A 144,179-nucleotide genomic window follows, 5' to 3' on the forward strand; every position below is an offset into this window, starting at 1 on the left:
AGCAGCCCTCTCCCCACAGACTGAGACAAAGCAGTGTTCTGTCCCCCTGCACTCCCATCCCCAGAGACAAGCTGTGGACCTAACATCCTTTGTGCAGACCCCTTACCTCCCCAGACCCATGAACTCCCCCTTCACAGACAGCGTGACTCTCAGTTTAAGGTCCTCTCTTAAGCCAATAAAGACAAAATCCTCAATATCTAGGAGTTTGTTTGATTTTAAATCGTACTGTTTTCTAGAAGCATCCAGGGTCTTTCTCCATTCAGAGTGTGCAGGGCACATGGAGTAACTAATGCCTAGGGCATGTCAGAGCTTGGAGGCTACGAAAGCAGTCTCCTTTCATCAGCAGCTAGAGGCAGAGGAAACAAGATGAGCATGGCATGGTCCTGCACTAGTGGAGCTCAGAGCCCATAGAAGGACAGGCCACTTCGTCATTTATTACTCAGGGAAGGATGGCATGAGAACACGGCATTGGTTTGGAAACCTAAATCAGACTAAAGGAGTCAAGGAAGGAGACTTCAAGAGTACTAAATGTTTGGAGATGTGTTTTGAAGAACAAAAGAAGTTAGCTAAATAACAAAACATGAGATGGAAAGGGATTTATGTGAAAGCAACACACGAGGAAAGGCTTGATTAGTTTTGGCAGCTACAGGTAATTCCACAATTTCCTAGGAAAGGTAGCTATTATTTATCAGACCAAGGATTTCTGTTACTAGGATGGGGGTGCAGTGAGGAGGAAGGATGTACTAGCTCCTTTAACATGGGGGACCATGTTTAAACTTACGTTATTGGAGAATGACTAGCGTTAATCAAAGCTAAGCATTTACTAAAATGAAAGATGACATCTTACAGCTGCTCTTCAATTCTTAAAAAAAAAAAATCCAGAGATGAAATATGTCTTGTTATAAGCCACAATGTGCTTGTCCACCAAGATTGTAATTTTCCATGGACCCTGGGGGCTTTACTTCCTCAGGAAACCCCTCTCCGGTCCCACACTAGTTCAGACCCTGCATCTGTACACACTCATTAGTCCTGTACTGTTCCTTATCACAGTTCATGAAAAATGCGTGTGTTTGTGCACATGTGTGTGTGATTTAATTAATCTATATCTTTCACCAGTTTCAAAGTTCCAGGAGAACAGTCTTTTTCTTTTAACTTTTTATTTTATATTGGAGTATAGCTAATTAACAATGTTATAGTTTCAAGTGCACAGCAAAGCCCCTCAGCTGTACATATACAGGTATCCATGCTCCCCCAGACTCCCCTCCCATCCAGGCTGCCACATAACTCCAGGAGAACAGTCTTAATCTCTTGTTTTCTCTCTGCAGTATCATTAGTTTCTAGCACAATGTCTGGTACAAAATACATGCTTGATAAAGATGTGTTGATTCCGGGACTTGCCTGATGGTGCAGTGGTTAAGAATCTGCCTGCCAGTGCAGGGGACACGGGTTCGAGCCCTGCTCCGGGAAGATCCCACATGCCGTGGAGCAGCTAAGCCCGAGTGCCACAACTACTGAGCCTGTGCTCTAGAGCCCTCAAGCCACAACTACAGAGCCTGCATGCCACAACTACTGAAGCCTGCGGCACCTAGAACCCGTGCTGCACAACAAAGAGAAACCACCTCAGTGAGAAGCCATGCACCGCAATGAAGAGTAGCCCCCTCTCGCCGCAACTAGAGAAAGCCCGCGCGCGGCAACGAAGACCCAATGCAGCCAAAAATAAAAAAATTAAAAAAAAAAAAAAAGATGTGTTGATTCTGCTGCTCCTGCCATTGTGTACTGTTACTGTTGTGACTTTGGCTGTTACAATTTCGTCTCTATTGAGCAAACAAGAATTGTGTTTTGAGGAGGAAAAAGCTGTAGTCATCAGGTTAGCCAGTATGGCCTGCTCGTATGAGAGGCTAAGGGTCACGGGGGTATTTAGAGCACTCAGAGCCAAGGGCCAAGTAAGAGGCTGTCACTTAGAACAGAAGCTTTCAACTGATGTCCAGGATGGAAAGAGTAATAGGTTTGTTTTTTCCAAAGGACATGAGCTAGGGCAAGCATGCAGGACCAAATACATAATTCACAGGGTACAGTGCAAAATGAAAATGCAGGGCCTCTTGCTCAAAAAGTATCAAGAATTTCAAGATGGTGACAGAAGAGCATTAACCCAAGTGCAGGGCCCTGTGTGACTGCACAGGCTGCATACGCATTGTAATAGAGAAGGAAAATCTGATTCCATATTACATCTGTTCCTTTTCACTTCAACCTTTGTGTTCTGTTCTCTGCACTTAGTCATGCTGGCTCTGCACCTTTTGTAAAAGAATGTTGTCTATAGCCTGAAATATACAGCATAGCCTATTCTCTGACCTTTAAGAGTCCTTCCACATAGCTATAAAAAGTTGCAAAACAGAATAACAGTTGCCTTGTTAGAGGTTTACAGGAACATCCTGACCTATGTGGATAGCTGGAAGAACAAAGAATTCTTACACCAAGAAGTTCACAACAACTAACCACGCCCTTCCTTCATCTTGCCTTTAAAAGTGTTTTGCTGGGCTTCCCCGGTGGCGCAGTGGTTGAGAGGCCGCTTGCCGATGCAGGGGACACGGGTTCATGCCCCGGTCCGGGAAGATCCCACGTGCCGCGGAGCGGCTGGGCCCGTGAGCCATGGCCACTGAGCCCACACGCCCAGAGCCTGTGCTCCACAACGGGAGAGGCCACAACAGTGAGAGGCCCACGTACCACAAAAAATAATAATAAATAAATAAATAAATAAAAGCGCTTTGCTGAAACCCTTGGAGGAGTTTGGGAGTTTGGGGCACGAACCACCTGTTTCCTTGCATGGCCCTTCAATAAACCTTTCTCTGCTCCAAACTCCGATTTTTCAGTTTGTTTGGCTTTACTGTGCATTGGGCACAAGAACTAGCATTTGCTAACACTGTGAAGCTGACCTTGCAAACATTTATAGCTATTAAATAAAATCTGAACATAAGTTTGTAGTTTCCTGTTGGAAAATGAAGGAGTTTTGTATTTGGTGGGGGGAGCCTTTTAAATATCCAGATGTAGGACTTCCCTGGTGGCCCGGTGGTTAAGAATCAGCCTGCCAATGCAGGGGATATGGGTTCGAGCCGTGGTCCGGGAAGATCCCACATGCCACAGAGCAACTAAGCCCGTGTGCCACAACTACTGAGCCTGCACTCTAGAGCCTGCAAGCCACAACAGCTGAGCCCGCATGCCACAACTACGGAAGCCCATGCGCCTAGAGCCTGTGCTTCGCAGCAAGAGAAGCCCCCTCTCACCACAACTAGAGAAAGCCTATGCACAGCAATGAAGACCCAATGCAGCCAAAAATAAATAAATAAAATAAATAAATTTATTTTTAAAAAATCCAGATGTATTTCCATTCCCTGCACACTGGAGTTTTTCTTCAAAAGATACTGGATTCTTCTGCTCCTTTATCCCATGGGGCCATCTCTCTGTTTCCAAAAGACCTACTAAGGTGTAGGTACTGGTTTGCCCCTCTGTAAACAGCCCTGACATCCTTGCTATACTGCAACACCCATTTGCTTCTCAGCTATGAAGATTTGGCCTAGATTTAAGGCTCCACAGTCCAAAAAGCATGGATTTTGACGCCAAAATGGGTTCAGATCCCAGCTCCACCATTTACAATTTAGCGACTTGGAGCAAATTACTGAGCCTCCCAGTTTTCTCATCTGTAAGTGCGACTGATAATACCTAGCCTAATAAGGTAGCTCTGAAGATTAAATACGGTGAAAAGTGTGACGGCTTAGCACATAAATGCACAACAAAACGAGGACACATCCATATTTTGCAGTATCCCCCTGCTTTAGTCCAAAACTGAACCGAGGAAAAGAGGAGCGCCCTCAGGCCAGGGAACTCCAGCTCTGCTTTCTCCGTCACTGAACCCTATAAATAACTTGGCTAAGTCACCGGTTCCCTGAGAGTCGATGTTTCTCAGGGTGCAGGAGGGAGTTGCTGCAGGTGGTCTCTCCGGCTGGATCATTCATTCGGGCGTTTGGTCTGAATTTTCCGTCTACTTCCTAAAACATCTCCCCGACCGTGTTGCGCGCGCCCAGCCTCCCCGGAGGGCCTCCCGAGGGCGCTGCCCACTTCTGCCCCGCTGCTCCCCGAGGGGGCCCGCGCAGCCCCGCCCCGAAGCCACCTCCCGCCCCTCTTCTCCGGGGGACGGGCCAGCCCGAGACCAGTCACGACTGTGCGGTCCCCCGCGAGGTGGCCGCGGGCGCGGTGGGGCGGCGCGCTTTCCCCCTGCCCGTGGGGGTGCCGGGGAGGTGGGCAGGGCCGGGGCGGGGGCGAGGCCGGAGGAGGGCGCGTCGGCGCCTCGGCGAGGATGGGAGTCCCCGGCCTCCGGAGCTGAGCAAGCCGGCCCGCGGCGTGGAGGGCGCGCCGCAGGGAGGCTAGCCTCGCTCTTCCTCCGGGAGCCCAACACCTTTCCCGCGCCGCCAAGATGATCCCCCCGAGCGGCGCCCGCGAGGACGGCGTGGATGGGTTGCCCAAGGAGACGGCGAACGCCGAACAACCTCCCTCTCCTGCATCCACCGGCAGCCAGGAATCCAAGGTACCGCGCACGCTTGCCCCGAGAGGATACAAACTCACTCTCCTCTCCTCTGTCCACCTTTGTTTCCTCCCTACTGGCGCTGGCGCCAGAGTCTGAGACGCGTCCCCAGTTCCTTTCAAGGACTGTACCTCCCTTGAGAGTTGAATGTACGGCAGGACTCGCTGATAGCGATGCTGGACACATGCCTAGAGACGCAGCTTTCTTGCCCACACAACCCGGGGGCTTTGCGCAGGGCTTCCACCCTGCGAGCACCCGCAGTTCAGTTGACTCCGGGTTCAGATAGCTTTCTTGGGTGGTGGTGGCGTGGTTGTTCTGTGCTTTGAACCTGCATGTGCCCAAAGCGCGTGTAACTATTAGGTGGCTTCTGAAAGCTGAGGGACAAACAGCCCAGGGATACTCCTCCAGATAAGCTGGGGCACTTGCGGACCAGCAGAGATTTGCCTGTATCCCAAAGGTCTGAGACCCTTTGCTTAACAGGGCTTATCCTTAACCTCAGATACAGCTCATTTCAGAAAAACTAGGGAAATGACGCGTTCTCGGGAAAGTTGATGTTCCTCTTGTGGAAGTTAATCCTCGGACTTAGACACTTGCTTTCATGAGAGTTACACTGACATACACAAAACCAACCCCGCAGCACTTCTGTCGCTGGTACACTTCCTCTGAAACTCTCGTGGGTGCCAGGCACATGTTTGGAAATCTTGGAAGAGGATAAGGTAAAATGCGGCTGCTAGCTGTGCAATGCCAAATGGCATCTCAGCCGGGAGTGAAAACCATAAGATGGAGTTTGTAGTTATATGGATCTTTTAAGGGCAGGACTCCTGGCTCTTTATCCAGATCTCCCTTTGTGTTCCCTGGATGTCTTTGGAATGTGGGGCAGTTCCTGTGTAGGAATGAAGGAAAGGGGGATGCCAGTCTGGAGGGCAGGTCAGATGGGGCAAAGAAGAGTCCCATCCTTATCTCCCTTCACACACATCCCTGGAAGCCATTGACAAATCAGCAGGATCAAAAGCACAGCTAAGTGGCTCTCAGTTTAAGTGATGCTGCCCACTGTGGGTACCCCAGCCTTCAAAAGTTAACCATCAGAGATGCTAATCCAAGACAAAGAGCTTTGCATTATCTTTATTTTATTTTTTGATAAATATCTGACCTGAAATATGTGTGTCAACTTTTCTAAAACGCAGTTGGAAATGCGGGGAAAACCCCACCTTCCAGAATCATTGTGAGGCATAGTAAGTACAGTGTAAGGACTGTACACCCCAGTACAGTGTAAGGACTCGATCCATGTTTACCCTTTTCCTTCCTGAGATAAGGAGATGGGATCCATCTCACCATAAATGATTCACTCCAAATCCATCTCACAACCCATACACATGGACCGTTACCCCTTCGACCAGAAGTTTCTGGCTGTCTCATCATTGTCCATCATTCACCTAAGTGATATGGGGTAGTGGCCACTTCAAAGGTGATCTAGAATACTGTAAATGAATGCAGTTAAACTCAAGAGTGAAACTAGTATTCAGCTTTTTGAATTGGGCCTGTTGCTCTGCAGTAGGTATGTTCTGGAAAGCGCTTCGGATTTGCTTATACAGAAGCACAGTTCAAACACACTGTATGGGCTTGCTATTTATAGATATCCTAATGTAAATTCTTCGGCAAAGCAAAACCTACGTATGTAATACCCGTCATTATCCACCAACTTATCTGGTTTATGGTTTTGGATCTGCACACGTCAATTTTTCTCAAAGTGTATTTATACATTCCTAAATTTGCTGTCATGGCTTAGGTGTTCTTAATCAGTGGAGATGGACTGTGGGGGGCCCATGAACCCCAAGAAATTGAATGCAAAATGTTGTGCCTGAAGGTGAAACTGGAGGGGGGCACAGTGTTTTTGATACTCTCCGAGGGACCCATGCTTCTCAGAAAGGCTAAACTGCTGATGTGGAGGGAGTATGGCAAGGGAACATGAGGATGGCATGAAACAGGAGTAGAGGCAGGCTCTATTTATTCTGCACCAGCAGCGCCACACTTGAAAGCTTATTGGTGTTAACAAAGGTCCTCCACCCTGAGGATGAGCGTCTGGTAGGAGAATGTGGACATGTAGTCATACCATCTTACTCTCCTCTGAAGTGGTTTGTTTGTCAAAATACCGTGTGGGACAGAACGGTTCAGCCCCTCTGGACAGTAAACTTTCTCAAGAAAGACTTTTAAAATCAGTTTTTTCTTTTATTGTATTAAGGCCTAGTTTACTTATAGTACTGTATTAGTTTCAGGTGTACAGCCTAGCGATGCAATGTCTTTGTAGATTAGTCATCATGCAAAGTTATTATAATATTATTAACTACATTCCCTGTGCTGTACATTGCATCCCTGTGACTTACTTATTTTATAGCTAGTAGTTTGTACCTCTGAATCCCCTTCACCTCATTCACTCATTCCCCCCACCTCCCTCCCCTCTGGCAATCACTAGTTTATTCTCTGTATCTGTGAGTCCGTTTCTGTTTGGTTATATATGTTGATTTGTTTTGATTGTTAGGTTTCACTACACATTTTTAAAATAACTTTTTTCTCTCATGATAAGAGTAACAAATACTCTGTGGAAATTTGAAAAGTCCTGAAAAAAAGTTTTAAAAATTCCCCACTGATCCAGTCCAGAAACAACTACTGATATCTTGATTGTGTATTTGCCTCTTTTCATTTATTTTTATATTTACACAGTTGAGAGAATAATGGTGAGCATCTACTGAGTGCTTGGTCTGTCAGGCACAACTTGACCCTTCATAATAACCCTGTGAGGGAGATTCTGCTATTATTTCTGTTTTATGGATAGGGAAGCGGAAACTCAGAAAGGTTAGGTGACTCCCCCACGATTGTATAGTTAGTTGAGTGACACAGCAAGGACAGGGACCCAGGCAGCATGGCTCTGGAGGACAAGTTATCAACCACCTGCAGCCGTCTCTCATGCCTGTGTACTGTTTTACATCCTGTACTGTTTCACCTAACATCCTAACCAAGTATTTTATATGCTACTAAAAGCCATTTGCAACCATATTTTGATCTTCTCATCTTAAGAAATCTTTGAAAATAAATTGAGCCACATTATCATGTGAAATGATTAAAGCCCAGTTCTTATACAGCTTCTTTGCATTTGATTTTGCTACTCTTTCCCTAAAAGTATATTTACGGAAGTGATTAAATGGAATATCACAGAACCATCTGGAAAACCGGGCCACAGCAAACCCTTTGGTCTAGAGGGTCCATTAGAGAAGAATGATAATGATTCAATGCCCTGAGCACGTAAAATGTTTCCGGAAGTCCATTTCTGCAGATTCTTTGGAATGCTAAATCATAGAATATTAGAATTGGAAACACTGGAGATGATCTATTCGGGGTATTTGTAAAATTATGGATAATTTTTATTGTGTAAATTTATTGTATTATGGGAAATTTCAACACAGAGAAAATACTATAAAGAACCATCATGTACCTAATCACCTGGCTTCACCAATTATCAATTCATGGATGATCTTGCTTCATCTGTTACCCCCAGCACTACCCCCACCCCTCCCCATGCACACTGGATCATTTTAAAGCAAGTTCCAGGCATCAAAGCATTTCATTCGTAAATATTTCCAGATGCATCTCTAAAGAATAAGGGCTCTTTTTGTAAACATGACTACAATCCCATTATCACATACTCCAGGTGTTTTAAATCAAGGGTCAGTATATTCTTTGGAGGTCCACAAATTGTCTTTGGAATATCTGTGAACAACCAGAACTTTCAAAATTGCTCGTGTACATGTGTATGTGCGTTGTCTGGGGAAAGGATCCATAGTTTATACCAGCTCAATAAAGTGTTTATAGCCTTCAAAGCTTATTTAAATATCCCCTCCCTTTTTTTTCTCTGTTGAGTAAATCAAGGCCCAGAGAGAGGTAGTGACTTGCCTAAGATCACACAGGTAGTTACTGCCAATAGTCTAAGAAGGTCCCCGTCTTGGACCTTGGATACCCCAGCACAATTTCCTCAGAGTAAATTCCGGTAAGCACAAGTCATAATCTAGTTTATGTGGTTTTGTTTTTCATAAAATTAGTCAAGTTGAAAGCCAGTAATGAACCTCACCCCTGTATCTTTCCACTAACTATCCCAGAAAGACAACAATCTAATTTTTTTTCTAAGTGCTTGACAGAGACCATTGAATACTACGAAAAATTTCATGTTTCAGCATCCCTTATTGCAATGAATGTCTTTTCTCCTACTATTGACATCACAGAAATCTTACTAAGGTGTCACATGAAGTTTTGTATGGATGCCCTTTGCCATCACTTATATGACACAAAGTCACATTTTGATGATATGAAGGGATTGTAGGTTTTGAGGTCAAATAAACCAGAGGTCAAATCTCTTCTTATCAGTTGCCATCTTTGTGTCCATGGGCAAGCTGCCTAACCTCTCTGAGCCTTGGCTTCCTAAAATCTAGAATGGGGATGCTATTCCCCAAATGGCATGGCTTTTTGTAAAGCCTGAGAATAGGTAAAACACCCAATGTGTTGAAAGCATTTGTAAGCATAAAGCGTTGTTTACTTTCTCTTCCTGCTTCAAATTAGATCATTCTGTCACTGACCAATCACAAATGTCATCATTGGAAGAATTTCAATAATCAAAAATGACGTTCCAATAGTATAACTGAGTTTTCCTCCCTTTGCACTTTCAGTTATACTGTTGACTGCAGTGAGATTTCATCTTAGCTATGTTGCATCCCCAAGAAGATTAGCCATAGACTCACCAGCATGTGACTTTGATTTTGAAAGGTTGATGTAAGCCACCTAGGGCACCATTGGAGCCATGGACCAAGGTGTCCCCTCATTCGTGGATGGTTCTCTCTGAATCTGGACCACCTTCTAAGCTATCGAGAAGCAATTCATAACCATGAAGATGTGCCCTGCATCTCCCAGAAAGGTTTCAGTGTCCATCAATCAGCAACTATTTATTGACTGCCTACTTTGTGGCCAGCTCACCCATTACATATATATGAAGCTATTATTGATAAGGAATTTAACTTCTACTCAGGGGAGAAGAAAGAAAATGGAACCTTGGCCTTGCATTCAAATCCCCTGGAGAGTCCAGACCATAGGCTAGACCTATTAAATTGAAATCTGTGAGTGAAGGTCCCATCAATCAGCATTTTTATAAAGCTTCCTTAGTGATTTCATTGTACAGCCAAGTTTGAGAAACACTGGTCTAGACTAAAAGAATTACAGAATGTCAAAGAAAGCAAGATATTTTCCCTTCCAGCCAAGATACTTGGAATCATTTGTATTTACTTTCTCTTCTTCTTCGCTTCCCATTTATACTTCAGTCCAAAGAAATGGTTCTGGCAAAAGTAACCTGCTGTTTCCTCCACATTGCCAAAGACTCTAAGCGTTGCTCAGATACAGCTGGATTTATAAGGTTGACTATGTCCTTATTATTTTCATGATTATAAAAGTAATAAGCACTAAATGTAGAAAACTGGAAAGCACAGAATATGTAAAAATTCATTTATCACACAATGACCTAGACATAAGGATTGTTAGGTTTTTTTGCTGTATTTCTTTCAGGTTTCCTTTAACACACACACACACACTTGAAACAAAATTGAAATAATGTATACATAAATGCACATTGTGTTTTTTCTTCTACCTAATGTTGTACATAAACAGTTTCCTTGTATTCTTAGATAAATATTAAATAAAGATGGTATATGTCATTGTACCATATCTATTTCGTCAGTCTCTTCTGATGGTACATTTAGATTCTTTCTCAGCTTTCAGGCTTTAAAAAAATATCAATATTTAAACGGGCTTTCTGATACATCAACATTTGAATATTTTTCTGATTCGTTTCATGGGAAGTAAAATTGCTAGGTCTGGATATAAACACTTCGAAGGTCTTTTATTCTCACTGACACCGTGCTCTCTAGAAAGATCTATCATAGCTTTTTTTTTTAGAATTTTTATTTTTATTATTTATTTTATTTTTATTTATTGGCTGTGTTGGGTCTTCGTTGCTGCACATGGGCTTTCTCTAGCTGCGGCAAGTGGGGGGCTACTCTTCATTGCAGTGTGCGGGCTTCTCATTGTGGTGGCTTCTCTTGTTGCGGAGCATGGGCTCTAGGCATGCGGGCTTCAGTAGTTGTGGCTCACGGTCTCTAGAGCGCAGGCTCAGTAGTTGTGGCGCACGGACTTAGTTGTTCCGCGGCATGTGGGATCTTCCCGGACCAGGGCTCGAACCCACATCCCCTGCATTGGCAGGCGGATTCTTAACCACTGCGCCACCAGGGAAGCCCTATCATAGCTTTTTTTCTTGTAAACTTAGAAGTATAACATCATACCAAAAAGTGCACACAAGATTACAGATCAATGAATTTTCAAAAAATAAATTATTAATCAGTATGTAACCAAAACAAAAATCAAGAAATAGAATGTTATCAGCACCCCAGAATCTCCCTCATACCCTTTTCTGTCACTGCCTTCCCAAAGGTAAATAATATTTTGACTTCTAACAACATAAATTAACCTTCCTTTATATAAATGGAATCATACAGTGTGTACTCTTTTATGCTTGGCTTCTTTCACTTAGCATTATGTTGTGAGATTCATTTATACCATTGCATGTAGCAATAGTTTTCATTTTCATTGCTATATAGAATTCCACTGTGTGAATGGACCACTATTTAACCACTCTATTGATGGTGGACATTTGGATTGTTTCTTGGTTTTGGCTGCTAGAAGTTATACGCCTTTGATCATCCTTATACATATTCCTTGTGGCACCTCTGTTGGGTGTATACCTAGGAGCAACATTGCTGGGCTGTAGGGTATACATAAGTTCAGTGTTAGTAGATATTGTCAACTTTCCAAAGCATCTGTACCAATTCATAATCCCACCAACAATGTATAAGAGTTCCATCTGATCCTCATCCCACCAACATTTGGTGTTGTCTATATTTCTCAGTTCAGCCATTCTCATAGGTGATTAGTGGTATTGTGCCGTGGTTTTAACTTGTATGTCCCCAGTGACTAATGAATTAAGCAGTTTGTTTTGTTTTGTTTTGTTTTGGCCATGCCTCATGCGGGATCTTCGTTCCCTGACCAGGGATCAAACCCTTCTCCCCTGCATTGGGAGGGCAGAGTCTTAATTACTGGACTGCCAGGAAAGTCCCGAATTAAGCAGTTTTTATGCTTTGGGGCATTTGAATGTCTTCTTGTGAAGTAGTTATTCAAATCTTTTGCTGTTTTCCTATTAGCTTTTATGTCATTTTTAAAAATTTATATGAATTCTTTACATATTCTAGATCCAAGTACTTTTAAAGATAAATGTGTTGCAGATATCTTCTTCTATCCTGTGGCTTTTCTCTTCTTAACAGAAATTCTTATTGAATGTAGTCAAATTATTAGTTTTCTCACTTATGGTCGTTAGTGCTTTTTGTGTTCTCCTTATGAAGAAATCTTTGCCTACCCCAAAGGCATGAAAGTATTCTCCTAGGATATCTCCTAGTATTTCTTAGAAATGTTATTGCGTAGCCTTTCACACATAAGTCTATAATCCATTTGAAGTTGCTGTGGGTGTGAGGTAGGGGTCAAGATTCATTATGGCACTGCACTGCCACCTTTGCCTTAAATCGGACGGCTATATTTTTGATTTATGTAGAGGTTGATGCTCTGCCCCATTGGTCTGTTTGTCTGTCCTTGTACCAGCACAGCACTGTCTTAAATATAATGGCTTTATTAAAAAGTTTTGATATCTGGCAGAATAAGACTTCTGGCTTTGCCTTGCTTTTTCAAAACTGCTTTGGTTATTTTGGGCCCTTGACATTTCCATTATGCATTTTAGAATCAGCTAATCAGTTTCCACAAAAACACCTGCTAGGATTTTGACTGGGGTTGCATTAAATCTACAAAGCCATTTGGAGAGAATGGACATCCTCATACTATTAGTTCTTCCAGTAATAGAGTCCACTGTACAGAGATTGCTTCCACCAAGTGCCCCAAGGCATCGTTACCTGAGAACCTAATTCTTTGTTACTTTTGTTCAGTTTGGGGATTCTCAGACCAAGTTGTGTTGTATAAATTTAAGCCCCAAATCTATGTGAAGGCAGATCTGTGATTATGAATTCCCAAGGAAATATTTGTTTGTTTATTGTCCACCTTATGTCTATACTAAGATTTTCTTTCTCATCAACCTGAATTGGTGAGAAATTTGTTTCTTGTTCATTCTTTCTTTTCAGATCTCCACTATATGTAGGCAGTAAAATTCAATGTCCCTAGGATTTTTTTTTGAGTTAAAATACACATAACATAAAATTTACCTTCTTACTAATTTTTAAATGGTTACATTTTAAATGTAGTTTTCTGTAGCATTAAATATATTCATATTGTTGTATAACCGTCACCATCTTTAGAACTTTTTCATCTTCCCAAACTGAAGTTCTGTACCCATTAAACAGTTATTCCCCATCTCCTACTTTTTCCAGCTCCTAGCAACCACTACTATTCTACTTCCTGATTCTATGAATTTGACTAACTCTAGGTACCTCATATATGATGAATCATTTAATGTTTGTCCCTTTGTAAGTGGCTTATCTCACTTAACATAAATCTTCCAGGTCCATCCATGTTGTGGTATAAGTCAGACTTTCCTTCTTTTTTTAAGGCTGAACAATATTCCATTGTATGTATATACCACATTTCTTTATCGATTCATCCATCAATGGACTATTGTGAATAATGCTGCTATGAACTTGGGTGTACAAATATCTGTTCAAGTCCCTGCTTTCATTTCTTTTAGGTATATAGCCAGAAGTGAGGTTGCTGGACTATATGGTAATTCTATCTTTGATCTTTTGAGGATTCACCACACTGTTTTTCGCAATGGCTATACCATTTTAGATTCCCACCAGGAATGAACAGGATTCCAATTTCTCTACATCCTCACCAACACCAGTTATTTTCTGGTTTGGTTTTTTTTTATCCTAATGGGAGTGAGATGCTACCTCATTGTGGCTTTTGCTTGCATTTCCCTGCTGATTAGTGTTGTTGAGCATCATTTCATGTGCTTATTGGTCATTTGTATATCTTCTTTGGAGAAATGTCCATTCAAGGCCTTTGAGTTATTTTCTTTCTTGTTAGTTATTTTTGTTATTTTTAGATTTATAGCCTTTTATCAGCAATTTTTTTTTTTTTTTTTTTTTTTTTTTTGCGGTACGCGGGCCTCTCACTGTTGTGGCCTCTCCCGTTGTGAAGCACAGGCTCCGGACGCACAGGCTCAGCGGCCATGGCTCAAGGGCCTAGCCGCTCCGCGGCATGTGGGATCTTCCCGGACCGGGGCGTGAACCCGTGTCCCTTGCATCGGCAGGCGGACTCTCAACCACTGCGCCACCAAGGAAGCCCTATCAGCAAATTTGAAGGGCAAAGATGTATTGAAATTTTTTATTGTTTTATTACATTTATTCACTATAAAGTGTTATTTTTATATTAAAATTTTTTTTCTTTTTTCTTTTGTGAATTATATATTCATCTATTTTAATAGAGCATTTATTTCCTATTGATTTTTTAAGAATTCTTTATAAATATTAAAACCACAATCTTTCATATATGTTGCTAACGTTTTCCCAGATTCAAATTTGTTTTTCAATTTTATTACATTTTCAACATGGAAGATTATTTTTTTATGTTGTTAAATGTCTCAAATTTATTTAGCTATAGCTTCTTTTTCCCTTTATATTTAGAAAGGTCTTCCCCACCCTAGGAGCAAATAAATATTAATCTGTGTGTTTCTCTAGCTCCTTATTATATACTTTTTATTTACTTTTATCACTTTAATCCATCTGGAATTTATGTTGTTATGTGGTAAGGAAGAACTTTAATTTTTTCTGAATGAAAAAACCACTTGTTGAACAGTTCATTTTTACACTGATTTGAAATGTTGGATCTATTATGTAATAAATGGTAATATGTACTAGGTTGTCTTTTACAGTCATCTGTTATATTCTAATGATTTTGCATTTATTACTGTACACTACTTTGACATTACAGTTATAATGTTTTAATTACTGTAGCTTTATAATAGACTGATAACTGATAATACAGGTACCTTCCTGGGAATTTATTTAACTGCACTCACCGTTTTGATTTTACATCAAGTTATAAATATAATATTTTGAGAAGAATTGCATGAAACTTTTAAGATCATTTCAGCAAAATCTTTACATATAGTGGGATTTCTCATCCAGCAACATAGTATATATCTTTAGTTATTGAAACGTCTTTTATGCCACTCATAAACGCTTAGTAATTTTCTTCAAATACTTTTTGCCCAATCCTCTGTTAGCTATTTCCTGAATATTTTATACTAGTTTTATATTAATTTTGTAATCTAAGGTCTTTTAGATTCCATTTCTTATTCATTAATAAAGAAGTACAGTGTTGCTTACTGATTCATTGTGGGCTCTGGAGTCAAAAGCAGCTGTGTTCAAATCCCAATGTATGTCTTTGGGATGCCACTTAATGAGTTTCCCTGTCCTTCACTTTCCTGAGCCTCACTGTTCTTTCTGTAAAATGAGCATACTAATGGTCTTTTGCAGCACTGTCATTAGGGTTAGGTTAATGAGTGTATCCTAAGTGCCTAACACAGTGAGTGGCACATAGTGAGTCAATGTTAGCTATTATTAGTAGATTATCATAGTATCTACAAAAATAATTTTGCCTCTCTAACTATAATTAACTCTTTTGGGGGTTAGGGGAGTGGGGTAGGTAGGGACGGAATATTATTGCCGTAGATATCCCAAAATACAGTAAGTATCAGTGGAGATATTGGGCTAGTACCTAACTTTAAGTGCTACCTAAGTTTTGCTGTAAGTGTACATTGAGTATAGGTGTATATTGTACAGTGTTGGTACTAAGGGGTACTGTTAGATCTCTTGTATCTCAAGTTACTCTGCAAGCCACTTAAAATTTACACATTCAGCCTGAGAAACATCAGGTAGTACTTTGCAAATTTAACTTTAAGACAAATCCATTTCCAACTAAATCATTTCCTAAGTCCTCCTTCTACACAAATTCCAGACTTCCCACTCTGTTTGCAATTAAACTGAGACAGTGTTTCTTATGAAATTTGGGTAATGTTCTTAGCTTACTAAGAATTTCCACCAGGAATGGATGTGGAATTGTTTCAAATGACTTTTTGGCAAGTATCAAAGTGATCATGTGATTTTTTTTTTTTTTTTTGTCCTTTGGCCTCTTTATGTGATGGATTATATTAATAGATAGCCTAAATTAAACTCTTCTTACATTCCTGGAAAAGGTCCCACTTGACCATGGGGATTTTCTTTTAATAAACTGCTAGGTTTTCATTGCCAGTACTTTATTATTTTTACATCTATATACATAAGAAAGATTGTTCTCTGTCATTTTGTGTCCTTGGTCAGATATTATTTTTAAGGATATGCCAAGTTTAAAAAAATTATTTGGGAAGATATACATGGATGTTTTTGTTTGTTTCTTTTTGGCTTTTGTTCTGTGAACAGTTTGTAGAACCCAGATCTCCACTTTGAATGTTTGAAAAAAATGGGACAATATCTAAAACTGGCACCTATTTTAAAATAAAATTTGAAAACATTTTTGTATTTTTTATTCTATTCTCTTTTCCTAAACTGACATGAATCAGGTTTGTTAACTTGTATTTTGCCTGAAAATTATTCCTTTCATTTAAATCTTCATAATATCTCTGGATGATAGGACAGCCCTGGGACCTTCCTTCAATCTTATCTCATCCTCACTCTTTCTAACAGGCTTCCTATGTGTTCTTATCTTGTGAAATCCCTTTTTTTGTAGTTCTCTGTGTTTATATACCAGTGGTCCCTTAGATCTGGATTTGGAATCAGGAAAGTTAAATACCAGTGCTCACGTTTCCACCTTTATCTAGAGAGGTGCTCCCTCTTTGCTCCCTCCTTAAATCTCATTTTCTCCTTTGATTCCCTTTCTACTGATGTAACAGTTCCTCTCCAGTCCTATTGGCTGTCACATTCTCCTCCACCCATCATTCAAGGGTTGGTCTTCCCCAGCATTCTATTCTCAGCCCTCAGCTCTTCTCACTCTTCATAATCTCTCTGGGTCTTTCTGGGACATCTTACCTATTCTTTTTATTTCAACCACCAGCTGATAACACCCAAATCTGAAGCCAACCCAGCCATCACTCTTCTGAGCTCCAGATCAATATATCCCACTGCCTTTTGGGCAACCTGTCTTGATGCCCTCCATATATTTTAAATTCAACCTACCCTCAACTAAACTCATCATTCTCAACTCGGATGCAAGCTCAATTCTTGTGTGTTCTTCTTCTTGTGTTCTCATCCAGAGATGAGCATCATCCAAGGAGTCAGCCAAGCCAGAAAACCAGAACTCATCCTCAGTGACCCCCAGGGGGCCTGAATAGAGAAGTTTTTGGAAGCAGGTGGACAGGAGACAAGATGGCTGTCAGCCCTCTGAGGGTGCTTCATTTATCTGAAAATGAAACTTGGACCTGTTATCTGTTCCTAATGACCCCCATAGCTGAAGTGTCAGTCAGCATGTTCTCCTCAGGTCTGGGAGCAAGTGTGACCACAACATGAAGGACTGAGGTCAGGCACAAGAGAAAGAGTAAACAGGGGGGATCCAGAACACCCTGGGCTCCCAGGAATGCCACTGCTACCTTGCCCTCCAAACTGACATGAGAGAGAGAGCAGTGAAAAGAGGTCCTAGAGTGCTCTGTGCCCCGGGAAGACCCCCACATTCCCTCTCTTCATCTCCAGCACCCTCAGTTTTATCAGAACAAGGTAACTCGGAAACCTTGGAAAAGATTCCCATGATACCCCTTTCCCTGGCATGTCAATCACCAGAAGAGCACAAGGCTGCAGAGCTCCCTTCCTTTCTCACAGTTGAATCTCCATACAGGTCTGCGTATCTACTCATCAACTCTGTCTGCCACCCCTCCCCAGTGGTCGGTACTCTCTACTCTACCCTCTGGAATTTACTCTTCAGTAAATCTTCTCTCTCCTCAACGTCTCTGATGTGTCCTTCACTTCTGACTCTGATGCCCAGCCATTCCCCTGCAGCCTCTCAAACGGTGGCTCTTTTCTCCCTCATCAGGCTCGGTAGTGGAGGAGGCTGCCTCACTACTGCTTCCAGACTCTGATCTCTCCTCCTCTAAAACGTATAGCTTTAAAATCCACACACTCAGTCTCTTCTACCCACTGCTAAAATCAGCAGTCACCTGCCAACCCGAGTAGGTCTCTCCGTTCTCCAGGCTCACTCTCACTCATTCCAACCCTACCCCTGTCATAAACATCGGTGATTTTCATATACTGCAGAGGACTCTTCCAAATATCCTGACTTCATAAGTCCTTAAACTTTTCTCCTAAGATCTTGTCTCCACTCTCTCCCACATTGCCACCCACTTCTGTGACCATTCCCAAGACTTTGCACAATGATTGCACCATCTTTCCAATTGTAAAAAAGTACAGAGAAAACTTTTCAGGCAAGGATGCTCAGGAAAGGAGTCATTCTGGAGGGTCAGCCCTTCCAGATAGAAGAGAACATGTCCTTTTATGTTCCAGGCATTTCCCTATTGAGAATTTTGCTTGCAAGGTTCACATCTTCCGTACTTTCAAAAGTAGAATATGCCCCATGGAATTTCATTCACATATAATAGAGCTGCAAATGCTTTGTAAATTTCAAAGCAATTATATTGCTTTTGTAACTTCCTTTTCCTAATTATTCAGGATCACCATTTTAAACACTAGTTATTGAACTTTTCGCGTGCAGTTTTCCTCTTGCACTAATGAACTCCATACTGCTGTGCCTTCCTGCTTCTTGTGTCTGACTCGTAACATTTTTCATACTCTTCCTACAAAAAGACCATCCTCTCTCTGCAGGCTACTTTGAGTCATCTAACATGCTTCTTTTCGTTTGCTTTTGTATTGGAAAATAAATCATCACACTAGTTGGAATTTCATGTTCCTTAAGAGGAAACAGAAACTGAACTCAATGGACTATCAGGGAAGTAAATAGAGGATTTTTGGGTTTCAGTGTTTTGACTTTACTTAGTGACTTTACATAGCGATTGGTTCATCAGAACTTTTTGCTTACATTTTCTGGTTCTTAGCTGCATTTTCCGTAATCCGTTGCTGAGTTCCTGATAGGTTTGATATTTCTTAATTCTTGTTTAAAGGACAAGTTGATTAAGCTCAAGTTTCTGGTATCCATTTTTTTTCATTAATCCATTTGTACTGGATCCTCCATGTGTTGATCAGTTTGCTGGTGATCATCCCCAATGGATCTGACCTTCCAGTTAACATTTGAAAAGATAAATTCCAAAATAGAAGTTTTCATTATTGTCAATTTCTATGGAGTGATTTTTTTCTAATTGCTATACCAGACTCTATCTCTTCTCCTCAGGTATATAGCCTGGAAGTACAGTAACATTATCAAAATAAATGTTCCATGAATATGTTGCGTGAGAGAAAAAAAAAGAGCAAAAGGAAAAAAATCCAACTTACAAAATTAAAGCATGTGGTTTATGGTTCTTCAGATGAATGAAAGAGAGAACACGATGTACAATCAGGAGGCTTCATGTCAGACCACAACTCAGACCACAGCTCAGCCCACTGAAGCGTCTCAAATGTGCAGATTCTTAATCACTGAATGGTCTCTTTTCCAGAAGGAGTAACTTCAGTCTGGTTCTGATAACCCAAGGGCTCTAGAATTTCATGAATTTTATGAACTTGTCTGAGAAAGCAGTGGTTTTATAGGTGATTTGTTTGTTAGTCCTTGTGGTTAGAATTATTTTGGCAAAGTTCCATTTATAGGCTGCCTATAGGGTGACTTTGGCAGACAGCAGGAAGTAAAAAACTTGATACTCTAATTTGTAATAAATCATGGGGTTGAAGATGGGAGATATTTTAAGCTTGTATATCAGGAGCCAAGAGCAATATGCCAAGCCATCTAGCTTCATGGCAGGACCCTTTCTGGTTCTTAATTGGACCTTCCCTTGTAAGTTTGTCCACAACCTGGTTGGACAGCTGCACAGAGAGCCTGAATCTCATTCTTAGAGCCCATGCCCTTGGTTCCCAGGCTCTGGACAGCAGCTGTGGGGTAGACAGAGGCCCAAGGGGAGAGCAACAGCTTTGACCTCATTCTCAGTGGTCAGAATCATCAAATCATATAGGTCCAACTTTGAGGAAGCCTATTTCCAACATGTAAAGTTGCTGTAGCTGCAGAAGGTACTGAGGTATTTTTTTTTTCCCCTTCTCCTCACCTTAAGTTGATATCTCTAAAAGAAAAGCATGAGGTTCAGAAGCATGTAATTTATGGAGGGTGTACTCTCAGGAGAAACCTACAAGGAGGAAGGAAAGCAGGAAAGGACAAGAGATGGGGCTGATCAAGAATGTAGTCTCAGGTGGTCTTGGCCCAATCCACAGCGGGGCTCTGGGGCACAGACAGCCCCACAGGGTTGTGTCGGCCTTAAGGCAGTAGGGCAGGACTGCTTTACTCTGTACCAATCAGTCTTTGACCCCAGGGGTCGGCGGAGGGGAAGGGAGACATTGCACAGTCTCCCAGGGGAGACAGTTTCCATTAGCTGAGGGCAATTCTGGGAAGAAAGAATGATCTGCAAACCTAGACATCTGGGAGGTGGGTGCAAGGGCCCCAATAGAGAGGATCTGGGCAGGACACCAACAGCACCCACTACCTCGGGGTTCTACCTGCACTGCTTCAGCCAGAGCAGTCATTCCCCTTTTCCATGCTCTACAGTTAGGAATTTTGCTAATTTTTTAGTCAGAAAAAGAGCGCTACATTTGAAAAAAGTTTGATAGACACCCACCGTATGAAAGCATGTTAAGAGCTGTAGGCCATGGGAACTGGCTGCTTACCCCCTAACGCGCCACTGCATCATACCTGCATCATATGGCAGAAGGAGGGTGAACGGGGGGTCTGGGGGGAGAGGTGGTGGCCACGGCTGTTACCCAGTCTAAGCTTCTACTGCTCACCCCATGACAGGCCAATAAATCGAGAGACAAGGCGGGTGTGCTTGGTGGGTACCCTCATCCTTGTGGAACCCATCCTCTTAATTTATTGCTGTGGCTTTAATTACATACAGATGTTCTCTTGACTCAAGACAGTCTGCGTGTATGTAAGGGCTCAGGCCATAGCCTCTGTCACCCCACAAATGGCCAGAGTGAACTCAGCTGGCAAGGAGGGAAGCGCCAGGACCACGCTGGGTTGGCCCAGCCTCTCTCCCCCTCCCATAGCCCCTGCCTCCTTCCCCAGCTGTGGACTTGGATAAAGAAGGCAAAGGAGGTCTTCACATATATGGTTAAGAATAACTTTGCTCAAACCTACAAACAACTTTTGGGGTTCATTTTGAAACAACCGGGAAATCAAACCTCTAAAAAGGTTGCTGTCCCTCCATTTGGAAGTCATGTTGGCTTGTGAAAAGCAGTCTCTATCCCCTCTGGAAATAAAGGAACAGATGGCCAACCGAAGGTTCAGGAAGGAGGCAGGGACACCTCCCAGCTGTGCGTCTCCTTGGCAGGGGTTTCACGTTCGAGGACATACTCTAGTCCGTGCACAGCATGAGCCTGCCTTTTCCAGCCTATTCCTAGAAGTTTTATTATCCTCCAAACATGCTCATTCCTTTAAAAGTCATTAACAGAAAGGCAGGAAGTTGCTTCACTTCCAAAACCTTGCAGAGAACTACCTTAAAGACCTGGATAGAAAATAGTAAGTGTGTCAAATCAGAGCTATAGTTACAAGTGCTGCAGGTAACCCAAGGAGCCCTGTGCCAGCTGCTTTGGGAACTTGGATAGAAATGACTCTGGGAGAGCTGAAGCCACAGACAGCTGGCCGTAAGATTCCGTAGCTGCTGCCTTCACGCATGTGGGAATCTGCTTCGTCCCTGTCTACTGGGAAGACAAATACAGATTCTTCCGTGTATTGTGTCACAGCAAGCAAAGCCAGCTGCATAATTTACAGATCTAGTGCAAAATGACAATAAGAGCTCCCTGATCAAACATTATTAAGAATTTCGACAGCAACAGCAGAGAATTAAACCAAACCCAGGGCTCTTCTCAGTGCAGGGCTTTGTGTGACGGTACACAGGTGGTGACCCCATGAAGCTGGCCCTGCAGTGCCATCCCCACTACAGGGTTTGGCAGAGCCAGGGAAGGGGAAGGGAGAGGGGACGGACATTTCCCTAGGCCTTGCTGTGCAAAGTGATCCGTGTACATCATTCCATTTCTTCCTCATTTTACTGATGAGGAAACCACAAAGGTCAAGGCTAAGGAAAGCAAAGTGACTTCCCCTGGGGCATGTGACTGATACGAGTCTACACTGAAATTTGTACCCAGTTCTGGCTCTAAGTTCCCGTTGGTTGTTTGCTGGCTGGTTTGCTGCTTCTTTGGTTTACCTTTTCCACATCTACATTCCAAAAGCAGTAACGGCTTGTAGGGAAAGCACTATATCCGTTTTCAAATTTTATTCCCTTATGAGGCTAAAGAAAGGGTAAATATTCAAAAACTATTTTTAGTGAATAAAAGGATTAATACGTTCTCCGGGTCCTGGTTCAGTAGCAACAACAACAACAATAATAGTGGAAACACAGGAAGAGAGGATGAAGGAAAGGAGGAGGATGGAGGGGGAGGGGAAGAGTGAATATGAAAAGAGGAGAAAGAGGGCAGAGGAAGGACTGATAACTACATACCACTCTCCAGGCCTTATTTTATTTAACCTGCACAGAGCCTTCCCAAACAGCTCTTGTTTTTATGCCCACTTTACAGATGAGAAGCCAGAAGCTTACAGCCATTGGTTAACTCTCCTGAGCCTCCCCACTCTGTGCGTAGCTGAGGCTGGGTGCCGAAGGCTGCTGGCTCTTGCTCTTCTGTAAGGAAAGCTATGCAGGTTGTGTCCCGTGTCGGGCTGAGTCGCACCGTCCATCCAGTGGTAGGTATAGTGTTCCCCTCCAGTGAGGCACAGCGAAATCACTGTAGTGCAGATAGTAAGAGCAGGTGCCATGTACTGAGTCCCTGTCACCCAGGCACTTTGAATGCAGTTTCTAATCCTTACAACCGTCCATTTGTGGTAGGTTAATATTTGATCCAAACAACGGGTGAGCAAACTGAGGCTGAGGTGGTAACTCGTCCAGGTGAATGGTCAGCCTTACTTTAAAGGTCGTTAAAGACTCGTCATTCAAATCTAGACCAGGGGTAGGTATTTAATTGCCTTTCCTCGCAAAATCCCATTGGTATAACAGATAACGTAGGTTAAAAGATTATGTCAATGACGATGGTAAAACAAGAAATGATACCATCAGCAGGCCAGAATTTGTGAGGAAATTGTGGAAGATATGATGTAGAGAGCATTGAAGTAATGGAGAAAGCAGATGAGAGAAAACTTGTCCAAAGCAGATTCTGGAGTTAATAGTTATAGCCATGAGAGCAGATGTTCCCAGCAGAGCTCAGGAGATCCCCCCACCAAGCTGAGACTTAGCACATGCAAAGAGCAAGGGTGGTCTCGGCAGTTACCCACCCAGAGGCTCTGTCATTCCTCCTCATTCCCCAAGGATGCAAAGAGCTAGAAGTATAGGCTCCTGCTGGAGGCTAACACCTCTGGACTTCTGTCTAAACAACCTAAAGCATTAGCCTAGGAAGTCACCCAGAATGGATTCAGGGGCCAGACAGAGGAGAAGAGCCCAAGATAACTCCTGACTTCAAAAACCGTAACTCCAAGACAGAAGGCAGCTCTACCCAGGAATAAAATATATGAAAGCATTCAAATCTCAAAGTAAAACCCTCCATACGTTGGGATTTGTGGGAGCCTCCATCCTGCCTTTTTGATCCCCACCCAGATATCCTAAAGCAGAGGCTGCCTGTCAGCCTTCCCAACTCAGATGGATCCAGGGAGTGATGTACTCAGAGCCTTATCTGCAGAGGAAGTTGATCCCAGCTACCTGTGTGATGAAGCTAGTTTTTCACCCATAAATAAGAACAGACAACAAAAGCATAGGTAAGAAGGACCAGTGCGCACAACTAAATAAACTAACCGAGAGAAATGAGAGATAACACAAGGATTATGACTAAAGTAACTTTTTTTATTGAAGTATAGTTGATTTATAATGTTTTAATTTCTTCTGCATAGCAAGGTGATTCAGTTACACATATATATACATTTTTTATATATTCTTTACCATTATGATTTGTCACAGGATATTGAATATAGTTCCCTGTGCTATACAATGGAACCTTGTTGTTTATCCACTCTTTATATAATAGTTTGCATCTGCTAACCCCAAACTCCCAACCCATCCCTCCCCCACCCCCCCTCCCCCTTGGCAACCACAAGTCTGTTCTCTATGTCTGTGAGTCTGTTTCTGTTTTGTAAATAGGTTTGTGTCGTATTTTAGATGCCACATATGAGTGATATCATATGGTATTTATCTTTCTGTTTCTGACTTATTTCACTTAGTACGATCATCTCTAGGTCCATCCATGTTGCTGCAAATGGCATTATTACAGCTGAGCAATATTCCATTGTATATATGTACCATATCTTCTTTATCCATTCATCTGTCGATGGACATTTAGGTTGTTTCCATGTCTTGGCTCTTGTGAATAGTGCTGCTGTGAACATAAGGGTGCATGTATCTTTTGGAATTAGAATTTTGTCCGGATATATGCCCAGGAGTGGGGTTGCTGGATCATATGGCAACTCTATAAAATTACTTTCTAATTGGTATCTTCAGAGAGATTCAAGAAGTATTGTGACGATATCAAAAGAATTGGTTTCTATTTTTTTTAAAAAAGGGACAACCAGGGCCTCCCTGGTGGCGCAGTGGTTGAGAGTCCGCCTGCCGATGCAGGGGATACGGGTTCGTGCCCCGGTCTGGGAGGATCCCATATGCCGCGGAGCGGCTGGGCCCGTGAGCCATGGCCGCTGAGCCTGCGCGTCCGGAGCCTGTGCTCCGCAACGGGAGAGGCCACAACAGTGAGAGGCCCGCGTATAGCAAAAAAAAAAAAAAAAAAAAAAAAAAAAAAAAAAAAGGGACAACCAATGTTAAGAATGAATTTTTGGAAAAAAATAAGATTTCCAAAATCTAAAAAAAAATTAATGCAAGGCCTGAAAAATACAACAAACAAATCTGAAGACTGCATCGGTAAAATGGAAGGTAAAGTAGGGTAATTTCCCAAAAGAGATAGAAAAGGAAAGATAATTTATAAGCGAAAGGTCTGGAGATACTGAAAGTGGAAACAGGAAGCCAACGGGTCATCTCCACTAGAACACAACAGCTGAAATGGAGGTCAGAAGATAATTAAAAAAACAAGTAGAAAAAATTTAAGGATTTTTTAAATATGAAAAATAAATGAAGAAAATTAATAAAAAGTTAAATTAAAAAAATTGGATTCAGAAGTGTTCAAAATGAAAGCAATTTGTGAGCAATAAAAGTCAAATATAAGTAAGTGTCAAGCAGTAAAAGCAAAAATATAAGAATGATATGAAAAGTAAAATTGAAAGAACTATACATACACAATTAGCAGAGTCATAATGACCTTTCTAAACTGAAAAAATAGAGAAAAATCCCTAAATGTCTCCAGAAATTAAAAAACAGGTGACCTTCTCATAATGAGAATGATTCACATCATGCTGAGTGTAAAAGTCAAAGGCACCATGGTTTCAGATTCTAAGGGAAGAGTACATTCAACTTGGAATCCAAAATCAAGACATTGGGATGACTCCGGAAAAGAAAGTCATCATCTCTCTCGAAAGAGCATAGATACAAATTAAATACTGCATAAAGCATTCACAAAGCCATCAGTATATTAAAAAATGAATTTCTTATAACCAAGGAGAATGGACCCCCAAAAAGCATGGGCAGCAAAGCATTTAAAATGTATGTAATTCCCTCCTTTGATTTAAAAAAACAAAGGAGAAAATTGCTTTTACTCTACTGATGCAGAACCAATTGGAATTCCCGATTATCAGAAAGATTCCTGGTACACTAGGATGTATTTACTTGCTAAAGACTCTCCACCAGAAAACTGAAGCAAACACCCCATGTAGCAGTGAATCATGAGTCCCCTTAAAATGAGGAACAAGACAAGCTCACGCTTGCCTGTGTTACTCAACAATGCTCCAGAAATGCCAGGATGGAAAAATAAGCAAGAAGAATAAATAGTGAAATGAAGAGACAAAATTGCCATGACAAGCAGTTCATATGAAAGTCTGTTTAAAATAATCAAATGAAACTCTCATGACTAATATAAGACAATTCTGTATATGACAAGCTCAAAATACAAAATCCATTAATTTTCTTTACACCAGCAAAAACTATGACATACTGAAGAATATCTTTCACAAGAAGTATGTATGTGCAATGTGAAGAAACATGCCAACATTATGGAAAGCAAATAAGGAGATCTAAATTAGTGTAAAGGCATGACATTTTTTAGATGAGAAGAACTAATACTGTAAAGATGTCAATCCACTCTAAATAAATACATGAACTCAAGTGAATTCCAATCATATAACAACAGCATTTTTTTAAAAATGAAAACCAGCAAGTCCATTCCGCCATCCTTCTTGGGGAATTAGTGGCAGTTCTCTAAGCCACAGCCCTTCATTTGTAGTATTGGGATCATAATGAAACCTACTTCAAAGGGTAATTGTGACAATTAAATGCATAACACATGCAAAGCACTTAGCACAATACCCAGCCCATAAGTTGCACCCAGCAATATTAGTTTTTATTATATTACTCTTATTAAATGTACCTGTGCATGCAGATATACGTATGATAATATTCATTCAAGCAGTGCTTGCAATAGCTAAAATTGGGCAGCCTCAAGTTTCCATCACTATTATAATGATTAAGTACAATGCACTGTATCCACAGCATGGAGAAATATTAATAAAATCAGTTATTTCTGTCTATAATCTGACATGGAAAAAGCATATCACAGAACAAAATGTGTAGGATAATTCATGTATGTAAAAAGTATCAAAATAAATAGATGATGGAAATTTTTTACTTCTTTTAATTGAAGTGTTTATTGAAATAATTATAGATTCATATGCCATTATAAGAAATAATACAGAGAGCTCCCTTGTACATTACACCCAGTTTACTCCAGTGATAACATTTTACTAAATTATAGCATAATATCATAAGCAAGATATTGACATTAATAAAATCCACCTATTTTATTCAGATTTCCCAAGTGTTACTTGTACTCATTTTTTAAAATAAATTTATTTTTTTTTATCTATTTATTTATTTTTGGCTGCGTTGGGTCTTTGTTGCTGTGTGCAGGCTTTCTCTAGTTGCAGCGAGCAGGGGCTACTCTTTGTTGCAGTGCGTGGGCTTCTCATTGAGGTGGCTTCTCTTGTTGTGGAGCACAGGCTCTAGCCTCACGGGCTTAGTAGTTGTGGCTCGCAGGCTCTAGAGCACAGGCCCAGTAGTTGTGGCGCATGGGCTTAGTTGGTCCGTGGCATGTGGGATCTTCCCGGACCAGGGATCGAACCCATGTTCCCTGCATTGGCAGGCGGATTCTTAACCACTGCGCCACCAGGGAAGTCCCTACTTGTACTCATTTTTTAAAAAATTTTACTGGAGTATAGTTGATTTACAATGTTGTGTTAGTTTCAGGTGGACAGCAAAGTGAATCAGTTATACATATACATTTATCCACTCTTTTTCTTTTTAGATTCTTTTCCCATATAGGCCATTACAGAGTACTCAGTAGAGTTCCCTGTGGTATACAGCAGGTTCTTATTAGTTATCTATTTTATATATAGTAGTGTGTATAGGTCAATCCCAATCTCCCGGTTTATCCCTCCCCTCCTCATCCCCTGGTAATCATAAGTTTGTTTTCTACATCTGTGACTCTACTTCTGTTTTGTAACTAAGTTCATTTGTACCCTTTTTTTTAGATTCCACATATAAGCAGTATCATATGATATTTGTCATATATTCATTTGATGGAAATTTTTCAGTAAAACTATATGTGAGTAAATTCATAGAAATTCACTGGTGCCTGGAAATGGAATTTTGGATGAATGACAAATGAATTCATATGTATATAAATGAATCACACGGACTTGGGTTTGATTCTTGGCTCTGCCATTCGAAAGCTGTGATCTTAGGTACATTGTTTAACCTCTCTAAGCCTCAAGTTCCTCATCAATACAATGGGATTTATATTACTTCTTTTTCAGGGTTGAGACAAACATTACATGAGGAAGCATGTATAGATTTCTATCACAGTACCTGGTATATACTATATGTTCACTTAAATGAGAGCCATTAGGTCTATTCAAAAAGTTGTATGACATTTTACAGCTAAAACAGGCTGGCATCCTATTTCCCTATTTGGGTAGACTATTGCTTGTTTTATTAAAAAACAGCAACACCTTAGTACCTGCCAGAAATGCAAGACCTTTCCTGCTGCATAAATGTGACAGACAGTCCCAGTGGTTCTCAAAGGTATCATGCTTTAATTTCTGGCACAGATTCTAATTAATTGGGACAAGCCAGGTCCCATAAACGAAAAGTGCTGTAACCTGGGGGTGACAACTAATAACTCATAGCTGTTCAGAATTCCATTTCAAGAGCGGGTACAGCCCCAGGAGACCGCCTCCATGACCAGATTTCCAGAGGAGACAGTCCCTGCGCATTTCCTGGGGCTTTTACTGCCTTTATATGAACAGCCTCATTAATGCCATTGTATTTATTTAGTTAAGGTAACACACCGCTATGAACCACCGAAGTTCAACGGCTTAACACAAAGAATACGTTTATTTCTCTCATCTGACAGTCCAAAGTGGGTATATGACTTTCTGTTGCTGCATAACAAAATACCACAAATTTAGCACCTTAACACATCTATTTAACCTCACAGTTTCTGTGGGTCAGGAATCTAGGTACAGGTTAGTCGGCTCCTTTGCTTAGCATCTTCCTAGGATGAAGTTAAGGTGTCAGCCAGCTCTAGCATCTCACCTGAGGCTCGGGGTCCTCTTCCAAGCTCACTGGTTGTGGGAAGAATTAAGTTGCTTGCAGCTTCGTGGCTAAGGTCCCCATTTCCTTGCCAGCTGGAGGCCAGGGATGCTCTCAGTAACTAGAAGCCACCTTGGTCCCAACTGGAAGCTTACTTCTTCAAGCTTACTTCAACAGGACGGTCTCACTCCAGCCTGCTAGGATGGCGTTTTATACAACACCGCACAGTAATAACCCTGGAGTGATGATCCCATCACTCTTCTCATACAGTGTAATCTAACCAAGGAAGTGACTATCCCATCATATTCACAGGTCCTTCCCATACTGTAGGGGAGGGCATAATGTGCTCTTGGCTCCCCTAAGGCCTTGTTATCTTCTTCTCCTGCCCCCTCCTTCCCCCTTCATTTCCTCCTCCTTCATCTACCGCTAGTTCAGTCGGTCTCCACCAGGGAGCGCCATACGTTTCCGACACTCTGTTAGTTGCCTACTCCAGAGCCATTTACTCCTTTCTCCTTCCTGATAAAATGCTAATACTGCTCTGGTGCCCACCCTTCTCTCTACCGCCCTGTTCTTCAGGAAACAGTGTTCTCAGCCCATGCACCAAGAAGGTAAATCCTGACTGGTCTAAGTGGATCATTCTCCTTGCCAGTGATTGGTTTAGGAAGGACATGTGGTTACAGTTCTGGCCAATAAGAAGGGAAATCTGATGGTGAGCTTGAGGGAAAGGTTTTCCAGGCAGGCTGGTAAGAACAGACATAAGGGGAGATGCCATCACCCTCCTGCTACTGAATATCTGCAAGCTGGCAGCCATTTTTTTGACCATGAGGGAAGCCAGCTTTAAGGCTGGGATGAAAAAGGCAGAGTAATCTGATAGAACCTGAGTCCTCTGTGATGTCATTCTGCTGCTGAATTAGCCATCCCTAGTGACTCCTGCATTACGACCTCATGTTATGTGAAGCAGTTATCATTATGCTTAAGCCAGTTTGAATCTAGGTTTCCTAGCACTTGCAGTCATAGGTACCTAAATGATTGTATGTGGCTGGGGGGATATCAATCTTAAATTGTGGCACCCACCCCAGAGCAGAGTGAATCAGTGTGAAGTATTGTGGTTCCCTTGCTTTACATACTGTAGTTGGAAATATTAATGATGCTGATGAAGATAATGATAAGAACAGCAGTTACACAGAGAGGAGTTACCTCTGTCCAGGGAATGATGTCAAAGTTACCAGCATGAAATTTGCAAAATCCATTGCCCCTGATTTTACTGAATGGCATCTAGAAGGATATAAGTATAGATTTGACATGTTCCCTATAGTCTTCTAGATTCAGTGCTCCCTGGTTTGAAAATCCAGAGTAAATGTGCCAAGACAGACTTCAGAGGAGATGTTAATGATTTGGCGTTAAGATCTTGAGTGAGTGCCTCTCTCCAATTCAAATCAAGGGAGCAGGGTGATCCAAATCAGAATTTAGCTGGTTTATGCATATTGGGCCAACAGTATTGATTTTCCCCATATAAAATGCACTCTAAATGTTCTTTTTAATTTTGTTTGTTTGTTTGTTTTGCCATAAACATGCATCCCAACAGTATGGATGATATAAACCGTGTGGTCCTTGACCCAGAAAACCAAGTGAACTCTTGGGGAATTATGTCCATCGGAAGTTTAGTTGGCTAATAATGCCGAAACAATTCATCTGCTTCTGCACAGTGACTATAACTTGAAAGGTATCTTGGAGCCACTCAATCCATTCACACGCATCTGGAGGAAGAAGTAGAGAAGGCAAGTCACGCATTAAGTTATCAAGGTAAAATACTCTAGGTAAACGGTTCCATAAAGCCAAACAGAATGAACATTCAACAGGCAGAATATGGAGAAATCTGTCAGCCTTCCATTTATATTTTACATAAATCCAATAAACAGATGAGGCAAAACTAGGGCATTTTGCAAAACTTGAGAGATTCGTTCAAGTCACATTGCTTGGGATAGATTAGCAGTTAGTCTCTAACAAGAATGGAATTTTTTCTTTTCAAGGTATATGGAAATGAGAATGGAAGCCAAACATCATCTGGGGTGGTCTATTTTTAGAGAAAGTGATTTGCTGAGGGTATTTGTCATTCATTCAGGAGGACAGCAAGCCCTGAGCCATGGCAGGCATCAGTAGTAATAGCCAGCTCTTGCAAGGAAAAGAAAATAATCCTTCCATTCTTGAAAATCATTAAAAAGGAATGTTATCAAGTCAAAGGCAAGCAAGACAGGCAGCAAGGGAATGAGAAAATTTAAAGCATTTTCTGTATCTATGCACGTATGGACCATAAATGTAGATTTTCTAGTGTGTGTTTCTCAGTGCACAGGTGTGAAACTGTGTGTTCAGTGGGTTACGTGTGTCTGTATTACATGTTTCTGTGAATGTAAGTGATAATAGCTAATATTTATTGGGTTTATTCTATGTCTCAGACTCTGTGCTAAAAGCTTTATGGAGATTATCTCTTTGCAATATCTCTACAGCCTATGTTTTCCATTCATGAAGAGGTTAATAGAGCTATTAGAAATCAAAACCAGGCCTCAGAGCCAGACAGCTTGACCATTTCAGGCAGTCAGCTCCCCAGAGCCCTCTAACCGCTGATTACATTACCATGCTGCAGAACAACCATATTTATATGTGTCTTTGTGTTTTGTTTGTTTGTTTTGGAGACAGTCTTAAAGGGGAGCAGTTCTCTCTATTATCTGCACTGCATTAAAATAGTATCGGTAAGTATATTTCTCACAAACACACCTATCTTCTTGGTAACATATTAATGGGTTCAGCAGCAAAATGAGTTTGAAAAGCTAAAATCTCAGAGTGTTTGTTTGGATTCCTGGTTGTTGTTTGTCTTCATCTTCAGACAGAGCCCACATAGTTCATTCTGGTGCCTTGCATCTGGCCTCTGGATGGTGAAAATCGGTGTGATGTTTGGGACTGGAAATTTAGGGGATTTGAACTCTCTTTAACCACATCTTTACATGGATCTCTAGTAGTCATCTCAAAATTAGCCCATCAAAAACAAATGCCCAGTATTCATCTCCTCTCCCCATCAGACATGCTTCTTCCCACTGTCCATCATCCCAGTAAATGGCCATTTCTCCAATGGCAACTGCTCAGGACAAAAATCCTTGGATTCATCTCTGGCTTCTCTCTTTTCCTCACACACCACATCCAACTCACTAAGAAACCCTACTTCAGAATATGCCCAGAACACACCACTTCTTACTATTTCCACTGCCATAGCCCTTGCTTAAGCCATCATCTGTCTATGAAAATGTTAGTCCTTTCTCCATGCATAAACCAGTGCAATGCTTTACAGATACAGATCACTCAAAGTCAGGCAGTGACTTTCCATCACACTGAGAATAAATGCAAAGTCCTCCCCCAAGGCCTCTGAGGTCCTGCAGGACCAGCCTCTGCGTGTGTAACCTTATCTTTATCCTCTGCCTCCTCACCTCCCTCTCGGTCTGTCCTAGTCACCGGTGCTCAAGCTCCTTGGCATTCCTCAAACACACAGAACGTATTTCCAGCTTGGGCTGGGAGGATGACCAGGATGAAAGGGTGCTGGTGGGGATGTTCTAAAGTGGCCCTTAAAAGAAGTATCCAGGACAGCCAGGCAATATTTGGCCAACAAAGTTGCACCTTCATCATAGGAATTGAAACCATGGCAGCTACACCCAGGAGAGTGTTCCTCCAGGGTGAGGTCTTTGAAAGGCAGTGATCAGAGGCCCCATATCTCCATTAAGCCAAGGGATATGGCTTTGCAAGTGGCACACATATACCTTGTGATGAGGTGACAAGGGCAGGGCACAAGCATGGATTTGGCAGTCTTGAGAAACCTGAATTTGATTCCGACTCCGCTGCTTACTGTCAGCATAACTGTGGGCAGACACTTAACCTTTTGGAGTCTCATTCTCCTCATAGTTCAGAATTTTGCAGTGATTTACTCTCCTGCAATAATAGTTTGGGTTTGTCAAAAATCTGCATATACCCATGGGAGGGTAGCATGTAAGTGCTGTACCAGTTAAGAATATCAGCTGGACAAGTTAAAGAAAATTTTAGTTAAAGGGACCAAAAAGTCCAACTTACAGTAATTTAAACAAGTATGGGTTTGTTTTTCTCACATAGTAAGAAGCCTAGAGTTAAGAAATTGCTGGCCTTAGCTTAGCTACTCAGCAAAGCCATCACGATCTTCCTTTTCTCTGCCACCTTGGCCTGTTGGCTTATGTCCCCATTGTCATGGGACAGCAAGAGGGCTGCTGCAGCTCTAGACATCACGTCTGTGTTCAAGACAAGAAGGAAAGAGAGAAAGGTAGGAGCAACCAAGTCTTCCCTCTTTTATCAGGAAAGCAAAACTCTGGAGAAATCTACATTGGATGTACATTGCCTTGGCCAGAACTGTGTCATAAGCCATTTCCAACGGTCAGGAAAGCTGGACACACTGCTGTTCCAAGAAAAAATGGAGGTTTTGTGAGGAAAAGAGAAGTAGGGACTGGAAATTGGGTACACAGCTAACAGAGTCTGCCTTGGGCGGGGGGGCAAAAAAAAAAAAGTAGAGTCCTACAAAAATAAAAAAAGGTTGAGAGCTGCTTTGAGAGTGATATAAGGTTGATTGAGACCTAATCCAATCTACAAGGAATTTACAAATTTAGTGTGGGAGACACACAAAAAGGGAGTGAATACGATACAAATTGAAATAAGAACTGGACCTGTGATGCAAGCATTATGTTATGGTAGACCCAAGGAGCAATTACTTCTGATTGGAATGATGGAGGCGTCTTCATTGATCTATTTGAGCACTTCCTATGTACCAGGCATTTCAACACTAATTGCAAAGGTCTCCCCAGTGAACAAGACAGAAAACCTGTCTGCCTTCATGGAGTTCACATTTTAAGGACAGAGACAAGAAACAATTAAACAAATAAAATGAACTCCAATTGTGACAATCCTGACATAGCAGGTGGCTTTCTCCAAGGGTGAGAGGGTGTTCCCAGACAGAGAAACAGCATGAACAGAGGCTCAGAGGCAGGAAAGTATATCCTCCTTGGTCACTTATGGCTGAAATTCCTTAAGTGAGGATGGAGGAACATGGTCAGCTTGGGTTGGCTGCAAATGCCTGGCTTGGTCAGAGTAAGCAGGACTGATTCTTGGCTTTATCACTTACAGTATGTCCTTTACCACTCTGACTCCCAGGACATCATCTACAAATTGGAATAATAGTCCCTCATAGAGCTGTAGGGTGGGTTTAATGGAACAGTGCCACACAGCAACTGCCTGATGAGGTGGATTGGAGGATTAAAGGAGATGATACACGTGAAGTTTTAGGAATAGTATGTGACACATCCGAAGGACTCAAGTGTCAGCTGTAACTAATACCATGCTTGTTGTCTTGTTACTTCTCCTCCACAGAAATGAGGAAGTTAGCACAAGCTGGCTTCCTCCTCCATCCTCCACCCCCTCACTACTTGTGTTTTGTTACTACAACTCGTGGTATTTTTATTACTGTTAAAACTAAATTACGTGTCATCTGTTCTAAATTACATGTCATCTGTTTCATTAAGTATTTATAACAGGTGAATTGTCTTTGTGAACCGTTTATACCAGTCATTTTAACTTAACCATGTTTAAATTGTTTCAAGTGCAAGTTCTTTTATGCCTCGAGTTTTCCATATTTTCCAATGCTTTTGTTTTCTCTGCTCCTGAGTGGTCATTTGTCTGGGTTGAGAATACTTGGGTCATAACTTTGTCTTACATTGTTTCACATTGGAGAAGAGAAACTTGAAGTGAGTCTAAGGTTTCTTTCTTCATGGGTGACCCACTTTCCTGCCTGTGTGTTTGGATGTCCTCCTTTTCTTTTGACACCTTGACGTTCTGACAGGACACTTGAACCTGCTGGCAGGAAAAGAGATATCTCTTTTCACCAGGCTGACCCGACACATGGTGGTTCCCTTATTGATGGGTTTGTCTTCTTCCCTCATTTAGCCCAGGAATTCTCTTTTATCTTTGAATAATGCTGCCGTTCTAGTCATTCTGAAGTCTTCTTCAGGATCCAATTATTTCTTTATGTCTTCTCTAATGATTTTCATCTTCTTGTATCTTTGTAATAAGTCCTGTGTTTTATGTGAGCTTCTCAAACATAACCCCACATCGTAGGATCACCTTTCTGCAGAGTGAGTCCTTTTTGCTATTACCTTTCCTGTTTTAAATTTTACTGTGGTATTTACTGCTTGCTACAAATTCTTTTCTTGACTCTAGCGAATCCCTTCCTTGCTAACTGAGTTTGATCATCTCAGCTTTCGTGTCTTATTTTTCAGAGATTATATGTTTCCAAATGTATTGAAAGCACAGAGTGTATATAAAATTTACTTTTTATTCCAATAGTAAGCGTTTTCACAGCTATGTTCTTCCCTTACCACCTGAGTGGTGTAATATTTACTTATGTTTTAGAGGTTTTCACACACACCATATTATTGGTTTATGTTTTATGTTCTTTCATTTCTAAATGAAATGAGTTTTTCAAGATCTGGAATTTCTGCCTAAATGTAGTGAGGAAAGTCGCCTTTGATCACTTTGGGAGTCAGGTAGATGTTGTTAGAGTCCTCGTGTTATGTCTTGAGCTAGAAGGGAGGTCAATGTTAAGTGCCTATCATTAGTTGCCTGAGACAGCAGCCTCAGGAACCACACAGAACAAGCAAATAGTTCATCTTCAGCAAACGGCGGCCGTTAACAGCAGCAGCAGCATTGATCAGTTTTGACTCCATAAAATTTTAAATTCATCCTCCGTAGATGCGTTGAGTAAATAAAGTCAAAGATGAATGACAAACTGAGGGGAAAAGGAGAGGAAAGGTTTCATCTCACTTGGGGAGATACATGGGCAGATATTCATTTTACAGCACTAAACTCAGGCTTGTGAGTGAAAAAAAAAAGCATGGGAGATGTAACTCACTCTTTAATTGTGGTCTAATATTCCATCAAATGGGGTACTGGATTAATTAACTGTTTCTCTATGGATGGACATTTGATTGCTTCTAGTATTTTCTTGAGGCAGAGACCTGCATTTGTTCACCAAAATCCATTTTCGTTTCTTCCTGGCTATACAAATGGCAGATGAAGTTTTTATAAATCTATAAAATATGTACATAACAATAAAAAGACCTATAAACTACTAGGTAATGATTAAATTTTGAGCAGTTATTTTCTGCCCAGATAGCAGTTCATAGGTACCATTCCCTAACAAAACTAACCAGGGCTCCTTGGAGAAATGCTGGCTGCAAGACTGGAACAGGGAAAATATAAGATAAGCCTGGAGAACCCTGTAGTGTTAGCAAGTAAGGAAGTCTTCAAAGATAGTCAGGGCATGTGGAAAAGGACACAGATTCAAACCTAAAGGAGCTTCCAGTGACCAAACCTGGGACAATTAGAGTAACAAAATGATGGTGGTAGGAAATTGTAACTCAGAATAAAGCAAAGATCCATCAGTCCATACTAATAGAAACAAATAATTAATAAATAGGTGAAGAGGAGGAGAATACCAATTAATTAATATAGAAGGATAATGGGAATAAACTATCACCATTAGGCAAACACCAGGTAATAAGTTTTGCAGGCAAGAATCATTGATGGATGTTGAAATTAGAGGACAAATGCATGATGAGAAACAGGATATTTACATCATCTCAAAGTAGTTCCCCTACATGAAACTCATTCATTACAAAGAGAAAAAGAGTAACTTTACAGTGGAGCAGCCTGGCTAATATCACCTCAGCCCACTGACCAAAGTTAATATCACCAATAACAGGACATACTGATGTCAGGTACCTCCTAATATGCTGCACTGAGAAGAACACATCACTTTTGTCCTATTCTTACTGAAAATATATAACCTCAATCTAATAATGAGAAAACATCAGACAAACCCAAATTGAAGGACATTCTACAAAATACTGTTTTGTAGACCTCAAAAAGGTAGAGGTTATGAAAGACAAGAAAGACTGAAGACCTAACATAGATCAAAGAGACTAAGGAAATGAAATTAAATGCAATATGGAATCCTGGATTGGATCCTGGACCAGAAAAAAAGGCATTATGGGACAACTGGAAAAATCTAATAAGATCTGTAGATTAGTTAACAGTTTTATATCAGTGTTAGTTGCCTGGTTACAATCAATTTACTATATTGTACTATGTAAGACGTAAACATTAGGGGAAAGTGAGTGAAAGTTACACGGGGATTCTACTATTTTGCAATCTTTGTATTACTAAAATTATTTTTAAATAACAAGTTAAAAAAAATAGGTCATGCAGTTTTCACTATGTTGCCCTTTCATAGGTGAGCAATCCAGAGCCCTGCTGAATTGAAGAATTCAGAATAATTTTCTAACACCTAATAGCTAATGTTTAAAATCAGTAGGTTTTTTTTTCCTCATTTGGTGTAATCTAACTCTGGGGATTTTTCTTAATTATCTGAAAGAAGCAGATCTGTTGTTCATTTGAGGAAAGAAACTGCCCTTAGCCCTTATCTTTAGCTAAATAGATTGTTAAAACCAGAGAAAGCGTCAGATGGGGCTTTAAACAGAATTGGGATACTATTTGCTGCTCTGATTCTCCAAGCTGCTATTAAAGCAAAAACCGTTTACTAGGTTCCTATAAATCTAATGTGCAGCTTTAGAGGGGTTCTGCAGTGCTTTCAAAATGAAAAGTCAAGGATCAGAAACAGTGTATGAAATACACAAAGGATTCAGCCTGTAAATTGACAATCCATTAGCCACTTTTTTCAACAACTAAGTTTTTCTTGAGTTAACAGAATACAAAATAGCAGAACCAGGGTATGGAAAAGTCTCCAGATGTAGACTCAGATACTTATGTTCAACTTCTTTTTTCTTTAATTGAAGTATAGTTGACTTACAATATTATATTAGTTTCAGGTGAACAACATAGTGGTTCAATGTTTTTATAGATTATATTCATAGAAAGTTATAAAATATTGGCTATATTCCATGCTGTACGTTACATCTATGCAACTTATTTATTTTATACCTAGTAGTTTGAACCTCTTACTATCCTACTATATATGTATATGTATGTGTGTGCGTGTGTATCTGAATCACTCGCCTCCTGTCTAAGTCTCCCTTCCTCCAGCGTCAGTCCAATTTATAGCCAGAAGGACTTGACGTGCAGAAGGTGTGTTCTGCTCCTTTGCTGGTTCCAGGCCCTCACCTCTGTGGGGCTCAGTCTCACAGAGCGATTGCTCCATAGCCCCCTCGCAGTTAGCTTTGCTGGAGATGGAGGGTCGTCTTCAAAATAAGTGCTGTGCTCCCAAGGGCTCGTGACTCCCTTCCCCTGTATCAGTGAGGATGCGCTAGGTTACAGTTCAGTAACAAACACTCCAAGATAACCCAGGAGCTCCTCCTTCCTGATCCTTTGGCAGTTCCAGCCCCTCTGCTGGGTCTGGGCTGTAGGGTGGAGGGAAAGGGACAAGAGTCTTGGCGGCCCATAGTTTCTGACCTTTTATGTAGGTTACTGCTGCTTCTCAGGCTAGCCCTTTCGGGCTGATGACGCCCCATTGCTGGTCTTAGTGGGGCTTCTCTAGAGGGCCCTGCAGGGTGTTCCCACCCGACGCTATACAGTTCCCTGAAGTAGAACACTGGCTTCACACGGTCCCGGCCAACTTCAAATGGGCAACAAGGCACAATCCCACCACATGTTTGGAAGGTGGGGAGAACAGCACTGTATTGCTGTGTACACACGATAGATACTCCACTTAATGGTTCAAAACACCAGCCATCTCTTTAGTTGATGATTCTATGGGTTGACAGTTTGAGCAGGACTCAGCTGGGCAGTTCTCCTGGTCTCATCTACGCTTCTTGATTCCCTGCAGGGAGCAGGGTGGCTCTGGTTTGGGGGTGTCACTTGAGTGACGGGGGCTTCTGGACTGTGTGTCTCTCATCGTCCTTCAGGCTATATCAGGTTTGTGCATATGGCAGTTTGGCAGGTTTCCAAGAGGGCAGACAGAAGCATACAGGGCATCTTGAGATTTGGGCTTGGAAGTGGCTTAAAGTTGCTCTGCTGCCTGCTGTTGGTTAAATTCCCCAAACCAACAAGATTCGAGGAACTCCAGCTTTGATGGGAGGAGCTGTGAGGTCACCTTGCAGAGGGGCATGGGAAGGGGAAGGGTAGAGAACTGTGGCATCCACCCCAAGCACTAAGACCACCACATCTTCCTGATCTTCTGTGGGAGAAGTTGGGGGGCTGATGGCTAGATTAGGTGGCTAGACTCGGCAAGGCCAGATCAAGACATCTTGTGTGTCCAGTAGGGGTGTCTGAGCACACTTGATGGAGGCCTTTATTAGAATAGTGTGATGAGCACTTTTTTGTCTACAGCTTTGGGGCTTAGACATTAATTCCAGGCAACAGGCATGGATATTCAATCACAAAAGGAAAACTGCCTTAAAAGTGAAGTGACCTACTACAGGTCATGCAGCTGCTAAGTGGTTCATTTCTTTTATCTGGGGAGAGGGGAAACTATGCACTAAGGGCTGGTGATTAAAAAGCATAATGGGGCTTCCCTGGTGGTGCAGTGGTTGGGAGTCCACCTGCCGAAGCAGGGGACATGGGTTCACGCCCTGGTCCCGGAAGATCCCACATGCCACGGAGCGGCTGGGCCCATGAGCCATGGCCGCTGAGCCTGCGCGTCTGGAGCCTGTGCTCCGCAACGGGAGAGGCCGCAACAGTGAGAGGCCCGCGTACCGCAGGAAAAAAAAAAAACCAGCATAATAAATGCCAGAGACTTAAAAGGCCACTGTGGCTGGGATGGGCAGAGCAAAATACGGTGGTGTGAGCTGTCATTGGGATCCAGAATCTACCAGTCCCTGGAGCCCATGGCAAGGAGCTTTTCTTTAAATTTATAAAGAACAAAGGGAACTCTGTGAAGGATTTTAAACAACAGGCTCACATCTTGTTTCCAAAAGACCCTTCTGGCTGCCATGTGAAAACTAGATTGGAGGTACAGACTGGACCAAACCGAGTTAGGATTCCTCCAGCCCCGTGTGCTTCCACTCCATGGGTCCCAAAGGCAAAGGAGAAGTGGTCTAGTTTGCCATGACCAAAACCTAGAGGCAGGGCACAGGGAGGAGCAGAGAAAGTCAAATGGATAATTTCACACCGTGCCCTCCTCAAACACACACACAAGCACACGCACACGCACACACACTGCTTTGGACCCAAGCAGGCTTGAGAAGTTCCGGCTTGTGTTCTGTGATACTTTAGCCAGATTAATTCCGAGTCAGACAGTGGCCTCCTCTGCTTTGCTGTGTGAACAGACAGATGGCTGCCAAGGGACCACAGCAGAGAAAGACCAGCAGAGACCCCAGCATGAGGGACCCAGCCTTTGAGCCCAGGAGTTCATACAATTAATATTTCCAGTGATTCCAATTCAAAAGGCAAATGGTGTCCAAAGCAGTGGGATATTTTGACAACACGTGGGTGGGAGGGTAGGGAGGCAGAGAGGAGGGACAGGCGGTGGAATAGGGGCTGCTGACATCACCCACCCCCTCAGGGACATCTGTGAGCCTCCCCAGGGGCTGAGGAAGTCCGTAGAAACAGAGCAGTCCATGGAGCAGGCCTCAGCCCCACAGCAGGAGTCTGCACTATTGATCGTAAGTCTGTTCTGTCATTGCATTGCAGCTCCAGAAACTAAAACGATCACTTTCTTTCAAGACCAAGAGTTTACGGAGCAAAAGTGCTGACAACTTCTTCCAGCGAACCAACAGCGATGTGAAACTGCAGGCAGACATGCTTTCGGAGGTCAGCCCCAGCTCCAGTCTGCTCCCTGGCCCCGGATGCCTGACGTCCACAGTCACCAGGGCCGGCCTGTACCCAGGTGGCGGCAAGGCCCACGCCTTTCAGGAGCACATCTTCAAGAAGCCCACTTTCTGTGATGTCTGCAACCACATGATCGTGGGTAAGCCGTCCCTCTGCCTCTGAGTCCAGGTCCCTGCATCCCTGCAAAGCCAGGTGAGAGGGGTGTACCTGAGTCCAGGTCCCCGTGGACAGACTCTGAGCCTGTCTGATATGCAGGAGGGTGGTTTGGGAGCGTTTGGGGTAACAGTATGTGTCAACAGGTAAGGGAAGCAGGGCTGGGCAGAGGGAGACACTGGGTTGTGGTACAGATGGAAGAAAGCTCCCAGCCGATCCCCGGGGAGCTCTCAAGCCCCGTACAGTCATCTCGCGTTGAGGCCAGAGGTCTGGGACTTTGTACCCCTGCATCACCTCTCACTGGGTACGGGCAGCCCCTGGGGAGGGGGCAAAATCTTGAACAGAGCAGTTCTTTTTAGCTAAGGGCAGTGAAGGGAGAAGGAATCCGTGGGAGGCAATCAAGGTGCCGGGCAGTTGGGGTTCGAACGCCTCTGTTCTGCAGGGAGATCTGAGTGACGCGTTGCAGGGTCCTCTCCAGTATGCGTGGCCGTGTCTATCTGGGGTCGCCTGGGCAGGGGGTCTGTGGCTTGGTGAGCTACAGGTGAGTGACAGAGACAGGCAGCTGTGGAAGGCAGGAGACCTCAGGGAGGCACTGACCCAAGCAGGACAGGGGATTCGGTTAGACTGGTGATTACAACTCTGGACCCGAAAAGGACTCACTCCTGGTACCTCAGAGAAATGGTGATAGCCTGAGCGTCTTGGGGGTTGTGCCCAGATGAAGAGAATGACCTATAAAACGTCCCAGCTAGAAGGAAGACCTGAGCCATTGAGAGCCAGGCGCACAGAAATTCTGCAGTTAACACTCTTCTGTCTGTCCCATGGTGGAAACCCAGTGACCAAACAGATGGAGGAAACCATAAAGGTACTTCGGGTGGAACTTAGAGTGAATTGAAACCCGTTGTTTCAAGAACAGCAGCGTGTCCTGGTGATTGACGGGTCACTGCAGAACAAGAGAGAAGGGGGAAGGAGACGCCCATGTGTGCTCTCAAGGGGCAGTTAGGATGTACCCACCCTAGGAGAAGTTGAAGGGCAGGAGGCTGGAATTAAGAGAGGAAATGAGGCTGGAAATCAAACGATGCAAGGCTGACCGAGATGGGGACTGTCTTCTTGAGACGGTGCTGATCCTGCAGATATGAAGCCAAGCAAAGCCTAGAGTGCCTGGACAGCCACTGAGAGGGTAACAGGTGTGAGAGACAGGCCTTCCCCACGTGGGGTCCCAATGCCAGGCCCACGCCTTACCTCCTGCTCACTTACGGCCTGGATGCTGTAGCGCTGGGCTTGGCCGTGAAGGCTTCAGGGAAGAACACTTTAAGATCAAGAGCCTGTTTCCCAAGCTGGGAGCCAGGGCCCAGTGTGGGCCTGATATGTCGTTCATCTCACCTTCCAGCTCCTCAACCCTGAAACCCACCCTTCCCAGCCCCCCGTTTCCCCTTCAGTACCCATTTCCCATGGCCCAGCACCTCTTCTGAGTATGACAGTTGTCTCAGGTCGGATTCCCTAGAAGCAGAGCCTGACATGGGGACTCAAGTGCACGTAATTTATTGAGAGGGTGCTCTCAGGACAAGAGGGAGAGAGAGAAGCGGATGGAGAAGGGGAGGAACTAAACTAGGAAGTGGTGTTAGGTGGATCCTGCAGGAGTCTGGAGCATGAGTTTCACCAGTTGGTCCTTCCTTGAGGCCAGCCTTTGGTATCAGTGGGCTTCCCTCCTCCTCCCATGATGGAGGTCATTTCAAACCCCTGAGTAAAGTGGCTCATGTTCTGCCGATGGCAATTTTCTGAAGAAAGGGGCAGCTGTGGGCCATGAGCAGCCAGCACACATACCACCAGTGTTATTAGTAAGGTTTTGCTGCTATAACGAATTACCACAAACTTGGTAGCTTAAAACCACACAGATTTATTATCTTATAGTTCTGGAGATCAGAAGTCCACAGTGAGTCTCACTGGGCTAAAATCAACGTGTCCGCAGAGCTGCATTCCTTTCTGGAGGCTCTAGGGGAGAATCCACGTTCTTGTCTTTTCCAGCTTCTAGAGGCTGCCCACACCTTGGCTTGTGACCCCTTTTTATCTTCAGTGCAATGAAGCATGGCAGTGGCAGGTCACATCTTTCTCACACCACCATCCCTTTGGTCCTGACTCTCCCCCTTTCCTAAGGATTCTTGTGATTACACTGGACCTACCTGGGTAAACCAGGATAACCTTCCCATCTCAAGGTCACCTGATTAGCAGCCTTACTTCCATTTGCACCCTTGAGTTCCCCTTGCCATGTAACATAACTACTCACCAGTTCTGGGGATTAGAACATGGACATCTTTGGGAGGCCATTGTTCTGCCTATACCTACCCAGTACAGGGTATCTGGGCAGGGCATCAGCAGTGTCCACCATGGCAATAGAAGAAAACCTTAGTTGAAGATCACAAGACTGGCCTCTGTTGATTCCTTTCCATCCTGTCTCTGATGCCAGTCATGTGATACTTGTTTTCCAGCCAAAGGTTTTGTGATGTCACAGGGTGAGAGGCCATCTTACTTTGAAGTGGGCAGAGAGGTACCTTTCCATATGGTACACAGAATGGGGAGAGCACTGATCCATGTTTTGCTCCTGGCTATTCCCATGAAACAATTAGCCCCTTCTCTTCCCAGATGAAATGAGATGAGGGAGTGAGGATGGTAGAAAGACCATGCGTGTAGAACCAGACAGCCTGGATTAGAGCCCCGTGCAGCTGTGTGACCTCGTGCCAGTGACTTGCCTTCTTTGAACCTGTGTCCTCATTTTATGTGGAGATGATAATACCACCCTCAGGGTTTTGTGTGGATTAATGAAGTGGCAGAAGGGAAGTACCAGGCATCTAATAGACCTCAGTAGAGGAAGGTGATTGGAACTGATATCATTATCATTGTTATTAAACAAGGAAATAGTCATTTTCCTAAGGAAGAGAAAGCTATTTATTTAGAGGGTAAACCAAATTAGTGTAACAAAAAAAAAATTTTGACACTTTATAGGCATAAATAATTAAAAACATAATGTCATGGTAACAAAATAATTAGTCCCTCATCTACACAGCAGTGTTTTACATACACCTTAAAGATTGCCTCTGATTCTGCATTTCCCATTCTGTGAGGGATATGAACAAGCAAGCAGGTGTCTAGAAGAGAGTGATCAGAATGGTGAGTGGTGTGCCAAAATAAGATTGTGAGGAAACCCTGGGAGTTTGGTGTGGAAAAGACTTTGGATGTGCAACTGTGTTTTAAAATACCATATTGGAAAAGTCAAGAGACTTACTCTCTGTGCCTTTAGAGGGAAAGGTTGGGAGCAAGGGGTAAAGTTAAAAGACAAATTTCAGGGAGAATATAACCATTTAACTGAGGCACTTGACCGGTAATTGAAGGGCCTGCCTTATGAGTAGCAAGTAGTTTAACTTCTCCCAGGTGTAGGTCGTCTTGAAGACCTTCCCCTACTTAATTATCCGATGTTCTTTGAGACTCTGCTGCTTCCCAAAGAGACCAATGTCTGTCATCGTTGAACGTGGAAATATCAGTGGTTTCCAGTGTAGCCGGGAAGGTGGGGTTCCGCGGTGTCCTTCACCTTTGGCCAAGACCCAGTTGGTGGGGGGAGGGTGTGTCTGGGGGGGTGTTTATTCAAAATGGGGAGCAACATCAGCCACTTTTGCAACCATACACACAGGCCTGTCCTCATCCTCAGAAAACCATTATCTATTCACACTCTCATTTTCTAGTCACTATTGTTATTCATGTTCTTCCTTCCAACAGGCCACATTTAGGAAGAGTGCTTTGTGTCAGTCAAGGATTTCCGAAAAATCGCCGTATCACAGCTACTCTAAAACTCCAGTGTGCTCAAAACAGCTTTCTTTTACTCTTACTCAACATCTTCAGATCACCTAGGGTTTGGCTGATCCAAACTCAGCTCAATTATTGCGTCCTCTCTCTCTTCCTTATCTCTTACCCTTTCCTTGGACCCGTGGGCTGCCCATGCCATGTCCTTCTAATGGCAAGGACAAGTGGAAGCATACAGAGTTTCCTAGGGCCTTGGGTTGGAGGAACCCAACTGTCACTTCTGTGGGTACTCCACCGGGATGTGGGTCAAACCCATGTCCAGGGATGGAGAAGTGCACTCTGCCCTCAGTAGCAGGGATAGCAAAGCCACCTGCAAAGGACAGAGTGAAGAATGTTAATAATCCAGCCTACCACTGGGCTTAGGATGGCCTCTGCACTATGGAGCCTTTTTTGTTGGGAGACACTACTAAGTCTTAGTGCTAAACTACCTTCCACGTCCCTTCTGCATCTGGAAGTGATGCCTGGCATCTGACCATTACCATGGCAGGGAGGGGTCTCATGTCTTGTGCTCAGAACTCTGAGGCAATTTGGCCTCCAACTTAATTTTTGTGTCTACCTACCTAACTTCGGAATTGGATGCATCATTTTCAATTTCCACACAGATTTCCACCGGTCCTTTTCAAGGCAGTGCTATCCATAACCCTTAAATAGGTGATGATGAGTCTCTATTTTCAGTCTCATGACTGAGTGTGAAAAGACCGACAGCCTGTGTCTTGTTAAAACAACTAATGGAAATGAGTTCACCTCTGAGGAATGTCACAGTCATTACCCTAAAGAGGGTTCCAGGTACACCTCAAGTACAGTGACAATTTTGAAAGATTATGTTTTGAAAATCACACCAAAAAAATGCTTTGTGTTAAAGAGAATTTCACTATACTTTTCTCTTCTCAGAATTCAATGTATAATGTAACTGCCTTTTTAACATAAAAAGAAAGAGAAGAAAGAGTAAAAACAGTCAACAAGGTATACTGCTCTTTTCAAAGATGAAAACCAAATAAACCAAATAGTAGGCTCCTTCAAGGAAAGGAGGAAGGGTATTAGAGAGGTGATGTGAGACCGGAGGGAACGGGGAGAGGGAAAAGGCAGAGGAGGGAGGTGAGGAGAGGAAGAGGAGTGAGGTAAAGCAGAGGCTGATGGACGTCATCCCTCCCGAAACACTGCCCAGGGCTTGTCATCTGTGATACAGCACAGCGGATCTGCCCCTTTTCTTTACTCCGCAAACCTAACCTCCTGTCTCTACATAATCACCTGAAGATTTGTATTTTTTTTTTTTTTTTTTTTTTTTTTTTTTTTTTTTGCAGTACGCGGGCCTCTCACCGCTGTGGCCTCTCCCGTTGTGGAGCACAGCTCCGGACGCGCAGGCTCAGCGGCCATGGCTCACGGGCCCAGCCGCTCCGCGTCATGTGGGATCTTCCCGGACCGGGGCATGAACTCGTGTCCCCTGCATCAGCAGGTGGATTCTCAACCACTGTGCCACCAGGGAAGCCCAAGATTTGTATTCTTTAAGCCTCAGCTCATCTTCATTTTCTAAATTCTGGGGAAAGACCACCTGCTACTATCCCCTTCGAATGACATTCCAGAGAACACATTAAAGCAGGTTTTTTCCTCTCAACTGAGAACCAAAGGTTATGTAATGATGGCCAAGAAAAATCAAATCTCATTTGTGCAGTTTCTAGCTGATGGATATTTGTATAAAAATAAACGGAATCTGGCATCCTCGCTGTCTAGGATTTCTAAGTTGGAACGGACACTCAGAGTTGGGTTTACAGGGTCTCACGTGTGCCTCTCCTGGCTGCCTAAGCCTTAAAGCTGGAAAGCCTAAACATTTGCCACCAGAAAGTGGCAGTAAAAGTAGACCAGGACCCCAGCCTCATTCCCTGCCCATCTCTTTCTAATTTCCTTGGCTCCTTCACTCATTCCCTCATTCCCTAGTTCCATTGCCCTTGACCTTAGACTTGACACCTGAGATTGCTCCCCTGCTGCTGACCCTGCCCTTAGGCCCCTTGGGTTAAGCAGGCACTGTGTCATGCCCCCCGCCTCCAGGACATGGCTACCCTTTATGATCACCTCCTTTCCAGAAATGTGGTCACCTATGCAAGCCAAAGATGATCAAGCCAGTCTTTCATGGAGACATGAGAGAAATAAGTAGTTAGGTGTGTTCACCAGCCCCAATGCTGGATGCCCAAGCCTTTGGGTCAGCAGGATTCAAGAGCCAGTCTTAGACTAGGAGAATCCTCTTGTACTTGCTTAGAAGAAAAATACTTCCTCCACCAAAACAATCCACTCTTGTCATCTTTAGGCCTTGGCAGTGGGAGTTAGGGTGGGGGACACGTCTTCACTGGGCACCCAGTACATGTATTCCATCTAGGGCGCTCTGTCTTTACAACGATCTGTCTACAGTGACTCGTTTCAGGAGAGCATTGAATTTCCTTGCAGTAACCTGCATCTCATTGGAATTGCAAAGACTCCAACAAGTCAATATGTACTATTAGCATAACTAACTCAGTGCATGAGTCCACTCCGTCAATTAAGGAGGTTTTTCTGAGGGACTACATTCTGACACCTTGTTTCCAAAACTTTATTTTTTTTAATTTATTTTTTTACTGTGTTGCGTCTTCGTTTCTGTGCGAGGGCTTTCTCTAGTTGTGGCAAGGGGGGGCCACTCTTCATCGCGGTGCGCGGGCCTCTCACTGTCGCGGCCTCTCTTGTTGCGGAGCACAGGCTCCAGACGCGCAGGCTCAGTAGTTGTGGCTCACGGGCCTAGTTGCTCCGCGGCATGTGGGATCCTCCCAGACCAGGGCTCGAACCCGTGTCGCCGGCATTAGCAGGCAGATTCTCAACCACTGCGCCACCAGGGAAGCCCCCAAAACTATTTTTAAATTAGCTAAATGTTTTTAGTTGGCAGCCACTTAGAAGACACAGCATATTAAATGGGCACATATTTTCTAAACAAATATTTAGCAAAAAGGCTGGATTTCATTGCCTAACATGTCAAGTTTCCTCATACAGTCACTGCAGTCAAAGGATCATTTACTTTCTAACTGTCCAAGTAGCAACCACTGGGGAAAACAATAATGGCTTTGTCCTGGGTAAAAATCCCTAAAACAGGACAGAGTTAGAGATCCTAGTGAAAGTGGTTTATTATGGGGAGAGCCCTCAGGAGAAGGGGAATCAGAGAAACAGGACCAGGCAGGGGAAGGAGTCAAGCAAGGATGTGGTCTCAGCTGGAGTTGACGTCACATGACCCCACCCCGGGGGAGCTCTGGAACACAGATGTTATCATATCGCCAAGTAGCCCTACCTTGAGACCAGGGTGTTGGCCTTTGTATACTCCTGTCGCTCAGTCACTGGCCATGGCTGCCCCCCAGGGGGCAGTGGGAGTGTGACATCCCAGACAAAGAGGATCCCATTTGGCTGAGAACAATTCTCTGAAAAAGGGCCCCCGTGAGCCATTTGGAGCCAGTACTCACAGTGTCAGTACGATAAATAAAATCTAGGCGAGGCACTAACAGCATCAGTATCTCTGTGAACACACTTTACTGCTACAAGACACAATATAAAAACATCCTCCACTAGGAATGAATTTGAAATGCAGATGGACCTTGGCATTGTTGTACCTATAACAACACTGTGTTATCATTATAATGAATAATATAAAGAGAGGAAATATTACATGACACCGAGTCACGGAACTTTCTGCTATGCTTTTGTATGACCGGTAATTTAGTTGTTTCCTGACCTATTCGGACCTCATCCGATGGCTTGAAAAAGCCATAAACGTTGAAACATTAACCACACCTTGAATGGAAATATTCACTCACCGTTGAAGTTGTTTCTTGGTGGGAAATGCCAAACAGAAATCAAGGGGAATATTAAAAAGCAAATGTGGGCCTCCCTGGTGGCGCAGTGGTTAAGAGTCCGCCTGCCGATGCAGGGGATACGGGTTCGTGCCCCGGTCTGGGAGGATCCCATATGCCGCGGAGCGGCTGGGCCCGTGAGCCATGGCCGCTGGGCCTGCGCATCCGGAGCCTGTGCTCCGCAACGGGAGAGGCCACAACAGTGAGAGGCCCGCATACCGCAAAAAGAAAAAAAAAAAAGCAAATGTAAAATCTATGTATTCTCAGGATGGAATTAAAACTCTTGAAATGCCATCAGTCATTTAGCTGGACAGTTGTTTTAGGAGCTGTGCAGCTTATAAGTAAGAAAATACAAGTGCTCTCGAGAATCTTTTTCTTAAATTTCAGATGTATATTTCCCTTTGGGCTGTGGTATGTGTCCATCATAAAATGTGGTACCCTATGGGATTTGCCCTATGGGATTGTTACTCTCTGGAGTCTTAATTGCTTACAAGTAGCAGTAAGTTAACTGCTACTTTTCTACTAGGGGACAAAAAGGCAACCAAGGTAATGCCTGGTCCAACAGAAGTAATTTCTTTGTATTCTTTGCTTATCTGGCCCCATTGAGAGAATTGCGTTGCTTCTGGGGACAGGGTTTTGAGTGAAAGTAAATAAAACTGGAGCACACCTAGTGTAGGGAGATAGTGACCCTGCCGGCTGAGGAATGTTTGCAGGAGGTGGCAATGCTTGGCTGGGAGAAGACTTTGGGGAACACAGTCATTGTCTTCAAATAGCTGAAGTGATCTCATCTGGAAGAGGGTTTAAACTTGCTCGGGGTCCCAGGTGCACAGTGATGGATGATACAGTGAGGCAGAGTTCAAGATGCTAAAAGGAAGAGCTTCTAAAAGTAATCCCAGAAGTAGGCTGCGTAGATTTGGGGAGGGAGGATTTTCTATAGTAAAATAGTAGTAAAATATGTGGAAAATGCTGTACACTACGCTCCCTTTGTATAATCACAGCACACGTTAGCATTTTGAAGTCCTGCTGTCCTGAAGACAACCAAGTGTTACCAGTGGAGAACAGAGGCAGTGGAGCAAATGGTAATAACGGAGTTCTCCCTCCTGAAGATTTTCTTTTCCCTAATTCCACTCAGCCGTCATTGAACACTACTTGGCATGTCTCTCTTTAATGGACACAATTTGGAAAGCCTTTACAGTGCCTGCAAAAGCAAGTTCATTAAAGAGTTATTAAGACTTCGATTCAGATCCCATGTTCTCAGAGAACATTGTACTCAGCACCTTTTAACTAAAGGGGCACAAAATACTTTTCAGCTAGCGTCTTCCATTAGTTTCCTGAAATTTTACGCCTGCTGCCATGTTTTTTGTTTGTTTGTTTGTTTGTTTTTTGCGGTACGCGGGCCTCTCACTGTTGTGGCCTCTCCCGTTGCGGAGCACAGGCTCCGGACGCGCAGGCTCAGCGGCCATGGCTCACGGGCCCAGCCGCTCCGCAGCATGTGGGATCTTCCCGGACTGGGGCACGAATCCGTGTCCCCTGCATCGGCAGGCGGACTCTCAACCACTGCGCCACCAGGGAAGCCCTCTCACCTTCTACTTCAGTCCATGAAATCCAAAGATCTGAGAACTGCTGCTTTATGATAGTAATTAAATCATCTGTACTATCAGTTCTAACCTTCACTTCTTCTAATAAGGATTTTGATTGTGAAATTTTATTTTTTTTTGCTGTCCTGTATTCCCCATGCATTCTTCCAGGTTTTTTATTCCTTCTTTTTTTTTGGCCCCCTGAACCACTCGGCATGTGGGAACTTAGTTCCCCAACGAGGGATCAAACCCTCACCCCCTGCAATGGAAGCGTGGAGTCTTAACCACTGGACCACCAGGGAAGTCCCTATTCCTTCTTTTGACTCCTTTATGGTAGTATCTGATTGTCTTGGATTTTATTGTCAACCAAAAGCAGATGCTGTCTATAATTGTCTTCTGTTTAGTATAATATAATTCTTTAAAATGCATGTTCCCTTACAACACTGTTAAAGGAGCAAAGGAGACAGGTGATTAATGCAGTCACGTAGACGAGGTGAATGGCAAATCTGATGGTGTAAACGCCTGAGGGCAGAGGCTGTGGTGTGTTGTGTTCACTGTAGCATCCTCAGCACTAAGTCTGGCACCCATCCTGTAACAGGTGTTCAGTATGAATCTGTTGAATGAATAGATAAATGATTGCTCAACCATTGATAACTATTATGAGAATTATGGTTATGATTATTTTTATTATACACAGAAAAATATTCACGATTAAGAAGGTAGAACTGGGGCTTCCCTGGTGGCGCAGTGGTTGAGAGTCCGCCTGCCGATGCAGGGGACACGGGTTCGTGCCCCAGTCCAGGAAGATCCCACGTGCCGCGGAGCGGCTGGGCCCGTGAGCCATGGCCACTGAGCCTGTGTGTCCAGAGCCTGTGCTCTGCAACAGGAGAGGCCACAACAGTGAGAGGCCTGTGTACCAGAAAACAAACAAACAAACAAAAAAAAGGTAGAACTGCAGGCTATCTCAACAGCCATGGATCCATCAAACATTGAACACCAACTGTGTACCGGCCCCGTGCTGATGTCTAATACCTTCATAAATTCAAGTGAGGAGACTGAGAGGTACCAAAGCAGAAGAGACCAGAATTATCTAGAAACTGGGAGAAGTGAGGAGGAGCCCCTGACTCTTTCAAATGAAGACCTGCTGGGCCTCCTTCCATGCAGATGCTGCGGTGTCCACTGGGGAGGGTGGGTTTAACAGGCCTCGTGATGTTCTCACTGGCCTTCCAAGGCCATCCCATCTCACACCCCCATCCAGAGCATCAGACTGGGATGTCCCAAAGCCACATCACTGATGGGAGAATATCTGAGTCCTGTTTGGGGGACTAGTTGGGGAAGTCGGGCACCCAAAGGAATTGTTAGAGGCTGGTTCATCTCAGTGATAGCCATACTTCCACATCTGTGTCTAAAGTTGTTCTTCTTAAGGTACACATCTGCTGACATTAGGAAGACATGGACACTGCATCCTACCCTGTCCTTAAACATCTCATGATTATTGAGAATAAGAAAGGGACCAGGTGGTGACGAGAGAATCTTTATATGCATAAAAATTTCCCAGCTTGTCAAACACTGCTGCTATCCTATCAGTGTACAAAAGAAAATGAGGGACTTCATTCCTGTGAACTGTTTATTTTACTAGTAAAATACTGACCAAAGTCTTAAATGGCCAAATTTGAGGGGAAAATTGTGAAAAAAAATGGTAGCCAAAGGAAAGAGACTGTCCCTCTTAAATTATTATCCATCATGATGTTTGCAGATGTTTTGGTGATTTCTTGAATCACAGCATAGACATGATTTCCAGAGAAATGATGTTATTTGTGCCCCAAAGAAGAGATCTGTATTTCAGGAGCCTTTTAAAATCATACCTTAGTGGAAAGAAATGACAATACAGGAGAGTACCTCCACTGCATAAATAACTGGCCAGACAGGGGAGAATGATAATTCAAGGCAGTCTTTTGTTACATTTTTAGTCATTCTCTGAAGGTCTAGGTCTCCAGCTAGATGCTATTTAGTAATATCATAGCCAATAGATTCTGAATATATATATTTCCATGTTCTTCTGAGACCCTCTGTGCTTCATATATTTTCTCCTTGTCCCACCTACCAAGAAATTAAAACGCTGCCTAGGACACAAGGAAAGGAGGAGAAATCTGTCAAGGTGGAATTGGGTGGACAGAAAGTAGGCAGTGAATTCTGGGTACACTTTAAGCCTTTTCTAAACTTGTGGCTGAAAAACATTTTCCTGACTGTGATGTTGCTGATTTATGCCTTCCTGCTTGAGGTTAAGACCAAGCCATGGCAGACAAATGTAGAAAGGACCCATGATTAATTCCATGTTTGGAAGCTAGGGATCTCCTGGAATAGGCCATCTCCTGTTAAAAACAGGGGAGGCAGAGACCTGTTGGAAGATGCATATCCTGTGCCTGCATTCAACTGCCAGGGCAGAGAACGCTCCACTGACCTACTTTATAAAGGTCCCTTTGCTTGTGCAGCCCCAGGGATATCACGTAAATGACTGAACTGGGCCAGTAGTAAAAAAAAAAAAAAAATAGGACAGCCCTTTGTGTGTGTGGCTTAAAGCATCCGGCAGGTGTGTGTGTGTAAGGGAGACACGTATACCCTGTGACCCAGCTATTAAGGACAGAAGATAAGGGGGAGAGAAATACTAAAGCATTTTCTTTGTAGTTGATCAAGCATTGTCTGGTTGCTGAACCAGAAAAACACAGCATAGACTATTCTATCACGTGCTAAGCTTACCTGGAAAGATCCATAAGCCTTTAGCTACCCCACACTCCTCGTCCCAATAACATGACAACAAGCAAGCACAGGAGTGCACACGTAGATACCTGCCAGCACGTGTGCTCACCACACACACACTTTACCTCCAATCAAGGAAATGTGTGTTTCCATTGACACGGCAAGAACATGGCTTCAAGAGTTTACATCTGCTTCATTCTGATCCCTTACAGTCTAAGATCCAAGCACTGTAATGCCATAAAGAGAAGTCACAAGAATGACTTATTATAACCGAGGCGGGACAGTGAAGCAGCTTGACTCTGACCCAGAAGGACTGTTATCACTTCACGTGAGATCAGCCTGATAGCCCTCTTTGAGAAGGAGATTTCAAGGAACATTTTCTGAGCATCCATTTTCTCATTTTAAAAATAGAAATAAAAATATCTCTCTGATAGATGTGGCATAAAGATTCAATGAGACAGTGCCCAAAAGCAGTGGTGCCCACTTAGCAGTAAGGTTCAGGGCTCTTTGCTTGTCCCTGTCTTCCTGTCCTGCTGTCCCAGGGGGCATGTACTGGTGCTGGCCGGCCTCTTTCCCAAGCTCTGGTCTCTCACTTTAGCTACCGGAACTCTGCTGCTCAGATGCCTTGTGGATGCTGAAATGCCTACATCTTCCCACAGTGAAGCAGATCATCTCCTTCCCCCATAAAACCTACCGCTTTACTGCTGGCCTCTCCTACTGGGGCACATGGCACCTGTGTGCTCCCATCTACCTGGCCAGAACCTCAAGGCTATCTTTGACTTCTTCCAGCCCCTCTCTCTAGGAACCCCACCCATGAGCAGCACACACTGTCAATTCTACTTCTGTGGCTTCTCCATGGCCAACTCCCTCCCCTCTTCCCACTGCTCCTGCCTCAGGCCAGGCTTCAGCACATCTCATGTGAACTGTTTCAAGAACTTCCTAAACTATGTTCTTTTATCCATCTCTACCGCCTCATCCCCTTGACACTGCTGCCAACCCTCTTCTGAAAGCAAACTGACATCGAATTACTGCTTTTCTCAGGGATGCTTGCTCGACCTGATTGCCCAAAGAATTATACTCAAGCTCCTTAGCTTGATGCTTATTCTAAAACCTCCAGTAGCTGACAAAGGCAAAGAAATAAGGGCTTTGTCCCATCAGATTTATGGAAGTGAAACTTCGTTCACTGCCCTGACAGTCATCATCAGTGGCACTAGTGAGCATCTACAAGTGGATCATTGCAAACAAATTCAAAATACAGAACTGCAAGAGAGAGCCAGGAGAGAGGCAGAATGGGGCAGAGAGGTTGGGGTGGGTATTTGCATTCTGGCTCTGCACTTAGTAGATGGAGTGACCTTGGACAATTGATTTACCTTCTCTCAATCCCAATTTCTTTTTTTTTAATTTTTATTAAAATACAGTTTGCTTACAGTGTTGTGTTTCAGGTGTACATCAGAGTGATTCAGTTACACATATATATAAATATATATTCTTTTTTACATCCTTTTCCATTATAGGTTATTACACGTAATTGAGTATAGTTCTCTGTGCTATACAGTAGGTCCTTGTTGGTTGTCTAGTTTATATATAGTGATGTGTATATTTTAATCCCAAATTCCTAATTTATTCCTCCACTGGCTCCCCTTTGTAACTGCAAATTTGCTTTCTATGTCTGTGAGTCTACTTCTGTTTTGTAAATAAGTTCATTTGTATCATTTTTTTAGATTCCACATATATGTGATAATCATATTATATTTGTCTTTCTCTGTCTGGCTTCCTTCACTGAGTCTGATCATCTCTAGGTCCATCCATGTTACTGCAAATGGCATTATTTCATTCTTTTTTACAGCTGAATAATATTCCATTGTGTGTGTGTGTGTGTGTGTGTGTGTGTGTGTGTGTGTGTGTGTGTGTATAGCACATCTTCTTTATCCATTCATCTGTTGATGGACACTTAGGTTTTACTTCCATGTCTTGGCTATTGTAAATAGTGCTGCTATGAACGTAGGGGTACATGTGTCTTTTCCAATTATGTTTTTCTCTGTATGTGTGCCCAGGAGTGGGATTGCAGGATCATATGGTAGCTCAATTTTTAGTTTTTTAAGGAACCTTCATACTGTTCTCCATAGCGGCTGTTACCAATTTACATTCTCACCAACAGTGTGGGAAGGTTCCTTTTTCTCCACATTCTCTCCAGCATTTATTATTTGTAGAGTTTTTCATGATAGCCATTCTGATCAGTGTGAGCTGATACCTCATTGTAGTTTTGATTTGCATTTCTCTAATAATTAGCAATGTTGAGCATCATTTAATCCCAGTGTCTTTCAAATGAGATTGAAAATAACAATACCTACTTCATGGAATTTACTGATGATTAAATACATTGATACAAGTGAATGTTCTTTGTGTATTAAAAAACTCAAAAATTGTTCAGTATGATTAAAGCTATCTGTATGTATGAAAGGTTGAGATTAATAGCATGCCAAATTCCTCGGAAAGCACTTTGGAGATGGAGAGACGGGGTATAGCATAGATTGGCCAATCCATTCTTAGGAGAGCTGAGGATAAACACAAATTCTTGAGCCCTAAGCTAGAAGAACAATTCTGAAGAAAGCAAATGAGACTGTGAAAGCTGCAGACCTCAGAGAAGAGGAGAAGACAGAGAGCAGCAGAGATTATTACTGAGGTCAGGGGTATTCCAGATGGTCATGAGAAAGTGATCATTCAGGAAGACATGTCTCAAAACTTCAAGCCACACACATGTAACAGAAGGAAAGCTTGCTGTCCATGGTGTTAGGATGTGAAATGGTGACCCAGAGGGCAAAGGCTATGGACTCCAAACACAAAGCCCTGAGCCAACCCAACTCCTGTTGCTATTTTTGAAGCTCAGTGTGGGTGAGGGGCGGGAGAAGTAGGGAGAGTTTTTCCACTAGGAGTCAGAAACCGAAATAGGAAAGATCAACAGAAGCATTTATAAACAATGAATGCCATTAATTTTTTTAAACTAGGAAGGAGTTGGAAAAGATGTAATGTGGCAGGGAGTGGGGAATATAGTCAGGGAAAGATGGCCCAGGAGTCTTCAAACCATCTTGTTCAATTGAACTCATAGTAGGGGACAGATAGCATGGGTTATTTTTAATCAAGTTCTCATGAGTAGAGTTCAACTGTGATGGGAAAAATGTTCCCATTTTTTCCCCTCTATCAGAAAACTTTCTAACTATTGAGTGATTTCCGAAGTTTGGGGGCAGTTTAAGCTGTATTGCTCGAATTCTGAAGCTCAAATTCTTTCTAATACACCACACTATGAGGACAGGTCCAGACAGTTAACAGCATCTGCTTTGAGGAGGGTTTGAGGAATCAGTAGCAGAGATGGAAGGAGTGATTCCCAGAATCGGCTTTCAGCCCCTTCCTAGGTCAGGCAGTCATCAGATGGAACAGTATTCTGCCCTGGATTGTAGGGTCAACCGGGAGCTTGGAGAGTTCTGGGTCCCAACAAACCAGGATGCAGTCACATTGAAACATTGGCATGAAAAGCAAAACTGACCAGCTGGGAGCCCAGGCAGTAAAGATCTGCGGGTGACTAGAACCCCCTAGTCACACACGCCTCCAGGAGCCAGGGGCCACAAGAAGGAGCCTCACTCCTTCCGCAGCATGAGTGGGGCCGAACCCCAGCATTCTCTCAGCCTGGGCACTTCTCTAGCCCAGGTCTGAGTAGGCTGATCATTCCTCACTGACAGTAATGTTCTTTGTGCCAAGCCCTTTCCTGGCCACAGAGGTTATAGAGGTGAATAAGCCATCACGCCAAGTCAAGGGCCTTTTGTGAAAGGTACCTGGGAACAGTAAGGGAACAGAGGAGAGAGTGTGGGGCCTGAGGTGGTGGAAGCAGGGAGAGTGTGTGTGCAGGAGGCTTTGGAAAATCCTTAAAAGGGCTTCAAGAAAATGGTAAGCTGTGGGCTTCCCTGGAGGCGCAGTGGTTGAGAGTCCACCTGCCGATGCAGGGGACACGGGTTCGTGCCCCGGTCCGGGAAGGTCCCACATGCCGCGGAGCAGCTAGGCCTGTGACCCATGGCCGCTGAGCCTGCGCGTCCGGAGCCTGTGCTCCGCAACGGGAGAGGCCACAACAAACAGTGAGAGGCCCGCGTACCGCAAAAAAAAAAAAAAAAAAAAGCAAATGGGAAGCTGTTTAGCACCTGAGCAAGAAAGGCAGAGGAGGCAATGTGAGCAGCGCTCAAGTGGCATGAGCCGGCTACCCTTGCCAGGAGCCACAAATGATCTGGCAAAACCAAGGAGTAAGTAACTCAAGGTGGAGCATTTTGAAAATGAAGCAAGGAAAATCAGCAGAGGTCCCATCAGGGAGGGAATGCTACGGAATTCTGTTTCATTCCTTGTGTTAGTGTTTATTGAAAGGCAAATGGCCCATGAATAATGCTATCTGCATTATAATGCCGGCTTTTATCACCCAGCGGAGGTTTTGTTATGGCCTTTAGTTTAAAAATACTAACTCTGTCATCTTTACTACTGTTTGCATAGTCCCTAGCCTTTAAATGCCTCTGGTCTGCCCAGGCACTGAAAGCACACCCTCCACTTTTGCTCTCATCTGTGGCTCTGAGGCCCTTCTGTGAGCCTGGCTTCTGGCCCTCTGAGGCTTTGCAGACTCTTGATGCAAGCGATCTCCTGATCCCTTGCAGTCTCCTCTCCCAGCCACAGCCTGTACTGCCAGAGGCTGAGGGGAGTCCAGTAGCTAAACCGGTAAGAACAGGGGCCTGGAACATCTTTGAACTATCTCATCTATATTTACCTTTGAATCATTTATATATATTTTATGTAATCCAAGAAATATTTATGAATCTATTTCTAGATATTCATATATATAACATATATATTATTTATTTCTAGATTTTTTAAAGTTTTTTTCCCCAAATCATAGTAAGGTATCTTTCTTGTCTAATTTACATTAATTTTATCAAATAAATTGTAAGAGTGATACCATGGTTGTACAATCTGGAAGCAAACTAATTATCAGTAACAATGTTAACTATTGTTCACCGCTGATTAAGTACTGTACTATGATTACATTTCTTTTCTTACACATTTCTTTTTCTTATTTTTACCCATTCTCCATATTGTTCCTCTAGGTAAGTGATCTCAAGGGCAACAATTGTTTTATCTTTAACTCTGATCCTATATGAAATTCAACCAAGGGGTAAGCAATGCCTCGATGACAAAATCTTACCAAAATTAGTCTGGCCAATTGTTTTATAGATATCTGTAATCGATATCATTTCTTTTAAAAAGCCTGTCATCCAATGTAGTTGATTCATCCATTTGCACTGAGAAAACCCCTTCAATATTTTCTCCTAACGTCTATATATAAACTTCTTCATTCACTGGAGCTTCAACACTTGCTTTTCTATGGACAGCTCACTTATCCATAGTGGCAAATGATACCAGGTTCATAAAATGGCTCAGTGCCCAACAGTTAATCAGTGTTGTATTGGTTTGCACTGATCCATTCCAAAATCCATCTCAATATCATAACTCACATTCTTAACAATTTTCAACTGTAACTCATAGAACTATCTTAGATTTATCCTAGAAGTTCATATCCCAGGGAAGAACTGATGGTTTCTGGGAAGATCTGGCCCCATGTCTTCCCTATATCTCTATATTCCAAGGACCACATCATTCCAAGGGGCTGACTTGACCTAGTTTCCTGCAAGTTCAACTTTGCTTTTTGTCACAGTAGTACATGAGACTAGTTTAAAGGTGGTACCGATGGTACTGAAAATACTACAGTGGAAACTGTCTCATCCTATAACCCAGACTCGCTTCTGAAAGTCAACAACTTTCATCCTTTTTAATTGTTGCTTCTGGCATTCATTTCAGTATTTCTAAATCCTGTGCTTCTACTACGATTTATTGATGAATCAAACATGTCTTGACTTCCTGCTATAGAGGATGAGGATTCAGCTCTAACCCCTCCAGCAACCCCTGCTTGTTCACTTCTTCCTCACTCTCAGTTTCCCACAAGAGTCACATCACAGTCTGCTGCTCCCTTGCTCTCTTGTCTTCCCAAATAGTTTTATCACAATTTTGTGTTAACTAGTCACTTTATACACTATTATGACCATTGCTCACTTCTGATTCTAGTATTGTACCATGATTACATTTCTTTCCTTACACAGGTTTTATGTTGCTTCATACTGGAAATTGCCTTTTTCATTACCTTAACTTTTCACGCACCTATACTTGTTTTTTTAATATATTCTCATATATCTTGTCTAATGCCATATCTATTATGATATCCAAATCTAAAAAAGCTCTATAAATGTTTAAGTTCCATTTTTTCCCAAGTCTACTGCCTCACTTCATCTGTGGCTCCTGTCTAGGGCTATTACTGTGTTGTCATATGGGCATATCATTTACCTCTCCTCTATATTCTTGTGTTGCACACTGAGTCTGATATTTTTTTCTTCCTTGATTTATTTCTTCATCTTTCTAAGGCACATTCTTCAGTAGTTTTCTAAGAAAGAGTGTGTGGAAAGTTAAATATTTTTAATTCCTGAGGATCTGAATATGTGTTTATTCTGCCTTCATACTTGTTGGTAATTTGGCTGAGTATAAAATTCTAGGGTGGAAATTTTCTTCTTGCAGAATTTTGAAATTCCACAGTTTTTGAAGCTCCATGACCTTCTAGTTTCCAAGTTGCTATTGGGAAATCCAATCTTCCTCTCATCTGCTAAATTGCTTACCACACCTTCAGTTGCTATCTTCCAAATGTATGTTGAACTTTCTTCTACTCTTGCCACTCCTCCCAGTAACTCTGTTAATTGGGCGTTTATACCGTTTTTTTATTCTTGCTAATTTTAGTGGAGTTTTGGTATGAATAAGTGGGAAACTCATGTTGCCAGTCCACCATATTTACTCAAAATCCAGTGATATCTTTATTTTTCCAAGTGTGTAAACCCATGCCATCCCCTTTGCATATATTATGATGCTATTACTATTAGCAACCCTGAGAGTAGTTAGTACTATTCCCATTTGATGATGAGACAGCTGAAGCTCCAAAAATGTTAGTAGTTTTCTTAAGTTTAAAGAGCCCACATGAGACAGGTTCAAATTTAAAATCATGTTTTTCCCACCCTACTGAGGCATAACGGTCACATTCAGTGATGCCTTTGTGATGGAGATCAGTGGTGATAAAACAAGTTAGATTATAGCTTCTCCATATCTTGCTACAGTAAACTAATGCCACTGCTGGGATGTAAATTATTCCTTTGAACTAGTCTCTGAGCCACAGAATCCAAGCTTTCCTCTTCAGTCACTTTTGTTATTCCATGGTAGAAATTGGAACACCTAAAACCAAATAATTGCTGGTGGTCTGACTCATACAGTGGAGTGTTTTAGAACAAGCAAGGAAAACTGAAATTATGGTGTTCAGGTCTGCAGGAAAATATACCTTAATATATAATGGCTCTATTTCAGAGTCCAGCACACAATGAAATAACTTTCCTCTTGGAAGCTTTTACTTACATTCTCACATAAGGCACAAATAGCATTCTCTATTTGAAAACAAAAATTAAGTTACTGCCTTCAAAGTCCAGTCTTTTGAAGACATTGCAATCTTTCAGCTAAGTGGTTATTTTCAAAATGGAAAAGAGATTTTCCAACTAGTATTTATGAACAAGCACACATACCTAGTAATTTATGGTGTGTTTATATGTCACTTTAACTTTCTGTATTTATAACAGCAGACACACTTTGTGTTAAATGATGCCTTCGTGAAGGGAGTTTTCAGGTAATACCTCCTGAAGGGTTTCTAGGGCTTTGTCCAGTCAAGAGTTTTCCTGTTGCTTTTCTCAGCTGACTCTCAGGTTCTCATAGTCCCTATTTTATCATCTCATTATCCTCAGCTGCATCCTCCTGTAGGTTAAACAAGCCAAATAATAGGAGGAAATGTTTGGGTCAAGCAGGGAAAGAGTGAAACTAAGCAGGACCTTCTCTGACCTGAGGCAAGTCATTCTACTGCTTGGATCCTCAGGCTTCTCGTCTGTGAAATAAAATCATACACATACACCATTGTAAAGCAATTATACTCCAATAAAGATGTTAAAAAAATAAAATAAAATAAAATCATACACATAGATGATCTCCAAGTCCTCTTTCAGCTCTTGAATGCCATTCCTACACCATCGATGAAATCAACTTCAATTAATTATCTAAATCAGTCACCACTGATTTCAGTATGTGTGTGACTGACTACAAAGGAATTCGTTCATTAATTTCTTTAATACGTATTTATTGGGCATCATACCCAGAGCTGGGTATACAGTGGCAAATGGACAGACTCAGTCCTTAGCCTCATTGAGTTCATAGTCCAGAGGAAAAGACAAAAACGAACTCTCAAATAAATAACAACTGTGATAAATCCTGTGAAAGATAACAACAGAGCGCTGTGAAAAGACTAACAGGAGAAAAAGATAACTTAGAGGCGGGGAGGGGGAATCTTCCCAAGAAGGCCTCATTGAAGAAATGACAAGCGGCCCTAAGGATGAGGACAGTGAAACAAGTGAGGAGCTACAGACAAGCATTGCAGGCACACAGGGCAGCATGTGTAAAGACCCTGAGGGATTCAAGAGCTTGTGCATTTAAGGAACTTGAAGAAGGTCATGTGGCTAGACCCTGGTGAACAAGAGGGGTTGGCCTGAGACAAAGTTAGAAATGGGCACCCACCAAATCATACAAAGTCTCGCCACCATGGTGAGCATTTTGTATAACATCAGAAAGGCAGGGAGAACCTACCGAGAGACCGTTAAGTAGGAGATTCTACACACAGTGGAGGAAGGCAAAAATGGATAAGGCAATTCAGTCAGGAATTGGTCCGGATAAGGCGTGGTGATGGTTTGGAGGAGGCAGTGGTGGAGAAGAGGGTGGATTTTATGTGTTGGGCTGTCCTCCCTTTGTGTCTGTGGTCAGCTATGATATATAGGGGAGACCTGTGACCTCATGTGTCACGGCATATGGACATATTAATTCCTACTGAGGGAAGCTCGTTGCCTTTCTAGCTGGTCTTCTTGGGCAGCATTCCATGTGATCCATGGAAAATATTCACACATCCTTTTGCTGACAAGCTTTTAAGGTGCAGGCCTTGCCTATATGGCTGTTTCTCCTTGGTAGGCTGGCAGGACCACTGGTCACCCGTATCCCTCACCTACATGCTCCCATGGGTGTGGCCACAGCCATGTGTCCAAATCTCCTCAAAATCCCTCTCAGTAGGAGGAGACTGAGAAGAGAAGAAAGCACCTCCTTCTTCTCATTATGTAGAGAAGCATAGTTTTAGGGATAAAACTAATAGTGCCTCAACAACTCTACAAAGAAATGCTCCCTCCAGCCTCCCACCTCCCTTCCGCTTTTCCAATAGGCTTGATTTGCTTGGTCACCTAAGGGCTGTGAAATCCATTTTGGCACCTCATTTTTAAGACCTGCTTGGAAGCCTGCCACCTCCTTTTCGTAAGTCAGAGCAGATGGCACCTCTTGTCCTGTATCCTCTGTCCTGGACCCAGTGGAGACAGAAGACACCCCATTTTAACATCCTCTCTTCACCTCCATCCAGCCACTTTCTAAAACAACAAATGAGGTGCCCAGCACCACTCCTGTCTTCCTGAAGCTCCCACATCCCACCCTCTGGTCTGTCCTTCCGATGCCTCTCCAGTGCTGCTGCCTTGGGCCTTGGTGCAGGCCAAGATTTTGGACACGGTGGCCAGGATGACTCTCTGCCTCTCCTCCCTCCTCTGCTTTCTTTCTTCTCACCTGTTATGGCACTCTGTCCCAGGACACTAAGTGACTCACTGCAGGGGTAGTTTCACTGCCCCCCACCTCCTCTTCCTTTTCCCCCAGGCAAGGGCTGGTATCTGATCGAGCCCTCTATCCCCCACTTTACACCATCATCAGCCCCACTTTCACACAGACCACGCTGTTTCCCCTTTATTGGTCATTTTCCAGAGAGTTTGCCCAATAGTTCAGACTGTGTGATGGGAATTCAGGTAAAAACAGGTAGAATTTCAGGAGTTGGACTACTCAGCAAGATACACAGAAGAGCAGAAATGTGATCCATATGAAGAGCAAAGAAAGTGGGATTTGCAAGCTTGAATTGAGTGAGCAATGGAAGCAGAGGAGGTTGAGGTTGTCTGGAGGAATAAACAGGAAAGGGGCGGGAGGAAACCAGAGCTGATACTTTGGGTAGAAAATATGGAAGAAGGTAAAAGGATCTACCATAATATTTTGTCCATTTTTAAATCCTCATATAAACATCACAGGAAGATGAATTAGCTGGGTTATGGGAATGACCACTTTTTCAGTGATTTCATACAAGTCGCCAGGGAAGAGTAGGTTGTATCCTAACCAAAGCTCACCATATATCTGACAGGAACAAATGCTAAGCATGGACTGCGCTGCAAGGCCTGTAAGATGAGTGTCCACCACAAGTGCATGGATGGCCTGGCACCCCAGCGGTGCATGGGCAAGCTGGTAAGGGCTTGTGCCCAGAGTGTGCCCCGGAACTGCTGCTCAGGGCACCTACCTGCCCGATGAGATCACTCCATTCAAAATATTTCACGGCAGCACCCTGAGAACCGGACACCGGGAAGGTACCCTCCACGTCTCTGGCTGGACAGTGTGGCTTCCTAGTTGGCATAATGATTGAGGAAGGAGGAGCTTTGTCAACTTAGGAGATGCATGTTGCACATGTGGAAAGGGCTCAGTGTCCTTCATAGAGTGGACAACTTGTCCTGGGTCAGCACTTTCCCGATTTTAGCATTGGGACTGTCCAGGTTTTGCAAGTAAAAAGCAGGCATCCCAGGAACCCCCTCAGCCCCAGCTTAATTGTCTGACAGCTCAGTGCGTATCAAGAATGGGATAGAGATGAGCCGCCCCACAGAAGTAGAGAGAGTAGTAAACATCTATAACCCTGTAACAGATCATGGTGGCCAAACCAAGGGCTGGGGGCTCAGCCTGGCCCATTCTGGGCTGATTGTCGCATCTCAGGGGTGGACTTCAGTACTGGTGCCACACAATGATAAAAAAGCCACCCAGAACACTTTTGAGAATAGTTGAAACTAAGATGGCCAAAGAATTATAGAAGGGACCAAGAATGTCTACCCTAGACATACTTGGGGCATGACAGCTGTCTTCAGAAAAATTTAAGATCTGTCACACAGAATTCTGTCATCCTCTGTGGCTTCAAGGAAAAGGCCTAGGATCAGTAGGTTCCAAGTCTTAACCATCAGAGATCATGTCACCAAAGACCTGCCTCCAGGATTAGTGAGAGTTCCTGCTGTCCACATCCCCAGCAGTGTTCACAGGAGGGTACCACTTGCTAGGAACATTGGAAGGGATCCTGGAATTCTAGTAGGGGTGGGACCCTTCAGTTCCCATCTAACACTGGGGTACAGTAAGTCGGGATTCTTAGAGAGTTCATCTCCGTACTCTGATTGGCAGTGTCCTCTTCTCCCAAACCCCTGCCTCACGTGCTCCCCTCCTCTCCTCCCATGGTGATTCCCACAAGCCAAGGCAGAAACCATGGATGAGGGGTCAGAAAAACAGAACGGAATCTAGAACACAAAGCTCTGCGTAGAGCTCATCAGACATACAAGGGACTTCAGGTCTACCTGTGAGGTCTGCTTGCCCATGCCCAGACCTTTTAATGATGTTCATGAACCACGTGGTGAAATAACACACGATGGTCCATTTGTGTCCTGGGAAATAATCAGGAGCCCAACATAAAGGAGGTTGCCATGTGCACCTGCAGAGGAGAAGCGGGACGGGGGAGGGCAGGGCTGGGGGCTTGCTTTCTGGAGGGAGTGGAGCTTGCTTGTTGACACCTGTACCTCCCAACCTGACCCCAGGGATAAATTACAGGACATGTCAGCATCTTAAAGGGAGACAGGGAGGCACCCCTAGAGGAACCAACTGGTTTCATTTTTAGAGTTCTCGTGGGGTTTTCTCCATCGCATCAATAACATTGAGCCCTTCTCTTTCTCATTCTATCTCCAGCCAAAGGGGTTTCGGCGTTACTACAGCTCCCCCTTGCTCATTCATGAACAGTTCGGATGCATTAAAGAAGTTATGCCCATTGGTGAGTTGGGACCTGGTGGGCTGAGCTGGGTTTGGAGCAGCGACGTCAGAGCTGACGGCTGCTCTTCTCCCAGGTCCCGGTGCTGCCGTACCAGTGGGGGGCCGGGGGGTGGCATTCGTTTGGTGGCTAATTGGGTTATGGTTGTTTGTTTTGCTGGAGGGGAAACTTAAGGTGAACCCAATTCTCCAGAAATGTTTGTCCTCTCCCTGATGAAGCTTCAAAGAACCCAGGTCCCAAAGGCCATCAGCAGCATGGCAGAGTGGAAGGAGCATGGAGCCTGGCATCCCATAGACCTGGGTCACAGCCCAGCTCCTCCATTGACCAACTGTGTGTCTAAACAAGCTACACAACCTGCTGGCCCCTATACAATGAAAACAGCAATGGCTGCTTTTCATAATTTTTTGTAGAAAATAGATATACATTATAGACCAATGCTTGGAAGGAGCTTACTGAATATTGTTTATTCTTTAATGAGGAAAAAGTGTCTTATATTTTTAGGTATTTCTGGCTTGAATATATTCCTCAACAATATCCTTCAGTTCCATTTCTTCTCCCTTTCTGAAAATCTCTGCATTTATGTTTGCCTTTTGGTGGTGGCAGGGGGAGCAACTTTTAAACTAGAAATTTACAAACTAGAAAGCTTTTAATTAGAAATCCCAGGAAGCCTGGTAACGTCCAAGTCTTTCAAAAAGGTTGCCTCCTACTGCAAACTTTGTGTCATGAGACTTCGTACCTTGGTGAGCAGGGCCTTTCCCTAGAGGAAATAAAGCTGGTCTCTGGGAAGAACCTTGGCACTGCAGTCCTGCGGGTGGATAACAAAGAGGAAAACCAGTCAATCAGCAAAGGTTTGGGAGCAGAGAGGGCTGAGTGCAGTGGAGGGACCTGGGAAATGGGCACAGGTCGTGGGGGGAGCGTGCGAGGAAACTTGACCACAAAAGCCCCATTTTCCCAGGGGTAAGAGGGTCTGTTGTGCAGGACCTACTTTTCAATGCCATTAACCCAAGAGGTATGAGAGGTGGTTGTCTATCCCGACCGAGATATGAGGAAACCCTTCTCTCAGATGAGCTTTCTCTTCTGCTGCAGCCTGCGGCAATAAGGTGGACCCTGTCTATGAGACCCTCCGCTTCGGCACCTCCCTGGCCCAGAGAACAAAGAAGGGCAGCTCTGGCAGCGGCTCCAGTTCGCCTCACGGAACCTCGGTAATTGTCCTCTTCCTCCCTCGGGCACCGTGGAGTGCGAGTCCCACCTAAATGCATCAGGCGGGGGGAGTCCCTTGGGGGTCAGGCAGCCTTTAAAGGGAGCTCCAAGTGCCTTTGGGCCACTAAAGGTTAACCTTCTGGGGCCAACCCCCAGAGATCCTTTTACTTTCCTCCTAAAGACCACGCTCCTGGCCTCAGGCTCATTGACTCTCTCTCCCTCCCCCACCCACCACTACTAGCTTATCTGCTGACGCATAGAAAGGTTCAACCCAAACAAGGGGCAGAAGCAGAGAAGTCCCAGCTGCGTCCAGTTCTCCTTCCAGCTACATCCCAGTTCAAGAATACAGCCATTTCTCACATTTTCTCAGTCCTCTCTCTCTAAGGCAAGATACACCCTTTGATTTCTTTCACACAAACACTGCCCTCCCCAGGAGAGGAGGGTGGCGTGGAAGCAGGGTGCTTCCCTCCATGGGACACACACCCTCCCAAGCACCTCTCTCCTATGTTTTACCTGATCTAAAATGAGTGTTGTGTGCACCTCTGTGACCTGGTATCATCATCCTCTCTCTGACTGTCCCAACCAAAATTTCTGTGAATGTCCCAAGATGCCACACAACTCTGTAGCAGAGAGAAGGCTCCCCAGAGATGGGCCTGACCTGCCCGCATGAGCAGCAATGTCTGCTGCTGCGGTTCTGAGCTCTTGCTCATCACAGCAAGGAGACATCCTGAGAAACACTCCGCGGGAGACAGTGAACGTTTTTGCCTCCACATTTGTGACTGATGCTACGAGCAGAAAGACCATCACAGGCATAATTGAGGGATGTCCAGTCTGCTTTCGTGTCTAAAACAGCTTTATTTCTAGCAATATCTCGACCCTACAGACTGATTTTAGGGGCAAAAAGCATAGTTTGTTCAGTGTCAATAACATGTTCGTTCATCATAGTCCACTTATACTTCCTGGCACTGGTTCCATCAGTAAATATTTCTTGGAATTTTGCTCTGTGAAGGCTTTGTTCTGAGAGCTGCAGGGAGACAAAGACAAATCAAGTTGTACTTAAACACCTGTCACTTCACTCTTTCCCCAGAGTCCAAATCGCCTCAGTGGAAGCAAACAGAAACAATTGATTGCTACTTTAACATGACTTTGCTTCCTTCCTGCAGGGTCAGTAGTAATGAACTTCAGCCTCTTGCCATCCTGGCAGTATTGTTATATCCTAAAGCGAACATGTTACCACATAGCAAAGGTTTATTTTCTTCCAGGGCTGTAGAGGCATTTGCTTTACATTGTTGCTGCCTGGCTGTTTCTAAATCATTAGGTTTCTTCTCATGTGCTTTCAAATGTTCTAGAATATAGAAGGCTTGATGGCTTTGGGAAGATCAGCAGAAACCAAATTCGAAAACTTTCTAGGAGTTGGTTAGCTAGTTTAGGAATAATCTTCAGTTTTGTAAGATTAAATCAACATAATAATAGCAACTTCTATTCAGAAATAGTGAGCTTCAGAGGAACAGCATACAAGTGACTTAGAGACCCTGTGACTTTTTTTTTTCTTCTTTCTGATGTGTCATAAAAGGAAGAATGGCTGAAATAAATCTTAAAGCTAAATTGTAAGAAGAAATCAGTCTCAGGAAGGTGGTACTAAAGTACCCTAGAGCTGATGAGGAGAGTTAGGAAGGCAAACTTGTTCCTCTCTAGTAAGATATAAATAAATTGTTTTACAAATATGACTCTCCTCTAAGGCCCCCTAAATTCCTCTTTTAAAGAGGCGAGAGACGCACAGATAGAAGTAAGGCATCTGACCCTTTGAAAGAGGCGATCTGTGGTGTAAATGTTTATTGACCAACGAGGGCTGGACCCCGACTTGTAGCATTTTCCAATTTCCATGCTGTAAATACTCCCACTGTGGCCAGTTTCAAGCTACTAGTGTGAGGACCCTAAAGGCTCTCACCAGCCCATGTGAGCTAGTCCAGCTATACTGCTGGGTGAAGCACAGTGCTTAAGAGACGAACCTAGAGAATGTTATGCTCAGTGAAATAAGTCAGACAGAGAAAGACAAGTACTGTCTGATATCACTTATATGTGGAATCTAAAAAATAATACAAATGATGGATATGCAAAACAGAAACAGACTCACGGATATAGAAAACAAATTTATGGTTCCAAAAGGGGAAAGGGAAGGGGAGAGGGACAGATTAGGCGTATGGGGTCAACAGATACAAACTACTTTACATAAAATAGATAAGCTGTAAGGATTTACTGTATAGCACAGGGAATTACAGCCATTATCTTGAAATAACTTTAACGGAGTATAATCTGCAAAGTACTGAATCATTATCCTGTACATCTGAAACTAACATAATATTGTAAATCAACTATACTTTAAAAAAAAAAAAAAGAGCATGGGCTCTGGAGACAACACCAAGGGTTCAAACCCCAGCTCCACCACCACTTACGAGCTCTGAGACCTCAAGTTGAGTTCTTGATTGTCTCTGGGCTTCAGATTCCTATCTGAAAAATAGGCCTATCAGAGGATTATTGTGAAGCATAAATGAGATGATTCATATAAAGTACGTAAAAACAGCACGTGCTAGATGATTGGTAACAATTAGCTATTTAGAGTGCTGCTTTATTATTGTTGTTATTTCTGTAACCTAAATTCTAACTATGACTTCTCTTATACACAAGAAAGGGCAGAATTTGTTATTACAAAAGCAATTCCTTTTCGCAGCAATGGAAACAACATTTAACTCATACCTAAGTTATGCATCCCTCAGTAGTGCATCTGGTTCTCTATAATTAATATTTAACACTCACCTAGAAAGAGCTGTAGTTCTACTGGCCATTTGAAGTGACAGGATGTGGGCAGGAATTCTGATTTCTCTCTGTCGTCTCTTCCTGGGAAGTAGCCTAACTATGGCCTGTGCATATAGGTACTCATTCACTTGTCATGTGCCAACCCCAGAGCCTGCTCTGGATGCTGGGAGGGAGGGACAGTGCCCGTAAGAGAGCACACAGCCTCTCTGAAGTTAACCAAACAGACAGAAGAGCAATGATGCGATTCTTAAGACAGTGTCATGTAAATTCCACCTTAGCTCTTCGACTGGTTTCACAGTCTCTGCTCAGTCGGCCTCTGAAATGACATTGCTCATTCCACGCTGTTCCCTCTTTTCAAGATTTCAGATCTTGTGGAGGTTCCTGAAGAGGCTGACGGGCCAGCAGGCGTGTATGGCCTACGGAAACGCAGCAACAGCGGTAAGTGGGGGGCGTGGGGATCTAGCACCACCCAGCACAAACGGGAATCACATCCATCATCCAGGTCAGCAGGCAGGCACACCTGACGTCCAGGCCTCTCTCTCTGCCAGCTCTGGAATTCAATCCGGGCAAGTGTTTGATATTCTGGAGGGAAACCGGGCATAATCACTGGTGGATTTCAGTGATTTGGCTATAACATTCCCTAAGTTCTGTCTTCTGAGTTCTCATGCCGTAAGGACATAGAGGTCCTTCCAGGCCTTTCTGTTAACACGTCACTTCCCCCACTGACCTACACTGGATAACAGAGCATCCCAGAGAGAACCACTCCATGTTACAACGGAAGTACTCCAGGAGAGGGGTGGTGCCAGGGAATGTGGACCTCACCTGGGCTCCTGCCCAGCAGAGAAAACTAAGACCCAAAAACTGATCTGCACAGTCTAGCCAGACATTTTTATTAATATCGTTTAGTTTGCTAATAGCGTAAGCCCTTCTTATAATAATTTCTAGAATACTTACTAGATGCTAACTACATGCTATTGCTTGCTAACATTGAGAAAGAACCTCCTCTTAAACCAGAACTTAAAGAAACATAACCAGCACCTTTTGCCTGAATCTTGATGAGCCTCTTGATGTCAACAACTACTTAATTTCCACTCATTTATCCAAAAACTATTTATGAAGTATTTACTACCGGCAGCAAAACTACATAGGTCACAAAGCTGTCCTTGGGTCACTCATAACCCAGCACGGTTGCAGGTCCTGACCTGTGTTGTTACCTTGGGCTGAATGCATTCTCCTGGCAGAAGTTATCCCTCGAAGCTCTAATACCCGTAGGTGAAGCACAGGGATGCACCACCTTGGACAGATTTTCCACTTGACTAAATGTCCCTGCCACTTCCAGACTGGAAGCACGACTTCTACATCAAATACCCCATAGCTGCTTTGTCAGCTGCTGTCTTACAGGGTATCACTTCACTTCCTTAGCTCTAGGAATCCATTCATTCTCTTCTCTAGTTAGGATGGGGCCTCGGCGATTCCCTCAGGCAGCGCCCCATGACCCTCCTTTCTAAATAAGCATCAGCGTCCATTAGGACCCCCTTTGCCAAGCCCACCCACAGCTGCTAAAGCACACTGCTAGGGTAAGAAGTCTTTGGCATCAAATGGGGAAAACACTACTTTCAGATCAGTGCAGACACCCGTCAAGCACTTAGCAGTGCCATTAGAAAGACAAATCAGAGAGTGCCAGCTGCCAGAGGACCTCGTGGCAGAGCAGTAACCCTGCAGGACCTCCCAGCCCACTTCTGTCCAGCATTGCAGATCCAGTAACTGAATTTGATGAGCAGCCCTGGAGTTTGTCAGTGTCTTAGGACCAAACTCACCAGAGGCTGGAATGTAAGCCAGAGCTGCATTTCAGTGCTGCAAGTCTGTCAGCTGTTCTGTCCCCTGAGTCTGAGTTCTGCCTGCCTTCTTCCCCCGATGCTTCTCACCAAATCGCAGGGGGCATCCTCATCATTAATTGCACTGGACATATTTGGTCCTTGGCCCCTCCTTGCTGTGGAGGTAGATGCTGGACTTCACTTAGTGATCATGTGGTCTTCAAGAGACCTAGCCTCTCTCTGCTTCAGTCACCTCACCTCTAAAATGAGGATAATAATAACACAAATCCATAGGGTGTTGTGATCTTTAAATGAGATAACAAAGGTAAGTACTGTGTGTACACTGATGACTCTAAAACTTCATTCCTAGCATTAGGCCTCTTTGCTGCCTTCTGGATGCCTGTAGCCTACTGGAAACGGCCATCTGAATGGAGAACAGGCATCTTCAAGTTAACACACCCAAATGGACTCTTGATTCCCTCACTCACCACCCACCCCCACCTACCGAAACCAGCTCTTCCTCAGTTGCTCCTGCTCTGTTGTAGGAATGCCATTTTACTAGACGATCAGGCCAAGACTTTTGGCATCAGCCTTGACACCCTTCTTCTCACACCTCTTATCCAATCTGTTGGCAGATCTTATCTGCTGCTATTCAAGATCACACCCAGCATGGGCCCACATCTTCCTTCTCTGCCTCCACCATCCTGGTCCAGCTTTACAGATGCTGTCACCCATTCCTCAGTAGCTGAGGTCTCTTTTTGCCCTGGGGATTTCTTCACTCAAAAATGGTCTTCTGGGCTTCCCTGGTGGCACAGTGGTTGAGAGTCCACCTGCCGATGCAGGGGACACAGGTTTGTGCCCCGGTCCGGGAAGATCCCACATGCCACGGAGCGGCTGGGCCCATGAGCCATGGCTGCTGAGCCTGCACGTCCGGAGCCTGTGCTCCGCAACAGGAGAGGCTACAACAGTGAGAGGCCCGCGTACCGCAAAAAAAAAAAAAAAAAAAGGTCTTCTTAGGGTTTTATAATGTGAACAGCTGTATTTAGGGATCATCAATATGAAGCACCATTGCTATTAATGAAGTCATCGTCAGGTCACGAAGTGTCAGAGATGCAGCCTAGAGCCTCACTAATCCACATGTGGCCCATGGACCAGCGGTCTGGGCAGAACTTGAGAGCCCGTTAGAAATGCAGAATCTCAGGCTGCCCCAGACCTGAAAAATCAGAATTTCCATATGGACCTGTGATTCATATGCTTGTTAACGTTTGAGAAGCTGGATTGGAGGCCATTTAGTCTAACCCCTCTCCTCCAATATACACACACAAACAGAGACACACAGACATATACACGCAACAAATACTGGATAGATAAGGAAATTGAGACGTGGAGTAATACACTCAAGGACACAAAGTTGATGATTTGCTGTCTCTTTCATGTTAAGGGGCATTTTCATAGTCTTATTCAAAGAAATCTGTTGAAAGAACTTAGCAAGTGATAAAACTCTAAAAAGCTTTGGATATCTATTAACTATTCCTTTGATCAGCAGTAGCTTTCTTCATGTGCACTCTTAGAAACAAGAGGGATTAATTATGCATCAGTTTGCTTCAAAACATGTTCCTTTGATTTGGATTTAATGCTTTGTCCATGTAGTTTGAGAAACAACAGAGAGAAAACACCCTGCTTATATATAGTCCAAGTTCCCAGTTGTCTTCTCACATTCTTGGCAAGGAGAGCTTCCGGTTCTGCTTTACCTGTTTCATGTATGTTCTAAAATGTACATAGGGCACACAGGTATTATTTCTGCCAACCAGATGTTATGTCAAAATCCTTGAGAAGTATTTCCAAGGCCACCTCAGAAGAAGGTACAATTCATACTCATGTCTTTAGTGCTAAGAGTGCAGCTCTCTGCTTTCTCTCTTATATTATAAAAGCTCTTGGGCAGGTCTGAGTGTTTCTGGTTGTTGTTTTCAACACTATTCCTGGGTGCATCAGAAATATACATGGGCAAATTTGTTGGTCTTCACCTTTGGCTTAAGTGCCAGAAACTCCACTGGAAGCAGGGTCATGAGCAGAGAGAGAAGCATCTATCTAATACATAGCCTCAAAATCACAAAAACTCAAGGAGAAATTGACGGAACTATTAGGAAATTGGCATCGCATCGCGCTTCATAATGAGAGATTTTAACACTTCTCTCAGTCACTGGCAAATCAGATAAACAAAAAGATTCAGTACAGACATGGAGGATCTGAGGACGCACTTGACAATCCAAATCTAATTGACTTTAATAGGATGCTCCAAAAGAATATATAACTGAATCACTTGGCTGTACACCTGAAACTAACACAATATTGTAAACCAACTATACTTCAATTAAAAAATAAGATAATAAAAAATTAAAAGGACACTCCATCTAACAAATGGGAAATTCACATTCTTCTTAAGAATGTATGGAACTATTATAAAAATTGCTGACACTTCCCTGACAGTCCAGTGGTTAAGACTCCGCACTTCCACTGCAGGGGGCATGGGTTCAATCCCTGGTCAGGGAACTGTATGCCACACAATGCAGCAAAAAAATAAATAAAATTGCTCACCTACTGGACCATACTGCAAGCTTCACACATTTCACAGAATTAATATGATACAGAACACATCTTTCTGACTACAATGCAAACAAGATAGAAATCAATATTCAAAATATAACTAGGAAAACCCATACTTTAGGAAATTAAAAACATATTTTTAAAAAGCTCATATGTCAAAAAAGAGAAGTCATAATGAAAATTGAAATATATTTAAAACTAAATAATAATGAAAACTCTAGCTATCACAACTTGTGGGATGCAGCTAAAATTGTGCCTAGAGTATTTAGCACTAAAATTATTACACTAAAAAATAAAAGCTGAAAAGTAATAATCTAAGCATCATATTCAAGAAGTCAGAAAAAGAAATAGAACAAACCCAAAGAGTGCAGAAGGGGGCTTCCCTGGTGGCACAGTGGTTGAGAGTCCGCCTACCAATGCAGGGGACACGGGTTCGTGCCCCGGTCCAGGAAGATCCCACATGCCACGGAGTGGCTGGGCCCGTGAGCCATGGCCGCTGAGCCTGCGCGTCCAGAGCCTGTGCTCCACAACGGGAAAGGCCACAACAGTGAGAGGCCCACGTACCGCAAAAAAAAAAAAAAAAAAGAATGCAGAAGGAAGGCATTAATAAAGACAAGAGAAGAAATTATTAAATGACACAGGTAGGTCAATAAATTCTAAGAACAGTTCTTTAAAAAAAATAAAATTTACAATCACTAATAATTTTTTTAAGAATAAGAGAGAGAGAGATGAAACAAAAAGTAATTAAAAAGGAGGAATATAACAGAGGTTGACCAGAAAGAAACTTATGACCAACTTCACACCAATACATTTAAAACTTTTTAAATGGACAGATGCCAAGAAACTTATCAATGACCGAAGTCTGACTCAAGAGGAAACAGAAATACGTAGAGAACTTGACTTCCAGTTATGGTGGATACACTCAATATTTTAAGATTTTGCACAACAAAAATACCAGGCCCAGACAACTTTATCCCAGACAACTTTATAAATAAATTCTACCAAATATTTTTTTTAATAAATTTATTTATTTATTTATATTTGGCTGCTTTGGGTCCTTGTTGCTGCACGCAGGCTTTCTCTAGTTTCAGCGAGCGGGCGCTACTCTTTGTTGCGGTGCGCGGGCTTCTCATTGTGGTGACTTCTCTTGTTGCAGAGCACAGGCTCTAGGCACACGGGCATCAGTAGTTGTGGCATGTGGGCTCAGTACTTGTGGCTCACTGGCTCTAGAGCGCAGGCTCAGTAGTTGTGGTGCATGGGCTTAGTTGCTCTGCAGCATGTGGGATCTTCCCAGACAAGGGCTCAAACCCGTGTCCCCTGCATTGGCAGGCGGATCCCTAACCACTGCACCACCAGGGAAATCCCTCCTTAAATGTTGGGTAGAGGGACTTCCCTGCACCACAACTACTGAGCTGGAGCTCTAGAGCCAGCGAACCACAGCTACTGAAGACCGCTCGCCTAGAGCCAGTGCTCGGCAACAAAGAGAAGCCACCGCAATGAGAAGCCTGCACACGGCAACGAAGAGTAGCCCCCGCTAGCCGCAACTAGAGAAAGCCCACACGCAGCAATGAAGACCCAACGCAGCCAAAAATAAACAAATAAGTAAATAAATTTATTTAAAAAAAAACATTTGAGGAAGGTAAAATTTTCAGATTACATAAGCTCTTTCAGGACAACAGGAGGTGCACAGGAGGACAGGCAGCAGCATTCTGTAACTTAATTTATGGGACTGGTATAATACCTCAAAATCAAAGGAAGACAGCATGAGACAGAATCGCTGGCTAGTCCCCCTCATGAGTATGGATGCAGAAATCTGAAACAAAATCATCCTAGTGCACTGAACCCAATAATGCATTTTAGAAAAGCAGTGCATAATTACCAAGTTGAACTTATTCTGGGGATGCAAATGTGAGTCAATGTCAAATAAGCTGATAATGTAACTTGTACATGACCAGGTTAAAGAAGAAAAACCAAATCATCATCTTGAGGCAGACATGGGCCTCCCAGGACTGCAAAGTAAAAAATAAAGACAGAATATAGAAGAGGAAAAGAGGAAAGCTTTTTGGGGACTAGCAAAAACTAAAGATTCATTTTGCATCTGTAACATTAGAAAATATGCCTGGGTAATGGACGTAGATTTTGAGTGTGTCCATGGGTGAAATCAACGGCCAAATTATTTTTAATGAAATGAATTAAAAGTACCAAACATAAAAGGTGTCTGATACATTTTTTTGATAAAATAGTTACCTTTCTTTATGCCTTTCCCCTCAAATCAGTCTTAGAAATAGCCAGAAGGAATGGTTTGTTTTTTTAAAAAAACTCATTTTTTTTTTTTGGCAGTGTTCCAGTTCTGTTTGCAACCATATAGCTGAAAACACATTGGGAGTCACTTCAAATAATTTTCAGCATAGTTCACAAAATGATACACATTTTTGTGATGACTAATGGACAGTCAATGAAAAGCTAAAATAATGTGAAATTACAAAATTATAAAATCAGTCAAACTGAATATTGCATATGTACCTTATGTAGTCCCCCTTTTAGATCAATCAAGAATTTTCTAAGATGCTCTTACCATGTTTCCATTCAAACATTCAGTATTCTCTAAATGTATCCAGTTTTATACTTATGGAATCAAATTATGCCAAGATTTCAGGTAATCACTTAAAACCAGAGAAAAGTGTGCTCGTCTCTACTCTTTAAACCGGGAAGTTGTGTAGCCAAATATGGAGGCAGACAAGGCCCTTCACTTTCCATTTTCCTACAAAGCAGAGCGCCTCCAGTGACTGCATATTGGCTTCCTAGGGATAATGGAATTGTACCCACAGGCTCTGGAACTATAAACCATGGGCAACAGATGTTTGCTAAGCATCAGTACATTTATAGGGGCTCTTGTTCTGAAGTGTGTTTTCTACATCACAGTTATTGAGTCCATTTTAAGGACAGTGGAGATTGTCGATGCACTAAATGAAAGAGGGTACAGAGTTTTCCGTGGTGTGTTTCTCTTCCTGTGCTGGTATCCTTGATCCTCTGAAGGAGGACCAAAGGGAAGACTAATGTGTTTTTTGTTTGTTTGTTTGTTTTTTTGCGGTACGTGGACCTCTCACTGTTGTGGCGTCTCCCATTGCGGAGCACAGGCTCCGGACGCGCAGGCTCAGCGGCCGTGGCTCACGGGCCTAGCCGCTCCACGGCATGTGGGACCTTCCCGGACCGGGGCACGAACCCGTGCCCCCTGCATTGGCAGGCGGACTCTCAACCACTGCGCCACCAGGGAAGCCCTAATGTGTTATTTTTTAATGTCAAGTCATCTAAAAGGTAGATTAATTTCAACACTACAACCCTATTGTATAGACTCGGAAACACTTGCTACCTTTTATTTTTATTTAAGGAAGATACATGATGTTGGTCTCTGAGATAATTGTGACTGATTGAACTAGCTAAGGCAGAGCCCCCCATACCCATCAGGGACCTCCCACAGCTGTGTGTGTGGACGGTGAAAACTCCTGCCCATTGTAAGGAGCCTTTTTCTTCAACGAAGGCCACAGAGTGGCTGCTTAACTGCAAAAGGCAGATAATTATGTATTCTGAGAATAAACTAAATGAGAAACCACTATTTAATTTTCTTTCTCAACAGCAGCCCCAGTGCATTGACAGTAAGAGATTGAGAAAGTATTTTGAAGTTTAAAACTAAAGCTTTACTCTGCAAATAGAATGTAGAAATCATTAAGAAACTAGAGTCAAGATGTTGAATAGAGATCAAAGAATCTGATATTTGAAAAACTGAATTCAAATACAATTAAATCAGGCCATACCTCACCTACCATCCCCTTAACAAATGATTTGATACATTTAACAAAGATTAATGACATGGTTTCTGCTCCTGAGAAGAACTCTGCCAAATGAGACCAAGCAATACAGGAGGATGCATGCTGGCCTGGAGGCCTGTACGAAGGTGTGGGCATACAGAGAGGGTGGTGCAGGATGCTCAAGGGAGACGGGGAGCATCACGTGGAAGATGACAGGAGAGCTGGGTCACTGAGGATGAGGAAAAGGCGGGGAGAGGTCAAGTCGAAGATATGGTGCTGGGAATAAATAAAGCTACATCTTTCAAGCATGTTTCCAAAACCTGATGACTGGATTCAGAAAGCCCCTGCTTTTTCTTGTCTCTTTCAGTGTTCACGTATCCTGAAAATGGCACTGACGATTTCAGAGACCAAGCAAAGAACATAAACCACCAGGTATTCATGGATGTCTTGGAAAACAGACTAGACAGGGTCCTTAGATCATTCTGTAGGTCACCACCCAAGTGGGTCATGAAATTGATTTAGGGGGTCCCAGACCAGCATTTTTAGAGAATAATGTAGCATAAGGTACATAGCATAGACATCATTGAGCAAAACAAATACTACAGTGCATCCAGGGTACAAAGGATAAGCATTATACTGTATGCTTTTGTTTCTGTTATGTATGTCACATACAAGTTGATATATGCTCTACAGTGTGTTAATTATATAATTATGTAATATATTATGACTATTTTAAAGTACATAAGTGTATATTTATTACATTTTATGTTAATTTACATATGCAATTAGAATAGAATAATATTTCATAAAATACTTGAGCTTTGGATAGCAGAGTGAATCACAGATAAAAAGAATGTAGTTGTGTACAACTTTTGTTTATATTTTCTATATATGGCATATATTTATTATACATTTAAATATATTATACAATTATATATTACATATATAGTGTATACATATGTAATGATACAACATACAATATCTGTTACATATTATATAATTTTAAATTATATATGTTATAAAGCATAAACATTTATATAGGATTAACATTTATGTAGTTAATAATAATAGCTAATGTTTACACAATACCTGTAAGACTCTTGTATAGTGTACAAATCGGGGACACAGTGGAATCGACCTCACAGGGCTGTTGTGAGTTTTGAGCATGCTAATCCATGTACCATAATACCTGGCACACAGTAAGCCATCAAAAATGGTAGCTTTTATCATCATTACTGCAAAGTTTCATAGCCAGTAGATGGTGATACCATAACATAAATTAAATCAGTCTAATGCCCAAATCTGTAATTTTCCACAACATGAGTGAACGAATTTCTGGATGAATATACCCAGATTCCTTTGATATGCTAGATACAAAATTGTAGGCTAACTGAAAAAAAGTCCATTTTAGGAAATGGAAGTTGTTTACTACTGTTCACATGTCTCCTGTCTATAGAGAGAATAGTCTCTCGCCTGGGCCCACCTTTCATGAACAACTATATCAAAGAAAAAAATTGATTCAAAGAAAATTGCAGTATTTCTGACAAAGAGTTCTACATAAATGTTTTCAAATAGTTTGTGGTGAAATCAAACTCAGCCAGGAAATGAAAAATAAATCTGTGTTTGGAGCAAAGTATTTAATAACAGTTAGGTATTTTAGCACTTAAGATCCATACACTGGAATTACATTTAACTTCTCCATTTCCTATTTTCTTTCTTCTCTCCATTTCTTCCTCCTTCCTTCTCTCACTTCTCTTTTATTTTCTCCTTCAGGGACCTCTTTCCAAAGACCAATTACAGATGAACACCTATGTTGCCTTGTACAAATTTATACCACAAGAGAATGAAGATCTGGAAATGAGGTAAAAATATTTTTAAAGGAAACAAAGAATGAAAGAAAAATTTTAAGTCAGTATCGTTCCATGTGAAAAAATATAATTCGATCTGTGCTACCTCCAAATGTCTTAGAGCAACTACTGTCAAATGTTAGTGTGCAGGGCTGGTTTTCACAGATTGCTGGACCTTATCCCGGGAGTTTGTGACTCAGCACGTCTGGGGTGGGGCTTGAGAATCTGCATTTCTAACTGGTCTGCAAGTGGTGCTGATGCTGCTGGTCCAGGGACCACACTTTAAAAAGCGCAGTTAGGGCTTCCCTGGTGGTGCAGTGGTTAAGAATCTGCCTGCCAGTGCAGGGGACACGGGTTCAAGCCCTGGTCCAGGAAGATCCCACATGCCACGGAGCAACTAAGCCCGTGCGCCACAACCACCGAGCCTGCGCTCTAGAGCCCACGAGCGACAGCTACTGAAGCCCATGTGCCTATAGCCATGCTCCGCAACAAGAGAAGCCACTGCAATGAGAAGCCCGTGCACCACAACAGAGAGTAGCCCCCACTCGCTGCAACTAGAGAAAGCCCGCGCGCAGCAACAAAGACCCAACGCAGCCAAAAATAAATAAATAAAATCAATCAATTAATTAATTAATTAATTTAAAAAGCGGTTAGCACATCGTCACCAGAGCTGCTGCTGGGAGTTTTCATTCAGGTTGAGCAACAGATGCACTTGGCATCCTGTGGGGTCTAACAGGGAACCAAAAATGTACTTACTGCCCAAATTAACACTGATTGACCAATCAAATTAAAACTCTTTGTTCACCCTGCTGGAGACTGGCAGCTCCCCCTGGCTCCTACCCGGAGCTACTTCTGTTTCAGGAGTCATCCCACTTCAGGGTAACTGAAACGGGAGGACAGGTTAGCCTCGGGGTCCTCGTCAGGTCCTTCTCTGGACCACAGTCTCTTCGTGTTTCAGGGGTAGTGTGACTGGAGTCAGTCCTGTGTTCACACCCTACTTGCTGTGTGACCTTAAGCAGTGTCTGAACATCTCATTACTCTGGTTTCCTTACTTATAAATGAATAATAATGACCTTTTCCCCTTAAGGCACTTGTGAGGGTAAAATGAATAAGGTTCCCAAAATATACAGCACCGTCCTGGTAAACACTCAGGAACTGGTAGTAAGATGTTTGCAGTGTCGTGTTCACTGGCTTATCTCAAAGAAAAGAACTCACTCCTTCCCTCCATTTATGACCCAAAACACAAGTAATCTCAGGAGAAGGCTTTGGTGTTTTCCAGTCCTAGAGCAGGATACAAGGGGCTGCTTTTGTAGCCAAATGGGCCCTTAGAGATGGGTTCTTTCCTCTTCTGAAGAGCATGGAGAGAGAAATCAGCACAGAAGACCACTTAAATGTCAGAATATTAGGGAAATAGCCTCCATTTTTATGGTGGACTCCACTTGTCCAAATGCCATGTAGGTCAAGTTATCAGTCACTGATCATCCCTGAAGATGGCCCTGGAACACCTTGTTTCCACCCTGGAGCTCTTTGAACGTTTCCGCATCTCAGGTCTGTGCCATTTCCCCAGCATGGTCCCTCTGGCTTTTGCCTGAATATAGTTCCTCCTCAGTGAAATCAGCCTTCTCTTCCACTTTCCCCAAATCCCCTTAAAAGGAGAGAGCTACCAAAAACCTCCATTTAGACCCTGTTTCCCGGGGCCCATATGCCACCGGGATCAACGCTGGCAGCTCAGCTGCCCCTCCTGGTGCAACACCCAGCGGGACTCCGTAGCAGATGTGGGTGTCCTGCAGGAGTCTGGGAATGCCCCCGCTCACACCCAAGGTCAGTTTTCATTATTCGTCTGTGGTCTGCTTCCAGTTGATTCTTGGACCTTTCCAGGGCAGAGTTCAGGCCTGGTTCCTAGCTCCTTAGATTCCTTCAGACAATTAGGTTATTGTACATCTGAATGTTCTCCATCCTTGAGGAAGAATCACCATGCTGAACTCACTGGCTGGAGTTGTAAACATTACCTAAACAGCCTGGCTTAGGTGCAGCAGGATGAGATGGCATTTGTCAGGTGAAGCCCTGTTCCATCAAAGATACAGCAAACTCTGCTAGGCAGAGGCTGCCTAGAATTCATCGCTGAGGTGGTGCCTTGCCCTCAACTGACAGTCCACGTTAACTATCTGCTGATGAAACAAGGGTGACTTGTATTTACTTTGCAATAAGTAGTATACTGGGTCCTTCTTGAGATTATCATTTGGGTGTCTAGAATTTAAAATTTAACAACTCCCCTTTATGCAGATCCCACAGTTTTGTATTAGAAGATTGTTCTGAAGTCGTCAGATGGAAAAAATAACTCCAGAGAAATCTAGACTATTACTGGGGTACTGAGGAGTAAAGTCTAGCTGCCTGGCGGTGGTCGTAAGTTTTTGTGCTTAGGTTAGTCGGTTACAGGCCTTTAAAAGTCAAGTTGTCTGGTCACGAATCAAATGTTTACAGTCTGCTTCGAGGCAAACCAGGACTGTTCACTCCCAGAAGTGAAATATCTGCGTTACATAGACTGCAAGATTCGAGTGATAAATCATACTCATTTTTTTTTGCAAAGAGATTGTAGGTTCCCATTTTAAAAGCCAAGCTCTTGATTTAGAATGTGTAAGGCAATGCTTCGGGGATTTAGTATCATTCCTTGAATGAACTGGGACTTTGTGAATTATCTTTTTCTCCTTAAACCATGCAGTAGAAAAAATCCTTTTAACAAAATACCATTCTCATCTCTATTTTCTGACAATAGGGCCTTACCTAACTTTCTGAACCTCTGTTTTCTCATCTTGAAAATAGTGATAATAAGCCCTGCCCTCATAGGATGGCTGTGATTAAATAAGATAACATAGTAGGAACTTAATAATATTGGTTCCAGTCAGTTCTGTTCATACTCCAGAGGTAGATGCTTCCTTTTCAGACTTAAGAAGTGAGAGAGAAAGAATGACATACGCCATGGATTCACCGAATGTTTAGGAATAAAGAGTGTGGGCATCACCTGACCTGGATTCAAGCCCTCGCCAAGCCACTCACTTAGCTGTGTGACCCCCATGAAGCCTGAGAAAGTTCCACAAGCCATCTGAGCCTCTGCTTCTACACTTGTGAAAGGAGATAATCATTGTGCCTGCCTTAGATCTGCTCATGACGCTCAAATCTTTGTTTAAAACTCTCTAATGTCCTCCCACTTCCTTGGGTCAAGATCAGAATACTTACAGGGACCTCCGGGACCCACACAGTCTCATCCCTGGTGACTTCTCTGCTTTGTCTTGCACCATTGTTCCCCTCACCTCTCTGCTCCATCTTCTGTTCCCAAAAGGACCACACTCTCACCTGCCAAGGAATTTTTCTTCCTGCAGTCTGCTGCTCCTCTCCCCTCAGCCTCCTAGCCATGCACCACCACCACCATCTCACACACACACACACACACACACACACACACACACACACACACACACCCCTTCTTCCAGTTGACTGTTATGCACCCACTAGATCTCAGCTCAGATTTCTCTTCCTTGGTGCAGCCTTTCTTGATACACACAACCTGGGTGATGAGATCTTCTGTTACATACTTTCGTGACACCATATTGCTTTTCTTCAAAGTACTTACCTCATCTTGTATCTATATATTTCTTGAGTTACTTCGTTAACTTCTATCTCCCTTGTAAAGCCCATGAGAACGAGTCTGTATTTGCAAACCCTGGAGTGTAGTACAGTTCTTGAGATATAGTAGATGCTTAATAAATATTTCATGAATGAATGAATGAGTATTGTGGAGATTAAATGAATGAACCAATGTCGTGCCTGGCATATACAATTAGTGGGCAAAGAAAGTCCATGATAACATAATGGAAACTATAAAAGAGGAAGGAAACCCAGCTCAGAGGGTTTAACCAGGACCTGTTTCCTGGAGGAGATGGGTTTTGAGCCCAGGATGAATATGATTTGTCCAGAAGAAACTGTAGAAAAAGAGACCAAAAGTAGCCCATAGGTGTATTCACAAAAAACGAGAGTTTAAGACAATCTTACAGAAGCCCCGCTAAGCCAAACACAGTTTGGGCATGGAGGAGTGAGCCTTAGAGAGGAGGAACCCAGAGTGCTACCTCCTTATTCTTAGGGCAGTGGTACTCCTCTGAGAATTTCTGTGGTCCCATCACTGGTCTCCAAACGCTGTCTAAAGGCAGAGGCTTCACACAGTCAGCTTTGCTACAGTTTCAGGGCAAACTTCCTTCATAAATTCATCTGCTATTACCTCCCCAAATCTCTGGAGCTTTCAGATCATGATAATCTTCCCACCGTCATGGGCAGAGAGCAGGAGAGAACAAGGGCATAGGGCAGAAAGGAGCAGTGTCTAAGAGTCACACCTGGGGCTGCCTTCCACCTCTGACACCTGCTAGCTACATCAGTTTGAGCAAACTGTTCAATCTCTTGCAGTCTCTGTTTTCTCCTTCCTAGGGAGACAGAGTATTTAATGAGATAATGTCAAAAAAAAACGGTGAGATTTCATGCCCAGGACAGAGTGAGGTGCACAATATGTATATATATATATATATATATATATATTTTTTTTTTTTTTTTTTTTTTTTTTCCTGGCTGCGTTGGGTCTTCGTTGCTGCGCATGGGCTTCCTCTAGTTGCAGCGAGCGGGGGCTGCTCTTCATTGCGGTGCACGGGCTTCTCATTGTGGTGGCTTCTCTTGTTGCAGAGCATGGGCTCTAGGCACGCGGGCTTCAGTAGTTGTGGCACGCAGGCTTCAGTAGTTGTGGCATGCGGGCTTTCAGTAGTTGTGGCTCACAGGCTTTAGAGCACAGGCTCAGTAGTTGTGGCGCACGGGCTTAGTTGCTCCGTGGCATGGGGGATCCTCCCGGGCCAGGGCTCGAACCTGTGTCCCCTGCACTGGCAGGCGGCTACTTAACCAATGCACCACCAGGGAAGCCCACACAATATATTTTAGATACCTTCTCTTCATAATTTGCATCTTTTCACAATATGTTTTATTTCCTGGTCTTCTGATCAATTACCCTAAAGATATATAGTAGAGAAAACACAGTTTAAGTCTCTGTCTCGCCTTTGAGCACATCCAAGGAGACTTTATCTAATTGGTCTGGTGATAAGGATGCTGTGACACCCTGTCCCTCATCTTCTGAGTAGGTTTTGTGGTTGCTGACATGACATGCTCTAGGTATGGAATTTCACCACTGATACACAAGTTGTGATGCCATCATGCAGGGCTCTCCAGAGCGTTGCTGATGATTTGAGGTCTCATAACGTTAAAGAGGCACCCGGGTTCCTCTGTCTAAGTGTAATGAGCATGTATAGTAGATAACTTTCTGTCATTAAGGGTCTTAGACAATTTCCACCAAAAACTCTTACTATCAAGTTGTTGAGGAGTCCTGAAAATTACACTTTATGGAATGCCAGCTTAATTCATGAGCAAAGCTTTTTAAAATGCTAGTTGAAATACAAACTGGAGAACCCCATTATAATCAGGACTGGCTTCATTATCATGCTACACTGCCTTCACAAAGGTCCTGTGTCAGTCATTCTGGCCAAGTGTGTATGTGTGTGACACATCACATATGCACATACACTCCCACACACTCACAGATGCACACAAACTCACACACAGTCACACACTCACACACATACATACGCACACTCAAATACACCTGCATTTTTACACACACATATTAGCAAAAGCTTGATAACCCATGCTTAGCCTTTTGATGAAAGTAAATCCTGCCCTCCACATTTACACTGTAACCAGCCTCATTACCCTCACTGCTTCTGGGTTCAGAAGTCTGCAAAACATTCACGGAGATATCAGTTATTATTCACACCAATGCATCTTTTTAAAATCAGTAAGAATAACTTCAGTGGCTTTGCCAAGTTGACATACCATTTAAATAATCAACAGATGTAAAAAACTTTGAATAAGCACAAACCCCTAAAACACAGTAGTGACTCTGAAATAAAAGATCAAGAATAAATAAAAGACTCTAAGGTTCAAATACATATTTTAGTGACCATACCCATTCCAAAGAATCCATTTTGGTTTTCCACATCTAAATCATTTTCATTTTTATTATTTGTCCCCAGAAAGATTTATATGATAATGGCCATGTTTCATAAGGGGGAAAAAAAGAGAGGAAAAGAATTCTTATGGGCCAAGAGAGGGAATGAGGAGACTGCTGTTCGAATATTATTAAATTTTAAGGGAGATACAAATTAATTGCCACTCCATGTGTGTGTGTGTCAGAACACCTAAATTTGGGGGCCTTAAAAGAAAAACATATCTTCTTTTGTAACTCCAAGTTAGATTCCTGATTTAGAGTCTTGAATTGCCAGATTCTTTCTTGGAAGCAGTGAGTCCTGGATTTTTCCATGGGTGAGTCTGAACAAAGCCAAGCAAGCCGTTGTCTCATTAACTAATATTCACAAGAACCTCTGGAGATGGGATGGCCTGAATTCACCTCTTCCTGATTTATTGAAAGCACCACTTACAATCAGGTTAAAAGGGATTTTAACCCTTGTATGGCTGTTCCAGGATTTGTTTCATCTACCCACCACTCATCACGTGGTGAATGAGCATGTACTCTCTGCAGGGGGAACAGTTCGCAGGCCCTGTCCTCAAAGAGCTCCAGTGGCCATAAGGCTGAGAGCCCTAGACAAGAAAGTACCTCCAGTGTGAGGTCTTGTGGGCGGGGATGCAGTCCAGGCTGCTGCTACTGCACCTCAGGAAGGCATTGAAGCGTCACCAAGGAAGAATCAGTGCTTCCGACCACATCATCCCACTGCAGAATAGGATTGTGACCTAAAACCTAAAAGGAAGAGAGGAAGGAAACTAATATTTAGGGAGCATCTACTATGTATCAAGTTCTTTACAATACATCATTTCATTTAATCTTAAAAAAAGAAGAAGAAGAAGAAGAAGGCATTGAAGCAGCCTTGGGAAGCCAGGGAAGGCTTTTCAAGGAGGTGGCATCACAGCCTAGCCAAGGCTTCCAGATAGAGGGGACATGGGTGCCTGTGCGGCTTAGATAGTGAGCAGTCATTCTATTCTCTCTTTCCAGGATAACAGTAGAATAAGTTAAACTATAGAACAAGAGAATTATTTTAAGAGGTGCCAAATGCGAGCCAGTTGCAAACCCCATTACAAAAGAAGTGGAAATTCATCGCAGAAACATATTTAGATTCTTACCTTCCTCCCAGTCTAGCGAATGGACTAGGTGTCCAAGCATAGCAAATGGACACCTAGCTGTTTAGTTCATATTCCAATGAGACAGTTTATGGTCCTTTACCCTTTTGAGGGGAGGGAGGGAGAACCAAGTCCAAGAACTCAGAAGTAGAAAGTGGAGGCTCAGAGCAGTTACACAGGGAGGCTGACTCTCAGTCCACTTGTCTTTCTCCCACCCTAAACTTTCCATCCTACATTGACTGTGGTAGGTTTTCTCTCTGATAAGGTTGACAATTTATATTAATCAGCAGATTCAGATAATGCATTAATTTCTCCCATTTTGGCCACACACATCACTCCTTATAAATCTATTTGGATTATTAAGTCTGGTTCAAAAGAACAGGAAGCTTGTGATCTATAGAGTGGGTTCATGAAAAGTCACTCCTTTTCAAGTGACTCAAGGTCACTTGAGTCAAGGATAATTTTTAAAAATTAAGATAAAATCACAGCTGTTATACAATTATAAAATGAGCACATGTCAGAAATTTAATTTGAATCATTAATGAATGAGAGAACCAGTACAAAGGAGAATTCACACAGCACCCATATATAGGCAATTAAGAGTGCTGATGTGAATTTACAAATAGATGCAAAACGGGTCAGTATTCACAGGGTAGTAATTGACTACATTCTGCCAGACACAATTCACTTGCATTTCTATAGATAAGGATCATTTGCATTATTGCAGAGATGTACAATAGCTCAAAGACATTGAAAGGGGGAGGTGACCCAGAAAGGCATACCACACAGGACACCAGATCAGTCATCGGTTTTGCCCATTTCAAAGTCTTCCAAATTGTCCCTGACAGCCCCTTGCATTCTTTTCACAAATCTGTGGGGTTATTCAAACAAGTAGTATCTTACAGAGAAAATTATGGTTAGGATGGTTAAACCACATGTTCCAATCCTTAAGAATCTCCTGGAGAATGTTATTAAAATAGGGACTCCTGGGCTGCACCCAGATCTAGAGAGTCACATCCCACTTGGAAATCTGTATGGTTAAGTATTTCTCTGGATTCTGATTACCTGCCAGATTTGAGAGCAACTGTGACCTATCAGACTTCTCCAAAGATGCGTAGTGTGCCAGTGACCAACCCAAAATGCAGGTTTCCTGACCCTCAGCCGATGCTCAGTACACTGGTCTGCATTGGGGCTTTTTATTTGGTAATGTGCTTCACTCTGTAAGGTTTTATAAACCCTCCATAAGATAAGAAAAGGAGAGCCCTTGAGACAGGGTAAGACAAAATAAGACTCCCTTGGTGTCTCGTTTCCATTCTCTAAGTACATTACTGCTTGGCAAATGCATCAACTTAATTAAAACTAAACGTAATTCTTATGTACCAATTTGATTTAAAAATAATCTTCACAGTCACCAGGACATCAAAATGCAATTAAGGCTATTTGAGGAAAGTCTCTGATGCATATTATGCTCTGATGCTGCACTATGTCAAGAAACCCAGATCTTCCTGAATGTCACTAATGTGTTTAGGAGCCTCCCTCTCACTCAAATGCCTTTTTCAATTAGGTTCTGGAGAGCATGATCCATGACAGTTCAGGAACATTTACCGCATCCCATCCAAATGGCCCTTTAGCTGAATGCTTTTTCTCTGAGCTGGTCTCTGGACTTGAGAAGGTGCAGGCAGTCTTATGGACGCCAGGCTTAAGACAAAATCAAACTACAGAGTTCAGGAGTTCCTTGTTACCAATCCATGTGCTGAGACTATAAAAGGCTCCGGACCAGGATTATAGAAATTGAGAAATGGGTCTAGTGAAAAATTAAGCAGTAGATCTAAAATTAATGGAGCAGTTTGGTGGGCCCCTTTTTTATTCCCCTTGTCTTGGTTTCTCCAGGAGATCTGTTTGGGCCCAGTGACCATGGTTGATGTAAGCTTGATTTAGGGTTCTTTTTGCCTAATGAATGGGAAAGTGTTAAGAAATTTTTTAAATCCTCAAATAGTTGCAGAGTAACATGGGCAATTCCAAGGAGTTTTCACAAAGTTTGGGTGGTACAAGAGGCAGCTGGATCTAGTGGAGTTAGTGGTGGAATCAAACCCTGCCTATAAGTGGTAAAGTCTCTCTTGACCTTCTTACTTGTGTGAAAATGCTACTGGTCACGCCCACTTCATTCAGTGAACATTGCAGTCCCCTCCAGGCTGTGTGGGAGCCCCTCAACCCTTCCATCATCTCCCCTGCAATCAGCCACCTGCGTGGTAGAATCCTCACTCCACCCCGGGCCCTGCCACACCTTTGTGGTCACTACCTGGAGTCAAGATGCAAAAGAGATGAGGGCTGGGGGCATAAAGAGAGGGAAACACTTTTCCAAAACTCTGAATCACATCAAACTTCAGTGTCAGAAGCCACTTAAGAGGTCAAAGGCTATCACATTAAGGAACTGTCCCTGCCAGAACCTAAGGAGACACTCATTTAAAAGTACTGATTACTAAATCTCATTTCCCAGTGAAAAATTGCATTTTTAGGAGGATATTAGAATTTTTAAGCCTTTATTGTATATCAGCCACAGTGCTGAAGACTTCCGCATATGCATTCTCATTTAATTCACATAGCAATTTTGCCAAGTAAATATAGTTCACTGTATAGAGATGGATATACGAATATAGATATAATGCATAGTTTGTAATTATGTAAATATAATTGAGGTAGCTGAGTCTCAAAGAGGCATGTATGTTTGCAGTTTTTGTTTGGGGTCAATTCCACACATGTTTGTGCCCCTCGAGCATATTTCTTCTCAGTTAGCAATGGCACTATAAGTTACCAGTTTACATGTCTTTCCCTTTGAGATCACCAACATCTTGATGGCAATAACTATGTCTTAACAACCATAATAGTCACCATCTCTTGTGGGCTTATCTAAACGTGCTTCACAAGTATTAATTCATTTAATCCTCAAAAAAATTGAGGTAGGTACGATTATTATCTTCACCTGACAGATAAGAAAACTGATGCATAGAATAATCCTTTCATCTTTGTACCCTGAGTGCGCACCCAAGACCTAACGTGTCCTAAGCATTCAAAAAATACTTGAATGCCATATAATTTCCTTCGGCTCAATAGACAAAGATGGAGGGATAAAGAAAGACAAATTTCCTTTGTTGTCCAAAATATTCAGTACATCCAAAACATTATGAAAGCAAAGAAGGCCCAGAGCATACTGCCTTGTCCATGGGCTTCCCATAGGAGGGCCGAGCTGAGGTCTCAGACAGTGGAGAAGGTATTTCTCAGAAGCAGTGACCATTGGAAGGGTGTCAGTTATCTCCACCCCTAGGAATCTGTGCTCTGTGTGGGGACTGGAGAGAGGCTGGTTGGGGGGCCTCAGGACAGCTCACAATCCACCCTCCAGGAGCTCCCACCCATGAAAGACTCAACCATCTTCATAACACCTTGCAGAAGAGTTCCCTGTAGATGGCCAGGCTCGCTTGCATCATTCATACGCTCCATGTACACTGTGCCCTCTGAGTCCCTGAAACCAGTTTACTTGGTTGAGGGCGAGATGGGTTCTGTGTCCAAGTGGAAAATCGAGAAATGAGGGAGGCAGGGGACTGCTGGAAGTGACCCCAGATAGCAACCATCAGGCTCACATGCACATACACATAAACACACACACACACACACACACACACACACACACAACTCTGTCCTCCTCACCACGAAGCCATGATTTTGTAGTTAGCTTTGTTATTTTATTCCTACTCCTATTGATAACCCACAGTTCCCCTCATCATTTCAAGATGTTCCATGAATCATGACATAACCAACCTGAAAATTTTCCTCTGGGTTTAAGACCAATTTTACTGAACAAACAAAAAGAAAAGGCCAGCTGCAGTGTTCTGATCTATCTGCTCCAAGTAGGAGACTCATGCTTGTGTTGTGTCTGAAGAGCCTTGTACTTTTTATCAATGTATAAAATTCTGGGTTACAATACAGCAGAATTTTTACCTGAACTTAGGATGCTCTGATTGATTGGATTAAGCAAAAGTAAGCTTTTTTCAGTATTTGGGAACCTGATGAGTTCATCTCCAAGATTTGGAAATATAAAGTTAAATTATAAAATCGATATACAATGGATCAGGAACATAAAGTCACCTGGAAGAAAGAAAATAGCTGTTAGACCAGAGAAGGACTTTCTTCTAACATGCCTGAAGTGTGATAATGTGAAATAAGAAAGAACTGTTTCATGGAAAGGGGCCTGGTCAGCCACAGAGGCATGAAACAGCTAGGGGCAGAGAGTCATGCGCTGGCAGTGTCCATCCTAGGACCAACCAAGGGAAGGAGAATTTTAAGCATTAGGCCTCCATTTCTCCAGGATCAATGGCAAGGCTCTTCCTGTGTACAGCAGGTAGGCAGAGTGTTGACTTAGTTCTTTGATGGCAGGACATGGCACTCTGACACCACAGGTAGGAGAAGAGAACTAAGTTGAGAACAGGTTAGAAGAGAACTCACAGTTGAGAGTAAAGGGCTGCCACACAGGGCCACACTGGCCGACCAGGGAGTCAGGGTAACAGCAGCTGGAGCTGTAGGGGCAGCTTACGTATGGTCAGCACTGGGATTAGTGAGGTTTCCCAGGCTTCCTGTGGGTTAGCTAATTTGAATAATTTCACAGGCTCCAGGGTGCAGAGGCTGTCTCTAGCTGTCTGGTACCTGACCCCAGGGCATTTAGGGATGGGGCTGGTACATAGTGCCCCGGAGCATCCGAGCCTCATAAAGGAAGTGGTGTGGGTGTTGATTTAATCAGATGTTTAAGGGGGAACTGACCAATCTCTTGCCAGAGTTTCAAAACTGGTCAAGACATATTTTAAAAAATAAATTTAAAATCTTATATTACACAGAGTGATTTTACCTTGCATGCCTACTCAGATCAACTGCCTGGAGCCCAGTGTGGGAAAGGATCTAAAGCAGCCTCAGTGGGGAAGAATGCTAGGAAGAGAAGAGAAGAATGCCAGGCAGAGGCAAGAGGGCAGTAGACATCCCACAAGCCACATGTGTGCTTGCCCAAATGTTAGAGAGTTGTTGTCTTGGATTCAAGTGCCGCCCTAGAGTAAGATCCTCCCCAGAGTGAAAAAGAGACATTAGCTGTCTCTGCCTGATGATTAGAGTATTTAAATAATATCATTAGGGGTCCACTCTTATTCTTTATGACTGCATCCTGTTTATTTCCTTCATATATATTTATTAGTTATATACATATACACATTCTATATTTATTAAAAGTTTAATTATGCATTTGCTTGTTATCTATCATTCTCACTAGAATATTAGCTCCAGTGAGGACTTTACTCACCAAAGTATACCCAGTGCCTAGTAAAATCACTCTTTCAGAGTCAGCATTCTGTAATATTTGTTGAATGAGTGGGTAAACAAAACAACAAAGGATAAAGGGATGAATGTAATTCTCCTCACTCACCAAGGAATTTTAGATGCTGGCAGTGCTCTTTTATAGGAAAAGACAGAAACCCTATCACACTGTCAGGATGTCAGGATGTCTGGTCTTTCTCATAAAATTATACCTTGTATTCCAATGAGTGCCTTATCCTAATGTGTGGTTTAGTTAATATAGGTCATGGGCTCAGGGACTGTCCACATCTGGGCACGGTGAAGACTGACTCTCTAGACCATAAAAATAGAAGCTGGATTCAGGCAGCACTGTTTTACACCCTTAGGAAAAGTCGCCTCTTCCAACGTTGATTCCCTACTTATAATTTCTACCGAACCATCAGCAAAGTCACTGTAGTTTAACACATGGTTTCTTAGGTTACTAGGCTAAATAACATCTGCTGGAGCTAGAAGGACTTTTCTACATTGACTTTTATCCTTGCTGCTTAATTAAATCCCTCACCTGAGAAAAGAGTGATTTTCAACCTTCTCACTTTCTGTGGCATCAGCATGATACTGTGACTGTTGAAATACCAAAATGCCAGTTGTGTTTAATGCTTCAGGTGCAACAAGCCTGTTATATTTGGAATCCCCTAAGAAGATAGATATTAACTGAAAATTGAAAATGACAGCAGAGGAGATGGAACCAGAATAACAAAAGGAGCACACAAATCTACTTCCCTTCTTGCTCCAATCCCTTAAAATGTCAGAAAATATATTTTTTAAAGAATACATCCATCATAGTACTAGAAAATAAGAAATAACACTATCAGAGACCAAAAAATCTTAGGAGTTTCCTGGGAGACTACAGCAAATAGAGAACAAGGCAGATGACCAGAGACCAAAGGATGCTCAGGAAAGAAACAAGTTTAAATGTAAGAGCACAAAAGAGATACTGAATTCACAACAAGTTCATTAAAGAGCATGATGGTGTCTTGGTGACTGAATTGTATTAATGGCCCCAATTCTTCACCAACCCTGTATCCATACCCTTTGCCATGAGACTTCACAGTTCCTCTCACTGCAGAGTTGCTTTGCCCAATAAAATGAGGCAGAAATGAAAATGTGTCAGTTCTGAGCCTAGGCCATAGAGGTCTTATGTGTTTTTCACATTTCCATTTGCTGCCCTGGCAATGCCATGAAAGTCCAAACTGACCTTCTGGGGTATGAGAAACATGGAATAAGGCAAAATCACCCCAGTCATCCCAGCCAGCAGCCAACACCCAAGAATGTGAGTGAGTCTTTGAGGTTTGGGGGCTGTTTGTTACACAGCATTATCATAGCAATATATAACTGATACAGAGTCCCAAAAGTGTTCATAACATGGTGTTACTACTTACAATGAGAAATAGGCAGCAATGGTGTTTGACTCTAGAATTAAACGATTACCTGTACTCTAAAGAAAGGGAACCCCTGCCCAAGGAGGGCTCCTGTGTGGGCACGAAAGACTGAGAAAGAAAAAGAATTGTGTTGAGATAATTCTGGACCTCCAAAGCTCCTAGACAGCAGGAGGGAAGGAAAAGATAGCTCTACCTGGAGGAAAATAATCTAACCTTCTCCCTCCCCGGGGTTAAGAAAGCCGCCCTTGTTTTAGCCATTGATGTGGTGGTAGGAGGCTCTAGACTGCTTGTCTGCTATACTCTCAAGCATCCAAAGATGAGATGTGTCAACTGACACACCCTCCTCTCTTAAGCAGAGCCTGAAATTGACCCTCATACATTGCAGATACAGATGTATGTGATAGCAGAGAAACTTGCCCAGCGATTCACAGCCTCTGATTTCAGTCATGAATATAAAGAGACAGCCGAGAAACAGGTGTTGGAGAAAATCCCTTGATATGAAGGAGAGGTAAAGTAATATGATAAAGAACAGGCTAACTAATCCTAGTGGAAACAAATCATTCAATAATGGGGAGAAATATTGTTCTAAATATATACTAATATCCTCAGAAAGATCCATCATACTATTCCATCCATAACATAAAGTGACAAATGTTAAAAGGAAACTTTCAGAAAATAATACAGAATGCTTGGAAATTCAATTTTTTTTAAATTCTCAGTATTATAATAAATATTAGAAGAGGGAAGCCCATTAAGCAATTAGGAAGATTAAATTGAGAAAAATTTTAGAGCAGAGTTGTTCTTTTGGGGCGGGTAGGGGTTGTTATTGTTGTGTTTTTTGGCTGCATCGGGTCTTAGTTGCAGCATCCGGGATCTTTCCTTATGGCGCACGAGCTCTTCATTGCGGCGTGTGGGCTTCTCTCTAGTTGGGGCAGATTCTTTACCACTGGACCACCAGGGAAGTCCCAAACAGAGTTTTTTTTTAAGACAGAAAATGTGTAAGAAAGACAAAAGATATAGATGATTGATCCAGCAGGTCCAACATGTGTTGCATAGAAATTCCAGGAAGAAAGAAGAGAGAAAAATGAATGGGAGAAAACAGTGAAAAAAATAGACAAGATTTTCCCAAGTTGAAAAAGAGTACAATCTTCAGATTGTAAAAGTGTCATTAGGTGCAGAGAAGGAATGAAAAGACACATACACACACACACACACACACACACACACACGTGGATGTGAAAATCAAATAAGAAGTGGCAAATAATCACCATATCTACAACAATACCAAGAGCAAAAACATTATGTAATTCTTCAGTTAAACCAAGTAATTCTTGATGAAGGATATAACAGACACACACACAAGTCTAAAACAAAATTCCAGATTATACCAACATGAAAGTTGGCAGACAAGGGAAGTGGAACTAAGTAAAAGTGGTTTCAAGACGGTACTGAGAAGACATAGCTGATAATAAAGATAATGTCTCATTCCAGATGTCATTAGTAAACAAAAGAAACAGCCAAATACATCTATATCTCTACATAAATGTCCGTGCATGAAAAAGGGTCCAGAAGGAGGCACAGGAAACCACTCACAGTGGTCACCTCTGGACAATGGGAGGAGGATTATGGGGCAGAATATGAAAAAACTCCAGTTTTCATATTTTAGACTTACAAATTTTAGAGTTTTTTTCAATGCAAAGATGATCATCTATGTATAATATAGAAATAAAGCTGAAGATTATTTTTAAAATACAGCACAGAAGTTACACTTGCTTTCAGTATCTAACAAAGCTATTTTCATGGGTGGGAAGAACAGGTAAAAGTCATGTTTATTTTAGTCCTATTTATTTTAGGATTATTTCTGTAAGTGAAAAGCTACCACTTCTGACTTTAAAGGACCATCTTTTTCTCTTTCACCCACTCTACTTCCCCACCCAACTCATTCATTCTTCATTTTAGGCCAGGAGACGTGATTACTCTCCTAGAGGACTCCAATGAAGACTGGTGGAAAGTAAGTATTGCTATTTCTTTAAGAAAAGTCATTTGGTGAATATAATCACAATGAATGCTACAGTTGTGGATGCATGCCTCCTTTTTCCTTTCAGGGGAAAATTCAAGACAGGATTGGCTTCTTTCCAGCCAACTTTGTTCAGAGAGTACAACAAAATGAGAAGATTTTTAAATGTGTTAGAACCTTCATTGGGTGTAAGGAACAGGGGCAGATAACACTGAAAGAGAATCAGGTGAGTAAAGCACACAAACACATACCAAGTGTGACCAAAACAGAGTAACTCATTTTGACAAATAGCAGGACATGTAAGTCTGAATGAGTGGAGTCACAAGCGAAGTATTCACTTTGAGAAAAGATATTCTTAGTCCAATGATATTAGTGTAGGAGGATCTAAACATGCAAAACGAAAATGTTAGGAAGCTCACTTGCCTTCCCTGGGAACCAAACATATAGATTATATATTATTTATAGAGCTTATATACCTACATTTTTTTGAAGTTCTATACATGCCCTATAAATGAGGAAACAAAGGTTCATAGAGGTGATGTGCCTTGCTCAAAGGGCAAAAACTTGGTAAGTGGCCTGGCTGGAACTTAAAGATAGGTCTGCAAGCTTCAAGTCAGTGCCTTCCACTGAGCCATGTGCCCTGGACAATGTGGAACAAACTGAGAATGTAAAGTGCCTTTTGCATAGTTTGGTTCCCAGGGAAGCAAGTGTCCTCAGGGCAAGTGTCCTAGGACCAGAAGGGCCCTTGGAAACAAATTCTTGCTCATACAGAAGCCCTACTGAGTCATTCTTGATTCCAGGCAATGGAATCACCCTCATCAGACTTGAGACCCCATCTGTAATGCCATAAACATCCCACAAAGCAAACGGGACATTTCCCAGCTGGATTCCACACCAGTGTTTCAAACTTCTCCAAGATTTCCCACTGTATCCTTCCTGTTACAAAATCTGGAAAGTCTTTTGAATGAAATACATTCGGGAAGGATGTTCATCTTTATTGGCAAAGCATTATTACATAATTTTGCTAGCTTGTTTCATTTTTTTCTCAGAATAATTTTTTGCTTCCCCATTTGAGATTAAACATTGTTTTATGTTATTAAAATACAAATCAGTGAAAACAGAAGGCAAGTTAAAATTTGCTTAAGTTGATCAATTTCCAGAAGCAGAACAGCTGCTCAAAGACTTCTACCAATCCCTTGGCCATATTCCCCCCGAAAAAAAATTTTTCTGGGAATGAGCTCACATTCTCCACTCTCATGGTTGAACTGACAACTTGCCGGGGTGGGGGTGAGACAAACAACCCAGCATCTTTAATTAGACACGCTCGAGACACAACACAGCATTTTGGCCTGAACCTGGAACCACATGAATTTACCCATAATTATTTAGGAAAAGTCTATAACCCTGATACTTGTCTAGCCTGGTATTTCTAAGGTGTGGTCTTTGCACCACGTGAATCAGAATCACCTGGGAGCTTGCTGAAAATGCAGATTTCTTTTTTTTTTTTTAATGCATTTTATTTTTGGTTGTGTTGGGTCTTCATTGCTGCGCACAGGCTTTCTTTAGTTGTGGCGAGCAGGGGCTACTCTTCGTTGCGGTGTGCGGACTTCTCATTGCGGTGGCTTCTCTTGTTGTGGAGCATGGGCTCTAGGCGCACAGGCTTCAGTAGTTGCAGCCCACGGGCTCAGTAGTTGTGGCTTGCAGGCCCTAAAGCGCAGGCTCAGAAGTGGTGGTGCACGGGCTTAGTTGCTCCACGGCACGTGGGACCCTCCCGGTTCAGGGCTTGAACCCGTGTCCCCTACATTGGCAGGCGGGTTCTTAACCACTGTGCCACCAGGGAAGTCCCTGAAAATGCAGATTTCTAACTCCATCCTACACCTGCTGAAGCAGAAACTTGCAGGGCAAAGGCAGGGAATCAGCCTTTTTTACAGACGTCCCAGGTGCTCCGATCAAAGCTAAAATTTGAGAATGACCTTCATTTCCATTTCTCACTTTTAAGTCCTATAGCAGTTCTTTGGCAACTGAAGGCTTTTTTTTTTTTTTTTTTTTTTTTTTTTGTGGTACGCGGGCCTCTTACTGTTGTGGCCTCTCCCGTTGCGGAGCACAGGCTCCGGACGCGCAGGCTCAGCGGCCATGGCTCACGGGCCTAGCCGCTCCACGGCATGTGGGATCTTCCCGGACCGGGGCACGAACCCGTGTCCCCTGCATCGGCAGGCGGACTCTCAACCACTGCGCCACCAGGGAAGCCCTGAAGGCATTTTTATTTCCAATTACATGTGGGTCAACAAAAGGCACTGAGATCTCTTTACTCCCATACAAATCTCTATTTTCAATCTTTGTCATCAATGTGGGTACCAATTTTTGGAAAATATCAGCCCCCTGAAAGAAAATTCCATTTTAAAAATCTATTATTGAGAAAAAAATTTAAATTTGTCTCCACTTCAGTGTCCTAAATTATTTTAGGTGTAAAAGTTCAAAACATGCTTGTTGATTGAGGGGAGTCTAATGTAGTAGAAAAACACAGATTCCAGTATCATACAGAAATGGATCTATATCCTGTGCGATTTTGACAAAGTCATCTCTGAAAGTCAATGTTCTCATCTGTAAAATTGTCATAGTAGCATCTATCTCTTGACATGGAGGTGAGAGTTACATGTATCACCCGTGTAAAGCGCCAGCACAGTGCCTGACCACCGTGGGTGCTGAACGGGGTCATGCTGCCATCATCATTCAGAGAAAAGCCTAAATGGGAAATCCATCTACAGTGGCCAGTGCCACCTAAAATTACCTAGTAAACATCAGAAAATAGCATGATATTTAAACTCTAAAAATGTAAAGAGACAAATGGTCATTAGCAGGGAAGTAGAAGAAATTAGATCCTGGAAACAAATGTAATGCATCTCTTTGATTAAATTTCTGCCTCTGGAGTTAATTTGTCTCACAATTATTACATTATTTTTTCACAGAACTTTTGCTGCAAATAGAATTAAATTATCTTTTTGTTGTGAACACCCCTAGAGTTTGCATTGACACAAGTATGTTTTCTTCATTTTTGAAACTTAAAAACTATCCTTATTAAATCAACTTAAACACCATAAAACTATGTTTTAATTCATCCATAGTTCTGTCATCCCTAGAGAACTATTTTAATTGATTCGTGTGTTCTATAAAAGCTTTAAAGAAAAATGGATACATCATTTTTAGATTAATAACACTAAAATGCTTTTATTGTGGAGAAAATTTGGAAAATACCCTCAAAAATTACAAAGAAGAAAATAAAGATCACAGGTAATTCAGCCATCAAGCGACTATCGACATAAATACTTTCATGTTATTTCCTACCAGACTTTTCTTCTAATTCTTATTTTGATATCATATTATATTTAGTTTCCCAACTTTTTTTTAAACTTAGTTACTAAATGTTTATCAAAACACATGGTTTGGGCTTCCCTGGTGGCGCAGTGGTTGAGAGTCCGCCTGCCGATGCAGGGGACACGGGTTCCTGTCCCGGTCCGGGAAGATCCCACATGCCGCGGAGCCGCTAGGCCCGTGAGCCATGGCTGCTAAGCCTGCACGTCCGGAGCCTGTGCTCCGCAATGGGAGAGGCCACAACAGTGAGAGGCCTGTGTACCACAAAAAAAGAAAAAAAAACATGGTTTAGCAGTTGTATAACGTATCATCATGTAGATAGAGGTTGGGAAACTATAACCAATGGATCAGTCTGGCCCTGTTTTTAAAATAAAGTTTATAAGAACACTGCTGCACTCATTCATCTATGTATTGTCTGCATTGCCTGCGGCTGCTTTCACACCGCAACAGCTAGGTTGAGTCATTGCAGTGGAGACCACGTGGCCTGCAAATGTTTCCTATTTAGTCCTTTACAGAAAAATTTTGCCAACCCCTAGTGTAGGTGTACAAGAATGTATTACGTTTTCCTCTATGATTGCATGTTCAGAGTTTTTTAAAAACTATTATGGATAACTGCAATGAACACCTCTAAACCTAAATTGTTTTTTATAACTCTGATTACTTCTTTAGGATATGCTTTAGAATATCCAGGAAAACAGATAAACAATTTTTACAGTTCTTGATACATACTGCCAAATTGCCTCCCAAACATTTGTACCAATTTACACCCACATCAGCTGTTTATGAGAATGTTCAGGTTACCACATCCTTGCCAGAACCGAACATTACTATTTTTTACATATTTGTATATCATACAAAATGATATCTGTTGTTTTGATAAGTGAATAATATTTCATGTTAATCCTCATTTCCTGGATGGTTAGAGAGGTTGAAATTCTAACACATTTGTATTGGGCATTTGTATTTCTTTTATGAATAATCTGTTTATGTACTTTCTTGTTTTCTTACACTACTGAAAAAGTTTTCTATCCTTTAAAAATATTTACACCTAATCTATCGTGTGGCCAACGTTTCCCCCAGTTGGTCCTTTGCTTTTTTATCTTAATGCTTCTTCCTTCAGGAACTTAATAATGCTTCAGTTGAATCATCTCTGTTTTATCATATTTCCCTTATGGTTTTAATCTCTTTATTGCTTCCCACTTTATCACTTCACTTCTTCCTAGGAGAATGTTTCAAGATAGTCCCACACTTCACTTTAATTTTCTGAAGTTTGATTCAGGCTTTCATCACTTCTAACATTGATCTTAATTTAGTGTTTATTTCCTTGTATTTTCTTCTCAATCAGCCCGCTTTCCTCTACAGCAGGTTTTCTTTAAGTTAAGTAGGTTCCCACGTAAACCTAATGTAATCACAGGGGTCCTTATAAGAGGCAGACAGGAGGGTCCGAGTCAGAGGAGATGTGACAGTAGAAGTAGAGAGGAAGAAAGAGAGGGATTTGAAGATGCTGTGCTGCTGGCTTTGAAGATGCAGGAAGGGACCATGAGCCAAGGAATGCAGGTGCCCTCTAGAAGCTGAAGGTAAGGAAACAGATTCTCTCTTAGAGCCTCTGGAAGGAACACAGACCTAATGACACCCTGATTTGGGGACTCTGATCTCCAAGACTGCAAGATAATAAATTTGTGTTGTTTTAATCTACAAAATGTATGGTAATTTGTTATAGCCACCATAGGAAACAAATCCAGATTTGTTCGGATTTGTTTCCTATGTAAAAGCAAATTTGCAGATGTGATTATATTGCAGGTTATGGACCACGTGACAGGGAGATAGCCTGGATTGTCTACATTGGCCAAATCTAATCATTTGTGCCCTTAAAAGCAGTGAAATGTAGCTGGCTGGAGAAAGAGAGATGCAGGGAAAGAGGGCAGAAGAGGGATGAGGCAGAGGGGCAGGTCAGAAAGAGATTAAGTGTGAGAAGGACTCAACCCACCCTTGTTGGATTTGAAGCTGTAGGAAGGGGCCACAAGTCAGGGAATTCAGGTGGCTTCTAGAAGCTGAGAATGACCCTTGGCTGACAGCCAGCAAGGAAACAGGGACCTCAGTCCTACAACTACAAGTAACTGAATTCGGCAACAACCTAAATGAGCCTGGAATTGGATTCTCTCCTAGAGAAATAGAAGAGAAAGAAAGGAATAGGACCCTACTGACTCCCTGGTATTGGCCTTGTGAAACCCAGAGCAGAGGAAACTGGCCAAGCCCACCAGACATAGGATTTAGAGAACTGTGATATAATAGATTGTGTTGTTGAAAGCCACTGATTTCTGGTAATTTATGACAGCAGAAGTGAACTAATACAGATCTCAAGTCACAAAACTCCAATTGAGTCAACCGCAAAAGGTATATTTTACTCATCTAATAAGATGTCTGGATACAGGGCAGTTCTTATATTCGTAATTCCGCAGCTTGATCCCATGATCAGGGAAGGATCTAGATTCCTCCACCCCTCTGTTCTGCTATGCTTGAAATGTTAGCCACCTCCCCTAGTGGTCACAGATGGCTGCAGCCACTCCAGGAATCCTTGCGAGAAAAAGAAACAGATTTTCTTCCTAGTGCATCTCTTTTAAGAGGAAAGCAACCCTTCCCAGAAGTTTCCAAGCAGATATTCCATCCTGTTTCATTGGCTGGAACTGAGTCCCATGGGAACCACTAAGAATCATTAGCAAGGAGGATAGAAACAGGCTCGGACCAATTAGGATTTACCTGAGGTAAGGCAGGGTTAAGGATAGACAACAGAACAAAAGTCCGGACTCTGCTGCATGGCAAGGGGGCAGTAATGACTGTTGCTATCAACCAACAAGGTCTGCGTCATCTTTTAGGCTGGTAGATTTATCCTTGGTCCAGCAGCACAACTTGCTTCTGTCATCAGTTGAGCTCAGCTCCAAAGGTCTTATGGAAATTTCAGCTTCTGGAATGGCTGTCAGTCTGGGCGTTCAGTATTTTGACATTTCTTCCCCACCTCCAACTCCCTTTCTTTTCACAGGTATTCTGAGGGGAAGACTGAGTCTAAGAATGCTAGGCAAGAAATCTTTTTAAATAAAATGACTGTTCTTCTGCTATAAGTGGCAGCATATTTAAATGTTAATGAGCTTGGAGGCAATGCAGGGGGAAACCTTAGACATTATTAGCATATGCGCTCCCGGAAGTGGGTTAGACTGAAGGACTTTAGCCAGATGGGACTAAAATGGAACTGAGCCAAGAGGGGCACTTAACTGGCAGGTGGTAGATTTCTGAAACATGAATCAGATACCAGTCCATTGTGTGCCCCAAGCCTCAGGAGTCACAAATCAAGCTCTTTAAGTATCCTAATACTTAATCATACAGCTCCTTATTCTGTGTAAAAGAAGAACCCGCTCTGTTGGTTCCTGTTGGTGCCCTGCCTACATCCCCTTCACTAGGTGTGTGCACCCATCTTCCAGTTGCTATGTCAGCGACTAATAACTCATAGCTGCCCCTTCTGCAGTGAATACCCCTTGGTGGAACAAGAGCTGCCTCACCAGAGCTACGCCTCTCACTCCGCAGGTCAGCAGCCAGTGACCGAGGACCAATGTGGGGTCCAAAATGCCAGACCCCTTGCTGGAAAGTGGGTCAAACCTATGCCACAGTTAACGCTCCGGCGCCCGCTGTGGGATCAGGCTGAGGTTCACCCTCCAGCTGAGACCACACCCTTGCCTAGCTCCTTCTCCTGCCCCATCCTTCTTCCCTCACGTCCCACCTCCCGAGAGCACTCCCACAGCAAGTCACTTGCACAGGGATTCCTGTCTCAGGCTCTGTTTCTAGGCAGTCCAACCAAAGACAAAACTCACCACCCTTGGAAGCAGGTTCCGCAGGAGAAACTCACAGCACACTGCCAGCCCTTCAGAACCGCTTCTCATTTACAGCTGGCCACGGCCACCCTTACACACCCTTCAATGGCCTGTTAGTGGTGAATGACAAAATACCCAAATGGATTTTAACCACCTCCTTTTGTAAGTCCAGCATAGGTGGTCTTACTCTGGAATATGCAAGATGATAGCATCTATTTTCTTGTGACCAAGAATGAAATAGCTTCCTTTGACTTCCTGACATTATACATATAAACTTCCAGGCATATGACAGGAGCCTGCTCAATGGTAGCCATTATTTTGGATTTTAAAATACTATATTGCGTGCCACGTGCTAGGCTTTGTGATAAGCATTATCTCATTCTGTCCTCATAGGGACTCTTCAGGGGGACACAGAATCATCAGTCCTGCTTTACTGATACTCATTCATAAAGCTGAAGCTCAGAAAACATTCAACGCCTGGACCTAGTTCCAAACCCAGGGTGCTGCTTAATTTCTTACCGAATATTTTTCTCACCGAGCCACGACTTCCCTAAACCAGTCTCCCTTTTCCAATTTGCTGTTCCACTAACTTCAACCAGTGGTGATTCAAGCCGCAGGTTCTAGCTTCTTTCCCATTGACACGTTTCTTTTTTTCTTCCTTTTTTGCAGATCTGTGTGACTTCTGAAGAAGAACAAGACGGCTTTATCAGAGTCCTCAGTGGAAAGAAGAGAGGTCTGGTCCCCTTCGACGTTCTAGAAAACATCTGATCACTGGCCCCTCCTCCTTTTGCAGTTGGCAAACTGCGGTGATGCCTCACCTCACACTGTGTTAACCCAGAGGGGCTGCCGCGCTGACCCGCCACCCAGGAAACAGTGAGACAAGACTCAAGAATCTGAGACTGGGGGGGAACAGCCACGAGGCAGGAGGCGCATCCCACAGCACATCCAGGCTGCCCAGAGATGGGGGTGAGGCTGAGAGAGTCGGCCAGCAGAGCCAAGTGCAGTAACCAGCAGGCGGTAACCACCGCCGTCCCCCAGGACTCAGCTCCCTCCCTGTCCATGTGGTGTCCATTAACCCTCTGGAGGATGCTCCAGTCTGTGGAGGGGCCCCAGATGAGGCTCAGATCCACGTAGCCAAGTGTGATTCTGGTTCCAGACCTTTGTCCCCAGTACCAACCAATCAGCATCATCACATCTGAGCCCCCAGCAGTCTCTCTGCAGAGCATCAGGAAGCCCTACTTCCTAGCCCCCCCAGTACTCCCCACAAGCCCCCCTCACTGTGATCGAGCGGTCTCTCTGGCCTCCGAATAAGTCCTGGTGGCGTGCGTTAGACGTGAGGGGTAAGTTGATGTGGCACCAACTGCGAAGACCTGATCTGCCCCCAAATTGCTGTCAGGCAGCCCCTCCTGCTGCTCTAGTAACTGACAAAGGTGACGGAGGCAGGATACGAGGCATGGAAGGAAACAGTGGGCCCAGTGGGGTAAGGTGGGGCAAAGAGCGCTTTGTTATTGATGATTATACAGCCCTTTCAATTATGAAATCCTCTCCCCAAGGAGATGGAGCTGGGGAAGTGAATGTGGAAAAAAGTCTCCGTGAGTGCTTCATCTTCATTTGACATCCTGTCTGGGGACGGTTTCCCCTCCTGCCATCCTGTAGGACTCCCTTTTGAAGAGAGTTTGAGCCCACCTTGCAGGGAACCAGAAACATGGAGGAGAACCAAAAACAGCATCTTAGGAGAAAAGTAGCCAAATAGGAATCCATTCTTCTTTAGGGCAGAATATTATGCCCCAGCAGATATAAAGTGGAAAATAATCCTTGATGCTTCATCCCTCTGAAAGCAGAGCGACTTGGGGCCTATTGAGCATCAACTAGAGGAAATCTCTATTACCCTGTATTTGTACTAATGTTTACAAGAATGCAATATACTGTGATGCCTTCCTCCTCAAGCCTCCTCCTAGCACTCAAACTTGCATCTTATCAGTCATTAATGCAGTTAAACTTCAATTCACAATGACCTTCGAATTAATGTCAGTTTGGTTTATTTTGTTACGGAGCAATAAAATCATTAGAACAATTGGATTTTAAAAGACTTAAGTGGATGCATCCTGTGCATGTAAGCATTATTTCCTAAACCAAAGCATCATTAGTCTCCGTTTATTTCTTTTGTTACTGCTCAGTGTGAAGTTGGGAGCTGAGACAGGATGGCTGCTGGTTTCACAGTAGTTTGGATGCCTTACTCTCATTTTAAAGCCAGGATCCAGAATTTCCTCCCTCTCTGATACAACATGCAAAACTGAGTGTACAGAATCAAGATGGATTCTTCGAGAGCCAGGGTGGATAACATGACTGCCATTCCATAAAATGGAACGCCAGAATACAAACACTCTTTGCCTCTAATTCAATATTCCATTTAATAAAGAAAACACAATGGCTGGAAAGAGCATAGAAAACATGTGTCCTGATCTCTTCTTTCTGGTGGAATATCCACTGAAGCTTTTGGGTACAGTTTTGTTACATCCTATGCAAATTTAATCTGCATTTTAAAAAATCAGTTTTCCTTTCAAAGTTGAACAGAAGGAGGCTACGGTAGCCAGGCTCCAAGGTGATCCCCTCAATGATCCCTGCTTCCTGACATTCTTGACTTTGTTTAGGCCCCTCCCACATTGAGTCTGTGCTTGTCTTACGTGGCCAGTAGACTACAGCAGAAGTGATTCTCCATGACGTCTGTGGCTAGGTGAAAAAACTCCCTGAAGCTTCTGCCTTGATCTCTTGGAACACTCCCCTCTGGAACCCTGAGCTGCCATGTAAGTTTATCTACGCTGAGGCCGCAATGCTGGAGAGAAACCAGTGTGAGACCACACATTTCTGCAGCTGAGAACAACCCAGACATCACAGAGTAGCAATCATCTGGCTGAGCCATGCCCAAGTGTAAGATTTATGAGCAAGATAAATATGTTTTTTAAGTCACTAAGTTTGGGAGTAATTTGTTACACAAAAATAGATAACTGGAACAGGGACTTTGTAATTTGAGCCAGCGTTAGAAAGGAGAAAAAGAACTTTCTGCACAATGTGGCCCATAAGTTAAGTGGCCCATCAAGTATTGGCAGGAGGTTAACCCTCCAAATGCAAGATGTCTCATGCTCCTTAAAGATCTGGAGTCATGCAGATAATCAGAGAAAAAACAAGATGTTCCTTACAGCACAGATTGCCATGGATGCTCTCTCTCACACACACACACACACACACACACACACACACAGATTTTAGGAGCCATCACTCTGTTTCTCCTCCTGCCTGTCTGCGGAAATGGCAAGCACAAAGATTGCTATGACCTACCAGAGTTTTTTTTTTATCTTTATACAGCAGGTTCTTATTAGTTATCTATTTTATACATATTAGCCTATATATGTCAATCCCAATCTCCCATTTCATCCCACTCCCCCCAACTTTCCCCCGTTGGTGTCCGTATGTTTCTTCTCTACATCTGTGTCTCTATTTCTGCCTTGCAAACCACTTCCTTCTGTACCATTTTTCTAGATTCCACATATGTGCATTAACATATGATATTGTTTTTCTGACTTACTTCACTCTGTATGACAGTCTCTAGGTCCATCCACGTCTCTACAAATGACCCAATTTCATTCCTTTTCATGGCTGAGTAATATTCCATTGTATATATGTACCACATCTTCTTTATCCATTCGCCTGTGGACAGGAATTTAGGTTTCTTCCATGACCTGGCTATTGTAAATAGTGCTGCAGTGAACATTGGGGTGCATGTATCTTCTTGAATTATGTTTTTCTCTGGGTATATGCCCTGTAATGGGATTGCTGGATCATATGGGAATTCTATTTTTAGTTTTTTAAGGAACCTCCATACTGTTCTCCATAGTGGCTATGTCAATTTACATTCCCACTAACAGTGCAAGAGGGTTCCCTTTTCTCCACACCCTCTCCAGCATTTGCTGTTTGTAGATTTTCTGATGATGCCCATTCTAACTGGTGTGAGGTGATACCTCATTGTAGTTTTGATTTGCATTTCTCTAATAATTAGTGATGTTTTGCAGCTTTTCATGGGCTTCTTGGCCATCTGTATGTCTTCTTTGGAGAAATGTCTATTTGGGTTTTCTGTCCATTTTTTGATAGGGTTGTTTGTTTTTTTAACATTGAGCTTCATGGGCTATTTATATATTTTGGAGGTTAATTCTTTGTTGATTCATTTGCAAATGTTTTCTGCCATTCTGAGGGTTATCTTTTCATCTTATAAATAGTTTGCTGTGCAAAAGCTTTTAAGTTTCATTAATTCTCATTTGTTTGTTTGTTTTTTCCATTACTCTACGAGGTGGGTCAAAAAAAGATCTTGCTGTGATTTATGTCAAAGAGTGTTCTTCCTATGTTTTCCTCTAAGAGTTTTATAGTGTCTGGCCTTACATTTAGGTCTTTAATCCATTTTGAGTTTATTTTTGTGTATGATGTTAGGGAGTGCTCTGATTTCATTCTTATACATGTAGCTATCCATTTTTCCCAGCACCACTTATTGAAGAGACTGTCTTTTCTCCACTGTATATCCTTGCCTCCTTTGTCATAGATTAGTTGACCATAGGTGCCTGGGTTTATCTCTGGGCTTTCTATCCTGTTCCATTGATCTATATATCTGTTTTTGTGCCAGTACCATATTGTCTTGATTACTGTAGCTTTGTCATGTAGTCTGAAGTCAGGGAGTCTGATTCCTCCAGCCCCATTTTTTTCCCTCAAGATTGCTTTGGCTATTCAGGGTCTTAGATTCTGTCTCCATACAAATTTTAATATTTCTTTGTTCTAGTTCTGTAAAAAATGCCATTGGTAATATGATAGGGATTGCATTGAACCTGTAGATTGCTTTGGGTAGTACAGTCATTTTCACAATATTGATTCTTCCAATGCAAGAACATGGTATATCTCTCCATCTGTTTGTGCCATCTTCGATTTCTTTCATCAGTGTCTTATACTTTTCTGAGTACAGGTCTTTTACCTCCTTAGGTAGGTTTATTCCTAGGTTCTCTTTGTTGCAGTGGTGAATGGGATTGTTTCATTAATTTCTCTTTCTGTTCTTTCATTGTTAGTGTATAAGAATGCAAGAGATTTCTGTGCATTAATTTTGTATCCTGCTACTTTACCAAATTCATTGATTAGCTCTAGTAGTTTTCTGGTGGCATCTTTAGGACTCTCTATGTATAGTATCATGTCATTTGCAAACAGTGACAGTTTTACTTCTTCTTTTTCCAATTTGTATTCCTTTTATTTCTTTTTCTTCTCTGATTGCCATGGCTAGGAATTCCAAAGCTATGTTGAATAATAGTGGCAAGAGTGGACATCCTTGTCTTGTTCCTGATCTTAGAGGAAATGCTTTCAGTTTTTTTCTTGAAGAGTCTAGCTAATGGTTTATCAATTTTGTTTATCTTCTCAAAGAACCAGCTTTTAGTTTTATTGATATTTACTCTTATTTTCTTTGTTTCTATTTCATTTATTTCTGCTCTGATCTTTATGATTTCTTTCCTTCTGCTAACTTTGGGTTTTGTTTGTTCTTCTTTCTCTAGTTCCTTTAGGTGCAAGGTTAGATTGTTTATTTCAGATTGTTCTTGTTTCTTGAGGTAAGATTGTATTGCTATAAACTTCCTTCTTAGAATTGCTTTTGCTGAATCCCATAGGTTTTGGATCATCGTATTTTCGCTATCATTTGTCTCTAGGTATTTTTTTATCTCCTCTTTGATTTCTTCAGTGATCTCTTGGTTATTTAGTAACGTATTGTTTAGGCTCCATGTGTCTGTGGTTTTTACAGTTTTTTCCCTGTAATTTATTTCTAATCTCATAGTGTTGTGGTCAGAAAAGATGATTGATATGATTTCAATTTTCTTTAATTTACCGAGGCTTGATTTGTGACCCAAGATGTGATCTATCCTGGAGAATGTTCCGTGTGCACTTGAGAAGAAAGTGTAATCTGTTTTCAGAAGGAATGTCCTATAAATATCAATTAAATCTATCTGGTCTATTGTGTCATTTAAAGCTTGTGTTTCCTTATTTATTTTCATTTAGGATAATCTGTCCATTGCTGTAAGTGAGGCGTTAAAGTCCCACACTATTATTGTGTTACTGTTGATTTCCTTTTTTATAGCTGTTAGCATTTGCCTTATGTATTGTGGTGCTCCTATGTTGGGTGCATATATATTTATAATTGTTATATCTTCTTCTTGGATTGATCCCTTGATCATTATGTAGTGTTCTTCCTTGTCTCTTGTAACATTCTTTATTTTAAAGTCCATTTTATCTGATATGAGAATTGCTACTCCAGCTTTCTTTTGATTTCCATTTGCATGGAATATCTTTTTCCATCCCCTCACTTTCATTCTGTATGTGTCCCTAGGTCTGAAATGGGTTTCTTGTAGACAGCATATATATGGGTCTTGTTTTTGTATCCATTCAGTAAGCCTGTGTCTTTTGGTTGGAGCGATTAATTCATTTAAGGTTGTTATCAATATGTATGTTCCTATTACCATTTTCTTAATTGTTTAGGGTTTGTTTTTGTAGGTCCTTTTCTTCTCTTGTGTTTCCTACTTAAAGAAGTTCCTTTAGCATTTGTTGTAGAGCTGGTTTGGTGGTGCTGAATTCTCTTAGCTTTTGCTTGTCTGTAAAGCTTTTGATATCTCCGTTGAATCTGAATGAGATCCTTGCCGGGTACAGTAACCTTGGATGTAGTTTCTTTCCTTTCATTACTTTAAATATATCGTGTCTCTCCCTTCTGGCTTGTAGAGTTTCTGCTGAGAAATCAGCTGTTAACCTTATGGGAGTTCCCTTGTATGTTATTTGTCATTTTTCCCTTGTTTTAATAATTTTTCTTTGTCCTTAATTTTTGTCAGTTTGATTACTATGTGTCTTGGGGTGTTTCTCCTAGGGTTCATCCTGCCTGGGACTCTCTGCACTTCCTGGACTTGGGTGGCTATTTCCTCTCCCATGTTAGGGAAGTTTTCGACTATAATCTCTTCAAATAGTTTCTCAGGTCCTTTCTCTCTCTCTTCTCCTTCTGGGACCCCTATAATGTGAATGTTGTTGCATTTAATGTTGTCCCAGAGGTCTCTTAGGCTGTCTTCATTTCTTTTCATTCTTTTTTCTTTATTCTGTTCCACAGCAGTGATTTGTACCATTCTGTCTTCCAGGTCACTTATCCATTCTTCTGCCTCAGTTATTCTGCTATTGATTCCTTCTAGTGTAGTTTTCATTTCAGTTATTGTATTGTTCATCTCTGTTTGTTCTTTAATTCTTCTAGGTCTTTGTTAAACATTTCTTGCATCTTCTCGATCTTTGCCTCCATTCCTTTTCCAAGGTCCTGGATCATCTTCACTATCATTATTCTGAATTCTTTTTCTGGAAGGTTGCCACTTCATTTAGTTAATTTTCTGGGGTTTTATCTTGTTCCTTCATCTGGTACAGAGTCCTCTGCCTTTTCATTTTGTCTGTCTTCCTGTGAATGTGGTTTTTGTTCCACAGGCTGCAGGATTGTAGTTCTTCTTGCTTCTGCTGTCTGCCCTCTGGTGGATGAGGCTATCTAAGAGGCTTGTGCAAGCTTCCTAATGGGAAGGGACTGGTGATGGGTAGAGCTGGGTGTGCTCCGATGGACAGAGCTCAGTAAAACTTTAATCCGCCTGTCTGCTGATGGTTGGGGCTGAGTTCCCTCCCTGCTGGTTGTTAGGCCTGAGGCAACCCAGCACATTAGCCCCACCAAAGAGCACCCACCATGCTCTTTGGTGGGGCTAATGGACTCTGGGAGGGCTCACGCCAAGGAGTACTTCCCAGAACTTCTGCTGCCAGTGTCCTTGTCCCTACGGTGAGCCACAGCCGCCCTCTACCTCTGCAGGAGACCCTCCAACACTAGCAGGTAGGTCTGGTTCAGTCTCCTATGGGGTCACTGCTCCTTCCCCCTGGGTCCTGATGTGCACACTACTTTGTCTGTGCCCTCTAAGAATGGAGTCTCTGTTTCCCCCAGTTCTGTCAAAGTCCTGCAGTCAAATCCTGCTAGCCTTCAAAGTCTGATTCTCTGGGAATTCCTCCTCCTGTTGCCAGACCCAGGTTGGGAAGCCTGACATGGCGCTCAGAACCTTCACTCCAGTGGGTGGACTTCTGTGGTATAAGTGTTCTCCAGTCTGTGAGTCACCCACCCAGTGGCTATGGGCTTTGATTTTATTGTGATTGAGCCCTTCCTACCATCTCATTGCAGCTTCTCCTTTGTCTTTGGATGTGGGGTATCTTTTTTGGTGAGTTCCAGTGTCTTCCTGTCAATGATTGTTCAGCAGTTAGTTGTGATTCCGGTGCTCTCATAAGAGGGAGTAAGCACATGTCCTTCTACTCCACCATCTTGAACCAATCTCGACCTATCAAAGTCTTGAAGGTTTCCACAACTCAAGAAATGGCTGGAAGAATGACCACAGTTTTGGAATAGGGATGAGATGAAGACCTCAGGAGATAGACCCAGGTGAGGGGACAGGAAAGGAGGGGAAAGTGCTAATATGAAGAAGAAAAAGGGGGCCTGGGGATATTCTTCACAGTGTGAGGGAACAGCCTTGCATGCCCTTACCTCCCCCTGCCTCCAGCTAAGGGATGGCACACATCTAGCTAAACCACAGGCGCTGTGCCCAGCACTTCACCACCAGTGCTATAGGATTGGATTCCATCATAGTGAATTTGAAATGAAGAACTGATTGAACCTTCCTCAGGGCGCCAGGGGGTGAAGAATAGAACTTCTTTCACCCTCCCATCACTAGCAGACATCTGAGGCACCTCTAACATGGGCAGTGGGGCTGCAAAGAAAGCCCATATGTAGATGTCCAGCTGGCTACCAGTAGGATTGATTTCACAGACTGCCCCCCCGACAGCTCTATACCACACACACACACACACACACCCATCAGGATGAAGAGTCCAGCATCTGTATTAGATATTGAAAGATGGTAGGAACTTATTAGAGTTTGTCCTTTTTGCTATTAAAGAAAGAAAAATAAAATCAGTGGGAAGATCACAACACATGTAAATAGCCTGGTGCCGAGTATTGCTACAAGGCAAAAAAAAAAAAGCACCATGGAAGTCCAAAAGCTGGTCCAGATCACTGGCTGCTCCAAGGACAAAAGAGCCAGGAAGGAAACCTACTGTCAGCCCCAGCCTACAGACAGGCCCAGGTAGCTGTGAAAAAGTGTTGTGTGCTCAAATAGAAACTTAGGTTTAAATAAAGTGATCTAGAACTATGGAATACCTATTAGAATCAACTAGAACATTCCAAGGAATATAGTTTGGAAAATTCTTCAGTGGAGAATTCTTATATAATATCAGGTCCACCTAATAGCCCCTTTCTTCCTACAATATCACTAAGATACCTATGAGGTATTGCAAAGGACAAAAGTGAGCAATCATAGTAAAAAATGAAGGCTGAAAGATAGTCTACTCTGGAATCTAAGTCAGCAGGGAGGAGAAGGAAGTGGGATCTGTGTCCCCAAGGGATGAAAAACTCACAAGGAAGAGTGGCTTTTTCATGTTCTGATAACTTTAGCAAATACTGACCAGCAGGGCGTAGGCTGGTGGTATAAATCTGAGAATAAAAGAAAGTTCAGCATCACCCAAAATAGCATCCCCAGGAAACTGAGTGAGCAGTTGCGCTCCACAGATTTATCACAGAACAAAAACCCTTACAAACAACTCGGACAAAAAATGACATCCTGTAACGACAGTTTGATGACATCCTGTAACGATCTCTTAGATTTTTCTCAGTTGCCATTCTGTTGTGTGCTTTGTACAACACCTGGTGTTTTTGACCCTTGGAATATATTTTTTCCTTAGCTTCCAATAACGAGTTTTAAATACTCCTCAGTCTTCCTGTGGGTAATAGAAACTGTTAATGGTACCTTGAAATTTTAACAAGTTAATAGCAATTTATTTTACAGTTCCTTTTTAAAAATGAGAAAGTGGCAGATCTTTTTTTTATCATCTCATCATCAAGTTTAAACAGCTATTAAACATCTTCCATGTCTTCATGGAAGTTAGGATATACTGAAGTACTGAACATACACCCTGGAAAAGGAAAATACCTATGTCCAAGAAAAATGATGGGTCATCTTTAGATTTCCTATACTGGCCTCATTTACTCAGGTTCTCAGGTTACTCACCTGACCCCATGTTTTTCTATGCATGGCAGTATTTTTCTTTGTCTACTACTCGTTTTAAACCAGCTCTTTGAAAATGTGCTTATTAGTTCATTTATTTTCATTCTTTATTAAGGTAAAAACTCATCCAGGGCAACAACTTTTCCTGAGTCCAGCTTTGACCATATTTTCATTCATTTAAAAATACTCCGTAATTACAGTTTTGATTTCCCTTTCAGATTTTTTATTTCGTGTGTGTGTGTGTGTGTGTGTGTGTGTGTGTGTGTGTGATTAAAACCATTTTCAGAAAATATGGTCCATCTGGTTCCTGCTTTGAGGAATTAATTGGATTTTTTTTCTCTAACATGTGAGGAGTAATCTTACTAATGTTCAATGGATGCTGGCAAAAAAAGAAAAGCTATGTCTGCAGTCTGTAAATCTCAATATGTGTCTACTAAATAAATGCTTAAAGCATTCAGGTCATCTATATTCTCATTTATTTTTGCTAACGTGCTTTCTCAAAGACAAGGAAGTCAAGAGCAAGCAGCCGTGGGACTGAAATGAGAGACACCTTGCAAGGACCTCCAATCACTTCTTTAGTGCCGGCCCTTGGAGGAAGGAAATGCCAACCAGGGCCCTCCACCACAGCTTCCCCTTCTACATTTAGGATGAATCACCAAAGTCATTTCCTAAGTAAACGTTCTCTTTAGCTCCCTGGAGAAGACTGTAAAGGAGCTAGTTTTTTGTTTCTTTCTTTCTTTCTTTCTTTTTTTGGCTGTGTTGGGTCTTAGCCGGGGCACGCAGGCTTCTCTCTAGTTGTGGCATGCGGGCTCCAAGGCGTGTGGGCTCTTTGGTTGTGGCACATGAGCTCCAGAGCACGTGGGCTCTGTAGTTTGTGGCACATGGGTTCTCTTATTGAGGCACGCGAGCTCAGTAGTTGTGGCATGCGGGCTTAGTTGCCCCACGGCATGTGGGATCTTAGTTCCCCAACCAGGGATGGAACCCGCATCCCCTGCATTGGAAGGTGGATTCTTTACCACTGGACCACTAAGGAAGTCCCAAGGAACCAGTTTTAAGAGAAGAGATTCTAAAAATATTCTTGGAAAATTTCAATATTGGTTCACGGAGTTTTAAAAGAAAGAAAAATTACAGCAATCACTGTTGGATGAGAATCACATCACAGCTCCAGTTTGTGCCACCTACAAGACTAGTGGGGTTTTTTTCAGTCAGCCTCAAAGCCAGAATCATCTTCCTACAGCATCGTTTTGATCCTGTTGCCTCCATGCTCAAAACCCTCTAGTGGCTTCCCAGGATCTACAGAAGCAAGCCCAGCAAGTCCAGTGGCCCCAGACCAAGCTCAGCGCCTCTGAAGCTGCATAACCCTGACCAGAACCACTTAGCTGGCATCTATCACTTCTTGCTTGACTGGTGGTAATTTTTTTACATTTATTTCAGTGAATAGGCCCTAAACTCCTTGAGGGTAGAATGCCAGGCTGGATTACCTTGGAGAAGGAAATCACTATCTTTGTGGTAAGTTTGGAGTACCATGAGTATTGACATCATCAGGAAAATCCCCAGCCCGATCTGTCATGACCAGCACACAATCTATTAGCACATCCGTGTCATGGCAATAGACGACCATGACGTCTGCCTGTAGCATGTTAAATCAGTCAGCAAAGCCCACCAGGTTAGAGATCAAATTCAGAACCTGGACTAGAGATTGGATTTTGTTCTGTCCTTGGCAGGGAATGCAGTTCCAGTCCCTGTCACTAAGTGAGGCAGATTCATCACCACCTCCAGAAAAACAACTTAAAAAGCACTTGCTGACATGGCTCCACAAGGCCCTTTGTACACCTACCCCTTTCCATCTGTATTGCTTTTAGACACACCTCAGGTTGGGTGGGGGAATGGGGAAAAAGACTGGGAATTGTTTGCACTTAATTATTTTTAAATCTCAAGTTATGAGTGATGTTAAAAGTAAAATGTATTGAGTAAGCTCAGCTTACTCAGCTGACTGTTGATGTGAGTGAAATGCATCCTCATTTGCTTACTAATGTCTTCTTTCCACGCTGAACACAAAAGGATTTTTATTGTGTTTCTAATTTGAAATTTGGATAATTACAGCAAATAGACTACTTTTGGAAAGTCACCTGTTCAACATACCGCAGACAAGAAGCAATGAGGGATTTTTGGTGATGATTTACTCTTGGAGAAATAGACATTACACTCCTGACCAAACAGCAGAAATGGAATGACCTGAAGTACCATGATTTTACTGCACAAGTAAGTTTTTTTAAATCATGCTTCTGGTTTCTCCTTAACACTTGTATTCTTCAGTTCCTTGGAGCTTCCTTCCCAGAACTGGATGTATTTGGCCTCTTCTTCACAAGAATTCAGCTGTTACTAGTTTTCCACTTAAACAATCTTTTTTCTTTTTTTCTTTTTGGCTGTGCCGCGAGGCTTACAGGATCTTAATTCCCTGACCCGGGATTGAACCCTCACCCTCGGTGGTGAAAGCAGAGTCCTAACCACTGAACTGCCAGGGAATTCCCACACAATCTTTCTTTCAAGGAGTATAATCTGTTTCACAAATGCACAAGAATAGTGACATTATTTGCTTTTTTATAAGTCTAGGTATACTAATAATTTAATTATATTATATTAATATGGTTAATTAATATATTATGCTAATAAGAACTCATAATGTGCACTCTAAAATATGATAGCTATAGTCCTTAAAAGATTGTTTTATCTTTAATTTACCTATATTACCACTTCATCGCAAAAAGAGCATAAATAGTAAGTGCTTAATAATATAGCTGTTGACCCAGAAGGCAACTATTGGTGTTTGATAATACAGTGAGAAGAACATGGATTTTTTTAAAATACAACTTAGGTTAGAACCCTGATTTAGTTCCTTCCTAGCTTGTGGCCTTGGACAAATTACTAGACCTTTCTTAGCCTCAAAGATAATAATACCCACCTGGAAGAATTATTGAGAAAATTAAAGGAGATATTTATATGAGTGTATAGTGTAGTGGCTGGCACACAGAAGGCTCAACAATATTTACTGTTGCCCGCCAAGAGTGGTATTATCCTATTAAGAGGCTGTTGCCCAATTGTAACCTGTTGACTAGAAGGATTCTATTCTATTCTATGATAAATATTTTTGGAATATCTTTGTTCAGTATGTGAACAGTTAATAGTTAATAAACTGGCCTAGTATACACTGATCTCCTCTGATTCTCCACTTGAGTGGACACAGCTATAAACAGAACATGCCAAGGATTGGCCCACGCTGCTGTTGACTGACTGCAGCCTTCTTCAAGAGCTATGGGCAAAATTCTTTATGCTTATATGGTCCCTAAGACTGAAACACAAAGCATTTTTCTGGAGATTAAATCAGGGCTTTCATATGACCCTGGTTAATAAATGTCAAGTCTCCAGTGTGAAACCTCAGAATATCCTTTTGAGGAAGGTGGTTGACAACCTTATCTTCCATACAAATAAACTGAGGCATGGAGGGGATACATGGAGGGCTTTTTACAGATTCTTCACTCTTGTTTACTTTCAGTTCATATGTGAAGACCAGTCAGTGCTTCACGGGAGCGCTCGGAGTGTCAACAGGGCTCCCCAGAGAGCATGGTTGGGGTCTCTTGGAGAAAGCCCACCATTCTCCTAACATCATTAGGAGTCTTATGGGACAGCATGGGGAGGGGTGGGTGTTACTGAGGCAGAGGGTGCTCTGATTGGGTAGACAGTCTGAGTTACTGACGTCACACAAGCAAGTAAGCCAGAACTCCAGAGGCTGAGGCACCTGTCGTGCAAAACACAAGAGTTCCCCCTTTGAGCTGAGTTCCTATGGCTACAGTCAGCCTCTTCTCAGAAGAAAAGGTGCTCAAGAGGGGCTAAGACGGAAGGCCTTTGTGCATCAGGAGGGGGAGAGTGCTCTGATATGCCGCAAGATGATGGAGGTCCAACTTGCCAGCTGGGGACAGTGTCGGCAACTATGACATCAAGAAGCAGAAAGGGGCCTCCCTGGTGGCGCAAGTGGTTGAGAGTCCGCCTGCCGATGCAGGGGATACGGGTTCGTGCCCCGGTCTGGGAGGATCCCATATGCCGCGGAGCGGCTGGGCCCGTGAGCCATGGCCGCTGAGCCTGCGCGTCCAGAGCCTGCGCGTCCGGAGCCTGTGCTCCGCAACGGGGGAGGCCACGACAGTGAGAGGCCCGCATACCGCAAAAAAAAAAAAAAAAAAAAAAAAAGAAGCAGAAAGATTTCCACCTCGCAGAGTAACACCCTCCACCTCAAACGTGCACCTCCGGTGGATCCTTGGGGACCGATACCCTTCTTCCTGGTTTTCTCAGACCAGAAACCCTCTGCCTGTTTCTCCTCATAATTCAGCCACACCGATAGTTAACATTTATTATCATACTACACGCCCCGTCTTTAACACGCTGCGGGGGCTTTGTAGGCTTTGCACTATGACCACATAGCTGAGCTGGAGCTACATCTCCCAGAATTCCCTTCCCTGAGTGGTTCCAGGTCAGTGTAGTCACAAGAGAAATTCTGCATGAGACTTGAAATGTGGAAGTGAAGCAGCCACCATATTTTTTACGCTTCGAAGGTCAGGATGAGGCACCAGGCACTAGGACAGCTGGCTCATGTGGTCATTGTCAGTTCCTCCAACTCTTGCTCTGTTTCCTCCTTCAGCTTCTCCACAGGCATCCGTGACGTGTTGGTGATGGGCACCAGCTTCTCCTGCATGTCGGCCATGGCACTGAGTTTGCAGGTGGGGAGAGACAGACATGGGTCCCAGTTCATTCTCATGGGCTCCAGTTTGTCTTTGTTCTCAATCACACCCACTTTTCCTAGCTTACTGCTGACCTGCTTAACCTAAAGCTACTTTATAAACGAATACAACGCTACATGTCAATTGAATCTCTATAAAACTTGGGGAAAAAAATAAAGCTACTTTAAGCTTAACATCAGATGAAGAGACAACAGACTGGCATAGATTCCTCCACCAGTTTCTACAATTGCAAAGTCCAATCCTTATAATAATTTTGTTTTCAATGTAACTTACAGCAGTTCTGCTTCTCTGATCGAACCCTGAGTGATACACATATATTGTCTCATTTAATCCTCACTAAAATCCTAGGAGGTAGGCACTATTATTATTCCTATTTCACAGGTGAAGACCTTGAGAAACAAAGAGAACAGGAAGAGGCTCAGGTGTAGTTAGTCTGGCCTTATCCTGATCTACAGAGGGGCTACTTTTTTTTTTAACATCTTTATTGGAGGATAATTGCTTTACAATGGTGTGTTAGTTTCTGCTTTATAACAAAGTGAATCAGTTATACATATACATATGTTCTCATATCTCTTCCCTCTTGCATCTCCCTCCCTCCCACCCTCCCTAACCACCCCTCAAGGTGGTCACAAAGCACCGAGCTGATCTCCCTGTGCTATGCGGCTGCTTCCCACCAGCTATCTGTTTTACGTTTGGTCGTGTATACATGTCCATGCCACTCTCTCACTTTGTCATGTTAGTCACTTCCGTAGCTCTTCAGGCCAGGTATCTTCCCTCAGCCCAGGACAATTTTCCAGCTATGAAACATTAGCAGCCAACATTCAGGGAAGCTGGGAAGATGGTACACCAGCTCAATATAGGGGATCTAGGAGGGGCACCATGGTCCCTTTGCAGGGTTCTATCTTGTTTGGCCTCATTTTTGTCCACCAAAACTCTGTAAGCAGCAATGCTGGCAAACCTTATTCCAGCATCTTCAGACTTCTGTAAGGCCCTCTGGGAACAGTTAGCTCTTCTTCATGAATCTAGTCTCCAAAACCCCATTTCTGAAATGCATTCCAAAATAGAAACAACATCAGTAATGCAGTAGTATAAGTTATTGCTATCAGATCAATCTTCAGTGTACTAGAGGATCACACTAGGACTTGTCACTGAGCACTGGGAATTAGGAAAAGGGAATCCAAGGGGAAAAGGGACTGGAGGACAGACCCTGGCAATTCCAAAATGAGTCTGACTATTATCAGAAAAATCACGTCTTCTGGATTCAGACATATCCAGTTATATTCCAAAGCCTGGAGAGTGTCTGATGCTCTCTGACTGACAGTCTCCCCATTGGTTAAAATGCAATAATAATATGTGCCTTGCATATCTGTTGGAGGGGAAAATGTTTCAGAGGGGAAAATGTTTCAAAAGGGCCCTAATGCAGTGCTCATTGTGCACATAGCTCAGTAAATGGTATTTTATTGCAAAGACATATATCTATGCTCCCCACTGTCACTCACTGAACTTCTTCATTCCTCAATTCCAAACAGATGGATTGGATTTACCCCCTGCAGAACCCAAACAAAAACCACAAACAGGGAATTCCCTGGTGGTCCAGTGGTTAGGACTCAGTGCTTTCACTGTCAGGGACCTGGGTTCGATCCCTGGTGGGGGAACTAAGATCCCACAAGCCTTGTGGCATGGCCAAAAACAAACAAACAAACAGAACTCAAATACTAACCAAAAAAGCCATGGTCTAGAGCACAGCTAAGAAAAGTAGAGTTGCATTTTTATTGAGCAATTTTCTCTGTCTGAAACATGTTACAAGACACCAAGCACTGGGGAAAGGGGCAGGAATACAACCCATATCCTTTGAGCTGTTTTGTAGATACTGAAACCCTCACCAGGTGGAAGAAGTTAACTATTCAATACATGATGATCACCAGACTGTAGCCATGACTTAAGCTGCCACAGTTCTGAGAACTGGCCTCAAATAAATGGGAACAAACTAAGCCTCGAACTGAAGACTAACTGTAATTAAAACAATCAAGATGATGCTGATCAGACCACCGCATGATCAATTTCAAGATGACTGTCAGAGCCGACTGCGCTGTTTCTGCATGTAGCCCTCTCCCTTCACCTATAAAAGCTCTTGCCCTATGCCTCTCCACTGCTGGGTTGCTAGCCTCCAACATAAAACAAACTTTCCTTTCCGTCAATCTTGACTCTTTATTGGCTTTTGAGCAGTAAGCAACTGGACCCACTTTCGCTAACAGATTTTTGGCTCCCAACGCGAGACTGAGCTCTCGCGATATCTGGCTCACAGTGGGGTGGGGGCGGTTCCTTCCCCACCAGCTGAGTCGCCGCCATGACGTCTCACCAGGATGGCTACAAGGAGCCCACTACTCCTGCATCACTGGCCCCGGGAAGGGATTTGGGGGGACATTCCTAGCAGCTGCCCAAGCCATTCGTTTTGGGAACCCTCCCTGTTTCTCCCCTGTTCGGCACTGGCTGCTAACAAACGCTTTTCCTTGGTGCCACGGAAAGATGCCTCAGGACGAGCTGACGAGCTCCAAGACCAAGTAAGTCCACCGGTGCGCACATGGCAAACTTTTCTTTTGAGCATGAGGTTCTATCTGGGCATTTTGCCCGTTGGTTCTGACGTGTGTCTGATGTTGAGGACCATTTGTGTTGGGAAATGTTTGTTTGGGACTCCATATCCGTCCTCCTCTCAGTGCATTTGTGACAGTTCTGTCTTCTGGTGTGTGAGTGTGTATTCCATTTGTGTGTGATTGGTATTCTTGTTGCCTTTTGTAAAATGGTAAATTCAGGTTCAATTCATTAAGAAAAATTTTGGCTGTGAACCTATGGCTAAGAAAGGTTTTTTAAAACATTCTGTGGTCAACAGTATTCTTCAGACTCCAGAGAAAACTGGTTATGATGTGTATCACTGCTGGCTTTAAGTTTTCTGCTTGAAGCATATGTACAATGTTTGTGTGACAATTGGGTATGATTGATAAAACGTATAGCCTATAAAATATTTCCCTATCAGCATACGTCTGCGCTTATTTGTTATGTCTGATTAGTTTTCCCCCAACTTGAATGACTAAGCAAATATATAATCAAAAAGTAGGCCTAGGGCTTCCCTGGTGGCGCAGTGGTTGGGAGTCCGCCTGCCGATGCAGGGGACACGGGTTCGTGTCCCGGTCCTGGAGTATCCCACATGCCGCGGAGCGGCTGGACCCCTGAGCCATGGCCACGGGGCATGCGCGTCCGAAGCCTGTGCTCTGCAACGGGAGAGGCCACAACAGTGAGAGGCCCGCGTACCACAGAAAAAAAAAAAAGAAGTAAGGGTAGCCCCAAGGGACGTGAATGGACCCAGAGCAGGCAGGGATCAGCTCAGCTTTGTAGCATGAGTACTGAAGAGTTTTGAGTAAACCAAGATGGTGCTAAGTTGTTGTCCTTTCCATTGCCTTCTGATAAGGATCACGAACTGCCAGCGGCCAACCCGTTACTCCTTGTCATCTAGTGTGAAGTAATCCTGGAGAATCTCTCCATCCCCCATCCAAACAATCCACATGGGCAACCACCATCTGATGACTAGGGTCCCTCATAAGTCTTGTTCAACCCCATCCCCAGCATGGACAGGGAGGGATGGATACTGGGGACTATGAAGGCATGAATAGAAAATATGAAACACACTTCTCCCACATCTTCTGTCTTGCCTATTGTTGGCCCTTTTGAATTTTACATTTACCCAACAAGACTCCAGGAAGCATCAGATGCTGTTTAAGGCTGCACAAGTCCACCACCCAGCAGGAAGTTGGCCAAGGAGCCAATTCTGTTCTGCCTCCAGAGTTGTTTGGGAGAAAAGCAGTGGATGTAATCATTTACATTTGGATTTTTCTTTTATTTGTTTAGAATTTGGTGTCCCTTCCATTTCTCCTCCCTCTCTTTTCATCCCAGCTCCAATTAGAAAATTCCATTGTACAAAATTCCACTCCACAGGAACCTATATCAAATTTAGGAAGCCATTGGTTTTTAAAGAACCCTCATTTCAGGAGGGTAGGACAGAGCGTGCCATGTAATCAAAGGCAATTAGAGACATTCACGCCATTGTGAATATACATCCTTTGCATACACAATTATGAAGAATTGTTCAGAGAGCTTACACACTGTGGTGCTGGATGGTTTCCAGAAGCACTTAAGGCATAAGAAGCACTTATTTGGGGCTTGCAAACATGAGTTTTGTTTGTGTTCTTATGCATGTTTGGCAAATACAATGCAGGCTCTGCTTTCAGAACATTTGGCCCTAAATAAAAAGAAATGTGTCAGCAAATCCACCAAAAAGTACACTAAACCCAAAACTTCTGTTGGATCCGGAAAGAGGCTGAGGTAGACTTTGTTTTCCAGCTAAAGGCAACATCTGGATGCAATCACCAAGAGTTCTGGCTGCTTTGGCCACATCTAGCAGAGATGCAGAAAGCCTTACCAAAAGCCCAGTGCATTCTATGTGAAGCTGCCCAACACTTTTAGCATACCTGGGGTCAGTTAGGAAGGCAAGATGTCCATGTGAGCAGGATGAGCTCACCCCGTGCCTTTCAATGATCTCAAACATTTGCCATCTACCCCAGGACATGCAAAGTACCACCTACACGCGTATTGGATTTCTTGGATGTGGTGGGAGAAGGGGAGGAGAAGAACATGTTTCTGCCATCTTTATATAGTAAACAAATAATAAGGAAAGACTACAGTCCATCTACTAGGGTGAAGTACAACTCCACTTACTCTATGACTAAGCAAGTTATATAATATCGGCCTCACTCTCCTTGTTGGTAAAACAAAAATAATAATAGTACCTGCCTCATGAAGCTGTTGAAGACTGATAAGATGACAGATGTAAAATGGCCACACCAAGTAACTTCTCAAAGAATGTAGGCTAAAAGAATTAAATTATTTCATCATATTCTCTCTGTGTCTTCTCCAACTTCTATGCAGAAAAGTCTCCTCCATTAATAAACTTAAAACTTGATCTACGATTCACCCTCGCAACTGACCACATCTCCACTTCTTTCTTTCTTTATTTGATGTGGACCATTTTTAAAGTCTTTATTGAATTTGTTACAATATTGCTTCTGTTTTATGTTTTGATTTTTTTGGCCACGAGGCACGTGGGATCTTATCTCCCCAACCAGGTATTGAACCCACACCCCGCTGCATTGGAAGGCGAAGTCTTAACCACTGGACCTCTGGGAAAGTCCCGCCATCTCCACTTCTTTAAATGTCCAGTTCCTTGAAAGAGGAGTCTGCACGTGTGGTCCTGCCCTAACTCCCATTCACTCTCACCACCTGCTCCCTCCCACACAATAAGTGATGAAGATCATTCATCAACAGCCCTTGCCACCTGACTTGGAGTGTTTCCCAGGCTCCCCCACTGACATGCTAGACACAGGACTGGAGTGGATCACTAGAATGTGGACAAACACGATATTTGCCACTTATGAGCAGAAACTTTGAATGTGCTCACTACCTTTACTTTGGCCTCTTGCATTCTTGTGTTCTTCCATGAGAACAGCATGGAAAAGAAAGGCTACTGCTTTAGCCTGAGTCCTGGAATGAGAAGATGCCTTGAGCCCAGGAAAGCCCTCCAGAATCGCAGCCAATTCGCAGGCTTCATTTCATTTCAGAAGGCAATAAATGTTTTATTCTGTTGAGAATCGGGTTCTTTGTTACTACAGCAAAAGCTGACGAATGCCTAGTATCTGCTCTCCTGCCGACCTAAGCATCCCTACTATAATGATCAGTAAGGGATAATCTGCCCCTTCTTCATCAAACTCCCCCACTTCCTCCACCCACCACTCTATATACATGAGTCTCCTGGGTTTGTCATGTTTGTAACTGCTGGCTCCCCTGGCCACCAATTATTGTCTCCTAGGTGGGTATCTGATTCAGTCTGCAGTGGGAGAAAAGCATGAAACGACCATACACACAGAAGCAGAATGAGAGGGAACCTCCAAGGAGACTTGAGCCAATGGTTAAAGTTGCTGTTTCTATTGCTAAATGTCCACATCAGGAAAGACTTCCTGGCTTAAAGGGGTGAGGTCAAGAGTACTACACACACGGACAGGAAGGAGAAAGGTCCTCTGTTCAGACAAGAGGGATTTACCACGAGCCTTGTGGAGGCAGGTGGACAGCAGGGTCAAGAGTCAGACAGAAGAGGTTAGTGTTGAAGTGGTTTCGAGCCAAGACTTTCCATTCAGACATGGTATTGATCAAAAAGTTGAGGGGCCGTCCAGATTCCTCCGTACGGTGAAGCTAAATCTAAAGGAAGAATTCAAGGGCCTGAGTAAAGCAGATGGGGAGGAGGATCAGCGTGGCGGGACAATGGTCGGGCAGACCTGGGACTTCAGCGGGGAGATCAGAACACCAGGTTTCTGACAAGTCATCCCAAGAGTGTGAATAAGAGACTTTTCCACCCCCAACAGCAGCTTCTTAGAGCCAGCCTGTGGCTCAGCCTTCAATTTTTTTCCAGCATAGCAAGTCTAATCACAATCGGATGTGCTGTGACCTCCCAGACGCCACTCTGGGAGGTCACAGGAAGAGATTCCACAACAAACAGGAGTGTTCTGGGCTTTAAGGGTAAAACAGCCCTTCACCCCACACCCCAACTGTGTTTTTTTTGTTTGTTTTTTTGTTTGTTTTTGTTTGTTTAAAGCATTTTTTAAAATCTTTTTCTTTTTTTTAAATTTATTTATTTTTTGGCTGCGTTGGGTCTTCGTTGCTGCACACGGGCTTCCTCTAGTTGTGGCGAGTGGGGGCTACTCTTCGTTGTGGTGCGTGGGCTTCTCATCACGGTGGCTTCTCTTGTTGCAGAGAGTGGGCTCTAGGCACACGGGCTTCACTAGTTGTGGCGCACGGGCTCAGTAGTTGTGGCGCATGGGCTTAGTTGCTCCATAGCATGTGGGATCTTCCCAGACCAGGGCTTGAACCCGTATCCCCTGCATTGGCAGGCGGATTCTTAACCACTGCGCCACCAGGGAAGTCCCCCAACTGTGTTTTAATTGTGGCAAGAAAGATCAGTCTGCACCAATGAAGAAAAGGTCTCCACAAACACACCATCTTTCTCCTTTTACAAAGAGAGAGAGGTTAAAGCAGGCAGAGCACCCACCAATGCACACCCTTCCCAGTGTATCACATCCAGAAACCTGTGGGGTTTGGGGGTTGAGGACTGGGGTGTTCTCTTGTTGGCTCGGTCCCTGCAGACTTATATGAGGCTGTGGGGCACTCATGATGGTTACAACCCCCAGATCACCCCCTTAGGCTCCTAGAGACCTGGGCTTACTGGAACTTGCACAGGGCAGGCTATGTTTGTCATGTAGGGATGACCTGATGCGAGGGTGGGGAACCCTGACCAGCATCTGAGGAGCCAGCAAATAAAGGCAACGGTGAGTACAGCTGGTTAGGTTACAAATTATACAGTATGGCAATAAAATAATAATAGCCAACACTGCTTGGGTGCTAAGTGCTAGGCAGTGATCTAAACATGCACACAGAAGATTTATTTTATCCTCATGGAGAATCAAGATGGCAGAGGAGTAGGACATGGAACTCAACTCCTCCCACAAATACATCAAAAATACATCTACAGGGAATTCCCTGGTAGTCCAGTGGTTAGGACTCAGTGCTTTCACTGCCAAGGCCCAGGTTCAATTTCTGGTCGGGGACTAAGATCCTGCAAGCCATGCGGTGAGACAAAAAAAAAAAAAAAAAAAAAAAAAAAAAAAATCTACAAGTGAAACAATTTTCACAAAACACCTACTGAACACCAGCAAAAGACCTTAGACACCTGAAAGGACAATCAAGATCTCCAATGTAAGCCGGTAGGATGAAAGAAAAAAAAGAAGAAGCAGGATGGGACCTGCACCCCTGGGAGGGAGCTGAAAAAGAGGAAAGGTCCCTGCACCCTGGGAAGCCCCCTCACTGGTGGGGAGATAAGCCAGGACAGAAAGGGAGCTTCAGAGGAGAATAAAGCAACTGGTCTGTGGCATGCAGAGCAGAGAGAGACCTGCACAGACAGCTGTGTCACCACCCTGTGTGCCCCAGCCTGAGACGCCCGTCCACTGGTGGGAGCGGGCGCTTGGGTGCTGGTGCCTTGGGGGCCCTGGGAGCAGATGCCAGTGGGTTGCCCACGTGCAGAGGTAGGGCTGAAAACACAGCTGAGCCTGGGGCCTTGCAACTTAGGAAGAAGGGCCGAAATCTCTCCCCGCAGCTGCGCAAGCTGCAGACTTATACCTCTGCTGCCTTTGGCTTTCCAAGTGGACAACGAGTGCTCCCACAGCTGGGACGGGTCTGGCCTTAGCAGCTGTGGGCTTTTGTGAGCATGTGCACATGGGGGCTGGGCCGGGCCAAGGTCTGAGCTGCCTCCATAGCCCCCACAGTGGGTCCAGGGGCAGGAGGACCATGGTCCTGGGACCTGACTTTAGTGGATCTGTGCTGGTGGCATTGTGAAAACAATGCCTGAGGGACACCAGGGCCGATTGCCGGCCTCCCCACAGTTGAGGCAGGGCTGAGGGCAGTGCCAACAACAGTGTACTTTGTGAGCCCGCACAACGGGTAACAGGTGACACCACAGAGCACACTCACCAGTGAACAGCTCTAGCAGAGGAATACTCAGTGGCTCCTCTCCTAGTGGGAGCACACCAGTCCTACCTACCTTACGCCACAGCTCAGAAATGGATCTGGGGGCTTCTACTCCAACAACTAGGGAGCAGACCCAGCCCCCGACAGGGCTGTGACAACCACAGAGCAAGGAGGAGGCCCCGCTCAACATCCAGGGCAGGCTTTGGTCACCACAACACCAGTCACACTGCCTTGCAAGCGGATAACAGCCAGCACACACTGAGGAAAGAGGCGGCAGGCATCCATAGTAAAAACAGGCCTCACACCAAAAATCTTAAACCCATGCAGGCTACGCAGGAACACTCCCACATATAAATATTCCTCCAAGACCACAGTAGATAATTGTTTCTCCTCAACTCATAGAGCAAGAGAACTATAAGTAAAAATAAAGAAGCAGAGGAACCACTTCCAATTAAAAGATAAGAGAATTCCCCTGAAAGAACAAGCAATGAAACAGACCTCTTCAGTCTAATTGACTCCAAGTTCAAAAAGGAGATAATGAGAACACTGAAGAAATTAAGGACTATTGATAGAAATGCAGATTACTATAAAAAGGAACTAGAAACTATAAAAAGGAACCAAGAAAAATTAGGAAGTTCATTTGCAAAGACAAGAGCTGAGCTAAAGGCAATGAATAGCAGAGTAAATAATGCAGAAGAAGGAATAGGTGATCTGGAAGATAGAATAATGGAAATTACCCAATCAGAACAGCAGACAGAAAGCCAAATGAAAAAAAAAAAATGAAAGCAACATAAGAGACCTATGGGATAATATAAAGCATGCCAACCTACACATAATAGGGATTCCAGAAGGGAAAGAAAGAGAAAAGGGGATTGAAAATGTATTTGAAGAAATTATGGCTGAAAATTTCCCAAACCTCAAGAAGGAAACATATCCAGAGACAGGAAGCACAGAGGGTCCAAACAAGATGAACCCAAACAGACCTACACCAAGATATATTATAATAAAAATGGAAAAGTTAAAGAGAGAATTATTTAGGCAGCAAGAGAAAAACAAAGAGTTAATTACAAGGGAACCCCCATAATGCTATTAGCTGATTTCCCTACAAAAATGTTGCAGGCCAGAAGGGAGTGGCAAGATATTTTCAAAGTCCTGAAAGGGAAAAATCTGCAACCTAGGATACTCTACCCAGCAAGATTATCATTTAGAATAGGAGGAGAGATAAAGAATTTCTCAGACAAGCAAAAACTAAAAGAATACAGAAACACTAAACCTATCCTAAAAGAAATATTGAAAGGTCTTCTCTAAATAGAAAAGAAGTAAGAATCCATAGGAAAGAGAAAATCACAAATGGAAAGTAAATCACTTAAATAAGCCAGTACAGATTTTAAAAAATAAAATAAAATTTCTGTGAAAGAACGATAATCACAATGACAGGAAAAGGATGAACACGAAACATGATGTAAAAGAGGACATCAGAATCATAAAATGTGGGGGAGGAGGATAAGAAGATGTAGATTTTTTTCCCCTAGAATGTGTTTGAGCCTATATGACTACCAGTCTAAGAGAAGTAAATGTAGAAAGGGGTTAATATGCTTGAAAAACAGGGTAAGCACAAATCAAAAACATACAATAGATTCACAAAAAACAAAAAGAAGAGAACATAAATAATACAAAAGAAAATCATCAAACCACAAAAGGAAAAACAAACAAAAAAGGGACAGAAGAAATACAAAATCAGTGGGAAAACAAGGTTTTAAATGGCAGTAAATACATATAATCAATAATTACCTTAAAAATCAATGGACTAAATGCTCCAATCAAAAGACACAGAGTGGCAGATTGGATTAAAAAAAAACAAGAGCCTACAATATGTGGCCTACAAGAGACCTGCTTTAGGGCAAAGGGCACACATAGACTGAAAGTGAGGGGATGGAAAAAGATTTCATGAAACGGAAATGAAAAGAAAGCAGGGGTTGCAATACTCAGACAAAACAGACTTTAAAACAATGGCTATAAAGAAAGATAAAAAAGGATACTATATTTTATCCTCATAACATCCCCAAGAGATAGATGTTATTAAAAGTCCCATTTTACAGATGAGAAAACTGACGCATGAGGCAGTTAAATTAACTTCTCTAAGATTAAGGGAGATTTGTTAAGGGAGATTTAAATTAAGGGAGACTTGTTAAGGGAGTATGTAAAGATTTAGACACAGGAATGTTCTTACAGCACTATTTTTAATAAGGGAAATGTTTGCATAGTAACACTGTAGACAGATTTAAATGTCGATCATTAAGGAATGGATTGGGACTTCCCTGGTTATCCAGTGGTTGAGACTCCATGCTCCCAGTGCAGGAGGCCCGGGTTTGATCCCTGGTCAGAAAATTAGATCCCGCATGCCGCAGCTAAGAACCCACACGCTGTAACTAAAAATGCCGTAATGAAGGTCTCACACGTGGCAATGAAGATCCCATGTGCCACAACTAAGACTCAGTGCAGCTACCTAGCTAGCTAAATAAATAAATAGATAAATAAATAAGGAATGGATTAAATAAATTGCAATATACCTATACTACATTAAAAATGATCCTCTAAGTGTGTGGTTTGGAAATGAAAATCTGTTTATTGTGTATTATTCATTGAAAAATCAGGGCACAAAATAAATTAAGGCACAATCCCATATTTTAGTAACTATAAATATATATGCATTTTTTTAAGTTTTGAAAGAATATGCATCCAGGTCTTATCAATGATCTGCAGATTGTAAGGTTGTGGATGCTTTTGGTCACTCCTTCATTTATGTAAATCTTCTAATAACAATACATTGCTTTTTTCATAAGAGAAGAGTTATATTAATTTTTTAAATAGTAAAGAAGAATGGAGGATTATCTGAACATCAAGGTCAGGTCTATGGAGGACACTTAATTCCATGTACATCGACTGCAAGGCCCTGGCGCTAGTGGAATTAGTGTAATCCAGCATTTGCCAAAAGTGTTTTGCTTAAAAAAAAAAAAAAAAGAGCTTCATGGTAAAATGAATTAGAAAACTCGAAGATTCACAATGGGGCTTCCCTGGTGGCGCAGTGGTTGAGAGTCCGCCTGCCGATGCAGGGGACGCGGGTTTGTGCCCTGGTCCGGGAAGATCCCACATGCCACGGAGCGGCTGGGCCCGTGAGCCATGGCCGCTGAGCCTGCGCATCTGGAGCCTGTGCTCCACAACGGGAGAGGCCACAACAGTGAGAGGCCCGTGTACCGCAAAAAAAAAAAAAAAAAAAAAGATTCACAATGCATAAATTCTGTTAACAAAGAAAAGAAAGAAAGGAAAACCTATTTTACTTCGTGTAACCCAGCATTTTCCAGTCTTACTTCATCACAGAGCTCTTTTACACATGATTCTTATTTTTGGTTCAGGAAATCCAAAAGAGAGGGGATATATGTATACATATAGCTGATTCACTTTGCTGCACAGCAAAAACTAACACAACATTGTAAAGCAACTATACTCCAATAAAAATTAATTAAAAAAAAAAAGAAATGCTCTCACATCTTGGAGGTGGTGCTATTATTTCTCCCTCTGCCCAGTGCTAAATACTCTCCCATCTTTACAGATGTTGTACCCAAGAAAATCCCCCGGAAAACTTCCTACATTGAAATCACCACTTCAGAGTCTGTTCCAGACAATGACATTTGAAAGGATTAAATAAAAAGAAGAAAAGACAGGTATAGGTATAGGCAAGTTAGAAAAAGTAAGAATCATGCTCATTTATTATTTTCATGTGCTTTAAAAGTCAAAATTTTTAGCAAGATAACTAACTTTTAAAATGCTATGAGAATAAACAACATAGACTGATGACAAAAATAGATCAGGACTATTTTCTCAGTTTTCCCATAACTGAGGCTTTAGGTGATCTTACTATGATTCATTGTATTTCCTATATTTATCTTATTTGTGGCTTTCCAGCATCTTTTGAACACCCTTCCTATACTTTGTTGATTTTCCACATTGTAAGACCCACTAATGCAAGATGGAAACCAGGGAACTTGCTTTCCTGGCCTTCCTTGCAGTTAGGACACAGGAAGTAAAACAGACAGCCCCGCAGATTTCCATGAAGAAAACAAGACATGGAAGGATGCAGCACAGAGTCCATTTTATTGGAAAGGGAGAGGGAGCTTGGGAGAGAAATATCAATCTTTCAGAATCTGTAACATCAGAGGATTTCACAGCAGTGTCTCAGGTCACTGTCCTTTTTGTTTTTTTAAGGCTAATTTCAATTTTTTTTTAATTTTATTGAAGTATAGTTGATTTACAATGTTGGGTTAATTTCTGCTGTACAGCAAAGTGACTAAGTTATACATATATACATTCTTTTCCATTCTGGTTTATCACAGGATATTGAATATAGTTCCCTGTGCTATGCCATAGGACCTTCTTGTTTATCCCATATATAGTAGTTTGCATCTGCTAATCCCAAACTCCCGATTCTTAGGGAGTCTTCCTCACCCTCATCACCCTTGGCAACCACAAGTGTGTTCTCTTTGTCTTTGAGTCACTTTCTGTTTCATAGAGATGTTCATTTGCATCATATTTTAGATTTCACGTATAGGTGATATATGGTATTTGTCTTTCTCTTTCTGACTTACTTCACTTAGTATGATAATCTCTAGTTGCATCCATGTTGCTGCGAATGTCATCATTTTGTTCCTTTTTATGGCTGAGTAGTATTCCATTGTATATATGTTCCACATCTTCTTCATCCATTCATCTGTCGATGGACATTTAGGTTGCTTCCATGTCTTGGCTGTTGTGAATAGTGCTGCTATGAACATAGGGGTGCATGTATCTTTTCGAATTATAGTTTTGTATGGGTATATGCCCAGGAGTGGGATTGCTGGATCATATGACAACTCTATTTTCAGTTTTTTAAGGAACCTCCATAGTATTTTCCATAGTGGCTGCACTAATTTACATTCCCACCAACAGGCAGGTCACTGTCCTTGATGAGAAGTGTGGGGTGAGTGTCCAGTCATCATGGGACTGTATGTGAGGAGTCCTAGAGAATATAAGTTTGGTTTTCTTCCTGACTTCAGAGCCTCCACGCCTGATTCCCTGAGTATTCAATAACTTCTTTTTCTATTTAAGCTAGCTAGAATGGGTGAGCAATGCATGGTTCCAGAACCAGATGTTCAGACACACTTTAAGTCTCTAAAACGGTTATGCTACCCATCCTCACAGGAGGAATGAAGGATGCTAGAGAGTAGGCAGGTTATTTTTTTCTGATATTCCAAATGTTAACTAGATGGTTGTTCACTTTATTCCATCCACTTCATGTTCAACTTTATATTTGGCTGGCCGAAGTTTATTCTGACTAGCAAGTCTAGATTGTCTAAGTGACTAATTTCATGCTACACCAAAACCAATTAAAGGCCTTAAGCACTTTCCTTTCTTGGATTCTGTAACATATCATGTCCTAGTTTTCCTCCTACATAATCGGTTCCTTCTTTGCTTCTTTGTGACTCTTCCTCCTCTACCCAAAATCTAAATGTTGGCATTCCTCAGGACTGGGTCTTTTCTTCTCTCCTTTTAGCCTCATTTGATAAACTCGAGAGTCCTATAGTTTTTTTTTTTCTGTTTTTATTTTTGTTTTTTTTTTTTTTTGCGGTACGCGGGCCCCTCACTGCTGTGGCCTTCTCCCATTGCGGAGCACAGGCTCCGGACGCGTAGGCCCAGCGGCCACGGCCCACAGGCCCAGCCACTCCGCGGCACGCGGGATCCTCCCAGACCAGGGCACGAACCAATGTCCCCTGCATCGGCAGGCGGACTCCCAACCACTGCGCCACCAGGGAAGCCCCTAGAGTCCTATAGTTTTAAATAAGACCCATACATAGGTGACAACTACCTTTACCTCCACTGAGTTTTAAACCTAATATACCACCAGAGGATGATCTAGGAGATATCTCAGACTTCACCTGTCCAAAATGGAATATCCAAATGGCATGTCGTCTGCCTGGTTGCTCACACCAAACACCTGGGAGCCACCTTTTATTCACCTCCCCTGCCCGCTACTTCGTACATGATTCAGCAAACATTGAAAGAAACTGCTATAAGATACAAAAGAAATTTTTATAACAAATCTTAATTTATGCTCTCACTAAAGTACAAGAACATATCAACTCTATTTTTTAAATGTACAGTAAACAAGAAAAACAACAGGCTAAATGTGGACTCAAGATAACAACTCAGGGCTTCCCTGGTGGCGCAGTGGTTGAGAGTCCACCTGCCGATGCAGGGGACACGGGTTCGTGCCCCAGTCTGGGAGGATCCCACATGCCGCGGAGCGGCTGGGCCCGTGAGCCATGGCCGCTGAGCCTGCGCGTCTGGAGCCTGTGCTCCACAACGGGAGAGGCCGCAACAGTGAGAGGCCCGTGTACCGCAAAAAAAAAAAAAAAAAAAAAAAAAAAGATAACAACTCACTGGAAAAAATGAAGAAGTCATTGAGAAATCATGGCAAGGAATTAAAAACACAGGAATCAGAATTGAATTCTGTTTTGATGCTCATAAAAAAAAAACAGAATCAAAGCTACAGATATGTAACATAAGGAAAAGTATTCAACAGTAATAATAGTCCAGATTTATAACCCCAAATTAGAGTATCAAAGATCAGGAAATGGTATGGTGAGGGGGGAAATATAATCAAAGCTTAATCCCAAGAATGACATAAGGACCTTTAGTCATTGAATTTAAAAATTGGAGAAAGAGATTAATGTTTCAGAAAAGTTGAACAATAAGAGCAAAACAAAGCTTGACATACACTTAGCAAGTGACAAAGAAAATAAAAAGGAAAGGAAATAGACAAGCAAGCAGAAAAGTAAGTTGTCAAAGGCTAAATATTTCTATTAGGAAACAAATGACCTGAGGTAAATTCCCCTATCAAAAGGGGAGAATTCTCAGATTTGGTCAAAATGTAAACCCAACTGCATCCTGCATAGACAGACTCCTAACTTAAAATGGTACAGACATTTTAAAAGTGAAACTATGGACCAGAAAAAAATATTTAATGAAGAAACAAAACCCATGGCGGTAATATAAATATCAAATTAAACAGAATTAAAGGCATGAAAAGACTCCTTTTATAGAGTTCAGTCTGTAATGAAATTTTTTAAAATTGCGAAATGTTATTTGTTAATAGCCTCAAGATTTACAAAACAAAAACTTGTTTTGTGAATTGCCATACCACCATTTTGGTGGTTTGGCAATCAGGGTGCTGTACCAGCCACCCACATAACTCTCACCTTCCTCAGGATCCTTCTTTGTACATCTGATTGCATCCTGCAACCCCAAGAAAACAATCCTGGAAGAATAGAGGGGCACCAATAATCTGTTAGTCCCCAAAAAGGAAATCCCTGCATGCTCTAACAGCAGTAGATAATGGGCACTAGAGGTTGTCACGAACTCCATTTATTTAAGAAAGAAAAAGACAGTGGAGGGAATTCCGTGGTGGTCCAGTGGTTAGGACTCTGCACTTCCACTGCCAAAACCATGGGTTCAGTCCCTGGTTGGGGAACTAAGATCCCACAAGCCGCGCTGCGTGGCCAAAAAAAAAAAAAAAAAGACAGTGGAGATTAAAAAAAAAAAAAATTCCATTTCCCCTGCCAAGAGACCCAGAATGAACTGGGCTAGGAATTATTCACCTCCACCTCCAAAGGGAATTCAGGCAGAAACTGCATGGATTTAGAGCAGGACCCAGGGCATCAAGTCCCACCCCTGACTAGTGGTAAAGACCAAATCAGAGACCCCCCCGCCTTATTCCAACAGCAAAAGGAAAAGGGACAGTTTTTAAAAACTGGCATAAGTGAATGCTTACCAAAAACAAAAACAAAATCCCATGATGTCCCCTGAAAAGGAAAAAGAAAGAAAAGCGTGTGTCTCTGTGTGTGTTTGTTTATTTATCCTGAAAAAAATTAGGTCCCAACCTCATTCTGCTGACACTGAAGCTTATCATCTTGGTATTCTTAAGATTCTGTGGATGGAACTAAATTAAAAAGACAGCCCTGGGAACTGAAACTCAGCTGTCTTTACTCTGATGAGCAAAAGGCAGTGGGTCAGATGATTTAAACACCATGATACAATCCCTCCAATTTTCCCCTGGAGCGGGTGTCTCTTGGGAGCAGGACACAGGATAGGAAATGAGAGATGAAAGAGACAATAAATGAATTAATAAAAGAGAGACTGTGCAGGGAATCAAGATAATCACGTGCTACAAACTGAGGAGTAGGTTTGTTCAGTCCAAGTCTCTATACCGAGGAGGAAAAAAATGCTTCATGGAAAGCCGGGATAACATCTCTTGTCATCCTTACGACACTCGGAGATACACAGACATTATCCTTATTTTACAAGGGAGCAAGACAGGTAATCTTAAGCCAGCCACCCAGTAGAGCTCACGTTCACTCTGTGGACAAGAGGGATTGAAACCCACCCGTGTTTAACTCCACAGCCGTATCTCAACCACGACACACTTTCTATGACGTTTATGCTGGGATGTGTTCTGTTGATATTTCCTTGCTTTAGTTGTGCTAGGCCATGGTTATGCTATAGTAAAGGGCTTTCTCACAGGCTGAATACATTCCTGTATCTTAGTTAAATTCCCTTCATTCTAGAAGCAGACTGCGTATATGTGTCTTTGGGAGCTAGAAGGTGCCTTCCTGGTTGAGACGTTTTTGGTGGAGTCTGTGTAAACCTGCAGAAGAAAATATAACTAAGACTCACATCTCTCAAAAAAAAAATCTAGATAATTTAAGGGACTGTGTTAAAACTTTTACATTCTGGGCTTCCCTGGTGGTGCAGTGTTTGAGAGGCCGCCTGCCGATGCAGGGGACACGGGTTCGTGCCCCAGTCCAGGAAGATCCCACATGCGGCAGAGCGGCTGGGCCCGTGAGCCATGGCCGCTGAGCCTGCGCGTCCGGAGCCTGTGCTCCGCAACGGGAGAGGCCACAATAGTTAGAGGCCCGTGTACCGCAAAACAAAACAAAAAAAAAAAAGGAAAAAAAAACTTTTACATTCTACTTCATCTTGGTGTATAGAAAGAGCTGCAAAAACCCTACATACAAAGGCTTTGTCAAAAATCTTTACTATGTCTTCTTTTAACTCACCGTGATTCTTCCAAGACATTTGAAAAGTCTTTGGGAGAGCCACAATGAGCAAACCCCACCTCTCTCATAAATCACGCTATTGTTTAGTGATGCACCATGAAGATGGGCCCCATTTATCTCTCCAAAGCAAGTCTGGCAAGAATACGTTCAGAAAATATTGGTCATGTTATCTTTCCAAAAGATTAAGAGAAGGATTTGCTTACCTATAATGATTTATGGAACTGACAAGCAGGTGCACAAGTGTGGCCAGGAAATGCAAAAGAATAGACAGAATGGCTTAGAACAAAATTATGGTGTCAGGGCAGGAAGCTGATAGCTCCATTCTCTAATGGGACAAAAGAACTGGGATTCATAAATCACATTTGTCAAGAATAAATAAGAAGAGAACCAGACGAGTCCAGTGCCCCCTTGCTGTTTCTATCTTCATCATAATTTGTTGGCCTGCCCCGCCCTACCTCTGTCAGAGATAAGGGCTTCTATTGCTTTCTTGCTATCTCCAGATTAGGTCTAAACACCAATAAATAAGACACACTGGCTTCTGTTAGTGTGTCCTGCTCCTGTCTGACTTGCCTGGTGACTGTTAAATGATTTTCCGTGGCTTGATGCTTTAAGCAGTAAATGAGAGTATTTGAGCAAGACCCCATGTCAACCCCATCCAGTGAACAAGCCTGAATTCCAGCTCCAACTCTGCCAGTACCTACCTGGGTGACTTTGGACAAGTTTTCTGTTTTCACTTCATTCATTTGCAACATAATTAAAAAATACATTACCCATTGGACTTCCCTGGTGGCGCAGTGGTTAAAAATCCACCTGCCAATGCAGGGGACATGGGTTCGAGCCCTGGTCTAGGAAGATCCCACATGCCACAGAGCAAATAAGCCCGTGTGCCACAACTACTGAACCCGCATGCCACAACTACTGAAGCCCGCGCGCCTAGAGCCCATGCTCCGCAACAAGAGAAGCCACCACAGTAAGAAGCCCACACACCACAACGAAGAGTAGCCCCCACTCGCCGTAACTAGAGCAAGCCCGTGCGCAGCAATGAAGACCCAACGCAGCCAAAAAAAAAAAAAAAAGATCACCCATCGGTTTGAAAAGCTGAGATAATAATCCAGTCGAACCAAAAGAAACCATATGATGTCGTCCCAGTGCCCCAGATCCCACAATTATTTCATTGCCAAGCACGTAGGGGGCTTGGAGGGCAGAAGGCAAATGTTTATAAAATTGATTGAAAGGTGTCTCATATCTCTAAATGAAGAAATGCAGTAGAAGTCTACAGGATTTGTCAGTCTTCTTAATTCTCAAGTCATATCTTTGAACTTGTGAAAAAGAATAGCTAACCATCTGCTGATTTAATTGACATTTTAGCACCAACTGAACTGTTCTGGAATAAAAATACTTCTTAACTTCCTAGTTTTTGCAGAACATTCCCTCCTTGTGTTTTATTGTGGCCCTAACTATAATTCACAGACAAACAAACTTCAATACAATCCCCCTCCTACCCCCAGCAGTTCCTTGTGCTATTTCAAGCTCTAACTGCACCATGGGTAGCAGTTAGCATAAGCACCTCACCAGAAAACCTTTATTTTCATTCTCTAGAGAAGACAACTAACCTCCAGGTGTTCTGCTCAATGGATAATGGGCATGCTGGGATTCGTATGCACTTGTTTTTATCCATTTTGAAGCCTGAGCTTGGAACAACTACATTCTTAGACTGTTTGCAAGATTAAAATATGGAAGGTATAACTAGACCAGGTTCTTATCCCCGGCTTCCTCTCCCCAGCTCTCCTCCATTCATCGCCCACACCTCAACAAGGAGGCAGTACTGGGTGCCCCACTCCTCACCCTCAAACTTCACTTGGGTCCCTGCCCCCAGCTCCACCCCTGCTCTGACCTGTCCTGGCTCCTGAATCACTGGCTTCCTCTCTCGTGTCCAGATCTGTGCTCACCTCCTAGGCATTTGCCATCTGAAATTGGATTGACAGCACTATTCACAGGAAATAAGGTATATCTAAGTGATTTCTGTGTTTTGTCTTAATAAGACTCACAGACTCATAGTAGAAAAACCAATCCCCCAGAAGTATGTTGACAGAAATGGAAGAAGAGAGTTTAAAGCAGTTTCCGCAAGCTCAGGATACTCATCTGCAATATCTCATGTGGCCCTACCGGGCATGACAACTTTGTGGCTCACACCACATGCAACTCATCATGAAGTTCACCACCAGACTGGTCTACATTCCATTCAAAGACAAAGCCACTGGTCAGCACTTAGACGCAGCAGCAATGCCAAACTGCTGTCAAAACTCTAAACGTGTGCTAACCATTTCCATACTCAGCGTCCTCATGGGCCAGGCACAAATAGTTGTCTGACTGGCACAGTCCTCAGACCATGTGTTGAGCAGCATTGGCCTGCAGGACTGGAAACCCTGCCTGTTGGTACTCCATTCTGCAAAAACTCAAAGTAAACCTTTTTTAAACATCAGCGTTTCACTCCAAAGCCTGCGAAACGTTGATATGTTGGGGACAATTCGTTTAACCGCCTAATGCCTCCAAAACCATGCAGATGGCAAAAACACTGACAGATGTCTGTGTCTTCAGTTTTAAAATTATACCATTTCCATACAACATTAACTTTACATTCATTTATAAGGAGTATGTTTTTGTTTGAAATTCTTGTAAATAATAATTGTCATTTTACATTCATAATGACAGCAGAAAGCAGCTTCAGTCAGACGAATCCAATTAACATGAACACACTGTGCTTTCACCAACAAAGAAAAGAGAGAGGAACCACAAGGACAAACTCCTGTGGCTCAGAGGAGGAACATGCCCCAGAGGAGGAACAGAGTGAATTCTAAAGACTTGTCTCAATTCACGCCCGAACTCCTGAAGCCAGATCCACGGCTGGAAAGCTCCAGCATTGTTGTGAGGACCCAGCTGATCCGTGGGTGTGTGGACTCAGTCCACACATGCAACACTAAGGCATCAGAGAAGCAAGAAGTGGAGGCCTTAACTTGGCCTGGGAATTGTTTGCAACCACTGACTCCTGTGAAAAAGGCTTTCATGGAAATATTTCACTCTTGCACCTCACTGAATGGTGCCCCACGTGTCTCTGTCTAGTTCGACTCCCACGTTAGGTCTCTGCACATCTCTCTCCCCCCACATCTGTCTATGTGTCTATGCCCAAGGCTCTCAACCCCAGCGCCCCAGAAAATAGTTGCTGCACATATAGACCCCCAACTGTTGGTCGTGCTTAAGATCTACTCTTCCTTCAACAGGGGTACATTCCAAGCCAGTGTCAGCTGACACTCTGCACTGCAGAGCAAGGCAGAGGGGAGCGCAACTTGCTGGGAATAAGGTGAGGGCTCAGCAAGAAGTCAAACAGGACCCCAAGGAAGAACGCGACAATTCTGCCCCCCAGGTACATTGAGGAGTGCGGTCAGAGCAGTAACTGTTCTGCTCAAACAGAAGCATCATTCTGAGGGGCAGACCAGATGCCACTGAGGTGATGGACACTTTTTTTTTTTTTTTTTTTTTGCAGTATGTGGGCCTCTCACTGTTGTGGCCTCTCCCGTTGCGGGGCACAGGCTCCGGACACGCAGGCTCAAGAGCCATGGCTCACGGGCCCAGCCGCTCCGCAGCATGTGGGATCTTCCCGGACTGAGGCACAAACCCGTGTCCCCTGCATTGGCAGGCGGACTCTCAACCACTGCGCCAGCAGGGAAGCCCAGGTGATGGACACTTTTGAAGGCAGCATGAGACATTGTTATACAGTCATGGGATCATGCTGGAGAGGCTGCTGGCTTGCTAACGGCAGGTCAATTCCTATGATCCCTCACACAGTGCTGCTCCAGGTTCAAAGGGGTGCTTCACACACAAAAAGCTGAGACCCCTGCTCGCTACATTTCTTTTCCCACCTCCCAGAACAGTGTTTCTGAGGGTGGGAACCAGAGGTGATGGGAGGTCATGGAGAGGCTTTAAAATGCAAATTCTCAACTCTCACCCCAATCCAAAAGGTCAGAGTCTCCAAGAGTGACTCCCCCTCAAAAATGGATGGTCTGGCTGGAATATGGAGGAAATCTCAGGCCCGAGTGAGGCAGGCCACCCCTGCTGGCCTGGATCCTGAAGCCTAGCCTTGTAGAGCTGCTCCGCTGAGCCCCACCCCCAGCAACACAGGGAATGCATTACAATAAAACACAGAGCTGTTATAAGGGATCAGGACCACAGCTCATCCTCCCAGCAGCTCTGTAATGGTGGTTTATTATCACCTGCCTTGTCAGTTGGAAGACACAGAGAGTCTGAAAGGTTAAGTGACTTGTCCAAGGTCATGCAGCTAGACCAAGGGCAGTGCAGATACAAACCCACTTCTATCCAATCGCAGTCCCTGAGCTAGTCCCCCTACACCACTCTAGCCTTCCCCTAATTGTCACCCATGGCATGATCTGCACATCGCTGGCTGTTCTGGCTCATTTTAACACTTAGTTACTTTGTTGTTTTGCCATAATATAGAAATTACTGAGTGCATTCGTAACTGCTCCCACCAGCTTCCCCTCCCATGCCCCCGAGGAGCTCAGGCCAAGTTATAGACAGGGGAGCCTCACCCACATTAGAGGGAAAGCATGCAAATTAGCATCACTCAGAAGAAAAAAAAGAAAAAGAAATTATTTATACCTTTTGCACAAGAAATTGTCAATCATTACTTGGCAAATGAATGAACTCTGTGTAGACTTTTAAACCTAAAACAAAATCACATATTTCAAACTGCCATGCAAGAAATCTGCACACACAAAAAATTATTTAAACTCTGAAATTTGACCCTTTTTATTGTTACAAATCAGGGAGTTGGCAAACTGTGGAATGTGAGTCAAATCTAGCCCACAGCCTGTTTTTGTACAGCCGGCAAGCTAGGAATCATTTTTATATTTTTAAAGAGTCGTTCAGAAAGAAAGAATATGTGAGAGACCAGAGACTGTATATGGCCTGCAAAGCCTAAAATATGTACTATCTAGCTCTTCATAGGAAAAAATTGCTGAGCCCCACTCTAGATGATATAAATCATTATGCTAAGACCATGCATTCTCAACACAAGTGATATCACAATAAATTTGATTTTTAGGGGGGTGAAAAAACATTTACTCATTTATGTGTAAACAAAGATACACAAATAGTACATAAACAGAGACACAGCGTATCTGTGGTTCAAAATTTCATGGAGTAGAAGCAGTTAGGAAGAGATGCCTAAACAGGTTCCTTAAGGGACAATGATGAAGAGGAGTCTGGGAAACATTGGGCTAAATAATAGCTAAGAGTATAGAGGGCGTGGCTTCGTGTGTGAGATGCACAGTGTTCTCAGCCTTCATCCTCATGGCCCAGTGGAGAGGCTTTCCTCCAAGATCAGACACAACTATTAGCACATGTACCTATTCAGAACTCCAACATCACTGCCCCAGCCCTGCCAGGGAAGCCCATGTGTCTCACACATGGGCCATTTCTATTATTAAAAATAAAGTCAAGGGGACTTCCCTGGTGGCGCAGCAGTTAAGAATCGACCTGCCAATGCAGGGGACACGGGTTCGAGCCCTGCTCTGGGAAGATCCCACATGCCATGGAGCAACTAAGCCCGTGTGCCACAACTACTGAGCCTGCAAGCCACAACTACTGAGCCCTCATGCCTCAGCTACTGAAGCCCACGTGCCTAGAGCCTGTGCTCCGCAACAAGAGAAGCCACTGCACTGAGAAGCCCCTGCGTGCACCGCAACGAAGAGCAGCCCCCACTCGCTGCAACTAGAGAAAGCCCACGTGCAGCAATGAAGACCCAACACAGCCAAAAATAAATAGATTTTTAAAAAATAAAGTCAAGAAATTCATTTTTTGAACTGAGAAGCTCACATGCATCATCCCCCCCTCTGCCGCCACCACTTATAGGGTTAGAAGCATCTCACACCAAAGGCAAGCATCCTCAGGTCCTGTTATAACAAGTCCAAGGAGATCTAATGCCAAGCCAGAGAAGTAACTAGCAGCCAGGGAAGTAAAGCCTCTGAGTCCCTGTGTAGGAGACATTCACAAAAGGTGTTTTTGTTTTCTTTCACCTCACTCCAATCCACGCCCCTCCCAGAAAGCCGCTCTTGCTGTGGCCTTGGGAGAGCTCTATGCTGACAAATCTGGTGGATTTTTTCTTCTCGTATTAATCACTCTGTATCTTGTAATCCTTTGAAATAGCCTCGCATTCTCATTTAACGCCTCTCTTCTTTCAGCAACTCCAAATTTGTTGATTTTCCTCTTACCTCTCTGGACGAGTCTTTCATATTTTCTTCCTTTTTATTTATTTATTTTATTTTATTGTTTATTTTTTTACTTTTTCGCCACATAGCATGTGGGATCTTAGTTCCACAATCAGGGATCGAACCCGTGTCCCCTGCATTGGAAGCATGGAGTCTAACCACTGGACTGCCAGGGAAGTCCCAAGTCTTTCATATTTTCTTTCACAGATTCCTCCTCTTCCATTTGAATTTTGAGTGTCAAAATTCCCCAGGGCAGTCCTAGACCCTTCCTCTTCTTTCTTGTGTTTTCTCCCTCAGTTACATAATCCAGCCCTAGTTTTAACTGTCATCTATATGCTGAAGAGCCTCAAATTGGCATCTCTTCACCTCTCCCCTGAATTCTGGGTTCATGTCCAATCTCCTTCTTAACATACCCACTTTTATGGGTGTGTGGAAGTTAGCTGCATTACATTTCTATAGTGTCAAGCTATAAACTTGAACATATGGTTTGGCGGTTTTTTTTGCTATAGTATATTTCTAACTGATCTAGTCAGTAAGTGGTAAAACAGGAAATGAATCTGTTTGTCTGGTTGCAAGACTCATGTTGGCCCTTGTATGTCCTGATTTTCCTGGACAATTCTGAGTAGAACTGCTCAATATTATAATATGGCATATAATATGCTCAATATTATAATTCTCCCATCAAGCAGTCACTCCTTGACATCTCCACTTTGATATCTAAAAGACTCCTCAAATTTCAGGAAACTCTTTATTTTCCCCTCTCCTTCCAACCAGTGCTGTTCCAACCCAGGTGTATTAGTTAGAGTTCAATCAGGAAAACAGAGTCTCTCTAGTTCTTTCCAACAAAGAGAATTTAATACCAGGAGTTGACAACACAAGTGATGGAGACAGGAGATGGTGGAGCAGCCATAGATTAGCCACAGCAGGAAATCACCATCATCTGATGAAGGGCTGGAAGGAAGGAGAGGTGGAGGTGTCATCAGAATCCGGAAGCCAGTGCTGTCCAGGGAGAGATGGGACCATGAAGACTGAGAGAAGCTGGAGCCACAGAAGAGACGAAACCTCGGCTAGAGATACCTGATGCAGACAGAGAGGGAATACACCTGGCTTCTCCCTTCCTCTTGCTAATCAGTCTTCTGCCATTGCCTCCATTGGCCAAACCAAAATCCATCTGACAATGAAGCCTGGGCAATAAGGAGTCTTACGGCATAGAGCATAGCATGGGTATGATGGGGAAAGGATGTGAGGACAAACAGGAAGTGACCAATCTCTCCCTTCTCGGTTAATGGCACAATCTCCACTGAGTTACTAAAGTCAAATTATAGAAGCAAACTACCCGATAAAGAGTTCAAGGTAATGATCATAAAGATGCTCAATGTACTTGGAAGAAGAATGGATGAACACAGTGAGAATTTGAAGAATTGGGTTAGAAAATAGAGCTGAAGGCACTTCCCTGGTGGTCCAGTGGTTAAAAATTCGACTTCCAATGCAGGTGACGTGGGTTTGATCCCTGATCAGGGAACTAAGATCCCACATGCTGCAGGGCAACTAAACCCACGTGTCACAACTACTGAGCCCACGTGCCCTAGAGCCCACGTGCCCTAGAGCCCACGCACTACAACTAAAGTCTGCATGCCTCAGCAAAGTTCCCACATGCCACAACTAAGACCCAACACAGCCAAATTAATTAATTAATTAATTTAAAAACGAAGCAAATAGAGCTGAAGAATACAATAACTGAAATAAACACACTAAAACAAATCAACAAGAGATCAACATATGTTATCAAATTAAAACACCTATTGTGATCAAGATGTCAGTCCTCCCCAAATTATATATAAACTTAATACAATCAAATTAAAATTGCAACAAAATATTTTGGAAAAATTAACCAAATAATTCCCAGTTAGTCTGGAGAATATTCAAGAACTTTTAAAAAAGTAGAATAATGAGGGATGTTAAAATATCTATAAAACTACAAGAGTAGATAGACATAAATTACAACTCACATTTAAATACAGTTTGACAGTTTTCCAAATGCATTTACATTTATTATCTCATTTGATCCATGTAATATACTTTATAACCAAACAGGGATTATATAAAGGAAGAAACTGAAGCTCAAAAAGATTAACTTGTGCAAAGTTACTCAGCTCAAACTCACTCCTGGTGTAGTGCTCTAGTCCATCTCATCTTTAGAGATGGCTATAATCATTAATCAGCTATACTTTTGGAATCAGGTCACAATTTTATATATAACAGAGCAGGTAAAATGGAGGTTGAAATGTGAGAAATGTCCTTGTTTATTAAAAGATTGCTTTTCTTTGAATATAGAAATAGCCAGATGTTGACGTAATGACAGTACAAGCAACAGTCTCACAGAGTTCTTCCTTGGGTTTCTAAAATCGAATATTAATCAACTACTTAGCACAAGCTTTAAGAGTTGGTTTTTTCCCTATAATGCTGTATCTTTCCTACTTGTCTTAGAATCCCTGATTTTTGGTACATCTGTTGCTACTATGATTTTTGTTTGTTTGTTTATAGTGTCAGCATATGTTTAGAAGGCATTTGAGCCAGCTCAAGGCTTGTACATTTTACCAGTCATGTTCTGCTTGGTGTACTTGCAGACTTGCCTGACTTTCATCTTCCCTGCAGTGATGGCAGCTACTTAAAGCTGACTCGGCAGCTGTCCAATACCTAACACAGTACTACATCCATATATAAACATATAAGAATGAATATATTTATATTCATGAATCTGTCAAGTCTTTAAAATTATGATGATTGATGATGATGATGATGATGATGAAGCCTCTATCCACAGCATCAGAGTACAGCAAATTATTTTACCAGCTTCCTATAGAAAGCAAACATGGGAAACTCTACAATATGGACTTTCCTGGACAGTTCAGGAAGTATGCTTCCTATTCTCCAAGCTTAAGCCATCCCTGAAGAGCTGAGATGAGATTTCTGTATAGCCAGTAGACATCTCTTGCAGAGGCTAGAGGGCTAGCTCTGCTTCAGGACCATCAAATGTTTCCACTCAGTAGGTCC

The 144,179-nt window shown here is 42.9% G+C and overlaps 1 protein-coding gene across 3 annotated transcripts; it reads left to right on the forward strand.

Moving 5' to 3' along the window:
- Positions 1-4,199: 4,199 nt before the first annotated feature.
- Positions 4,200-104,555, forward strand: STAC (SH3 and cysteine rich domain). 3 transcript variants are annotated; one of them, XM_060110104.1, is made up of 11 exons: positions 4,201-4,576; positions 40,368-40,611; positions 63,089-63,189; positions 64,714-64,795; positions 65,879-65,994; positions 69,166-69,244; positions 77,398-77,462; positions 78,804-78,892; positions 94,819-94,870; positions 94,965-95,102; positions 102,775-104,555. In XM_060110104.1, exons 1-11 carry the CDS (start codon positions 4,466-4,468, stop codon positions 102,871-102,873), a joined length of 1,176 nt encoding a protein of 391 aa, XP_059966087.1. In that variant the 5' UTR covers positions 4,201-4,465; the 3' UTR covers positions 102,874-104,555. The 3 variants fall into 3 exon arrangements, with proteins under 3 accessions (XP_059966088.1, XP_059966087.1, XP_059966086.1); XM_060110103.1 differs by having other exon boundaries at positions 4,204-4,576; positions 40,335-40,611; XM_060110105.1 differs by lacking the exon at positions 94,965-95,102 and having other exon boundaries at positions 4,200-4,576; positions 40,335-40,611.
- The last annotated feature ends 39,624 nt before the right edge of the window (positions 104,556-144,179 follow it).

Source organism: Mesoplodon densirostris, chromosome 10, assembly GCF_025265405.1.
Source record: "Mesoplodon densirostris isolate mMesDen1 chromosome 10, mMesDen1 primary haplotype, whole genome shotgun sequence".
Lineage (NCBI taxonomy): Eukaryota > Metazoa > Chordata > Mammalia > Artiodactyla > Ziphiidae > Mesoplodon > Mesoplodon densirostris.

Bases quoted from the DNA above. Each gene is read 5' to 3' on its own strand.
- STAC (XM_060110103.1), top strand. From the start codon at position 4,466: ATGATCCCCCCGAGCGGCGCCCGCGAGGACGGCGTGGATGGGTTGCCC. The intron at 77,463-78,803 runs GTATTCATGGAT...TTTCTCCTTCAG, and splicing joins CAAAGAACATAAACCACCAG to GGACCTCTTTCCAAAGACCA. The intron at 95,103-102,774 runs GTGAGTAAAGCA...CCTTTTTTGCAG, and splicing joins TAACACTGAAAGAGAATCAG to ATCTGTGTGACTTCTGAAGA.